The sequence below is a fragment of the Musa acuminata genome, chromosome BXJ3-6 (assembly GCF_036884655.1).
Source record: "Musa acuminata AAA Group cultivar baxijiao chromosome BXJ3-6, Cavendish_Baxijiao_AAA, whole genome shotgun sequence".
Classification (NCBI taxonomy): domain Eukaryota; kingdom Viridiplantae; phylum Streptophyta; class Magnoliopsida; order Zingiberales; family Musaceae; genus Musa; species Musa acuminata.
In genome coordinates this window covers 3958645-4075000 of record NC_088354.1, presented here as the reverse complement: position 1 = coordinate 4075000, position 116356 = coordinate 3958645, and the positions used below count along the sequence as shown (strand labels likewise).

Here is a 116356-nt window from a genome sequence, read left to right as displayed (position 1 = left end):
AAGTTTTTGATCCCCTAACAAGTCTTTGGACGGAGTTGCCAAGCATGCCTTTCGTGAAAACACAGGTGTTACCTACTGCTTTTTTAGCTGACATGCTGAAGCCTATTGCAACCGGATTGGTTTCATATAGGGGAAGGTTGTGTGTTCCACAGAGTTTATATTCTTGGCCCTTCTTTTTTGATATTGGAGGTGAAATTTATGACCCAGAGACAAGTTCGTGGGTGGAAATGCCACATGGTATGGGTGATGGTTGGCCTGCTAGGCAAGCGGGAACAAAGTTGGGTACTGTAGTCAATGGAGATCTATATGCCTTGGATCCTGCTAGTTGTTTGGACAATGGCAAGATAAAGAAGTATGATTATCAGGAGGATGTTTGGAGAGTTGTTATAGAAAATGTACCAGTTCGTTATCTCACTGACTCTGAGTCTCCATTTCTGCTTGCTGGTTTACTTGGGAAGCTCCATGTTATCATGAAAGATGCCAATCATCATATTGTGATATTGGAAGCTGACTTACAGAGACGTACAGGCTCAAATGTTTCGACTTCATCAACTGCTCCAGCTGACTCTATGACTGACAACCCTGTTTCCTTGGTAGAGGAAGAGCCTGAATTTTGGAAGGTCATTGATGCTAAGGATTCTGGGGTAGCAGAGCTTGTAAGCTGTCAGGTCCTTGATATTTGACATACTAGGATTTGGGAATCATCCAACTCTCATAAATACATCATGGCCTAACTACATGATGGAGCTTGCATTTATTGGTATTTAAGTACATATTAGCTATGCTTTATAGTGGATATACCTTTTTAGCCAGTACATAATAAAGGAAAATTGGGGGCCTTGTCGGAATCATGGCTTGATAAATCTATGAGGAGTCACCTGGAAGTTGAGAAGTTATTCTGACATTGCTATATATTACAGTTTTCTTGTCTATTTCAGCAGCCCCAGTGCAGGGATTTGAAAGTGATGCCAGACGGTACTGTGAACCCCTGATTCACTTAATACCAGTTGTGCTAGCTGGCACATTAGGTCTTATCTATTATATGTACAGTTACTCAGTTAATTCTACCTGTTCAGTTACTTTCAACTGTATAGTTTATTCTCCTTCTAGTGAATATTATTATATGAGATACTGGATAAAAAAGTTAGTGACAAGGAGTTTGTAATCTTTCTATAGGCTGTGGTGTCCAATTATAATTCTCTTCGTAAGTTGCATTTGTTCCTTAAATCTCTCCAGTTTTATCTACATCTTAAAGACATTCATCTTCTGTTTACAGTTTATTACTACATATTGGAAAATCCTACTCATTTCTCAAGGCACTTAATATTTGTAGAACAGTTGTTATATGCAAAATTATAAAAAGAATCCAGGTAATAGTTCAAACAAAATCCTTGTATAGGGCAAAAGCCAGAGGAACATTGACAAAGTTACTTGGTGTTCTTAGTTTCGCTCAGAAATTGCAAATTTTGCATCTGATGTTAATGTACATGAGTATATACATGTATAATCTATAGGTCATGTACTGTCCAAGTATGCAACCCAACTACCATGTCCAGATGGTTCTGCTTAATTTAATTTTGACTGGCATGGATTACTTCATGTAATTATGTTATTTTGATCATTTTAATTGGCAGTCCTGTGTGTAGGGACAGAAAAAGTGATTATGTTACTGCTATCATGTTAATTTCATCATTTTTAGTTCCATCACTGTAATTGTTTATGTAGTTTCAGAAAAGGGAAAAGAAGAGATGGATTTGTTAATTTGATTAAACAATAAATTTATACCAGTATGCTTCGAATGCAGTCCATGGCCGAGGTGGTGATGGGCTTGTGCATTCATGAAGAAAGTATTTGAACCATTTTTAAATGGTTTCTCAGGGATACTTAAAGTTTCATGGTCCCAGAAGCTATCCATTGTGGAGGAACAATCTTAAAGTTGCAGAGAAATTAGATAACTTAAGAGAAGCAAGAAGATTTGCAGGCATCAACCCTGAACATCCGACAATCCAGTGGATTTGCAGAATGTCACAGGAACCGTCAGATTTGCAGGCATTTCCACCTACCATTTCTTGGCATATACCCCTCATCTAAATCATCCAGTGTTGGTAATCCCAGAAAGCGAGCTTTTTGTGAACTCATTTTCAGTGTTCTTTGTAAAGATACTATATTCAGAGTGTTTTTTAAGAATTCAGTGGACTGTTATGCTTAAAGGCTATTATTTCTTGAAGCGCAATAAATTGAAATTATAATAACATTTACTTCCACTTGCCAAGGGAGTTTCTGACTGGACTTACAGGTAAATGATCATTTTTCGGAAGTTATTAGAAGTGGCTGGTCATCTCTATACTGGTTAAAAGAGTACTAGGAAGCCCAGTTTGCACCACAGATGGAGTCGTGGTTATGGTCAATTGCATGCATGAGGTTAGTGCAAGGTGATGTGAGGCTTCATAGTGTTCCACTTATGGTTATTTTGTGGTATTCTTAAATCTTTATATGGCATTATCTAAGTTACTGTACATTTTATTTTATTATTGTTTTACAGATTCATATGATTTTTCATGTATTTTTCTCTATCTTCATGAGGTCAGTGCAAGGTGATGTGAGGCTTCATAGCGTTTCACTTATGGTTATTTTGTAGTATTCTAAAATTTTTATATTGCATTATCTAAGTTACTATACATTTTATTTTATTATTGTTTTAAAGATTCATATGATTTTTCATGTATTTTTCTCTATCTTCATGCGAGTAGAACTGTGTTTTCCCATTTTACTGAGTGGTAAGTTGAACAATTATCTGCTAGGTAAAACAATGTGGTCATCATATTCCGAGCTTTGAACAAGTGAAAAAGTCAAGAAATACAACCATAGTTCTACATTTTTCAGGCTTGATTTTGTCATATTGGTGGAAACTTCGCTTTCTACTGATTGGGCAAGATGTATAGTTTGAAATTTATTTATTTATTTACTTCAGATGATCATTTTTAAAAAAATGTTCATGCAACATTATGGTAATTAGTTGGCATATCTATTTCACATCAAACAAATTCAACTTACACCGACAACAATTAACAATGGATCAACACAACCCATTATGAGTAATCCACGGTACATATATTTCTTTTGCTTATTAAAAGTTTCTGCAGACAGTAGAAAAAATGATTGCACAAATGACAGGCTATCAGTCAAATTGGCCTTCAGACTCAATACCATGTTTTAGAATACCTGTCAGACAATTATATATACCTGCCAGTATTTCTTGTCCAATTAAACACCGATATTGGACCATACGTGAGTCCAGCTCGGTATTCCGTTTATCTTATTATTATTTTCTTCAGTGATATCGTGCACATATTGGTTTTGTGTCTGAAATGTTATCAAAATTGTTATCAGAATTGTATTTGAAACATTGTAATTTTTAGCTTTCTTTCAGTAGATATAATTGGATTTGCATCTATCTCTATGAGTCGAATGTATTATCTGTAATTGGAGACTCTTTGTTTGTCATTTCAATCTGGTGATATGCTTCAAACCAGTTAACGATCCTTTCCGATCGAGTGCATCAACTATTCTAAAGTTGGATTTCAGACTGCAAAGCTGGCTCCGTTTTAATGCAACCACTAGAATTTCATGAAGAAATGCTATTTGGAAAGTCAACACAAGTTCCTTCACATTTTCTCTTTTAAGTCTCTCGTTAGTGTGTCATTCTTTGTGATTGAATTATTCCACCATGAATTATTTTCATAGATTGGAAGTTCTGATATAATTATTTGTTGTTATTTGACTAGAAGCATGGCTGCAGTTGGACTCTTTATGGATGACTTTGTCAATTCTCTTCAAGGCCATTTTCTTCAGTATATGAAGTGATTCTGAGAAGGTGATGTCTCCTTTTGGTTGCTTGTGATGAAAAGTGCTTCAGAATCTTATATCTTTTGGAACTGCTGTTATATATACCTTTTCAGAGAGAGTCTTGGAACATCTACAAAGTTCACACATTGATGTTCCTGAACTAACCCATCCTGCCCTGCTCAGAGATGCAATTTCATGCTCAGGTAAACATTGCTCATCCATGGACATTAGCGTGCTCTTATAATATGATATCAGTGATCCAATACTAACATGGTGCTTCTTTACAGAGAAACAACTAGCTAAAGCCCCAAAGTAATTACATGCTTGTGATGTAATGAGCTCTTTTGGTCAGTTCACTTGGAGCAAAGTTTAGCTTAAAATTAAGCTAGCCATCGAATGCAATTTAGAAGTTCTGATCAGCACCGTTGCCTGGAGGACCTACACATTGCTTTGACACTGTTTTTATGTCACCGGTCTCGACAGTTTGTGGAGGAATCTTGGTAACAATCTACTATAACATGCAAAGATTTGTGGTTGTATAAATTGGAGTCTCAAACAAGAACACCTGTTGCTTTTTGACAATGATGTTGGTAAGATTCTGTGATTCTTTTCACAGTTGATCTGTTCATGAAACATAATTTTGCTGAACTTTATAAGGTTTTTTTAATGTAGGTTATCCTGATGCACAGAGTTCTTTTGATGCATGTGAAAAGTTGAATGAAAGATCTTTCAGAAAGAATACAATCAAACAAAAATTTTCAGCAAGAACATCATCATTAAATATTATATTTAACAAATGTACATAAATTTATGTTTCACTTTGCATGATAGAATATGGGCACTATGTATATCTTACTATTCTATAATCAAATTTGTGTTCATGTCTAGGTCTTAGTAACAAATTAGATCAAACCTATCTAAGAAATTATTGGATTTGAGATGGTTCATCAATTTAGATAGAGCATTTTTTTTCTGATTTATTATATCAAACCACCCAACCACATCAACATGGACATGTTTGATGTTGGGCTCATTAGGGCTGGTTTTGAATGAGTAAACTTCATACGAGACATTGAATGTTCACATGGTCATGGGCATGTGGTCTCTCTCTCTCTCTCTCTCTCTCAAGTCAAGGAATGTTCATGGAGAAATAGGGGATTTTGTTGTGAGAGAGGAAGGTGGACTTTCTAGTGTAAGATCTCTCCTCAAGTCAAGGAACATTTATGCAGAATTATTGCTGTCTACATGATCAAGCTTCTTCATAATATATACATTGATCCTCCTCTGAGAGCTTAATGAACCTAATTATCTTTATAGTAGGAAGAGTGTTTGAGCTATTTCATTCAAAGAATCTAATAGCGAGTGTCCATTAGTAGTGGTGTCACATTTATAAAGCAAGGGAGGTATCAATTCTCCAACTTTACTATAATTGATTTTGCTTTAACCACACATAAATCACTATGCATGTTTGTCTTTGATTCAGTATCTTCGTACTTATCTGCTACAGGATCTCATTAAACTATGAACATGAGTCAAGAAAGTGAGTTTAGGCATCAGGAGAATACCTCAAAGAAGGCATTTGAGTGAGGAATTCAAGAGATGAGCATCTCAGGTTTGAGACTCAGAACAAAGCTAAATGAGAAAAGAAAACCTCAGCTGTAGTTTCAGTGTAAATTCTTGCCAAGATCAGAAGAAAATAGGAACAGATCAGTTCAGTCCAGTCCAGATAATTTTACTGATCAAATACTGTATAGTCTCCAGTAATTTATCTGTTGATAGAAGAAACACAAAGTTCTTTACAGGATTCAAAGAATTGCAGAAACATGATTGTCTTGGCCTGTATGATGATTGAATTCTACACCACATACCATGTTTGAGCTCATCTTCAAGCTGTGTTTCACCTGTTGCCACAAGCACCAGATTTCAACCACATAAAAGTTTAGATAAGAGACATGCATGCATATGGACCCAAACAAGGAGGGAAAAGTGAGCTGCATTTGACTACATTGTTAAAATCTGATACCAAATTGAAGCAGCATAGTTTAGAGTTTGTTAGCTTAAATAACTGAGAGAGACAAATCAAAATTTGACAAAGTTCTCTCTGATGCATTAGGAAATAGTACTCCTACATAGGCCAACACCACAACGGTCTGTCGTTATGAATCCTGAAATGAAACCAGGGTTAGGGCACACGGCGAGGTCGAACGGACTGAACTGCGAAAGAGCAAGAGAAGCTACAACTAAAACCGAGCCCGACTTCGACCACGCTCACTTCTTCCTCTTCTTAGGAGGTTGAAGCTCCTCTTCCTCGTCGTCTTCCTCTTCATCCTCGTTCTCCTCGTCGTCTTCCACACCCTCGTCCTCGTCCTCTCCACCATCATCGTCATCCTCATCTTCTTCATCATCGTCGTCGTCATCCCCGTCCTCTGGATCCTCGGCCTCTTCATCATCATCCTCTCCGTTTTCTTCACCACCAGCACCGTCGCCAGGGGCTTTCTTGCCACTGTTATTATTGGGGTTCTCGTATCCCTCCCCGTCATCCTCGGATGGTTCTTCGTCACCCTCCCCGACAGCACCGTCCTCTTCTCCGTCCCCATCTTCATTGCCATCTTCATCATCACCATCGACAGGCTTGCTCGTTTCACTTTTCTCTCCAAACACTTGGATACTAGGCATGTCATGAATCAGATCCTGAGCAATATAAACAAATATGCATCCAGCATAAGAACCACAACAAAAACAATTTACATCACAGTAAATGATGTGAGAGAGATGGCTTCCAACAAATTGGGCAAAATATTCTAAGCTAATCTTGGCACTGAAAGACACGTAAAAGAGAACAATCCCAGCAAATATGCATCAGACAATCACCTCAGCAAGATGAAATGCAGCCTCAAGCATTTTACTAATACCTACAAACTTTACCTAATTGACATCAAAAATATTGTTCAGCATTTGGATTTCCTTCTCTAAGGACTTCATATCAAGGTTTATAAAAATCATATGAAATCCTCAAATGGAAAGGAAACTGCCCAATTAGTACCGAAGAAATTTGAGCTTAGAATCAATACATCCTTTGTAACCCATTCTATTACACACACACATAGATAGATCATAGATATATATTCTTGATGGAAGTATGAATATAGGAGGCGTATGAGAATATTGAGAGCTAATTTCCATCAAAATCCTGTCGAGGGAAATAAATTCCCACTCCACTCCACCTCACCCCACCCTAAGATATTTTGGGCTGTCAGACGTTCTAACGCACGACACATGGCAGCATCACCGATAAGATGTCGCAAGAGGAAATGTAACGTGAGTACAACGGAGGTAAGGAGTGAATATTCCGCGATAGATTCTCGCGGAATTCCGATACTGCACTCCGCAAATAAACAAACTCCGGCTTTAATAGCCAGCCTCCCGTAAGTGGGCCCCGCGGCGGACCCGAAAGCGGACTACAAACTGCGGTTGATAGATGCGGGGTCAGGTCCGGAAGGGAGGGCCCGCCGGCGCAGGATAGCACGGGGCGGCAAAGGTGCGACCTTATGGTGGTGGGAGGAGATGGGGGAAGCGAGGAAGACCGAGGAGGAGGGTTTGCGGAGGGATTAGGGGCTTACCGGGAGGGGGAGGTGGACGGCGCGGGCGAGGGCGAGGGCGGTGGCGAGGAGGCTCGCGGCGAGGGCCTCGGCGGCGCAGGGTAGCGGGACCAGGGGGACCAGGGACGGCGTCGGCAGCACCGCGTCCATCTCTTGGGCGGCCGCGATCTGATCTCGCTGCGTGGGATGGCCTGAGAGGGGCGACAGAAGAGGAAGTGGTGGGAGATGGAAAAGGAGCCGTCAGATCTGATGGAAACCGTTAGATGCCGAACGCATAGTCACCCAAAAAAAAACAATCGAACAGAAAGCCCGACGTTTGTCGGTAGTCAGTAAGAGATAAGAAAATAAAACTTCAAAAAAAGATAAAACATGTAGAACTGAAACACTAAATCTTTTCCATAAGAAACAAGAACACTTGCTTTTTCTAGTAGAGAGAGGCGGGACGAGAACAAGAAAGATTTTGAGATGCCAAGTCTCTTTTCATCGACGGTGGAAGGGTGAAACACTGGATTTTTGCGTCATATTTTGGGATAAAAATCTAATTTTTATCCTATTCTCTCAGCATGCGTTTAGAAGAGGCAAAATCCCTCAAAATCTAGATTTGGACAAGAAAAAAAAAAAAGACGAAGAACGCGAAAAATCCCATCTTTTTGGGCGAGAAACCTGGCCGGCGTCTCCAGAGACTCGAGATTCGGAGATGAGGGGTACCTGGGAGGCAGAGGGAAGCAGGAGAAGGGCGGATCTGCCGATCCGGCGAGCTAAACCGAGCTCGAAGCGGCGGCGGTCATCGCCGACAGCGGGATCCCGTTCGTAGACGGCCGGAGGGGCAGGGCAGGGCAACAGAAGCAACAGATGAGGAGGAGGAGGAGGAGGAGGAAGGGAGCGGGGTAAGAACGGGCAGCTCGGGCAGCGGTGGGTGGTTCTCTGGGGAGCTGCCCGTGTAGAAATAGGAGGGCGGAGGATTAGTTGGTCATTATCTTAACCTTGGATTCGATAAACCCGCGGTTTGGGCCGCTCGCTTCCTCCCCAAACCTCACATTTTAATGCAAGTAGTTGAGCTGCGTTATGTCATGGCAGTACAGTGGAGGAGGTGGGAATTGGATTCCCCATCGTGCCACCACGGTTCCCTTGACCTAACCATGGTTACTGGATGTGGTCGGGTGCTGTGGTGTGTTGTCGAGCATTAGATATCTAACCGAAACGACCACACCGATTCTCCCATTGGCCAATTCGGCGGGCCCCACCCCACCTCAAGTACTTTCCCTCCATGTTTCCCTGAATTTAATTCACATTATAGTTTATTTTCATTAATGATATATTTGGTATTTGTATTTATTTATACGTATGATTAGTTCACATAAAAACCTCGAAAAGTCAAGTCAGAGAAAAAAAACAAAAGATCTTATGTTGACCGATCTGAAAAAATCATTGACCTAAAGCTCATATGTACGCCAACATATGCTCAATCATGTTGATGTGGATGCATAATTGAAAGGTCAACAAAGAATCAAAAACCTTTTAAGGAGAAAAAATAATAAATCCAACTTAAATGATAAGCGTGGATTAAATAATAATAAAAAAGTGAGATATCAGTCATGCACACATGCTTTGCATTAAACTCCCTATTTATAATGGATTCAGTGAGGTGAAGAAGAAATGGATATATGAATCATCAAGCAGGCATTTGTGTATTAAGTAGAAGAGAGTAAGATAAGATAAGATAAGATAATATTGAATAGTAGGCATGTCTGACATGTTCAAAATTACAAGAGAACCATATACCATTGACTTAGAGAGAAGTTAGATGGTCACGGGATGCTTATAACTACCCAAGCAATTACTCACCCATCTGCAAGTCAGTGAGTCTTTTTTTGTTGGACTGAATTATGATATTAATAATTGGCAAATTTTCAAATTAGTCTAAAAAAATTCATTATATTGTATTTATCCCCCTAATCTAAAAATACTATTTACATATTGAGTGAGTCCTTGTAAATATACTTAAAGGATATTCCATCGAGACTAAAATGTTATTTTTTTTTCTTTTAAACAGTATATTTTGTGCAAAATCAATGAAATCATTTGTTGACTCAATTAGGGAGATGTCACAGAAGCTCAACATTTTGGAATTATCAATAGAATAATTGTACCCTTTGTACCTGTCTTTAATATCATGTGAACTACTTACCCATTTGTCATGGTTGGGTGGGCCTTCGCGATCATAATGATATCTTTTTTTGGATTAAAATAAAATCATTATAAGTTAGATTGATACGGATTACTACTGATTGATCCAAAATAAACTAGTTTTCAGAAGAGCAAAATATCCATCAGGATCTAACTTTTTGTGAACCCACCTAAGTGTGTTTGAGAACACATTTGAAATGTGTATTAAGAGCTCAATGTATATTTCAAATATAAATTGGTATTCGATAGATTTTTTTTAAATCATATTTGATCTTAATATTGTATTGAAAATACTTAAATACTGATACTACTTCATGGTAATATTAGGATTTTAGCATGTGTAAGATTCTAATGTAATTTTTTTAATTTTGAACGTGTCATGTAAATTTATCTAAAATTACAAGATAAGTAAAATATTTAGTGAGAAAAAAATAATAATTATATTTTTTATAAAGATAAAATTTTAAGTATTATTGTTATATTTATTTATTTATTATATATTCGAGGAGTACAATTTTTTATAGGATTTCATACATTCATTTTTTATTTTTATTTATTTACTTATTATTTAAATAAAAATTGAAAAATATTAGAAGGATAATTTTGTTATAAATATTTAATAAAATTTTAAAATATAATTTTACCAAACAATATATATATATATAATATAATTTTTATCTATTATTTTCCAAACACTCGAAGCAACCCATAATTACACATTTACACAAATATATTTCTCTAATTGCACATTAAAAAATAAAAATAAATACACATTTTTATCTATTATTTTCCAACCTTTTGTGAGCCTGCCCATAAAACTCAAGTCTATCGCACCACGTAAAGCCCAAGTCAACCAATGTAAATCTCTTTCTCCATCTACATAATAAAAATATAAATATATTATGCGACCAAAATCTAAATCTCTGTAAAACTAAATCAAACACAGAAAAGCCTTATTGTAAGCCCATAAAACCCAAGCCAAGCCTTCAGATCTTAACCCATAAAGCCCAAGTCAGTCAAAAAAAAATTAAATGGCCCATGCAGGTCTCGAACCTGCGACCTTCGCGTTATTAGCACGACGCTCTAACCAACTGAGCTAATAGGCCCGAATGAAAAGTAAAAGAAAATATAAATCAACTTAAGATCGAAAGGACAAGACTGATCCCAATACCTCTTGTTGCCCTCCTGCTATCAACCTATTGTACCTTTTGTCATGGCTGTGCAGGCAACCATCAGTATCGACATGTCGAAGGCTTACTCTCTGGTCCTCCATGTTTTCCCACTGCCCTCAATCTCAAGACTGAACAAGAAAGCCATATATAAATCAACTTAGTAAACATAAGATGGAAAATGACTGACTTCAAGCAGCTTGCAGCTCTCACAGCCAAAAACAGCTTACCTACAGGCAAAGCATACAGAGCAAATCAGTAAGGATCGAAAAAATTTGCAAAGTACACTATTCCATAGAAGCACAACTTTGTGCACCATCTGGGTTGTGAAAAATTACTTGAACAAGCAGCGTATGCAAAGCAGCACTAGAACCCTAAACAAGGCTTTCATGCCTCTTCCTCATCAAGATCTCCTTATACAGCACTCACTTGGCATGCTTAACAATCATGTTTTGATGATCAATGAAACATCTAATGCACTAATTTCTGAAAAATCTCTATGATCCATGTTCACTTCATTTCTATGCCAAGAAACAAAAGTTGCTCTCAGATTTTAAAATCTGTTTGTGCTCAAACAAAAGGCAAAAAATCCCTGGCAAATTGTCAATTGTGAGACTGCATAATATGCAAGTAAAGTCTAACACTGTTAGCTGAATGACAGTCGCAGTTACACAAATATCTTTCTCTAATTGCACATTAAAAATATAAATATAAATCTCTTTCTTCAACTACATATTAAAAATATAAATATATTCTCAAACATGGTTAGAGATCTAAGTTTTTCATAACCTCGTAAAACTAAAAACGACACAGAGAGGCCCCATCACTCATAAAATCAAAATCAAGCCATTAGATCCAAATCTTTTGTGAGCCCACCCATGAAACACAAGTTTATCGCTCCACATAAAGCACAAGTCAACCAAAGTAAATCTAAACCTCTGTAAAATTAAATCCAACACAGACAAACCTAATTGTATGCCCCTAAAACCCAAGTGAAGCCTTTAAGATCTTCACCTGAGACCCATAAAACCCAAGTTTTTCGTAACAAAAAAATTTAAATGGCCCATGCAGGTCTCGAACCTGCGACCTTCGCGTTATTAGCACGACGCTCTAACCAACTGAGCTAATAGGCCTCAATGATTAGTGAAAGAAAATATGAATATAACTTTTGTTATGACTGTGTAGGTAACCACCTGTATCAACCTACTCTCTTGGTCCATCATGTTTTCCCACTGGCCTCAATCTCAAGACTGAACAAGAAAGCCATGTATAAATCAACTTAGTAAACATAAGATGGAAAATGACTGACTTCAAGCACACCAGTATCTTGGTCATCCCCGCCAAAGCAGCTTACCTACAGGCAAAGCATACACAGCAAATCAGTAAGGATCGAAAGAAATTGTAAAAAACACTATTCCATACTTACAAGCACAACTTTGTGCACCATCTAGGTTGTGAAAAATTACTTGAACAAGCAGCATATGCAAAGCAGCACTAGAACCCTAAACAAGGCTTTCATGCCTCTTCCTCATCAAGATCTTATACAGCACTCACTTGGCATGCTTAACAATCATGTTTTGATGATCAATGAAACATCTAATGCACTAATTTCTGAAAAGAAATTAACAGCAGAAAGAGAGAAGAAGAAAGAATAAGAACAAAAACACTGCAAAACAGAGGAACCAGATTGAGGGAAATCAGGAAGCCTAAAAGATATTCATTTTCTTTATTAAATTTCACATGCATCAAATGACATGCTATATGTCAAAGGAGGAACAAATAACCATTTTAATTACGATGACATATCATCATGATCGTAGAGTGGAAATGAATCACTGATTCAGCAGAAGAAAAGGACACACAACCCTGACTTTGAGAAATTGCACAAGGAAATTCACTTGCAAAGATCCAACATTCTTCACAACAATAAGAGTAACTGAAGCAACCCTAAATCCTAGTTACTTCTTTGCTGCAATACAAGTGCAAAAATTAGACCTTTGTAAGAAATATTGTGTCTATCTAACATTGTTTCAAGCATTCCACCATAAAATGAGTATGATCCATGGTTTAAATTGCACTGTGTGGCCCAAAACTGAGTTTTTACCACGGTAAGCTTAGCATACCAAATACCGGGTCCACTTTTCTCTTTTCTACAAGTAGTTAATAGCAGTCTTTATGTTTTTTCCTCTCTCTCTCTCTCTCCTCCCTTTCCTCTGCCTGCTCCTCTCCGTCTCCTTCCACCACCACCACCGCCTCTCCTCCTCCTCTGCAGTTGAGAATCCATCTACAAGTTGGATACGAATTGTGTTTTGCAGTGAAAGTCAGGTGAGTAATACATAAGAACCTACCCTTGCAAGGGAACAACTCAAAATGGATGCTAGTATCCCATAGCTTAAGTTGGGGGTAACAGGCATGTTTTAGCAGGTCAAAAAATCGAGAACCAAACAGAATGGTTCCCTTGTCTGTATTCAAGAGGAGTCCCACCTAACTATGTAGAGAAGTGGCGATAAAAAATGCTGAAATTTTCACTAAAGCATAGATTATCAGCCATACAGGGATAGGTTATGCAACAAAACAGATGTACTAGACTGAAGTACATTTCAAGTGGGTTACATCCACAATATGGATCCCCAGAAAAAATAAATTCCCAAGTAAAATTCCAAAATGCATTCACTTCTTAGTACTCAACTTCAATGGGTAGGATCCAAGATCAACTTCTAACTACTAAATACGTTTGTCATTCTTTCTTTTCTTATTAGGAGTAATGTGAAGTGACACAATTCCTTTCAGTAAGTTATAGTTTGGATCAAAGTTTACCAGTACTGCTCATTCCATTTCTTGAGTTTGATCGCTCATTTCCTAGTAAAAACAATATGAACTGGAATACTTCATAATTCTTGAGTTCAGCAGAGTATAATCCTGCAGCAACAAGGAGAAACTTCAGGATTTCTATTATGATGCAGACTTCAAGAGGCTGTCATTCACAAATAACAAATACAAGATGCTTGAGAACTTTTTGATAAATCAAAGAACTCCAGTACTACTATAAGATATGCCAAAATTAGCAAGCATAACTAAGATGCACATGATTGGACAACTCATGTTCCATGGCTTTCCACTTTTTAACCTAAGTCTTATGTATGTAGGCAATTTTCAGCTAAAGATTACTCAGTTTTTTCATCCTATAGTCCACTACCTCTTGTGGGCAAAAAAGGGCTAAAACATGCTAATAAACAGACGACATAAGGTTCGCATGGGAGATCACCCAACAACTATTGGAATCATCCGCATCGGGAGATCCAGTGACCGACTGCTGCCCGCTCCCTGATCCATATGGCACATCGTGCGAGTGCAACCGGCACTTCGCCTTCTTGTGCATCAATTTGATAACAGACCCTTAAGTAATCTGCCCCAACAAAATGAACAAAGAAATTAGTGAAGCAAAATCAAGAACCCATTATAGATATCGAGACATGGGGTTCGTCAGCAGAGACCTCGACGACATTGGCGGAGGCGGGATGGCAAGAGCCCTCGACGAGGCTGAGGAGGAGGAGGGCCAAGAGGGCGAAGAGCACGGAGAGCGCCATCGCGAGGAGGTAAAACGAAGAACCAACTCCGTTGCCAAAACGGGAGGATGGGGGTTGCTTTTAGGGTAATCGAAAACGAATCAAAAACATTTGAGGAGAAAAAGAAAATCCAACTTAAATGATAAGCGTAGATTAAATTAAGAAAATACGTGAGATATTAGTGATAGTGAAAGATCATGAAAATTCTACACATGCTGTAAAATTCCGGTTTAGTCCGTGTGAGAAGTGAACTAAGACCTAAATTAACTTATAATGGATACATTGAGTGTATTATTATTAATTTTAATTTAATTATTTTTAATTAATGATTCAAACTCAATAAAATTAATAGTTTAATTATCCTATTGGTCTCATAGTCTGACCTAGTAGTGGATGGAGTTAGATGACACATTATAACGTGGAATCATCACCTCACATACATCACCTTAGGAATATGCATTCAAGGCCATCGGTGATAATGTTGCTCGGACTCGGGCAAGGGGAGGAAGAGACACTCTCTGACTTTGTCGTTCGGTTAACCAACGAAATCTGAGGTGTGCAAGAAGCCCATCCATCACTCGTGATTCAAGCCTTCATGATGGAGCTCAAGTCCTCTTGCCTTTTTTTGGCTATTGGTGGAGAGGCCATCGGTGATTATACCCGAGGTCCTCCAGAGGACCAACCAATACATAATCAACTGAGGCGATGGTCTCAAGTAAGCGCAATGAGACGCGCAAGAGGCTGCGATAGGAGTGATCACTGTTGGTTCCGACCGTGAGATCACCTCAATAAAGAAAGTAAGACTGACCCGAGCCACCTGCTCATCCCCACTGAGGTGTTCCTAAACCTCACCTGATAGGTGCATACGCTAATGGGCATGATGCAAGTTGTTATTTCGCTCTTGTCCTAGCTAGTCTAACAGACGACACTACCATCTTAGCTGCAGACAACAACTCAACTGCCATCAGCTCCAGCACCCACTGGCATCGACGACCAACAAGAGACCCCAACAAGATAAAAGGAGATAGTGAAGCGATACCATGCCCTGGTTCATGGATAAGATATCCTTGTTCGATTGATGATCCTTCCCGATGGCAAAGGTCAAGGACATCGATCATGACAACCTGCTTGGCCACAACAGCCCTCGAGCTAATGTCAAGCAAGACTCCGGTAGCAACGACTAAAAGCTCATTAGCCTCGACCAGCTCTTCAAGTGCATCGGCGATGATCATAACTGCGATGTCGACAAGAGCGATGACTACACCTCCTCGAAGCACCACGTCCTCAAGCTCGATGACTCGCTACCAGAGGTGGCATCGACGACCACTTGGCCTTTCACCTCCATCCCTTTCATCCTTGTCATCATCAATCTCTCGTACAATGTGAAGAAGCACCGGAAGCTATCGCTCTTACGCAAGAACGACTTCGCCAATGACCTCACTACCAGCCTTCGATTGCCGAAGGCGATCTCTAGGATCAAGATGATGTTGAATTCCATCTCTTGAGCGAATATTCTTTTAGTAAGCAGCATTTAAACTGCGATCTACCTCATTAACCGCATGCTCATCCCAATCCTACAACACTAGTTACTATTTAAAAAACTATTTCACAAAACCCAAAATTTTCAAAAACTTAAAATATTTGGTTATTTATGTTATATTTGGCTATGCCCATATGTTTCTTACAAGTCCACACAAAGATATAGACCTTGTATTTTCATCAAACACTCCATTGAACATAATATTTTCCACAAATGATGTCTTTGTCTTCTCCTCGGCCAAGTGAAACCAAAGTGCATCATCTTGATTGGGTACGTGTCACTAACTCTTTATCAATTCGTATATCATCAACACAACCCAATAACACCATTGAGCCCAGACATTATATGCCAATACACTTCTAAAATGACATCTTCAAACTACACCAAATCTTTGATCTTTATGCTACCACAATTTCTTCATCTGACCCTATTGAACCCACAAGCATCACCTAAGCCTAAAAATCTCCATACTAGTGCAAGGCCATGTGTGAGAAATACAATATCTTATTCCATAATGTCATATGAACCATTGTACCATCTCACTTCACATAAAATGTCATCAGGTGTAAATGAATCTTTCAAATTAAATGAAACTATACATTACTAGATACAAAACATATCTAATGGCGAAATGGTTTCATCAATGACCAAGTGTTGATTTCATAAAGACCTTCAGTTTAGTTGTAAAATCGATGACAATTCAACTCATCATGAGTTTGTTTATTACTTAAGGCTAGCATGTATGTCAACTAAATATCAACAATGCTTTCTTACATAAGACCTGAAAATGTCTTTATGCAGCAACCTCATAGCTTTATCCACCCTTAATATCTAAACCATGTTTGTAAATTACAAAAAAACTATTTATGAACTTTACCAAGTTCCAAGAGCTAAATATATCAAACTTGGCTCATTTTTTATGTTAACCGACTCCATCAACTCCAAATTTGACACTTCTTTATTTCTACGACAACAAAAATATACTATATATCTACTGGTTTATGTGGGTAACATTATTATCACAAGTAATATTTTCGTAAAAATTAAAAGATTCCTTAAGCAGTTGATAGATTAATTCTTCAAAGGCTTAGGAATCTTAAGATATTTTCTGAGAGTAGAAACAATATTTCCATCTTTTAGATTTTTTTATCTCAAAAGAAATACATTCAACATCTATTATCAAAGACGAACATGTAGACTATCACATAAATCACCATCCCACTCTCTATTATTAAATTACTCAAATTATATGATGATAGCTCTACTACAGAACCTACATAGTACCGACAAGTACTTGGTTCCCTGTAGTATTTATCTCTAACATGTATAGACATTTCATTTACAGTCAATAAATTATCATAATTCATGCATCGATCGTCCACTGTGCATTGGTTTGCATTAAAATGTATCTTGTGATATCATAAAAAAACTCAATTATGGACTTCTTCATAAACACTCATCACTTCATCTTTATGTCTCTTTGTCGATGTTAATTAGGCAAGTAATATTGATAATAGAATATCTACATTAACCTATATTGTTTTTCTTAGAGCAAATTTGATTAGTTGGAGTTTCAAAAAATAGAATACAGTCACAAGATCCACCACTAAAGCTGAATACCGAGCTATCGTCACCACTACTTCAAAACTCAATTAGGTCATCAATCTGCTACACGAACTTGGCATCATCTCTCAATCCACTCATATAATGTACTGCAATAATGTCGATGTCATCTACCTATGCTCTAACCTGGTATTCTACTCTCATATGAAACACATTACCGATTTTCACTTTGTTAGAGATCAAGTTATGAGACATCAACTATGTGTTTCGCATGTTCATACTTCTGACAAGCTAACTGAGTCTCTCACAAAGCATCTTGCTCGTAGGATATTTCAGTTGTATCGATTTAAGATTAGCATCCTTAACGAAAACTAAATCTTATAAGGGCATGATAAAAGATCATAATAGAGACAAATATGAAATGATAACTTTATATTCTTTACCTACTCTAATCCTTAATTGATATATGATTTGAGAATCAATCACTAATATATATGTGCATGATTTGAGCACATGATTAAAAAAAATCTCTCGATCAAACCCGTATAAATATACATTTAGCTCAATGAATAAAATTATCCTTTCACGATAAAGTCTCTACAAATCTGTCCACGATCCTTCTGCTGTGATAAAACCTGAGCAGCGTATACAAAGTTCAACAAGTTTCAAGTTGCAGTGTATACAGGGAATTTATGGCGCAAGTCCACACGTCAGGGTAGGGTAACAGAGAAGAGAACTGGCACAGATAAGGAAGGACAATATCCATGCAACGAGACACGTTGAGTTCAAGTTTACCGATCATATGGTTGCATCCCATATGTGTGTGTGATCGAGAGTTTGAGATAAACTCCATCGACATTAACCATTTTCCTTTGCAGTTAATGTCTAATGACTGATCACTTCTTCTCCTTTGATAAAACAACTAATGTTTTATTTATATACAAACTTCAAAATATTCTTCCCAGCTGTAGAGATGAATCGATAGTAAGTGACATTAAAAAGTTGTAAACCTCACAAATGGCTAAAAAAACGAAAATGATCATAAGATATTAACCTCAAATTCATTTCAGTTAAAAGAACCCAAAGCAAATTCAAGATGTGTAGGATAAAGTGCAACAGCCAAAGTATAAGATGCAAACTAATTAATGAGTTTTTGTTTTGGAGCTCAAATGATCAGCTGAGTAAACAGGCCATTCAACGCATGAAACCATTCGAGATTAAACCAGCAATCAAACTCATAAAATGGTAAGAAAAGATAGCTGATTAACATATAGCTACATCTGAGTATAGTTAGGAGATAAGAGGAGAGAGAGAGCATAAAACTCCAAGGATGAATGAGAGCAGTAGCTATGGATCCAGTCATAAATACCCGAGTAAGATCTGAAGCAAAGAACTTCAATCCATGCCAAGAATATATAGAGAAAGAAGAGATTCATGAACTAACTAGTAAGAGAAGCCAAAGGAATCTAGCCTGAGATGGAATGTAGATCTGGGTATCCAGTTCTTGCTACGCATTCTGGAAGAGAACAAAAAGCTTAGCTAGAAACAAGAGATCGATCTTCCGCCATGAAGCTGCACTTGTGTAGAACAACATACGGAGATCTCACTGACCAGCAAAAATTCAAGATGCGGAACATGGATGTCTGCCAAAGGTTGGAAGAGGGAAAGTGAGAACAATGGAGAGAAGTGATAGAATGATTTCCGTTAAACATATCGGTTCCCTAAGAACGAGTGCATCTCTCAAAAGTCACGCTTCCTCCACCACGCCTTATCATTATTATTATTATGATCTCTTCCCTCAGATTTCCCATCTCGATTCAATGGACATGAATCCCACAGATTAATTGTGCCGAAATCAGAAGCAAACCGGATCTAAAAGCATCCGTAGTCTTGAGAGCAGGAAACAAAGTACCATGACCACACCATAATAGTTCATTCACCGACGGCCTCGTCACTACCCACGGCAACCTACCCCTTCTCTCCATGGGTACCCGGGCCAGACGAGACAGAGAAGATAAGATAGAAGTGACAAATGGATCACAGAGAAAGAGAAGAAACGAACCCTTACACACGCGTGGTCGCCTCCCCAGATGCACCTGCAACCTTTCCCATCAACGCTTGTCTTACTGCAACTCCTGTGCATTTTACAGGCGCGGGACAAAGAGGTGGAGAGAGCCGACAGAAAGAGGAGCGAGCACGCAACAGAAACAGCATCAAATCGGTGCAATTGCCGCCGTGTGCTCGCTCTCTTCTGTCAACCTACATACCTTTCATGCCATAAACAACGATAGATTGAACCAGAACAGAGACTGATGATTTCTAAGATAAGGATGAGGAGAGGAAAGGAGAGGAGGACGGCAACTCAAATCTAATCCTCCCCTTTTTTTGCTTTGCTCCTCTATCTTCGTCTTTATATAAAGGAGCTTCCACCTAGGGTTTCCAGTTCTTGCCTCGCACGTGTCACCAAGCTCCCCACCATGAGATAAGAAAGCGCACGATGAGAGGTAGAAAGACCAACATGGTCTCTCGCTCTAAGCTTATTGGTGAGCCGGGAGAAATTAAGGAGAGGGAAAAGCATGGTAAGATTCTGTTGACTGTTAACCACTGTTCCTGATTGGACCACGAAGAGAGAGAGAGAGAGAGAGAGGCTACAGGATCAAGATGATCATCTTGTTATATCCAGGTGAAAATAAAAATAAAAATCAGCATAAAATATAAATTCCTTTTGTATGAATGGAGAAAAAAATCATCAAACATGCTGGCAAAGACACGAGAAACAAGAAAAATGATTATTTATGTTGACCAATCTTAAATTTGTGATTTTTTACATATATATATATATATATATATGTAATTTGAAAAGTCAAAATACAACAAAAAATAAAATACGAAAAATAATTGGTTATTCATTAGAGAGCAAATAGAAAAGCGATGAAAAAATATTAACGTGCGGAAACCAGAAAAAGGAATATCCTCACCGTTCATCCGTGATGTGATCTATGGACCCGCCTGATGATTGAAGGCGTAGTGGAGCCCATCGAACTCCTTCATCATATTCCAATAACCGCGCAGGTACAAAGTTCGGTATAGCTAGCCTAGGAAGGATGAAAACTTCACTTGGACCGATGTGTCCATCTTTAGTTGGCGGAAAGATGATGTCTCGTACGGGAACCGTTCACTGGATCCCGATGCACATGGCAACCCAAAGGACCCGTCGAGCTAAGACATAGACCAGACTAGCCCGACGCGGAGAGCGGTGAGCACACCGCAACCCCGGCCATTCCGGTCCTCCGCGCCGAAGAGCCATGGAATAGAATCCCGTCACCGCCTGGACCCCTTAGAAACAACGGAGTTGGATCTTCGTTTACTTCCTCGCCATGGCGCTCTCCGTCCTCTTTGCCCTCTCGGCCCTCCTCCTCCTCGGCCTCGACGAGGTCTCTGTTCGCCCTGCCTCCGCCGCCGCCGCCGATGTCGTCGAGGTCTCTGCTGACAAACCCCATTTCTCTAGATCTGAATGGTTTCTTGATTCTTCTTCACTAATTTCTTTGTTCTTTTTGTTGGGGCAGATTACTTATGGGTCCGTTATCAAATTGATGCACGAGAAGACGAAGTACCGGTTGCACTCGCACGATGTGCCATATGGATCAGGGAGCGGGCAGCAGTCGGTCACTGGATCTCCCGACGTGGACGATTCCAATAGTTACTGGGTGCGTCTATGATGATCTCCTCTGTAAACCTTATGCCATCTGTTTGCTTTAGCCCTTTTTCCCTACAAGTGGAACTCCTATTAAATAATCTCTTGGATCACGCAGAGGTAGGATGAAAAAACTGAGTGATTTTTAGCTGAAAATTGCCTGCATAGATAAGGTGTAGGTTAAAAAGTGAAAGCCATGGAAAATGAGATGTCCAATCGTGTGCATCTTAGTTATACTTGCTAATTTTGATATATCTTATAGTAGTTTTGAAGTTCTCTGATCCATCAAAAAATTCTCAAGCATTTTGTATTTGTTATTTGTGGATGACATCCTCTTAAATTCTTCAGAATAATTAAGTAATCCTGAAGATTCTCTTTGTTGTCGTGGTTGGTTGTGCAAATATGTTTGGAAGTGCGGAATTATAAGTCTGCTGAACGCAAGATTCATGAAGTACTCCAATTCATATTGTTTTTACCAGGAAATGAGGGATCAAACTCAAGAAATGGAATGAGTATTACTGTTAAGCTTTGATCCAAACTATTACTTGAAGAAATTATATCACTTCACATTACTCCTAATAAGAAAATAAAAAATGACAAAAACATTTAGTTGTTAGAAGTTGATCTTGGATCCTACCCATTGAAGTTGAGTGCTAAGAAGTGAATACATTTTGGAATTTTACTTGGGAATTTATTTTCTTTGGGGATCCAAATTGTGGATGTAACCCACTTGAAATGTACTTCAGTCTCTGCAGTTACAACAAATTAAATGGCTTCCTAGCACATCTGTTTTGTTGCATAACCTATCTTTGTGTGGCTGATAATATATGCTTTAGATAAAATTTCAGTAATTTTTATCACTTCTATACATAGTATTACCCATATGGTTTCACAAAACTTTTAACCTTTTCACATGCATCCATCTTGATATGGGTTAATGTAAGTTTTGTATTAGTCTGAACTCCGAAGCTATATTTACTTTTATCACACTTTTGTGGAGTCAAGTTTGCCATGGTTGGCACATGCAATTCAACATAGTGACTTGAACAGTGCTTGATGATTTTTCTGTTGTTTTGATAGTCGGTGTGGATCTTCAGTGTCTTTTCTTCTAAGTTTCATGACAAGTGGTTTGTTCTTTTGGGCAAACACGTAGGTGCTTTGCTACTACCTCGTGATAAAAAAACCTTTTGAATGCTCAGGTCTTTCTGGTTTGGACCATCTTCTCTATATAACCAACATCATATATATTTATATATTCATCATTAGTTATATATTTGACTATGTAGCAGAACAGACAGTAGTTATATGTCTATCATAATGTATGCCCAATGATCAGGCTCTCTTGGGAAATTTGACAACTATGATTGGTAGCTCCTTGCTGTCTGTCCCATTTCTTTGCTGGCATAATTTAGTTCTATTTTGTCAGAAAACGAAAAAGAAAAGGAAAAGAACCAAATAGCATAGTATTAGGTGGACTCCTCTTGTATATGGACAAGGGAACTGTTCTGTTTGGTTCTCCATATTTTGACCTGCTAAAACTTCCCTGTTACTCCCAACTTAAGCTATGGGATGCTAGCATCCCTTTCGAGTTGTTCCCTTGCAAGGTTAGGTTCTTATGCATTACTCACCCGACTTTCAGTGCAAAACACACTTTATATCCAACTTGCAGATGGAATTCTCAATTGCAAACGAGGAGGAGGAGGAGGAGTTGGTGCTGGTGGTGGAAGGAGACAAAGAGGAGCAGGCAGAGGAAAGGGAGGAGGAGGAGGAGGAGGAGGGGAGAGAGAGAGAGAGAGAGAGAGAGAGATTAGACAGCTGTTGACTACTTGTAAAAAAGAGAAAAGTGGACCTGGTATTATCTGGTATGGTAAGCTTACCATGGTAAAAGCTCAGTTTTGGACCATACAATACAAATTAAACCATCGATCATACTCATTTTATGGTGGAATTCTTGAAATAATGTTAGGTAGACACAATATTTCTTACAAAGGTCTAATTTTTGCACTTGTATTCCTGCAAGGAAGTAACTAGGATTTAGGGCTGCTTCAGTTACTCTTATTGTTGTAAAGAATGTTGGATCTTTTCAAGTGAATATTCCTTGTGCAATTTCTCAAAATCAGGGTTGTATGTCCTTTCTTCTACTGAATCAGTGATTCAATTCCACTCTCTTATGATATGTCATTGTAATTAAAATGGTTATTTGTTCCTCCTTTGACATACAGCATGCGTCATTTGATGCATGTGATATTTAATAAAGAAAATGAATAACTTTTAGGCTTCCTGATTTCCCTCAATTTGGTTCCTCTGTTTTGCAGTTTTTCTTTCTTATTCTTTCTTCTTGTCTCTTTCTGCTGCTTCTCTCCATTATGCTATCTAAATTACCTAGCAGCAGATATACGTTGCTCACTTATTAAATTGAGTCCATTCTGCCATGTACATTGGGTTTAGTCAATTTTTTTGGTTGTGTGATGATGAATATTCTGTACAAAAGGTAATTTATACATGGCTGGATGGAACTCTGTACAAAATATTTCTCTTAGCTGATTCTCCATTTTGCAAGATAAAATGTGATCTGCCATCCTGCCACATTTAAATTATCTTTTGCATGTGGCTAAGTTGGAATCAGCTATGAGAAATAAAAAAGGTGTGTTTAGCTTAACTTTGTTCTTTTGACAGTGTTTGAGGATTAAAATTAATACCTGGCTAGTTTATTTATATGGCCGCTAGTCTAAAGGAAGATGGGTTATTCTTGATACCTTTAGTTGGCCCTTGAACCTTTAGTTTCATCCATAATCTCTATTGTGTTTTTTGATTAATTTGGATAAAATTATATTTATCTGGTTTTGCATTGGTGTGAATGCACAGCCTTGAAGAAAAAATGTCTCAAATGGTCATGGACTTTAACACTCATTTGACCAACTAGACATTTGCTCTAAGAACAAAGGGGCCCAAGTTCTTAAAAGGAAGTTACGGTGATTTAGCATCATTTCTGTCTTGACTGACATTTTGGTTTTTAGGAAATTGCAGCTCCTTTTGTTTTTGCATTGGACATTTTTTCTCATGTAGATAATTACTTACAGATTGTGAGGCCTCAACCAGATTCATCTGCCAGACAAGGTGACATCATCGAGACTGGAGCTATTATCCGATTACAACACATGAAAACTCGTAGATGGCTTCATAGCCATTTGCATGCTTCTCCATTATCTGGTAACCTTGAGGTCAGTGAGGTTTTAGTTTTTACTTGGATCCTAATGTTTGACAAGGGTTTTGAACTTCTGGGTTTTATGTCTGTTGCATCAAATGACAGCTGATGAAGTTTTAGTTTGTTCAGATTTTTGACAAGATCAGTCATGTTTGTTCCTTTTCTTTTGTTGGCTGAAATACATGAGAATGGCATCTTTCAGTTTTTCAGCATACACTGAAAACTCTGGACCAAATTGTCATATAGTCAATTTTGAAGCATGTTGGACCTCTGAGTAAGAGGCCAGAGCAATCACTTGGTTCCATAGGCTTAGTAAGTATCTAAGTTGTTTTGCCAGCATGATTAGTAATTTAATATTAGAAATCTTCTAAAACCCTCTTCTACTAATGGCCTTTACTTAAAAGTCCCTTTTCCTTGACCTTTTTGTGCAATTTTCTTGTTACATATGTTTTCATTTCTTTAGTTATGTTAACTAAGCATTTTTGTTATTACTTTAAACTATCGATGAAAGGCACTGTCATAAGACTCAAAACTTCCCCCTATATTCAATTGCCTCTTAATTTCATACTTGAATTTCCTTAATCTAACCTTCAAGAGCCACCAAGCAATGTGCAATTTATCCTTCTAGTTTTTCAACTTTATTCTATCAAGTAACATCTTTAGTTGTTAATTTCTTTTCCCTTCTGACTCATTAACTTGCAATCACTAGCTTCATCTCACTCTTCAATCTCTTGTTTTGATATTCATTATTTTATGGATTAGCTTAAAGTTTTCTTGTTGTCAAGATAGTAAATTTGAACTGTTGTATCATTGACAAGTCTCATTTACTTATGTAAATTTGTATCTCAGCTTGTCCATATTGAATCATGTCCATGTCCCAGGTCCATTTATTTAACAACCTTTGCTGATAGCGTTGGCCCCATGGATGACTGCAACTGTCATTCGGCTGACAGTGTTAGACTTTACTTGCATATTATGCAGTCTCACAATTGACAACTTGCCTGGGATTTGCCTTTTGTTTGAGCACAAACAGATTTTAAAATCTGAGAGCAACTGTTGTTTCTTGGCATAGAACTGAAGTGAACATGGATCTTAGAGATTTTTCAGAAATTAGTGCATTAGATGTTTCATTGATCATGAAAACATGCTGTATAAAGAGATCTTGATGAGGAAGAGGCATGAAAGCCTTGTTTAGGGTTCTAGTGCTGTTTTGCATATGCTGCTTGTTCAAGTAAATTTTCCACAACCTAGATGGTGCACAAAGTTTGTGCTTGTAAGTATGGAATAGTGTTTTTTGCAAAATTTTTTTTTCGATCCCTACTGATTTGCTGTGTATGCTTTGCCTGTAGGTAAGCTGCTATGGGGGGGATGACCGATCAGATACTGGTGATTTTTGGCGGTGAGAGCTGCAAGCTGCTTGAAGTCAGTCATATTTTCCATCTTATGTCTAATAAGTTGATTTATGCATGGGTTCCTTGTTCAGTCTTGAGATTGAGGGCAGTGGGAAAACATGGAGGAAGGACCAGAGAGTAAGGCTTCAACATGTTGATACTGGTGGTTACCTACACAGCCATGATAAAAAGTACAATAGGATAGCAGGAGGGCAGCAAGAGGTAATATATTAACCTACTAGAGTCTTCGTTCATCTTTGGTTCTTCATAGAATCTTTTGATCGAGTAGGCTTTCTCTGAACCAACTTCGACAATGTGGAATCTAATTTTTTTCTTTCTTTCTTTCTTGATGCTTTCGATCAATCGTATCCATTGTTTCCGTTGTCCTTTGATTGTCAAGTTCACTTCTGAATTCTCCTACAGGTATGTGGTGTTCGGGACAAACGGGCCGATAACATCTGGCTGGCAGCAGAGGGTGTGTACCTTCCAGTTATTGCAAGCAAGTGATCAACGCATTCTGGTGATAGCTGACGAGCCAATGCTGCATTAATCTCATCGAGGTCTCTTTGATGTCTTGTGTCACAAATTCTGCTCAGTAACTTACATCCTCCTTTGTTTTTGGCTTATGATGATATAGTAGTGGAAACTGGCCATAAGAACAACTTGGCTAATCCTCCCATCTTCATCAGTCTACTGAACTAATCATGATATAGTCTTTTTGATATTTAGCATGGCAAAGTAGAAGTTTCAACTTTTTCATAGTGAGGAGTATGTCTTTCTCGTCCAAGATAATTTAAATTATAACAAGAAGCTAACCTGTGTCGCAGGTGAGAATACTTTCATGGGAAAGCAAAGAAAACTCTGAGGCCTCACCGATCTAACAAACTATATTTTGATCATCCGTGGAGTCAACTGAGACCCTTAGCTCCTCCTGCAGCAATGATGATAACTATGATGTCGAGAGAGGTAGAGTGGTAATAGCAATAAAAATTAATGAATTAGTGAACATGATTGCATAGAATAAAAAGCAAGAGAGAGCTTCCAATGAATATACTTCTTTGAACTATTTGGATTACTCGTAAGTTGGGATCGGTACTTTTGGTCCATCCATACCTCTGCTTGCGTACACCTTTAGGGAATGCAAGATGATGAGTTAGCAGTAGCACATCCTTCCTTCAATCTAACCCTAATACGTTCCTATGAAGGCAGGAAAAATTGGAAGCTCCCACTCCCTTGCTTGACTTGATTTTTGGTCCATTTCCACATCATCCGTAGCAATTCTTCTACTGTCTCTGTTCCTGCAGCATTGACCTTCTTCGTCTCTGTGTTTGCTTGATTTCTGCTCATCCTCACATCATTCGTAATAGTTCTTCTTCTCTCTGTTCCGGCAGCCGCAACCTTCATCTCAGTACTCGCTTTCTGGACTTTGCTTCCCCATCTTCCTGAAACCAAACGAAGGAGTTTGTAGAAGTGTGACGATCGCGTGGATGTGGTCTGGCGGTATTCTAGTGGAGACCAACCACGGGTGGATGGAGGATTCTCAAGTAAGCAAATTTCTACCCCTAACCTTTTTTTCCCTATTTCAGAAAAAAAAAAGGTATAATTATTAGTTATCATAATTAATTTAGTGATGTCTATTAGTTCAGTTGATTAGAGCGTAATTAATTATTAGGTATTAAGAAGTATATATATTTTAAGTTATATCTTTATCATAATTAATTTATTGAGGTTTATTAGGTCAGTTGATTTTTATTTATTTGAAGTTATATGTTTAAACTTTAGATATTTATAACTATAATGTAAAATATATATCGAGGCCTATTAGCTCAGTTGGTTAGAGCGTCGTGCTAATAACGCGAAGGTCGCAGGTTCGAGACCTGCATGGGCCATTTATATATTTAAGTTTTTATATATTTAAAATTTAGGTATTTATACTTTTAATGTACAATTAAAAAAAGTGTATGGCATAATGCTGGACTTGAGATTTATGATTAGGCATTTTATGTATTGAATTTAGTTTTATGACAAGGTTAGAAAAGTAAGTTTTTGATTGTGTTGGGGAACACATTTATATTTTTAATGTGCTTTTAGAAAAAAGATATTTACATTTGTAATTTAAAGTTATATATTTAAAATTTAGGTATTTATATTTTTAATATATAATTAAAAAAAGTGTGAGGCCTATTATGCGATACGATAAACTTGGGTTTTATAGGTTTACGATTGAGTATTTATGTGTTGGATTTAGTTTTACGATAAGATTACAAAAGTAATTTTTTAATTTTACTTGGGAACACATTTGTATTTTTAATGTATTTTTATTAAAATATAATCATATATAAAAAAATAATCCTTAAAAAATAATTAAAATTTTATATTATAGAAAATATAAATCTTATTAGTTTGTTGCTAAATATTTTGGTGATGTTGTAATTTTAGATAAAGTTATAATATATTTTTAAATTTAAAAAATTATATTAGCATCCTACAAATACTGAAATGCTAATGCTATTGTGAAGTAGCATCAGCATTTTAAAATAATTTATTAAATGTGAATTTGTATTTGAAATATCAATTTATTAAATATATCAGTTATCTTATTAAATCTGATCATATCATACGGATTATGAGATCGATCAAGTGAAATAAACCATTCTAGAAAATCAAAATTTAGATTGTTGGGAATTGTATGCAAATAAAAAGATTAGGGTGATAATACAATATAAGGAAGGTTTTTTAGACTATTATGAAGGAAAAGAAAGTGTCAATTATTAACATCATAATTCAGACCCAAGAAAGACTAATTGACTTGCAATTTCTTTGGGTGATTATAAGCATCCCGTGACCACCTAACTTCTCTCATAGTCAATGATGTATGGTTAGTTGTTGTTGTCTCACTTTGGTCTAATTAAACAATTGAGCATATCAGACATGCCTACTAATCATAAAGCAATGTGGCAGACACCAATGCAAAAAACACTACTGGCATTAATATAGATAAATGGATTACATTACAGTTGCTTTATTGATATTCTATAGTCCACATGTTGTATGCATCTCTCTTTAATCTCATTTTATGCTCTCATAGGGGGAAGGAAGACTACACCGTTATTTATACTTTACAATTAAAACTTAAAAATCTTAGATAAATTATGATGTCAAGATCAAGTGAACTCTTTATTAGCATTACCTAACATGACGAATGTGGCCATTACCACCTTCACAGTTGCAAAAGGGCACCAAGGCAGGGAGAGTCGTGGTGATTGATGAGAGAGAGAGAGAGAGAGAGAGAGAGAGAGAGAGAGAGATAGAGAGAGATGTTACGATAGTTAATTTGGTATAAGAACAGCAAGAGAGAGTTGTTCACGCAATATTAGCTCAGATGATTAAGAACAAAATGTTACATTTCCCATCAAATACAGGTGGAAAGAGAGATGGTTAAGCTGGATATTGTGCTGTTCTGTACATAATTAAGCTGGACATCTACACAATACAAAACATTTAACATACATGTAAAAGTGTATAAATATTTTGTGAAGAAAACATCAAAGTTGTTATCTTTTTAGTCGTGTTATGCATACTTCATTGTCATATGTTTCCTAAATATAAATATATATATATATATATATATATCTCATTCTATACATACATACATATATAATTAATATTATTATCAATCAAAGTACTTACCAACTAAGCTCGCTAATATTTTCTATTGTCAAATGTGAACTCCAAGTTCAATCCTTGATATATGACTGCGATACAAATATTTTAGATGCTTTGTCAACTTGTAAGTTCTCCTTTTAGTCTCTTTGGTGTGGAGAACTAGCCCCTCCCCTTCCTCGCTCCCCCCCCCAAAAAAAAAAACCTATCCTCCTTATTGGCTAATTATAAATTATCCCTATAGTTAGACCTCTTTAGCATCTTAATCCATAGATTTAAAAAAATTATATTAAAATATAAATAATTATGAAAGTGAAACATCTAACTTAATTTACACTAACACCGTTAATTTTATCGATGGAAGCACGAAAACAATGGACAAAATGATACTTTCAACATCCTTATTATGTGTTCGGTGGTGGTAGATGACGACATTGTTGAGTCATAGGTGATTATTGTGGGTAATGAGGGAGAGCGATGACGAAAGATAAGGCGACGATGCAGATGTCGACGCTTTGTATCTGTGTTAGCATTGCTCGGCAACTGCATCAATACCGATGTAGAAGCAGAGCAACGCCGGCGTAGATGTAGAGCGACAAAAAGACCACTTGTCATCTTCATTGACGTCGATGCATATGCAAAGGAATGTCACTTTGCATTTGCATCAACTTCAGCATCAATACATATGCAAAGCGATGTTCAGATCTGTTGAGCGACACAGATGCAATGCAATGTTACTCGACATCTACATCGACGCCACTCTATATCTGTGTCGATGCAGTTGCCGAACGTCGACATTTGCATTGCCACCTCACCTCTCGTCACTGCTCTCCCTCCTCATCTACATCCACAGTAGCCACCAACGACCCCCAACGACATCATCGACCATCATTGTCGAAAACATAATTTAGACGTTAAAATTATCTTTTTGCTTATCGTTTTTGTACTTCCATCGATAAAACTAACGACATTAGGATAAATGAAGCTAAATATTTTATTTTTATAATTATAAAAATTTTAATATAAATTTTTTAAGTCTAAAGACTTAACATGCTAAAAATGCTAAAAAGATCTAAGTTGGATAGCATTCTCTTTTTAGACTCTATGGTTCTCTGTTGCTGAGAACCGATCCCCTAAAAAAGCCTATCCTCCTCATCCATCATAGAGCAGTAACTCCAAAAGAATTCAGAACATAAGGAAAGATTGTGAAACAAGCTACTTGATTTTTGGGTTGTACTTCAACCAATGTATCACCAGCTTCTCTACTGCATAACTTCCTACACAATAAGCATAAGAGAAAATGATAAGCATGAAATGTAATTTTGATTTGGAGAGCAAGTTCCACAACATTATTATGGTAGCCCAAAATACAGTATAAATCACCACAAAGGAACATATATTTTCATATACCAAGACATTAAAAGGTAATAAATAACAGGAAAAAGATTTAGAAAAACAATAGAATGGCTAACTGTAACTCCTGCATGAGATACAACCGAACAAAACGGGATAAAAAATTCAAGCATTAATCATAAAACAATAATTTAAACAACGTGCAATGTTTCCAATACAAAACAAAAAAATGCCTAAGGCATTTTTGTTGATGATGTTGACAGTGAAGAGAGCCGAAGGCATTCGCTCTGGCATCTTTTAAGGCAGATGTCATTCCAATTGGGAACTTGGTGTTGGTTAACACAAACAGTCCTTGCGCAAGCATCAGTACAAGCATCGAGCTCAGAAACACCGCACACAGTGACGCATGTATCAAGAATTGGATCCTTTGAAAATGCACCAACCTTGTTCAGCATTCTCTTCGAAGTACACACTCTCTCACAAACAAATATCTCATCCGAGTTCTTTTCACGCCCTTGGGCACTTCTGAGCCTTTGTTCCTCGGCATGTCTTCCTTTTACCCTAATCCTATGACCTGCTATGATGACTGGAACTGCAGCTCCTAATAAGGACCACCACATATCCACCATTGCGATACAACTATTGAGCTGTAGACTCTGTTCCTTCCCATTTGATGGATAACAAATAAACAACAAACACAAGTACTACCCATTTCAAATTAGTTTAATGAAACAAAATGGAGCTAAATATCCAAGCAAGTTGATGCGAATCAATGCTAAGTAGATATTCATCAAATAAAAGACACCAAATTAGCAGGACAGCATGAAATCATTTCTTATTTTGGAATAACTTGGAAAGGAAAGACTAATTCAAATGCATTATGCTAAGAGATTTCAACCTATTTATGCCGAAATGATTACGGTAGCATGACATAACAAAAATAAGTGACAAACCATCAGAGATATTCATCAAATAAAAGACAAAATTAGCAGGACAGCATGAAATCATTGCTTATTTTGGAATAACTTGGAAAAGAAAGACTAATTCAAATGCATTATGCTAAGAGATTTCAACCTATTTGTGGCGAAACATCATTAGGAACAAAGGGGGAAATGAATATGATCAAACAATTCAAGCCAAAAAGGAACGCACGCGCACAACAAAAGGATAACTGTGTGAATGGGTGCAGCGAATAGCAGTAACTTCTCTTATTTCGAGGAGTAAGAGTGACATACAATAACTACCAATTTCTTGATGAATATCGAATCGAGAACAACAAACAAGAATAATGTTTTACAAATCGTTGCCAAAGGAAGGACAAAATAGGATGCTTACTACGACCCTCTAAAGTTCAATATGTGTTATCACATCACAAAAATTCTGGTTTAATCGAAAGATCCAATAACAAAAATCCCACCATTAAACAAACTTTAAAGATCCTCATATCAACCCCTTGACAAAGGCGGGGAATCCCTATTACCCCATCCAAAATCCTGGAGACCAGCAAAACGCAGGAAGCATCGAACAGAACGAGAAGAAGAAATTAATGGCAGAGCGTCGGGAATTTCTAACAACATTTCCACTAAAGTAGGCGAGATCGATAGCAGAAAGATATAAAAGAATCAAATCTTCGACGGAAACTCACCTCACAATTGAGGAATTTCTCGATCCGAAGCAAGCACAACTGGATTTGTCGATGACGGAAACGGATTAGGGTTTTAGCACTCGCCCCTATTTGGGCCGGTCAGGAAAGGGCCGCAGCCGTCGCAACTCACTTTGTAACGGTCCTCGTCGTTTCGCTTGGTATTTATGTATGTAGCCTGAACGCTTTATAACGCTATGACGGCCATATACCAAGTTACAATGTATGAGTTGCATTGATTATTTTCACCCACCCGACTCTGCTACCCGCCGCGCGTACATGTTCGTGATTGGTGGTCGCAATGCGATCAGCTGGGGCCCATGTGTAATGGCTATTGCTTATATTTCTTTCATAAAACATAGGACTGCCATTGCATGTGTGAGGATACGTATAATGAAAAAAGTTACCAGTGAATGAAATTTTTTTGCACCAGTGAACATATTATAATATTAAAAAAATAATTCCACATCTAATGTGTGGTAAGGTTTGTGATTGTATTTATTTTAAGGTCTTGAGAATCAAGACTTCCTCACTAAGATTGCATTTGAAAGAAAAGAAGATATCTGACTTTTGTCTCCACAAAAACCAGCCCACTTATCTCTAGAAAGTCAACACATGGTCAGGCAATTTAAGAAAATACACATCATGCGATTCTATCCATAGGTCATGTCATATGAGAAGAGTAAAGTCAACCATTTAGTTCTAAGGCACTCCATAAACCAAATGAATAGTGCTTTATACATTCGATACTAACTATCGGGTTAAGGATGGGAACTTTGGGATCGCCCACAACTAATTCAGTGCCATATGATGATTTGTCCAAATGTATACGCTATAACCTTCAAGAGGATATATTGCTATGTACAACACACTTAAAATCTACAGCAGGATAGTTGGATCACTTGGAGCTTCAGTCTCACCCCAGCATCATCATTTTTATGGATGAGGAGCATCAGGTCTGATAGGCTTATTAAATTGCACCAGTATCATCGTCATGTTGTCCAATCCATCTCCACTAATGGTGGATGGGGCCAGACACCGGTCCAACACTCTTTCACAGACTGCAGACAGGCAGCTCTCCTGCAGTTAGCAACATAGGCACCAGAAAAAGTATTATGATAAATAAAACAAAATATACTTCCGGCAGATAAAACTGCTTTATTCCATTATATATAAAGCCTAAGATACAATCTTTGGCAAAAAAAAAAAAAAAAATCCATTTCATGAGCTCAGTTACTGAGACCATCAAGTGTTGAAGTTAGCCTCTTAAAGTGACATAAGGTTCCGAGAAAGATACTCTTAAAGTGATCAAAAAATAACATAGAATAAGGTCCTCACCGTTTTTATATGCTCATTGATGAAATCCACTAGTTGCTGGCTTGTCATGCAATCCCTGGTAAAAAGTATCAGAATAGACACCTATAAGTACACAAGTATTTCAAATGGACACAAACTATGGCAAGCATGAGTTCTCAATCTGATTCTATTAGAAGCTCTAAGCAAGGAGCACTCAATTATGTAGAAACACACCTTATGGTTATAAATGTTATAAGCCACAATGAAGGATAATTCTTGAACTAGTAGATCATGATGATAACGGCACAACAGGTAATGACCAAACATGAGAAATTTATTACCGTCCACTGAAGTACATAGACAAAATAATGCTAAATGTTCAAACACAAACACTTGACAGATTCTATCCAATGAATCTTTTGCCGCTATTGAGCTCTAATTTAACATACATCGACTGTTCTATTTGTAAGAGAAGAGAATTCATAGGCACACAAATAGCTGAGAAATTTATTATGAATTATAAACATATAATTTAGTGTGAGTAGTTTGATACTTTGATGTGCTAGAAACATGAAAGACACTAGTATTTCTATCTTCTTAAAATTGTTGATGGACACTAGAGTATTGATAACATTATGACCGTGGCTTATGGTCTATCAACTATTTAAATGAAGGAATGTCAATGTTGCAATTGAAACACGATATATATGATTGTTGGAAATCTCATTATAAGAATAGTTATAGTAGATTTAGTTGTCTTGGATTTACAATTGCTAAAGAGGTGCTGAAAAGGCATACCAGACTCCATCACAGGCTAAAATGAGAAATTCATCATCATCGCATAGCTCCACCTACAGCGAAGGCCAACAAATGACATACCGAGATTTATAATAGAACTCATGATAATATGGTGGATCATAGTTCAAATGGCTCTAAATTTAATCACTACTGTAAGCGGAACTGTGGTATACTCACAATGTTTATGTCTGGATTGCATGTCACAACTTGCTTCTCAGCAGGTAAAAACTTGTTTTGCTTGAATTCCATGTCGCCTGCCATAAGTTTGCTTCTCAAGAGTAAAACATATGATAAGGCAGCTTACAAATTTTATTAAAAAACACTGAGGAAGTACCAATTGCTCTAGTGAGGTTTAAGCTTCCATTTATTCGTCCTGCTTGAATAAAACCACCTGCTTTTACGATCCTTTCCTTCTCCTCAACAAGATATGGTTTGTGGTCTGTTGACAAACTAATTGCCTATAGAGAACAAACAGAAGACTACACAATTGAGGCATATTTTTTGTCTATGATGTAATCATGAAGCATCTGAAAACACAAATCAGTAGAAAGAGATTCTCTTAGTGACAAACCTGACCCTTCCTCGAGAGTACACAACGAGAATCACCAGCATTTGCAACAATGAGTTGGTTGTTTCTAATGACTGCCACACAAGCTGTGCTTCCAGATGTCGGTCCAGAGAAATCAGAATGTGGTCCCTGACAAAGATTTCTATTGAGTGACAAGATTCCCAATGGATCCACTTAACTTGCAAATAGTACTTTACGCCTTTTCAAGATTCAGTCTAACAACTAGCACTGACAAGAACAAGATCTTGAGTATGAAACATGCACAAGGACAATGGACACAGAAAAAAAGGAACCAATATGACAAAACTTTAGAAACTAGGACAAGGTAATTAATACTAATACATTTTCTACCACTCTAATTTATATTCAGCATGTATGTAATATTTAGAAAATTTACGGTGGGAACATATGAAAATTAGAAAAACAACAAACAATCACTTGCCAAATTCTTCTACCATTTTTGCCAAATATTGAGTGTACATGCCATAGTAAATTAGTAGTGCCAGATAACATACAAATTGCCTCAGTCTGTATAGAAGCCTTGTGTACATAAGTATAAGCCTTCTAACAAAATTTAGGAATATAATGCAAAGATGATACACGATTTAAGTTCTGCACCTGCCAATAAGAATCAGTCTCCTTTGTCCTCTATTATGCATCATATACTCCTAACTTTGAATAATAATTTTGGTTCCATGAAACCCGAATTGAAGTGACATACCTGGCACACACCAAAAACTAGTACGTCTTAAGTTAACATAAGTATACGCATGTAGCATATTATAAAGCATCACACTGTTCTGGTAATTACCCGACAAATCTGGGTTTGCAATACAGACATAGACCTTTTTTCTAACATGTATGTTCTATGAAGCATCTCATTTCTACATCTTTACCGTCACAATATTTTAGCTTTATAAAATCTCTGTCCAAACGAAATTCAGAAATTTCATGTGAAATAAGTAAATGCATAATCTTGTGCTTCTCACTTATACTAGACATATAAAAGCAACCAACTTCCAAACAGGGAAATCTGATGAACAAGGACTCATCAGACACTTAGACCAAGTGAATCATAGGCCAAAGGCACAACTTTAATGGACATGTTCAATTTTAGGAGAGGCCAAACCCAGACAAGTGACCTACAGCAATATCACAAACCACAGAAGTCAGTTTGAGGTGTGACATATCGTGGGAAAATTAGAGCTCAATTATCTCTCAATCTCTTTCTCTGTTCTTTCACTCCTTTATCTCTCTTCCCAATGTACTGCCCCTCCTTTCTCAAAGTTTGTATTTCTATCTTCAACAACAGCACAACATTTTAAATTTTCATCCGAAAAACATGTTATACAATTCCTTGACAACTAAGACCCTAAACATTGTAAAACACTTAGTCAACTGCTGAGACAGCTCAAACAAATCAAACTACTGTTGAAAAGTTGGCTTCAGCCAAAATCTCCTAAAATACCTTCCCATCCTTTTATAGCTTCAACAGCTCATTTCGGGATTAAAAAAAAAATTCTTGAAACTTTGGCTTCCCTGAGAACAATTCAACCATTATATAAAATACAACTAAGATGGATGACAAAGAAAAATGCCTTCACAAACTCCACAGCTGTACTTTTTTTGGATTCTTCATTCGACACATATATTACAGCACAAAAGGAACTTCAGACCCACATAATTAAAAGACATTCCTTCAAAAAACAAAACAAGCAAAGTATTCAAGATATGGCATCCCCAGCATATTAAATGAAACAATATAACATCTTGAACAAACTTAAAGAAGATCATCAGAGTAATATATCACCTCCTCATATGCCCATTCATCTAAATGTTCACTGGAATAACCACCCCTTGGGGACCATATCAATCCTTCAATTAAACCTGTGAACTTGTCCATTTTGTCCCCCAGTACAGCTAATTCCCTCCATCCTCTCTGTCCTTTCATCATCTCATCCATCCTGAATCAAAACAAGAATCATATGGATGACAAATTAATACATTAATTAATCTATTCAGTTCTCTTGTCACATTACATGCTTTATGACATACCATGTGGCCTAAAACTGAATTTTTGATCTCAACTCAAAACTACAGATATTGGAAGACGTAGCATTATATGTTACCTTAAAAATGCTTTTTGTGCTGAAGCAGATAAATCACCACCCAACTGAGGCTCACACTTGAGAATTTCAGCGTGCAGGTATTTTGCACAGAATTTGGCTACTACTTTTCCTGAAACAACATATAACCTCAGTAAGAATTGGTTAATAGTTGCAATATTACTACATCTGAGATAAAAAAAGACAAGGAAAACAAGTGGTGAAGCAGAGTCACTGTACAAATCAACTCTAGTATAGAAAATCATTTCTTGTAGTGAGGAAAATACAACAACACGCACCAAGTTACAGGACAATATGAGTCTGACAATCACAACCTTAACATAAAAGGAACTGTTTGTGTAGACAAATTCTATTAGTTTTCAGGTCATCTAGGCTCTTGCATAGAGGATTCAATTATGTCAGAAAATGTCACCAGTGTCTCAAATGTAAAGAAAAGTGAAGCAATAATAGTGAATTGGATTACAGATGTGCATTTTCAGTCAAGTTTGAGCTCTCTAAAGTAAATATAAGCAATTATTCTGATAAAGTTGTAAGTAATAACAATTTAGTTTAGCCAATTTTCAATACAAGCAGTACCATGATTACTAATCCTTGTAACTACAATTTATTGATTTATAGACCATATTTGTCAAGCATTTCTACTATAGCTATGTTAAATGCCCAAAATTAATTTTGTATGACATTGCGTTCCTTTCACCAGACGTAGTGGACAATACAGAAAATACAATCTATGATATGGACAACAGCATCACATACCGATGTTCACAAAATTGTAGAGACGGCAAATCATTGGTGTTCATATGCACGGAGAACAAATACTATACTTATCTATCAGTGAAAGCTTTCTTGCCTATAATAGGGAACTAAAAAAAGCATGAATATTCAGACTTCGTTAATTGTAAAGGTGGCAATTCATCCCTATTTAGAAATTAATAGACACGAAGGACCAGTCGGGTAGAGCACGACAAAATTATATATTGTTTTATATATATTTCATTTTATTTCTGAGAACGAGCTAGGAAGTCTTTGTTTCATTGAAGTATGAAACACAGAGGCAGGGGTGGCAATTTTTGACACAACCTGAAAATCAACAAGAGATTAGAAACTCAAGTTTGGCTTATATGGTTTTGGGTCATCGAAAGGTGGAGATAAACAACCCCATTCATAAATCAGTTTACATGGGATTCAGGAACATGAAACCATTAAACCAATTTAACCCAATTAATAATCAGGTTCAAGATGACTAAACCCAATTCTCAAAGAAAACTATGGCAAAGACAACAATGACAATGCCAACATAACAACAACAAGAAACCATAAGGTCCCGACCAAAGATAAAACTCTCACCCTTAAAAAGATGGAGCATATGAACCCATGTATCTTTCCAAAAAGAATTGGAAATAATATATTCACCAAGCTTTGCCTGGGGGCAGGGCATATGATAAGCCAAGTTCTCCTTGACGTGTCAGGGCAATAAAAGAAATCCTTTTATAACTGGATGGGAGAAACCAGCCACGTTTTCCATCTTTCATGTCATTAATAGTACCAGCTGGACTATTTGAGTTGTACAAAACTTTCACCAGAAAAACAAAAATTCATCCTCTCATTTAGCAGCCAAGGAAACACATTATATTATCAGATATTCATGATTTCACCATATACAAGGCATTTTCATTTTTGTGGCCATCTACATCATGGTTTTTTCTTCCTTTCATTTATGTATGTGTTCAAGCACATTATGTATGTGTTCAAGCACATTTCTCACCCGAATCAGGCTTGGAGACCAAAGACATATACTGGATGCAGTAATGGTAAAACAAACAAACATTAAGAAAATTGATAAGAGCATAATTGAAATCAGTACCTCCATGACCATCATAAACGCCAAAGAATGACGTGCAATTGTCAAGATCCGGCACAGCAGCATGCTGGGACATGCAGTGTTAGAGAAATAAGTGTGCAACATAGCATATCAAAATATGAACTGATGTCTCACCGATGGTGTGAAGATAGGGGGAGACACTCATTCTTACCAATCAAGTGAGCAAAATACTATAATTGCATCAACAAAAACTCATGAACTTATTATCCTTCTCATGCACACAACCAGGTGAGCTAGTTTCAAACAATTTCTTACCAAGTTTGTTAAGTTTCTCGTACTTTTTATATGAAGTATAGTTATAAAATACATGTTGGTTTAGACTCTAGCACCAAAATTCCATACTTTTTGAAGGGCACATTTAACTGTAAGTTTCCACTGGCACACAGCAACTATTTGTGACATTTGATAATTCCTACGATATAAATGTAAGCAAGAGTTAATATAAACTTACCTGTGGAAACTGCCAAAACTAATGTGAATGACACTTTGGTTAATATTTGCAAAGGTTGATTTCCAAAATATGAAAAGCTGAAAACAATGAACATTTTGCATAGGACAAGAAACAGATAGAACGAAACTGAACGTTTGATAAAAAAACATTCTGAAGTGGAACATCATACAATTAATTGACCGATATCTGCACATGCAAAGAAGTAATGCAGAAAATATAACTCAATATTTAAATTGGCATGTTAGAATGCATAGCTCATAATGGTGGCTATTGCAAATAAACTCCTAACATAACCCTAAATAACTTACCGCATCTTCCATAGTTGCACGCCATCCTTGCATAGATGACAAACCAAACCTAAGCCTGGCATTGGCACCATCTTCAGAAAATTTCTCAGTTTTTGGACTGCTTAGGTAGATACCCATGCTGCATGACAGGTAAGTCCAATAAAAGTTAATGTCAATAGAGCATCACAGAAAAAACAATATAAAAGAATCACACCATGCCAATATTTTTACCTGATTCCAGGGTGACTTCTCTCAAGAAAACTTCTAGCTACTGCAAAAAAAGATAAAAAAGAAATCATCAATGGCAGTGAAGATCAAGTCAGCATAGATAAGACAATAATTCAACAAACAGTGAACTTTCAGGTATATTTTGACACTTAGGAGATGTGTAGTACAATCCCATATAGAGGTCAAGAACACATATCAGGCCTACAACCTCAATAAACAGGGTAGCCACACGCCAAACACAGAGGACTAAACAAAGCATTGCTTAAGGTATTGACTTACTATACATTCTACAGTCTTTGCTTAAAACAGAATTGCATATTTCATGTGTGCTTAATCGTCATACAGGATAGCAATGATCTCTCATGGATAAATATAGACTTCGATCGGTTGATGTTTACGAGTGTTTTTCCTTCTGCTATCTGTTTCGCCTTACCTTTCTATTTATGTGATACAAAAGAACAAGTTCGAATATACAATCAAAGACATTAATATCAACCTTACAGAAACAAAGGACACTAAGATTCGCGACCATTCATGTTAGTCAGCTCAAAAATGTCGCAGTAGAAGGCTAGTTCTATATAGATAACTAATTACAGGTAAATGACACAAAAGCCGACATTTTTCTTTACTTTTATCTAAATAAACCATCAGAAACACAAACTCCAATATGCACCATTGCAAAAGACCATTCAATCAACCACATTTGACAGCCACAGAAACATTACTTGTGCAAAAATTTTTTAACCACAGCGCCACCACATACAACAACATGAAGAAAAACTTCATCATGAAGTCCCCTTCGAACAGCTCAGCGGCAGTAGCTACCTACACCAAGAATATCCAGAAGAGACGTACAACCGACAATAAATAGGTAGGAGCAGAATATACCTAACCAGTTGCATACACTTAACGGAAGGAGGAGATTTGGCGGAGGAGTGCGACCGCGGCGACCAGCGAAGAACCGATTCCCAGAACAACCGAGGGAAGTAAAGTTGAGGAGATGCGATCGAGATGTAGTCACGAAAAGTGGTAGCGGTGGGGATGAGAACGGCGAAGAGGGTTTTGGGGACCCAAACGATTCGGCGCGGAAAGGGGAGGAAAAGGGTAGAGGAAATAGAGCAGCGGAGAAATTGAGGAATGTGAAGTCCACCGACGAATTATATATTATATTAATTATATTAGGAGAATTGCGCATAAGGACTTTTTTTATGGTCTGAACTGATTTAATTATAATGTTTTTAGTAATATATAAAAAAATATATTATAATTTAATGTTAAAAAATAATATAAGGTACTATTGAAAATATTATAATTAGATCGATTCATGAATCGATCCATAAAAAAAAAGAAAAAAGAAAGGAAAGAAAAAATAATAGGTTGTTTTAGCTATCAAATTAAAGATATTTAGGTACCATATAAGTTATTAGAGAATTATGAAAATAATTGATTTTTTTGTTTTTTTTTTTTTTGGAAATTCGCCACATTATTTTTTCTCTCTTCCGGTTGACTTGTGCGGACGGCCGTCGGAATTCTTTATGTTCTCCTACTTTCAACTTGTCGAGCACTCAAGGCTTATCCGCCACGTGGCGACAAGAGAAAGAAGAGACTTAGTCACCCGTGATAACTCTACGGATGATGTGGCAGCTGCGCATTTGGCGAGGTGTGAGTAACCCCTGAGACAGGATGTGTATCGGTCAGATTGGGCTTCATTGCTGACGTGGGTTGTGATGAACTTCTAGTTCACTAAAGGTGTATTTATTTATTTATTTATTTTGGTGCAGTCTAAGTGTAGCAAATCACTTGGAAATAATTTGTTCATGTATAATATATAATATCTGATTTAGTATCATTAATTTATATAATTTAATAAACTTATAAGGATCAGAGGAATCTACTAAACTTATTTCATCAAATCAAATCAAGATAGACAATCGATCAAATGGATATAATAAAAGACTCAGAAAAGAAGACGTGTACACGCCATACGCAAGTTCTTGTTTGAATGATAATTGGCAGAATTAATGAATGAGCTCTGAACACGTATCGATATTTTACGTGGATAGAGATGATAAGGTTCCTGATTTAGGAACATGGATCGAGACGTGTGTTTGAGTCGATTGGGATGATGCACGGATATCAACATAGTTTTCCTGCAAGAAGGTGTAATAAATGTCACCCTTTGGTGAGGACAAATCTCGTAAGAGAAGTGCTTCACGTCACGAGTCTTTGAAGTGTCTTGTATTTGTGAAGGAAAAGCATGTAGAGTATCAAAGCAAAGAGTTCAATGTAAAAACAAAGCCTTTACAAAAGAATAGGAAGAATGAGTGTGAAATCCAATTTCATTATCATCATCAATTTCTCACTACAAAGAATGTTTCAGTAGCAACATCAGCCTGAAAAGGAGTATAGACTTCTCTTTAACATAGTGAGGATTTGCTGTAGTAATTACAAGGGTCATAAAACAATACCTGCACTATGAGTCTGGCCTGAGTCATGCTAAGATGAGAAATCTGTAACTGCAAATTCTTGATCTGTGCCAGAGCTCATCAAATATGAGTATTGTCGAGACGAGATGATAATATGCACAAGTTTCGAAGATGGGCTAAAGGTATCCACCCTCTGCATCTTCTTGGATACTGAACAAGAACTGGGGCAGCGACGCTATGCGATGAAGAATTAGAAGCTCGCCAAATGAGTCATTCCTTGGCATTTACCATTCCTTCCTTCTACCCCCTTGAAAGCATTTTCTTCCATTGTCCAAGACTCAAATACTGAAACAGCAAAGTTCAGTAAAAAACATAAACTCAAGAATTAACTTTAAATATCGCATCTGTCTCATGCAGTAGACCAAATTATATCCTGCATTACCTGGTCCTGTAAGCTGAAGTAATGCCTAGTGTACTTTATTGCAAATGGAAGCCTCGTTGTAGCAAGTATTTACAGAAACTCATAGGACCTACAGGGCGGTTCACATCTTGGTTGCCCGTCGAACTGGTATGTACCGCCCATACTATACCGACTTGGGCGGTACAGAAAAGCCTGCCTCAGATATAAAGTATTGAGGTTTAACATGAGGAGGTTCCAGAATTATGTTTGATTGTTCACTCAAGGAATTTAGACGTGGATCACATTGGATAATCTTCTCAAAAATTTTGCTTCATGAGCCATGAGAACATTGAACAAAATGCGTCGTGCAGGAAAATTTTCAAAACTTTAGAAAACAAGCTCTGTTAATAATTGCATTCTGATCCACATAATATATCATGAAACTTCAACATTACAAAAAATAGAAAAGCTTGTCAGTCAGCAAAAGAAAATTTAAGTTACACCTATGTATGCTTGCTTGCCCACTGGTGAAATCTTGAGTTGGCTGCCACAATGTATGCTTCCTAGGTTGGGGATCAATCTCCCTGAAGAATAGAGGTGGTCTTGCCAACTGAATGATAACTCCATATGCTTGTTAATAGACAACATGTCAGAAATTAAACACTTCTCGGAGCAATAAATTTTATCACTATATCCAAACTTCCAAGCCCATTTTCAAGGCATGTTGCCTTAAGATCAGTAATGTCTGACCACTGGAATTCCATCTTGCTCTTGAGACCGCCTTCAGAACTTCCCAAACATGATTTTGTCTGACGAAGTAGCATTTTGCCACTAAATCACCTTTCATATTTTTGATATATGCTGTTCACAACAGCCATCAAATTAGTCATGCCACAAATCTACCCAATGCAATGAAGAGTAACTTTGATATTGTGCAGTTGATGCACAGAATCTGCTGAAAATCTAGAAGAAAGTTAGCTCCTCCTTCTTTCCTTAACAGCTAAATCCAAGTTACCATCGAAGATTGAGAATCTAAAGTATTCAGTTTACACCAAAACTCATAAACAATAATACAAAGATTAGCAAACATACACTGATTCTTAGCCCTCAGATCAATTATCACATGGAAATAAATTAGAGCAAGCATTCACCATGTGGTGTAGTCAGAATACATGGGACAACCAAGAACAATCAATCACATCAATCAGATGACGAGAAGCAGTGACAGAAATTTGTCTTTGCATTATTGAATATGATACCTTTCCAAACGGCATCAAACATGAAAAGGAAATTGAAAGACAAATCGAACAATAATTACATGAGCAACATAATTTCTCACCTCCCCATGTAGCAATCCTCAAAAGTGATAAAGGAAAATTTGAGGCTTTCATCTTTTCAGTTGTGCTAGAAACAGGTGCTGACATCAGTTCTTTCTTCCTTCCACCTCCCAAGCTCTCAAAGTTGAGCCACAAGATGCAGCAGAAGAATTTGTTTGAGAAAGCCTCATCTGAATCAAATCAACCAAAGATGGGCTCTTCCTAAGATGTAGGCCCAAAGGACTAAGTTCATCAAGCAAGTTACACATCGCGTCCTGCAAGAAACAAACATCAGAAACCTACGCTACCAACTTTACAAACTCTGCACAGTACAACGCAAAAATAACAATTGCAACAAAGAGAGTCTCTTCTACAATATGTGCTCATCAATAAATAAAATAAATAGAAAAAAATTAATAAAGCCTAACTCTCATAATTAGAACAACAACAACAACTAGTAGTAATATCCCAACTATTAGCTACATGATTCTCTTTCTGCCATTGAGCTCTATCCAAATAGTTCCTAGTTTGTAATTAGAACAGCAAACCAAATATAACCAACGATTGTGACAAAAAAAAAAAGTCCTTTTGCCCTTCTAGTTGGTTAGAGAACGGACAGAGAACGTGAGGTCGAACCATAAAACGATGAAGTCAAACAAAGATTGATCGGTGCTACCTGTTGATGACGGGCCACGGTCTTAAACTTCTTGCTAAGACGGCCGAGCTCGTCATCCAAAGGATCCTCGGTCTCCAACTTCACCGCCGCCGACGCCGCACCTGAGCAGCCGGAACAAGTCCGGAGCTCGTCTTGATTCGGCAACCGAGCCATCACGATCCCCCACTCTCTCTATCTCTCTCCTAACCCTAATCCTCCCACCAGGTATCGACGACACGAGAGGGAGAACCCGCGCAGTGGAGGAAGACCGAACCGTAGAGCCGGTGTGCTTATTGCACGTGAGTCCGCGATAAGTCTCCTTTGCGCGCACTTGACGGATGATTGCACCGCTACTTAGCTCGACCGAACCACCCCGACACATTTCCAGGGTGACGTAGCCCCCGCAAAGTGGATCCCACAAGACCTAAAACTTGCAACTTGTAGTGCTCATTATTCCTTTGATTTTTGAGTTTGTTGATTACACTTTATAATACAAAAAAAAGGGTTTTGTGTAGAATATTTCATTAATGCAAAGTGTAGAAAGGACCAATGTATATGATTTAGTCATAAAGGAGAGAAATTATATGATCCCACAAGAAATTATTATGTATTTGAACACATTTTATGCTAAGGAAGTAGATCAAGGAGAAGGAATCAGAAGAATTTACAAGACCTTGCCTAAACAAATGTAAAAAGGAGAAGCAAATCATGCATGACCTTGCTTGCACCTGGAGAGAGAAACACAAGCTACTGATCTCAACTTACCTTCAAAGAAGAACTGACAAAATCTTCTTGCGTTCTTTTCAACCATGAAAACCAGCAGGCTCACACAGTAAACAATAACCAAGAAGTCTACAGAACTGCTTTTTATAAGGGAAAGCCTCCTGAAGTCAGGCACAGGCTTGCAATGAAGAGTGTAGTCAGGCACAGGCTTTGCCAAGTATCTCTTGCAAGTCTACACTGGAGTATCAGATGAGCAGCTGTTTCCTCTTCCTCATCACAAGTAAACACTGCAGCAAACAATTTTTGACAAACACCACCAAATTTACAATCTTTAGAGAGAAGGAATTTGGAAGATCCCTTTCTGGTTGAGGCACCATACAGACCTGTGTCTTCTATTTGGACATAGAAAATTTTGCTCGAAGTTGTAAATCTGATAAATCTGGCTTTTGCTGATGGTTCTCATTAATAGAGGCTATTTAAATCTTTTAGGTTTCAAGTATCAGGAACTGAACAGTTTTAACATAATGGATTCAGTGACTTATGAAAAAGATGCAAAGAGACTAAAAGACCAATCAAATAAAAGGTTCATCTGCATGAAAATAGAAAAAAGAGCCATGATCTATCAGATAAAGAGACAACGAGAGAATGGATTATATCCATCGAAACAAGGCATCACATTCATTTTAACAATCCATGTGGCGAAGACCATACTTAAAAATGACAAGTATCATCCAAAACAGAGAATTAAAGCTTTAAAGATGGAAAGCATCTAAAACAGAGTCCATTGACAAAAAACTAAAAGGAATATGTCATGTTTAAGTACTCTGATTAAAATTTTCTACAATACTTTTGAGCTTTTAGAAGCTACCATAGGACATGTAGCTGAGTAGAGTATGCTTTTGTTGGCAAGCAGTAACAAGACAATTCTGAAACAACCATGAAAAATATAACAGTCAATGCCGAATCCATGATCTCGGAAGGACTTCCGAACAACCTACTTTTGACAGACATAAATCCAGAAAAATCAAATGAAAATTGATCGGAAAGCTGAAAGATAAAATTCAGACTTAATTACCTCCTTATGATTCCATTTGCAACCAACAAAGCAAGAGGAAAGAAAACAATTAAGGTAGAAGAGCTTAATCATCAACAAGAATGATGACAAGTACATATTCTGAACCAGAATTAATGGTATCTAATAATAACTCCTTAAATATAAGAACCTTCATTTCAGTTATAAACTTTGCTTATATAGTCATCTGTTAGTTTTGCCAAAAAAACAATTAGGCAAAACATGTAGTTAGACGAAGAATGTCAATTAGTATTGTTGATGCAAGAACATGTAGAAGAGGTAAAACAGCCAAGAGAATTTTACAAAAACTTCAAATAATGATTTACATACTTCCTGATTTAACCAAGATTGTCACTAAATACAAAACTCAATGGCCGAAAAAGATCAATGTGGCAACCCCAAATACTTACGGCATCTTGTAGTTGTTATCGTTGAATCATGGACTAGTAGAATTGGCAAGCATATAACAACAAAACCACAGAACACATTTATTTGTTTCATAACAAATCCAGTGAAAATTGTGCACGAGGGCTCAAGTCAAAACTTGGTTCTGATGTTTTACTCAGGAACAAAGAAGCATGGTAAGGTCTAGCTAAGTTCAATGACTCTTCACCCTAACTTGATTACACTGAACCTGACAGCCACATATAGCCGCACAAATCAAGCTCAATTATCATTAGGTGTTTTCATTTTCTAGTGCATACAGTGATATACCTGAGGGATTGAAGAGGCAAATCTTAGTAAATCCTCACAAATTCTTCACTTAACTTGGTTGAATTTATGGATTAGAGTGGTTTGTTTTTAAAGTGGCATGACACCATCTAGATAATTAAGCAATTTACCTACTTCACGCACAAACAAACACAGTTCAATAAGCATAAAGTTCCCATTTTTAGTGCACGCGTAGATAAACTTGAGGGATTCAAGAAGCAATCATAGCATCTAACCACACCCTCAGACAATCAACACTTATTTAGTTGGATTCACAGAGGACCCAACAGATCTAACCTGTAAACGGCATAAAGTTCAGATTTTTTACGACAAGCGACAGAGAGGGAAGGGGAGGGTTGGGTTGGGTTGGTTATCTAAGAGGCGAGGCGGCCGACGACCGGGTACTTGGCTTGGAACTTGTTCTCCCAGTCGGCGAGGACACCGAGCTCCTTGTCAGAGAGGCCGTCGAGGTCGCCGCAGACGTCGTCCTCGCTCTTGCTCATCTTGGCGAGGGCACGGCTGGCCTCGCGGCCGGCAAAGACCGCGTAGGGGCCGCCGGGACCGTAGAAGCCCTTGCCGGAGGAGACATCGTAGATGGCGCCGCGGATGGCGACGTAGATGGGCTTGCTCTCGTCCGAGCCATCAAAACCCCTCAGCTGCTGCGCCGTTAGCTCCATTTCTGAGCGAAGAAATGAGCTCGTGGACCTGCGCGAGAGTGGAAGAGAAGAAAGAGGCTGCTTGTTTTCTTTTCCTTTTCCTCCTCTGTTTTGTTTATTGTGAGACGGGGATTGGATGCGAAGGCAGGTGGCGACGCGAACGCACGTGGTTCGGAAGGTTGGTGGGAATCCATCTGTTCTAGGGTTTCCTTTGGTACCAAACAATCACGTGATGTGCACGTGGTATAACACCCCATATATATATATATTCAGCAATGAATTCATTGTATGGCTACCAAATTTATCTTTACAACTTGCAATACATTAGCAACTGGCTGTGGAGAGCAACAATAAACGCCTATGATCACAAGATATTGGTCGGTCATAATTGGGTTGGAAAACACATCAAAATCCTTACAACCACAGCAATCCTACCAGTCATCAGGATCAGAATTAGGTGTATGGAAGACGGCAAAGATTGGATTCAAGAAGAAGAATCCATCCATCTTCAACATCCATTTCATTTCAATATCAGCAACGCAGCCATTTATTTCAGGACCGTAGAACACCACGCAGAGAGAGAAGATTCCATCCTTGTGGATTTCATCTCATTTATGTCAAAGTCATCGCCACTTTCGGTGAGAATTCAGCCATGCGCATGTCTGTCGTATCTATGTATGTAATAAAAAGCAAACGTATACATACAGACAGAGTCTAAACACATTCAGGAAGGAGAGTCAACCCAACGATCTCTTTGGTCACTTTTATTGGGTGGGGGAATGCCTGATGGCAACTTCTCCAGGGAGCAGTGTTCGATAAAACATACTGTAGCAGCGGATGAGGTTGCCGAAGGAAGCATGGAGCGAGTGGCACATCAGTCCAACGTCAAATGGCGACATCCAGAATCTATGGCTCGGCCTAATCGCCTGTTCCACGGACGCCACCCTTGTCGTTGAACGTGGATTCACAAGCAGCTCCCCATCTCAAATGCCACAGAAAAAAAAGTTATTCCACAGCACACAAACAAGTAAACATCACACATCATCAGAATTCCAAGTTCGAAAGCTTTTTATCAGAATTTCCAACACCAAGATAGCATAGCACTGCTCATTGTGGCAGACACAGCAAACCACGTAGAACATTTATTCTGAGCTAAAACAAAAGCATATAACACGAGCAAATATTACTACTAGCCTGGCAGGCTGCTTTGCTTTAAAAGCCATTGTCAACTGACCAAAGATCAGCGAGATTTCTCGTAATCATCCCCACGTTCTCATCTTTCTCCTCAGTCGTCCATCACCACCTCACCCTCCGAGGAGAACCCATTGTCGTCTTTTCCTTGCCAGTTATTCAGGATGGACCTAGGTGACATTGGAGTCACAGAGGACGCAGCAAAGGTCTGGTACACCAACAGCCCACCACCTGGCAGCTCCTGCTCCACCATGTTGTCACAGCTGTAGCCATAGATATCGACCTTGTTCGCCCAAGTGGAGCCTCCTCCTAGAACAGTGGTTGCGACAGAGAACTCAGATGGGCCGAAGCAACTGAGGACCCTTTCGATCAGGTCATGATACGACAAGGAGTCGGGGTTGAACCCCATGGCTTCGTAGCTGGCGTAGCTGAAGCCGTCCTCCGGTGTCACATGGACAGTAGAGAATGCTGGGCCATGCATCCCGTTCATCGAGTACCCACAGGGCTCGAAATCAAAGTCGCATATCTCCATCTCCGGGATAATATCAGAGATTCCGGAGAGCTTTGTCATCTCCTTGGCAGAAGAAACGTGGCCGTCGACCGAGTTCTTGAAGAAGATTGATGCTCGTTCAGGGTCCAGTCCGGTCATGCACATCTCCAGAGTAATCATAGGCGCCTCGGGCTTCTCCGTAGCATGGTATACGTGCCATTTCCGGCTCGGCATCGCTGCATCACCAATCACAAAAGCATTACCCCCAGACTTGAGGCTGCCAAAGAAGCCATTCAGGACAGAGACTTCCTCCGAGAAGCTGCGGTGTGGAGATGGCTGAGCGCCCGGGAAAATGAACGTCCCGCGCGAGTACTTTGCAGAGTGAACAGAAAGAGATAGCTCTGCTGCAAGCTCAAGGATCCTAGGAATAGAAAGAAGGAGCTTTGTTGTCCCACACGTCTTTAGAATGATCTTGTAGGGGTACACAAAAAGACTCGACTCAGAGAGGACATAGGAATCGAAATCCTTGTTCGAGAGCTGAGATACGATGGTGCACAGTGCCAGATCCAGAATGGAATCTAACTGCGCCCGAGAGAGGGCACGCAGTCCCCGGCCACGGGGATCCAAAAAGACAGAAGCATCAGAGAAGGTAATCTCTAGTCGTTTCTCGTACCCCTCGAACCCAATTGGCGAAACCAGGGGAGGGGCCGCGGAATCATCCATCAAGAATGTCATTGAGTGAGTGCAAGAACAACGGTGAGGGTTGATTGCAGTGGGAGACAAGAAGAGAGAACGAGAGAGCTTCGGTTATCAGAAAGCAGCTAGCCAAAGACTGGTAAACGCAAGAGAAACAACACAGAATGCACGGAAATCCTACTCTACGGAAGAGGGCATGAAGGGCTATCAGGATGGCTTCCTCACGCACTGCAAAAGATCAAAGTGATGCAACAAATCAGAAAAATGTAACAAAGACAACACGAAAAAACATCTGAATTGACATGAAAACAGCCGAAACAACGCAAAGATTCATTTTTTTTTTCATTCTGGTTGTTGTTCTTACGTTGGAGTACGCAGCGGACTGAAACTTCTTGATTCCACCGTGCGGTCGAACGTCTTCGATGCTGTAGCCGAGGGGAGCTTCGTAGTGTAATGAACTACTACTACTGCTAGACTTCTTCTTCCCGCCTTTAGACTCCATTAATTCATCCACACCTTCTGCAGCAAGAGAAACAAAACCACAATTTCTTATGAGCGACAGGAAATAAAGCTCCAAAAGGAGATAGATGAAAGAAATCAGAGCATAAACTAACAAAACATTATACAAACAAAATAAAATAAAATAAAATAAAATGGCGAACGAACGGAAGATAAACCAGAGGAAAAATAGAATCCCGAAATAAGAAAAATAACATTAAAGATATATAGAAACGAACGAGAACTCGTTCCGAGATTAGAATCTGGTAAACAACAGCGGACGGCAATCCAGAGAACGAAGAATCTCTCCAATGAACCTATTTCAAACACAAATAAAGCAAAATAGAATCCAAAAGAGGGGAACCATCCCACAAAATTCTCGATATCCATATACAAATAACAAAAGAATCAAGCCGTGCCAAACCACGTTCAAAGAAACACAAGCAAGAAAGCGTTGCAGCATAGAAAACAACGCCGGTCATATTTGTTTCCATGAATAAAGAACAAGATCTAAAGGAAAAAAAAAAAAAAAAAGGTTGCCTCTTCGATTGCAAGAAAACGTACGATTTGAAGGCAAGAAGAGGCTGCGGCAGCGGCGAGCGATCTGTTCTGTATTCTCCGTTACAAGGCAAGACTAGTATTCTTGTTGCAGGAAACCAGGGAACGTATGCGTAGATGGAGAGAACAGGGGATCCCAAAGGAAGCGGCGCCGAGCAGATGCGTGGAGGAAGAAGCGCACGGGCTTTAAATAGGAGAGCGGAGGAAGACGGACGGGTGGAAGCGCTCTCTTCCTTGCGTGGGTGATTTCGGAATGCAGCCGCGTGTTACGGGACTTAGGGCCAGCTGTGATCTCCCGTCCCCTAATTCTAATCGGTTACCTACACTACTCTTTCATACTAGTTTCGGATTACCCGATTTCCTTTTCCGCCGCGATTCCAAAATGTTTTGGGTCCCGCTGTGGCAACATACATCGGTCTACTGAACGTGGAAGGTACAACATCGGGTGAAATGGAATTGGATGCCGAGTACGATCCTTTTCCGCGTCAGCTCCGGCTCACGTGATAAAGAGCAAAACAGAACGACGCTATCATCACTCTTTATTCTACCGCTAAGCATTACTCGTTCGACCAATGGAAAGAAAAAAGGGTCCCACAATAAGGGCCCCGGTATTTCTGAGGGGGTAACGTATGTGGAAGTTGCCGTGTACAACTTCCGGGAAAGGCAACGGCAATTGGTTCACATGCGGTTTTGCGATGTTGATAGAGTCCACTAATGATAATTTCTGTTAATTTATGATTATTAAAGGATGAATTATGTTAATTTGCGATTTAAATATTTGTTAGCGAATCTTTTAATAGGAGAGGAGAGTCTATTGGGGAATTGCTTGGAACCATCGAATGGGTATTAATTATTGGTCTTAAATTTGACCCAAAGGATTTCACTCGCATTGGGTTGTGCAGATTCAATTCATCAAATATAATCAATTATTATGGTAGTATAAGACTGGTGGAAGGCAATCGAATTAGAAGTAGTATTTTAGGTAAATCTCAATGATAAAAAACGTTGGATGTGGCATGTTGGTGAACAAATATATCGTCGTTGATTAGTCAGCATGGCTCGGGATTTTTGAAACGAGATGTGTCGAGCAACGTCTTGGTACGGATTCTGACCTGACATGTCTTGGACCCAAAATATATTTTATCATGACTAACCAAACATTATTAAGAAATTATAAGTTTACTTGTGTAAAACTTGATAGCAAATATATCTGCGACTGAGCCTTTCAGTGGATGGGAGCTTAAATGACAACAAAATCATAAGAATAAAATTACAAGCTCAAATAAGAGTTCAAAATTTTATTTTAAATATATTATGTTAGTGTTAAAATCGATGTTGAGTTGATCCAGCAAACTTGTTGAAGATCCTCGCAGAATCAAATCTTGATTCATGTCACGTGTTCAAGTTGATTGAGCAAACCTTTTGAATGTCTTCTCGTTTTGAGAATCGAATCTTTGGGTGGATGCTCCTTTGGGATGATTTCTCTTATGAGTCTCTTGCATCATAGTAATCACGTATAAATATAAAATTAATGGTGGGAGCATACTTGGCACAATCACTTTGGTATTAAGTTTATTTAAGATTTTATGCAAGGATTGAAATTATAAAAAAAAAAATTATCCTGAATCATACATGAGAAGCTCTTGTGACGAGAGAATACTCGTAGAAAGATGAATATTTTTATCTCTCAATCATGATGATACGGTGACTTTGGTTGATTGGGCACCGTATTTACCTAAAAAAACTTTGAAAAAAAAAGGACTAAAAGAAATATGTTCTAAAGAGTTATTGTTTCATTGATGTGAGGAACCATATATATGTTTTATAGTGATTGATCCTCAAATTATGGAATGCTTAAGAATCGTGACATATTAGGAATACAAGATTGCCAGTCAATTTTTTTTATTATTAATTCACTATCATGTTCCTGTATCACACCTCATAAAATTGAGCTTTTCTCATTGATGCTCATTATAAAATGATGTAAATGGAACACCTAACGAGCAACTAGTATTGTGAAGGAGTATAATTGTGGTATTGGTCAAATATATGACCAGTGAGGTACATATATAGCTGACATCTTATAGCTTGATCTTTGAGAAAGTATAAATTAATGACAATACGTTTTACATGAGAGTGAAACATTAGGTTGGGGAATAGAGTCGATCAGGAGGTGATGCTAAGTTAGTATACCAAGTTGATGACCCAATTGAGTTTTACAATAATATCGATGATAACTTCTGTAATGGATCTTATGATTTGTGTTTTGCTTCTTGAAATTCCAACGGATCAAGTTTGTTTCAAGAAAGACAATATATGTTGATATGGATGTTCTATCGTTAGTATTGCTAGTCGAATAAATATCAACAAAAGAATAAAAATGATGTGATGTGTATTTACAAAGAAGAAGTTTATGATTTAGAGTCATTTTAAGAGAAGACATAAAAAGGTTTTAGTTTATATATCTTGCTATATTTAGATCCATCGTCGGGATTTCAAACTGTGCCATCGAGATCAATTAGAGAGGACACACAAATCTAAGGATTAGTGTACATGCTTTACTGAGAGTCAGTAAGGAGATGCAAAGTCACTGATCGTAAAGAGATTACCAATCATACAGAGACAAAAGGAGGGGAGTGAGGAAGTCTTGCTTCCGGCAAGAGATATATTATGAAAAGTTAATTATTTCATTCAAATGAGGAACTATATATTTCATTCAAATAAATTATTCAAATGAGCATAAAATGCTTGTGAGAATCTTAGCATTCATTTTATAAGTTCAGAACCAAAATATATTTGGAGAGACTGCTTTATGTAATATTAGTTTTGTAGTTATCAATTTGATGCAAAAACTCCCTCTTGCATTGTGTCCTCTTATAAAAGAATCTTTTTTCCACTTTTAGTTAATAAATTAGTTTTATCATATGTCTGAAGAGCGAGTATACTCAATTGAGGTGCAGGTCTTGGGCTCTTCCTCTAGCATCAATCTGATAAGGGATCATTTAGTCGGTCGATCATTGATGCAGCCCGTAGACTCATGAGGAATTATCCGCTTTGGACGATGAGCGTACTTGTACGATTTTATCCCTTCGGAGCATGTGAGCTCTAAAATGTGCCTTTGAGGGTAAGGGAGATATGGTCGGACTTATGACCTCATACTCCTCAACTAATGTAGGACTAAATGATTTTATTCAAGACTTCTGAGTTTATTTTAGTGGTGTTCAAAGTTTACAATGATAGTAGCTGATCTTATCATATGGATTGAAAACGATTAGAGCTCAAATCCTGAGCATGATGCTGATGAAAAGGACGTTAGCGTCCCGAAATCGGGTGATGTCCACTGCTGCTCGTTAAAGACAACGTAGCCATCATCTTCATAAACTATGTGACGTTCTCTTATAAGAAATATAAAAAATAAATTATATATATATAATATGTATATAGTAAAGATATTTATAAAGATATTGATATGACTATTATTTTCGATCAATCAAAATTTGAAATCTAATCAGTATCTATTTATTCGTCATTACAACTATCAAAATGAGAAAGAATTTGTTAGACATTAATAAAGTATATTTTATCGTTAAATTGATGATTATATAAATAATCTTATTGATATATTTTTATCTCAAACTTACCAGACAAATTATTGACAGACTTTTGATGTCTAACATGAACTTCAGATTTTGTTGATAAACCTTAATGCAATCTTTTTGTAATAAACAAGATATGAAATAAGAAAAAAATTTACCAATATGAGATACGTATATTTTTCATTTTTCGAAATTTTTTTTTGTCTAATCTTTGAATCCATAACGATCTTTTCATTTCGAACATTATCCTAAGGTCAACGCGAACCAATTTTATGACGTTGAGTTAATGATGTAATTTGTCTATATTATATATATAATAATATTAAATTTTAAAGAGACAAACGTGTGTATATATATATATATATATATATAATGAGGATAAATATGAAAAGCCTCTTATGTTATTCTACGGAGCCTAATTTTCAATTGATTTAAATCAGAATGTAAAGCAGCTCGTTTTCTTATTCTTCGTTTTTTGGTTAGCTGCCACGTTGGCAGTAAGTAAGTGAGCCCGACCATGAGGTACGGGCGTTGGCATCTGTGGGGGAGGCAATATAGCGAGCACCTTGTCTGCACGTCACGGAGATGCGCGAAACCTCCTCAGCACGGAGAAAGAAGGCATCACGCACTGAGTCGCGTTGGTGGGATCGATGGAGAGCAGAAACGAGACGATGGAAGACAGCTAAGCCAGCAGGAGGAGTACACGGGCGGCTTCAAAGAAGCAAACAAGAGAGAGAGAAAGAGAGAGAGGGGCTTCGCTCTTCTTCTTCGTCCTTGATTGGGACGGAGAGGGAGAGAGGGGTGAGGGTTCCGAGGTCTTACCTTCTCGCGCGGGTCGCATCACAGCTCACCCCGAAAAGGATCGGATTCTGCGCCCTCGTGAACCCGAATCTTTGCAGCCTTTTGCAGCAGGTAAAAGGATGTGTCTCATACGTGCGCGTCCTCCGGCGACTTCCCCGCCCCACCCCCCAATTATTTGGGTTCTAAGGAGACGCTCCGCACGTGCTGACAATTGCCATGTTTTGCGCCTAATATTTCATGCCAATAATAACTAAACAATTCCTCAATTATTTCTCATTAAATTTGGTTTAATTACAAACTATCCTTTTCTAAATAAAAATATACTTTCAAAAAATCCTTTCATATTGATTGCCATCTAATCTATCCCATATAAAATTCTATTAGCTCACATGAATAATATTTAAATAATAAAAATTTTATTTATCATTTTATAAGTACTGAACGATCGCGTTATAAGTTGTTCTTTTCTCATTTTTTGTATTGATATATTAATGTAAATTTTTATATTTGAAGGTTACAGTGCCATTTTGCTTTTGATATATATCTTCCGATATCTATGTTGGTAAGACAACATTAGGGTTATAAAAATAAGGTACGATATTAAATTCTTGTATCGACGAGGTGACGAAAGGAGAGCTTGACATTGTCTCTTAAGGAGGATGGCTATATTAATTGCATCAATATATATGTCTCCCTCCTACTTCATAGATTGAGATCATCATATACAGCAACTACCTTTGACCTAATGGATTTATCATTGTCTTATTAGGTGTATGCTTTGTCGCATTGCAGACATAATCTTGTTTTGAGATATGATTAGATTAGTTTAAGTATTTTATGCAATAAAAGAAAACTAGCAATAGAACTTTCTATTAGTTGTCAAACAATTTTTGATTGGGTGATTACTAATGAGTGGATTAAGTTTTTATGTTCTTCTCCTTGTCTTCGTTTTTATTTTTTCGATAGAAGAGAGTGTTAAAGATCACATCGAATACAATAATCTTGCAATTAATTGGTCAAAACACACTCCAAAAATATCACTTTCCCTATACTATCTATGCGTAGATCCTTTGACACTAGACACAAGGAAGGAAACATGGGCATGTGGTCCTCTGGTTGACTCAATGTACACAAGCCAAATTTGCATCTTCTGATCATGATGATTATAATATTGATCTGAAAACATGTGAAGTGAGAGAGTTGGATCCATTTGGATGGATCTACATGGATGTCCACCACCCAAGAAAACAAAGAAAAGAGTGAAGCCTTCTCTCTGGTTCTCATTCAACCATGGCAGCAAGCACCGAAGAGAAGCCTCCATTTGTTTATAGCATGAACCATTGTTCTTATCTGAATGCTGCTTGCACTAAAAGCTACCTCTATTTGTTGACCCTGATGTTTGGGCTTTGTCCCCATTGTGTGCATCTGTTTGCTTGCACCTTTGTCAGCTATTCATAATTAGATTTTGTCAGCGTGCATTGCCTTCCATGATCAATAATATATGATGCTCTTTCCATCTATTCACAAGTTGCAGGTGGAATATGCTGAGGGAAGGTTGGAGAAACCATGGGCTGATTAGTCCAGAAACCTAAACTAAATCATAGATGATAAATCCATGTTTAACCTTTGGTCTGTCATAAAACACACTGATTCATGTTCTTAAATTATCATGACAGCAAGGGAAGAAGATAAGATGTGTTCTTTCCCTTCAAAGCATATGGAGGAGATTCTGATATATTTATGATGTCATTGCGACTGTGATCGAGAGAATTCAGACAAGCATGATTCGATCTGTTCTTCCTGCAACTTGCACTCTTAATCAGATTGTTTTTTCAGGTGGTGGTGGTGGTGGTGTGTAAAATACAGCAGTGTGTGATGGATATACAAGCTTTCCTACCTTCCTTATCTTCACTAGTTCACAGATACATCTTCTCCAAGGTAGCTTTCTTTCCCAAACCAGAGTTAAGATCGAACGATGGATGAGAAGCAAGCAACTCAGCCTCTCACAGTCGTAGGCTCCACAAAACCTGGTATAAGAAAGAAGAGATGGAATGGGGTCTTCATATGGAAGCATTCAAGAGCAATTTGGAAGCTTGCACCAACTTTCAAAGGCTTTGGCACCACCCAAATGAGTCTACTTCTCCTATTCTATTACATGATATGAACCAGAAATATTCATGATAGATTGAGGCTAAACACAGTGGTGGATGGTGTTCATAGCAACCCTGTGATGCCGTGGGCTGATGGGCATCACTGATATGAGCAATTCGAGCCCAACATCTTATGATAAAGTATTAAGATCTTTATTGATATTTGTAATTTTCGAGATAATATTTATTACAAAATCATTTGTGTTCGGTTTCTCATTTTTATATCAGAATTAGGTTTCTCCATGTAGTTCTCCATAGATGAGATTATTGCACATTCTGAAGCAAGACGAAGGAAAATATCTAAATCAACACGAGAAGTAGTACTATATCCGTTATTGAGGAAGATATCAGTAGCTACAGCTCGATCAACTTCTTAGAGGACCAAAGGCAAACTAAGAGACAACACCTAAGACTAACCAGCACAAGTTTCATGGAAGTGGGGAAGCAAGCGAAAGAGCCTCCAACACCTACTACGATCACAGCGTCTAAGATTTGTACCTCTCCAACAGCAAGACGATGAAGCGCATGACATGGACGACAAGAAATAGCATGGACATGACGATGAGAAACGCACCAACTTTCCTCCACCTGGAGGTGATCACCTTCAAGAACGCAACCTTGCATGATTGGCAGTCGTAGCAAAGCACGTTGGGTTGATTGTTCCAAGCACGGCAGTCATTGAAGGAGGCAAATGATGCGGTTGGATTTGTCAGTGGTGTGCTCTCCCTCGTGCGGTTCCTTCCCACTCTCCAGTTGGTGGCGTTCACGTACTCCATTCCGCACACAGCCGATGGCTTGCAGCATCCCGACTTTTCAGCCAGCAAGAACCGATGAACATGAGTTGGAATTGTGGGCGGTCCAAGATATACGAGATTGAAAGATTACCTCGATGGTGGATAATTTCATCATGTTGAAATCGTTCGAAGTCATTTGGATGGTTCGATATGTCAGGTCTTGGCAGATCATGTCGTCGTAGAGGCAGGTCTTGACGTCGTTCCAGGTGTCAACGTCGAGAAGTCGGTTGCGGAGCCACAGCGGCGTCTCGGGCAGGCCTCGGGCCTCCATCTTGTACAAGCCGACGAGGGACAGCCCCGCGGTGAGCATCATGACGAGCACCACCGAGAGCACCATGTGGCCGGGCATCAGCACCTTGGCGCCATAGTACACCACGAAGTTGCTGATGAGCAGGATGAGCAGAAGGCCGACGCCGACGGCGACGCGCACGTTGGGCGCACGCAGGAGGTCCTCGCAGTCGTAGTCGTGGGTGCTGACGAGCCAGATGCCGAAGGCGAGCAGCGGGAGGGTGAGGAGGTAGGCGACGATGGCGAGGGGCCCGAGAGCTCTCTTCATGCTGCTCGAGGGAGGAGGAGGAGGAGGAGGAGGAGGCGGCAGGGGAGGAGGCGGAGCAGGGGGTGGTGGATCAGGGAGCGACTTGGGAGCTGCAGGCGGAGGAGGGGCGTCGCTGGGAGCCTCGGAGGCCATGAAGTAGTAGGAGAAGGAGAGAGGAGTGCAAGTCGAGAGGAGGAAGACAAAGCGGGATATAAGTAGGTGGAGATGGATTCAGTGCTGGAGTTGGTTACCTAATATTCTTCCTGAGATCTCTAAGGATTTCTAACAAACAGGGAGGAGTCGAGTGTTTCTTGTGCGTTCTCTTGTAGATTTCACGTACGTCGCAGCATGCATGCGCAGTCCGCTAACTCTCTCTCCCTCGATCGAGCAGAAACGGTCTCCGTGAAGCCGTCGCTCATTCAAATTGGACGGCCCAGATCTTGACCTCCCTCAGTTTCCAGACGTCTCTCTCTCTCTCTCCCCATATGAAGACAACGAGTGCGAAAGAACCTGTGAGGACGAAGACAACGTGTGCGAAACAAATATTTCGCTTACAACACAAAATGATAATATCATTTTATTAAGCATAAGATATTTTTTTAATTAAGCATATATATATATATATGCATATAAGATAAATTAAGCATATAATTTTGATATTTATAGTCAAAAAATACGAGCAGTCGAATAATTATTCAAAAAGAAACATAGAAACAAATTGGTTTAAGGGACTAAAATGGGTTCTTTGTGAGATCAATGAAATAAAGAACCATCTATATTTTCTTACTTATCTGAGAACAAGGAAAGATCGATCGTCACCACCCGAATTGGATTGCTTCCAATAAGCTGTTGAAGAACATGCACACCATTCGACTTGGGAACCATCGTTGAACATGGTCAAAATTAGACAACCTCCAAGAATTTGCTCAGACCATTAAAATCATGGTTTCATCTATAATGAGATGCAGACAGCCATACAAGGATTGAAATGACATTTTGAATGCAACAAGAGCTAAGATGCCCAACTCAGTTAAAAGGTGGTAGAAAGTACACCATGGCAGCATACCCTTCTTCAGTAACTTCACAAATTTCACAAAATAAGAAACCAAAAGCTGGATTAGAGCAAGGATCAACAAGGAGAAACTTGAGCACCTCAGGAACCATATCTATCACCTTATCAGTAACACATACTGCCTTCTCAAATTTAAGACAACAGCAAGCAAGGAAATATGAAACCCATATGCTGCATTGCCAGGTTAATATTTTGTTACAGTATTCTAATAATGATTTCCTTTTTTCAATACAGCTGCAGATTGAAGATTCATGGAAAATAAAGGATCCATAGCAGTGAAGGAGAAAATCATATCACAGAATGGCTACACTGTTTTTTGAGACAAATGATAATGCTTACATTTAACTGTTATTTTCAGCACTGGTGCAGTTCATGTTGTCTGCCTGGGGAACAACTGAAAATACTGTTGGAAATAAAAACTTCTTTCTGTGATGTTAAAGAAAGCAATACTTGAAATAATTAGAAAGACCATTCTGGTCCCTCCTATTAAAATCAAATAATAATTTGGATGGTCCTCCGTCAGCCTATTTCATCGGAGTGTGCAATCATCATTTTCTTTTGGATGTGTTTCTTGCTGCAAAGTTTCTTTACAGCAGGTACCGAGTGGCACAGAAGATTGATAAACATTCAATGGATCTATTTCAATTTGTGTTTTTTAATTGTTCCTCTTCAGATAGAACTTTCCGTGGTATTTTCTTCTTTTGCTGATACTTGGCATATGAATACCACACACCACCAGCTGTATTGATGACCAACCCAGTCACGTTCAAAGCATGTACTTGCACACCACCCAACAGGACGAAACCAAGGGTCTGGAAGGAGATATACAGAGAGTAAACCTCAAACAAGTGTAGTATTTACTCATCCAGAAATAAAAGATAAGAAATTGAGAAAGTATACTTACTGTGGACCCAACACCCTTAAGAACTCCAACGATTGTAGTTGTTAGAGCAGAGTTAACGATAGTGCACAAGAACATTGTGTAGTTCAAGACAATGCCCATTATCAATGATATGACAAGAATCACTAAGAATGCGAAAGAATATGCCTGTCATGTTAAAATTGCATCAGTTTCCCAACACGTAAAGAATGAAAGCAAACATGAATAATGATTATTTGATAAAATACTGGATTATAAAAGAGCCACATATATCACCGATATTTAATTCAGGACATTTGATTTTGAAGAACCATCTGAAAAGTCATTTGGCTAAGTAAAAAACTCATAAATGATCCATGGTTCTATAATTACATCACAAACTGATACTTGTTTGAAGTGTTCACTGCAAGGTTTTTATATTACTTTAGAAGCCAGATATTTTAGATGCCAATGAGGGACCTGGAAGGATCAATGTACGCATCCTAATATGCAAAGGTTGTTTACGTGAATCTAACTGTGGATACCAAAGTTGTAAAAGAGTACTCTGACATTCGTGCCAAACTTCAGTTATAAAAGGAGCAATTATGTCACTAAAGGATTGAAAAATCTTATTGTAAAGTCTACCCATGTCCTGATAAGTCTCTCTTAAATTTATCTACTATATCCCAAGATTATCAATCAATTTATGAAATAGTCTGTAAAAGTATCTTGTTATGAATACTCCTCTGCTTTATTTCTTTATGAAGATTTTGTGCTTATTGTGCTTTAAATTCTATTGACTACACTCATCATATAGTCTAGTTTATGATTCCACATTCCCAACATTAATGTTTCTTTTTCTTATGATACCTCATAGTGGCATTTTATAAGTTGTAGTGCACTTTTAGACACCTGTTGCATTTAAAACTATATATTCAATCGAATTCTACACAGCACTACCTATGTGAATATTTCCTATGAGGTCTACACAGATCACAAAATTGGATCATGCATTTTATTTTTGTTCTAATTTTATGCACCAGATATCAATTTTTTCAATATTTTACCATTATGAGTTATTATTATATCCATTATGCTCTAGGAGCATCTACATCATTTCAGCATATAAATTAGATCATCTTGTGTGCATTATTAATTTAACTTTGGTTGCATCTTAGATTAAGTTCATTTATTTTGTATCATACAAACTTTACCACGTCATGCACTTTAATTTGTTCTAGTTTTACTCACCAATTATTAATTTTTCAGTTTTTATCAGATTGGTTATTAACTTATTATTATATACATCATGCTCATTAAACGTCAATCTATAAATTCATGACTTCGTATGTATTATTCATAAGTTAAGGCTTACCTTCTATTTTAGTGTTATGAACACAATATGCATATTCTGGCCAGAATGCAGTGAAGCATAGTCTACGCATAAAGTCACCATATGCAGATAAAAGTTGATTAGTAAAAGCAACACATGCATAAGTATAACTTACAAAATCCCAACAGATAAATATCGTTACATGTCAAAAACAATAGGGGAAAGCAACATAAGCAAAAGTATAATTTACAAAAACCCTAATAAGTAGGGTGCTGATCCTGACCTTTCCGGACAAAACTGCAACAGAGTGTGGAAATTCCCCTGTTGCTATGATGAGAAACAACAGAAAAGGTAGGGACAGCAAGGAATTATAGAACATTATCTCAACTGAAGAAAGTCCCTCCTCAGCACCAGATTTCTCCACAAGCACTAGATACATAGTCTACAATTATAACTAGATGTTAATTTCACAAAACTGGGGCAAAAAGCTAGGACAGCTAAAAACAAGTATGTGACATCAGCAATAGTTTCAAGTGAACTCCAATGATTAAACTTTCCCAAATATGGTAAGGAGAACATGGAATATGTTTGTTTACCTGGAAGAAAACGGAGGTAAGTGCCATGGTGTATCCATGGAGATCAAACGAGAAATCTCCAAGTGCCGCAATGACGACTCCTATGGCTGTAAATATGACAGAAAGTGATACCTGAAAATTGCTTAAAAACATCAATAGTAAGAAACTTATGTAATACTGAATTGCTAATTTGCAGAAGAATTCCATATTCTGCAAACAGACAATTATATTGAACTCAATGAAATTAATTTGAAACAGTCTGAATACATTATTTTTCTTCAGAAACAATGGTATTTATCACTATCTTTCTGTAAATATAACTTTAGCATTCCTTCAACTGAAACAGAAACATGAAAGCATGCTTGTTTCCACTAATTTTAGTATCATCGGCAAATTAACCAGTACAAAGGCTAGACTATCTTTGCCCGCGAACCATAACTATTTGCTCTCTCCTCTTCAGCATAATTCTCATACAGATAAAAGTTTAACACCACAAGTTACGCAATGAATTACAAAAGAAATTAGTGGTAAAAAGTAGAATGGGATTTTTGGATTAAAGAACGTAAAAAAGCGCTTCTCAGGAAGAAGCAGAAAGAAAGAGATTGATATTAAGAAGAAAGGTAACTATTTTGTGTCAAAAGATGCTCCCTCTTCATCATTTATTTACAATTAAATCGATGCCTTCACTCTCTGACCAGTCACCAATTTGAAATATAGGATCGCTATCACACAGTTCCATTTTCAAATTTGTCTCCTTTTGCAAGAGAGGGAGAGAGACACATGGAGGGGAGAGAGAGAGAGAGAGAGTAGTGTGTATTTAAGCAAATGACTTATAGCACAACAAAATGTGAAAACAGAGAGACACAAAGAAAGACACATTTTATCATCTTTCAATGAAAAAGATAATATATAAAAAAAACTCGGAAGAAAACATTTGAAAGAAGGCGATCTAAAAAGAATGAAAAAACGAACAAAGAAGCTCTAGAACCAAGACAAACTACCAGGTAATGTATTAAAGTAAAATAATATATGCACAGATATTTTGAGATATTCATCATAATGAATGTGCGGCTGATCCCCGGTAACTTATTAATTTAACTATTATTTGACTATTATATAGTTAACATCCTGTACCTTGGGTATTAAATTTCTCAATCAATAAATTAATTTCAACCAAATCAATTCCAGAGAAGTTGGATTACCTGATCACAATGATAAGCTTTAGATTCAAGTCAAAACACTCTTAAACTTAGACTAGTCAGTTATTAAAGTTTGATTCAATAATAAGCAAGCATAAACTAGAGCCAACTAAATAAGCAAGGCATACACCAAGTTACGAAAGAGATTCTACCACTAAGCCTGAACGAGACAAACCCACAGTAGGGAATACCAGCATAATTCATCATGACTAAAATTTGCTAGATATGCACTGTGATTGTTGCCAAAATTAAGAGAAACATACATCATAGAATAATAGTAACAAAAAGACATCCAACTTAACCTCCAAGGGCAATCAATCATAGACTTGTTACCTGAGTTGAGGGCCTACTCTTTCCTCTGAAAAATCCAAACACCAATACTGCAAGTGGTGTGAGCCTCTTCAATGCAATGTACATTGGAATATTGACTCCCTTCAAGCTTGCCAATGCAAATGCCACATTTGCATTGTAGAACACTGACACTGGAAGAAGTTTCTTAGCTGTTGGCATGTTCACTGCTTTGGCTTTTGTATACCCCATAACTTTGCCAAAGTGTATGAGAAGGGTTGTAGCCAATTGCTAATACAGTGTATAAATAAATATAAGCAAGAGAAAACATCAGAGCCTTACCGCAATAAAAATATAACATATGCTCAAGATCTATAACATACCTGTAAAGTAAGAAGAGTCATAGAGTATGCATACTGCATTAAAACTGCCTTATTGATGAAAACCATAGCCATGGATGCTATTCCATAGGAAAAGGCAGCAAACAAGCTGCAGCGTAAATAGCAAAATAAGAAAGAAAGCTATAAGGAATTACATCACATTCATCTATTATTAGCAGTTATGCTAAAATATTAAAGAAAGATGTAAATCCAAGAGGAGCGGGACAGTGTGTGCTCAGGTTAAGTGCATCGACTTTACATAGAAATACTCTCTCAACCAAACTTATCCCTTAGTGTGATGCTAGATTCTGGGTTGCTGATTAAGAAACTTCACTCATTAAAGCTTCTTCAGGCCATAATAACAATCAACAGGTAGTTTTCGCGTCTCACATATTTGCAGCAGTTAGTCCATATCTCATAACCAGGTGCACAAAAATAACACCTTTAGGAACGTAATAAAGCTCGATTTACATCTTTCTCGCGTTTGCAATAAGTTCGGTACGATGGACACATTTATTAGCATTACCATGCTAAACGTTGCACTAAATTTAATTCGTTGCCCAACCGACACAAAGCCACCAGCTTGGCGTAATTCATGACACAGAGGTGCAATTTTCTGTTCCTAATCGTCACCGAGCCTTTAATCAATGCTAATTAACTCATAAAAACAGAAAATCCATTTCCTTTGTGTTTCCCGGACCGTAGTGTCCCAGATCTCGCTTAAATTCTTCAACTATGCGGTATAAGAATCAAAATAAGAGGTGAGTCAGATTACCTCAAGAAGGGAGTGGGTTCCAGGTCAACCCTGCCTTCCATGGCGATCCCAATTGAGGAGACCTTGAAGAGTGAAACACGAGATCGTTGATTGCGCCCTTGGTTGTGCACGGTTAGGGTTAGGGCTGGAAAAGGGGAACAAGAGGAGGGGAGAAGTCAGTCGGTGAAGAAGAGGAGGAGCGGAGGCGAACAGGGACGGAACAAATGGCGTGGTCTCTGGATCCACCCGTCGCTTCCACGATGCGAACCCATAAATAGGCCCTTTTACATATCCATCCTTCGAGTTAAATGAAATAACCTATTTACCCCTAATAATATCAATATTCCACATACATCCCTCATGTGCTTCTCTGGATAATACTTGATTATATATATATATATATATATATATATATATATATATATATATATATATATATATATATATATATATATATATATATATATATATATATATATATATATATCGACTGTAATATGCATCGATGTGCTTCGATTTTACAGGATATATGTTAAATTCAATTTTATTTCCCCAACTCAGGAGGGACATATGCGTAATTTTATCAGAATAAAGGTATAATAATTCAGGGACTTGTTTGACGGCGGCGGCGCAGTAAGATCTTATTCCTGGGTCCCTATTTCGTTGCCGGAAATCTCCGGTGTTACCCGCCTCGTCTACCCTCAGCAAAGTGATTTGTGTGGGCCGAGTTTATCAGCGCCGGTGAGGCAAAGGGGAGTGGGCCGGTGGCCGAGAAAGAATCGGCCGTTCCATAGCAGTCGTCCATACTTCAAGCAAGTCAGCGCAGTCGCCGCGGATGAATTGCTACGTCCTCTTTTGACTTTTTGACCTCGTGGTCAAATATATCTACATGCGAGTCGATGAGCTCACCATAGTACTCCTATAAAAATATAAAAATACAGGGATATATTATTAATAATTTAAGATCAATAAAATTAATTGGCCAATCGGATCATGATAAATTATATTAAAGTATGTAATTATAGTATTTCCTAATATGATGCATGTGATAACCCTTTTAGAATCTCTAAAAATATATGTCGTTTTATTTTCTATAGACTTCAAAATAGCTGAGCATCTTGAACTACAACAAACCATTGTCTCTTCAAATGTTTCGGGATATATATATATATATATATATATATATATATATATATATATATAAGAAAGCCATTGGCATTAGGTAGAATAGCGAAACCGGAGAAATGAGATGGTGTATGAGATGAGGATTACTATCGAATCTATAGTTAGGTAGGCCATCTAGGAGGATAGCAAAGCTGGAGAGGAGGATAACAATATATGAGAAATAAAATGGTATAAGAGATAAGAGTCACCATTGATATTATCATTAGGTAAGTCACAACGATAGCAAAACCGAAGGAGAGGACAAAGTTGAATGGAGGATAGCCAAACTTTTTACCCTTTTATGAAATTAATATTTTTAGATTATGAGAATTAAAAATACATTTTTATCTACTTTTTAGCACTATTTTTATACTTGACTATATATATTTTGGAGTCGATAGTGCGAGAAAAAATAAGATTAAATATATTTTATAGTCGATAGTGTGAGAAAAAATAAGATTAAATATTTCACTTCGACTGATCATGACCCGTTCTCTAATAGACCGATTTTATCTTATTTGGTGCAGCTTATGAGGGGTAAGTTTTTAAGTTGATCATGTCTTGACTTCTAAAAAGTAAAATTCACTGATATTAGTTTTAATATACAGTCCAAATTGTACATTCATTTAAATTCAATATGTATTTAAATCAAACTCAAATATTTTTAAATAAAAATAGTGAAAAAATATGATTTATCACTTATATTAGTCTTAGTGATAACAATAATAATGATCGTCAATTAAAATATCATTTGTCACAATAATAAGTTGTCATCACAAAATCTAAAATATTTATGATAATATTATTATCAAATTCATACACTTAAATAATTAAGTGACTATGTTTTAGTGATAAATATTTGTTATTATTAAAAAAATATAATGATAATATCCTCGATAAATCATATTTTGATGACAAGTTTTAATATTTACGACTAAAATTTTATGATTAATGAGGAGCTCTTTTTAGTGTGTCTTTACACTAACGTGATTTACACGATATTAGAGTTCCATATCTCATTTTGAAATATACTCGTCCTTCCTTAAGTTTAAAAGTATGATGAACTTTATTCTTTAATTTAAAGTTTAAAACTCAATTGTGATGGCCATTAAAGAAAGTAAGTAATAAACAAAAGTAAAATTCCACATATGCAATCTCCACTTTATTACTTTCTATCGATTATTGCCTCAAGACAGCACGTAAAGAATCACAAGCCTTGCCACAATAATTTCTCACATAGGCTGATATGGATGACAACTTAATAATAATAATTAAAATTTTGATTATTGCATATTATAACTATTGAAAGTGAGCATTCCTTCTATTGATTCTTAAAGTACGCTTAAGATTTATGTAATTCAAATCAACAATCAAAGATCGGATTAAGATTTCAAAACATAGTATTTTTGATTATTTTGATGTTCCACAATAAAAGAAATTCAAAAATGGTTAAATATAGGACCATAAAAATCAACCCAATCGATGATCAAAGGAATTTAGTTTGAAATACTAAAGTAGATTGATTTTTTTATTTTTATTTTCCAAAAGAAAAATACATAATTCTTTGATAATATGGATGAATATGTTAAACAATTATATCTTTGTATTATAAAATAATTTTTTAAATACAAACAGTTATGTTAAAATAAATATTTATATAAAAAAATAAAATAGAGCTGAATGACGTGGATAATATATATAGTTTGGTCCCCCAATAATTTCCACCTATATCATATTACTAATTCATGAAAGGAAAAGAGATTAACTATAAGCTTTTAGGGTTTATAATTGATTTAGAGGGATAATTTTGTTTTTCCTAATTTTATAATAATTCAGCGATTAATAGCTGTATATATTTCTGACTCCACATCGAGGAGTCAAATGTGGGGTCCATCCACTGCGGTGGTAAACGTTCGGGTAGGTTGAACAGGGTAAAGTAAATAGTACTTTGTTTGTCAACGGCTGCGGTCTGCGTAATATATTTAATTCAAATAAAGCAATTAATATATTTAATTCCTCCCCTTCCCGCGCTCGTCGCAGTTGTCGTGTCATATATTTAATTCAAATAAAGCAAATGGGAAGACAAAATAAAAAGGGTAAGAATAAATAAACTATTATGAATTCGAAAAATAAGGATGCCGAAGGCTCGGTCCGTCGACCCTTTTGCCAGAGTTATTCCTTCCTCTTCCTCTCGGCTTCGTGTGCTTCGCTTTCTTGGGGAAGACGGGACGCGAGTGCGTAAATAGTGGCATGGAGCGAGCGAAAGGTAGCGATGTCGAAATCGAAGGTGGGGATGGCGCCGGAGGACGAAGCGGAGGCGACGGTGAAGTCGTCACGGTGGGACTCGATCCAGAGGTGCGGGATCCCCAGAAAAATCAAGATCGACGAGGAGAAGCTGAGGCGGGACATCTTGATCCCTGAGTACCTCTGCAAGGCGATGGAAGACGCCATCGATAAAAGGGACGCCACCGTCGTGGGCCCCTCCTCAGGCGCAGAGCCCAGTGGCGGTTCGGAGGTGCCGAAGGCGCCGCTGGTGGTGTTCGTGGACTTCTGCAGTTGCGAACACCGCGGCCAGCAGATGATGCGCCAGCTTCAACAATTCATAAGCAAGGGACAGGTCAAGATAGAAACCGCCTCCCTCTCTCTCTCCTCCTGTACTTTCTACTGCATTTCTTCAAATATTTAGATTCTTGAAGTCTTATATCGAAGCCAGCTTAGTGTTTTTTCGGTTCACGTAGTGAGTTTCTGAAGTGACCTTTCGTTTTTTTAAATTCCTTCTGATGCACAATAAAATTCCTGATGTTAGTCTGTGGGTTGCGTTTCTTGATCGAGCTTTAAGCATTACTTTGAAGGTTTAAAAATCTTTCTTTTTTGGTGACAATTTTGGCTCGTCATGCTTTTGTTGAACATTATATTTCGCAATGTTTGTATAGCAGCAAACTATCTGTGGTAGACGCACTTTGCATTTCTGGAGGTCGAAAAAAACATAAATTATAATGGCTAAAAATGGGAAATTTAAATTCAGGTAAAGGCTGTTATACTCAAAGTTTGTTTGGTGCTTTCGTCACAGAAAAGATCTCGAAAGTTACGTGGTTGTTTTGATTTTTTGCTGCTTACATTCTTCAGGAGAATTTTGTCTCCTATCTAAGAGAAGGCATCTACTACCACCTAGATGATCAGCCTGTCTTATAAGATAGCTCCCTTTTCCTTTATTCTTCCTGCTTTGTATAAGATAGCTTTTTTCCTTGACTCATCCATATCTCTATGTTCTGTTGAATATTCAGTATGATGTCCTTTCTTGACCTGTCAATTTCGAGAAAAAAAGAAGGAAAAAACGAACTATGAAATTAGATTTGTGAACTTGTGATGCTAATTGTGATGACTTTAAGTGTATTATGTTATTCTTTTGTTTAATCTGGTATTTAGAGATCTAAGATAGTTTGTGATTTGTGATTTGACTAGCAATAAGGTTCTTTGCTTGTAATTTGTGGTTCTTTGTTTAATATCATCCAAGTCAAGGAAAACGGACCTTCCAATAGGTTCCTACTAGGATGTTGCTTTACTGCTGTGCTTTGCTGGAAGGAGGTTTGTGCCAGTTTATAATAGACCATGAAAAATCTGTAGTTGACATGAGTGCATCAAATATATTCTGATTCTCATTTGTTCTAGTGGTGGAAGTTGGATGACACTATTGTTGCAGTATGCAGCACAGGGTGGTTTATTCCAGAGTAGGTTTTGGAAAATTGTTCCAGTCAATTCAGGATTAATTCGGAGTATCTAATCAGGATCTTTCTTGATAGTTACATATTTTTCGTGAACTTCCTGTAGTTATAGGAAAATTTTTATCTGGAAATGGACCTTAGCTAATTGAATTACGTTGGCTCTAATTCTTTCTCTCATTTATTTCAGGTCTTTGATCTTTTAGCTACAAAGCCTTCTCACTTTGTTCAGCATGGTTTGACTTGCTTAGAAAACTTGGCTAGCCAAGGTGACAAGTGTGCAGAGGCCATTCGTCAAAACTTAAAAATCATGGTATGTTTAGTGGAACTGATAACATTATAGTATTTTTATGCTTTCTAATGTGGGCCATCTTGTCCATTCATGCTTGCTTTGAGTTCTTACCATCATAAATCTTTGTGAAGAATATCCTTTGCTACTGACGCTAATTTAGTTTAGACTTATGTGGTAGTCAACCATTCTTTTCCCTTGTCTGGTTTCATAATATTTTCTCCATTTGGTGGGTTATTGTTAATAGTTACATGTTCTTATGAATTAATTATTTTGTTGCACAGGTTGCAGGAGGTGATGGTACCGTAAGTTTGGTATTGAAAAGCTTGGTAGAACTTTCTGTACATAATAAAAAGCCAATTCCTCCAACTGGCATTTTTCCACTTGGAACAGGAAATGATCTTTCAAGGAGTTTTGGTTGGGTAAAGAGCTTAATTTGATTGTTGCAGTTTCATAGAGATAACAGTAATTTATATGGATATATTTGTAGGGTGGTTCAATTCCTTTTGCATGGAGGTCAGCATTCAAACAGTTTCTTCATAAGGCGGTTTCAAATGGTGTTAAACACCTTGATAGGTGAGCATGAGCTCTATCTTAATCATAATATTGTTAATATGAGCTATCTCATTGACACCTAAGCTTGTCATTTAGTAACATAGCCACATTTGCCTGATCTCTTGATTTCTTTACTTAAAAGTATCATTATATGGTTGACCCATCATAAAAAGGAGCTAGAAATTATGCATAGAATTTGGCTGATGATTGATATTGAAATCATTTTTATTCTTCACTATAAGTTGACATTACGGATAATAGGGACCATAACTGGATAAAACATTTCCCCTTGGTCACTAGAGTAGGGTTCAAGTCACTAGAACAATATCTCTACTTGCGAGAGAAAGTTTGTGTACGTTGACTTTTCGCAGCATTGGTGGGATCATCATTTACCAAGCCATCTTCTATTATGCTTGTCAAAAAGAGTATTTCTTGAGAGCCATTTGTTGTGATACGTGTTGGTTGTTCTTTTTCCCTTGCTGTTAAAAGATGAACCAACTTGTGTTTGGTGCTTCAGGACTTTAGTGAATTTGGTTCCTAAACAACCAACATTTGTAGTACGAGTTCCTGAGTCGAATAAAAAAGTTGGAGGGTTGTGTTAGCTCACTACCAACTAGGATAAAATTAAGATTTCATAAACATGAATCTTAACCACCTTTAATATAGGTACAATTGAAGTGACGTGAGACACCTTTACCACTTAGGTGCATTGAAGTGTGAAAAATGGGCTAGGAAGTCCTTCGGAAGAGCCCCATCACATTGACAATTGGTTGTGGTGCAAGATAGATAAGGGTTCTTGTATTGTTTTAGGCTAATGCAAGTAAAGAAATTAGCTCAAGAATAAAGGATTAGGTTAGCACTAGGAATAGAGGCACTTTAAGGATAAAGACTAGAATCGGTAGATACAACGATTAGAAGATGAACTAACACTATTTACCTTAGGGTGACTAAGTGACTAGGGAAATAATTTAAAGAAATTGATAGCACTGGATTTAAAATTTAGTATACTAGAAAATTTAAATGTAAAAATGTTATAGGTATCCTCAGGTGGGGCGACATCACTAAAAAAAACGAGATGACGTCGCCGATATATATATATATAATCTTTTATTTATAATATTTTAATCTTTTATTTATATATCTATTTATTTGTATATTTATATATATTATATATAAAAATTTTAGAAAAATGTGCGATGTCGTAGTAAAACGAGGCGACGTCGCCTATATATATATATATAATTTATAAATAAAAAATACTGTCCGGTAGCAAACGATTCGTATACCGATTTACTGTCTGACTGGTACATACCACTCGTACTGTACAGTATCATTTAAAACTATATACCTTGGTTCTGGTTGTATTGCCAGTACGTGAAGTGGTCATTAAGACCATGTTATACAAAATTTTCTTGCGTGAAGAAAAAAATATTTTCAAAGTTAACCCTGCACTAATTGCTACTTGCTCCTTATCAAGCCATATAAGCTAATAGGGGCATCCCTTGCCACAACCTTCAAATTAAACTTATATACTTGGTAGAAATTAAACTGTTGAATGCTATCACTTTTGATTATCTCCACAGATTTTTCGGATGGTGCTTCGTCTTGAAGATGGTCTTCCACTTCTATGGGGTTGTTTTCTCCTACATGGATAGAAAAAAAATTGACACACAATTCAAGAAACTTCATTCAACCGAAATAGAACCATAGATATCTCCTCTGGCATACATTTTCCTCACCTCTCTAACTCTGATTTGATGAGCATTTCTTATCAACTCATTTCTGCCAGTAGTCTGTAGAAGTTTTAAGTCTAAAGCTACCATGGAGAAGTGTGATAGAGATGGCGTGAGAAATGACATTGCTTGTCATCTTGTCTTTAGGTGCTCGCCCGAAGCGCCTAGCGCCTGGGCTCGGGTGAGCGCCCAAGCGACGCCTCTTTGAAGCGCACCGCCTGGAAGTGAAGCGAGGCGCTCGGGCCTCGCCTCGCCTCGCCCGAGCGCCTTTTTAAATCACTGATCTTGCCTATATGGCAAGTACAAGAGAGGCATCATAAAAGCATGGATAAAAGAAAACAAAATAGAAATGAAAAATGGTTCAGGTTCAGAATATATTAAGCTGGAGTTTCAAAAGTCAGGTTGGGAGCTGAGAAAAACTAAACAAATGTTTTAATGCCTTGAAAACATTTAAAAAATGCACTTCTCGACACATATGTGATATAGTTCAGAATCACTGATGACCGAGTGTTGTCATGGAAGTAGCACTTGATATGTTCAAAACAATTCATCATTTGATATCCTTGTTGCTTGCAGTTGGCTATAGTCTAGTCTCTTTTGCTTGCTAATTATTGTCGGTGAATAAATGACGCATTTCGGGTAACACTTTGTGCATGCAATCATAGACATGGACCACTTGCTAAGAGTATTTAGGTATTTAGTCATGTTATTGGGATTATATTATAAATCAGAGATCCTGATCTATGTTAGGTTCATCTGCATTTATTTGTAATAGTACCTTTAGTTCTTTAGGTTTTTTAACAACTTTTGTGCAATTCCTTTTTCAGTTCACTATCTATAATAACATCCATGCTATTCAAGCAGACAGCCTCCCCAAGATGACTTCCCTGCAACATATAGAATCAAGGTAGGCAATACCGAATAATACCGCCCGGTACGAGCGGTATGTACCGGTCCGACGGCATACTAGTACGCGGACCGCCCGCTATCGAACGGAACGAAAAAAATAATAAAAAATATATATATATATATATATATATATTTATATATAAATATTTTAGAAAAAGGTGACGTTCGGCGATGTTGCCGAGGTGATGCGACGCGACGTTGCCTTTTTCAGATTATATATATATATATGATTATATATATATATATTTATATATTTAAATAAACGAGGCGATGTCGCCCTGCGTGGGGAAGGAAAAGGCGACGTCGTCGAGGCGATGCGACGTCGCCTTTTAAATAAAAAATATAAATATATATAATCTTATATATATATTAATTTATATATATATATAAACGAGGCGACGTCGCTCCCGCCTGGGAGAAGAGAGAGGCGACGTTGCCGAGTTATATATATATATGTATATATATATGTATATATATATGTACATATACCGAGCAATATTCCGAACGGTATACCGCTTGGTATACAGTTTCGTACCGTACCGAGCGAACGTCGAAACTCCGGTATTGTACGAAATTGCAGACCTTGTATAGATAATAGAATATCAAAATATTAAACAAGCCTAGTAATCTAGTTCTTTGCTTCCAATCTTTCTTGAGAAACTTTTGTTATGCAAGTTTTCAATTATCTTTTTGCAGTTGGCGTGTTATACTCATGATGCATGAAACAAAAGAAAGAAATCGGTCATCTTTGCTTAACACTTTGCAAAATTATGATCTAACTCAGGTATGATGTTGAATAAGAGCTTATTGCAGCTAATTTGCATTTATGGTATCTTCTCTTGTGAATTTATATTGTACAATTCTCTTGATAAATGAAAACTCATGCCAGCAGCCTACAAATGACATAAAACATAACTATATACAAGTATCTTGGATGATGTTACGAAGGACATTAATATTACAAGACAATGTAATGCAACATAAAAGATTCCAATGTATGGGCATGATAATTCTTGGTTGCCATGATGCTTTCTTGTCACTGATACAATAATTGAAGTTAGGTTCAACATAATATTCTGGAATAAAATTTAAGACAGTAATAGGCAAGTGGCCACCAATCTGATGCCAGAGGTTCACATCAGACAACAAACTTTCTCTATGGACAATCTCCATTGATGGGTTATTACTTCTTTATCACTATGAAAATTCGTTAATGTTAAATCAGAAACTCATGTCACAGATTGGAACGCTTTTGTAGTTAGTTTTTCTGGTGTTGTAAGTTTTAACTCAGTCCTAGTGAAGATGCTTATATAGCTGAATATGTTAAAAGTGAAAAAAATTATTCAGGACATGCTTATAAGAAGAGCTCCAATGCTTCTTTATAAACATGGTGTTTCTTCAAATTTATGATAAAAAAATATAGATATTGTGTAGGATGAAACCATTGATGGACTATGAAAATAGTTTTTATAAGATTTAATAGATGTACAAAGAAATATAAGATTTTAAAAAAGGTAAATGAAAACAAAAATAACCATGACACTTGTTTTGATTCAAATATTAATGCTTATAATGAAGAATCCAAACCCCATATTGTCACGGCCTTAGTTAGAATTGCCAAAGGCATGAGGCACCCTTGTGGCAAAGACTCGAACTTAGCTTGCATTTCTTAAGTCGCGAGGCACCCTTGTGGCAAAGACGCGAATTTAGCTTGCGTTACCTAAGTTGGGCTTCGCTCTTGCGATTTGCGTCTATAAAGATCAGCCCACTTGCAACCTCTCGCAGGTCCTGAAGGACCTGTAAAAGAGAAAGTTGATTAGTTCGAAGAACAAGCGACGGACAAGTCTCAACGTCTCGCGAAAAGGGGAAGCTTTACAAGCAATTCAGCGAGCACCTTGCGTGCACAAGAGAAAAGAGGGAGAGGGGGAAAACAAGGACTTTAGAAGGTTGAACGAATAGCTACAAGTCCACAAACAGCTGCTCACCGAGTGCCGGGCGCGACAACAAGTTCCCGTCAAGGTAACGTGCGAACTTGCGAAAGAGTGTTCAACGCCCGACACTATACTGAAGCCCCATCCAGCCCTGTGCCACTCGGGTGGCTTTAGGGTGCTGAGATGGTTGAAGTTTCGCGTGCAGCAACGGGCTGCAAAAATCAGCCCATGGCATGCGAAAACGGAGCTGCTTTGAGGCTGTTTTGCTCGGTTCGGTGAATAGTCATACTGTAGCGCTGCAACTTGTCCGAACTTACATTTTTACAAGCAAAAGGACTTAAAACCAAGCCAAAACATACTGCCAAGCAGCTGTACATGTAGATTAGAGTGACGAATAGTTTGGTGAACGGAGTTGTTGTGGGTGCACGATGATCGTTCGTGACAATACATGGAAAATGGAAACACACTTCTTATAATAGAGTTATGGTCTTGCACCACTCAAACATAATTATAAGAAAATATTTTTAAATTCATTGTCATTATCTTAACCATGACTTATAGTTTCCGGTACCAAACCTGTGTAGGTTCAGGATCAAACTGATATGTGTTTAGTACCCCAGAATCCTAACATATGGTTCGTTGGCATACATCACGACATGACTTATTTAAGGTTTTAGCCATTCAAAACTTAAAAAAAACCCTTATTGTATCGTTGTTTCCTACCTTTTAATGATAAATAAAAACAAGATTCATATAATTCAAGTGGTTTAAATCTATAGAACAATATATATAGCATTGACATGCATGTCGAAATAGGAGCAAAGATGGTATATAAAGAATTCTTTGTCATGTACAAACAAATTAAGATTCATTTAAGCAATTAATTACAATAAATGGTTCTATAATAAGATTATATCCCTGTTCCTACCACTAAAATGATTGGCATGATTCCATAGTGGGTGGGTTGAGGTCCTCAATATGATGAAAATATAAATCGATATTGCATGTTTGTCGCAACCATGTGTGAAATTCTCCCATGATATTTGATACTATTAAATAGTATGTCACTAATTTATTAATATGGTAGCAATGGCCTCCTCATCATTGTGAATTGCTTGCTAGTTTAATCAGTTGACTTGTTTAATCAATTGGGCAAACTTGTTGCGGGCTTGTTTTATCGATTGGGCCAAAGCCAATACTTCTCAACACTCGACCTGTGATCTGGATATTGGTAGGTGCAGATTGCTGAAGGTCGTAAAGCCAAAATGACATGCATAACTAGGTATGGAGAATTCGTGTTCCTGATGATTCCTTTTGGTTTAATGAATGTTCCAACCACGTTAAGCACTTTGAAGACTTAAATATTCAAGGAATACTTGGATAAGTTCATGGTTGTCAATCTGGAGGACATTGTCATCTATGGAGGAGCACATCCAACACCTTCGAACAATTTTCAATATTCTTAGAGAATGCTTTGTTTGTAAAGAGGGAGAAGTGCCACTTTGATCAAATAAAAATCCTATTTTTCGGGCAATTGAGTTGGACATGCATAGAAATTTTAACTCTAATGGAGAAAGTTATTGGTGAAAAATGGGGGTTGATGTTGAATAATGAGTACAGACTAGCTTTATGTGCCAACATGATAATGTGGAGCAACAAAATCCTGTGAGTGTACTAGAGAGGTCGTGAGAGAGTATATGACGGGACTTTATATCGAGCTTGCCAATGATAGGGGACGGGATGATACATCAGACAAGTGGTAGATGACCAATTCTTCAGGTATGCAATATTTATTTTTGCACTCCAACACTCCTTAGAGGAGGCGTCGAAGCGTTTAATGACGAATGTGGTGAAGCATTATGGAGTTCCACACAACATGATCAATGATTGAGTTGTGTGGTTCATATGGCTCCCTGAAGGAGGTAGCGAGCTATACTTCTTCACGAGCCTATTGCTAGACGGATAACCAAATTGAAAACATAAACCCCTCTTGAAGCAATATCTTAGGCATTATGTGAGTGCCAATCAGCGCAATTGTGTAGAACTCTTAGACATATCTCAATTCTCCTATAGTTAGCAACCGAGCTTTGTATCAAACAAGAGCCCTTTTAACATCATCATTGGACATTAGCCATCAACTCCTCATACCTCGATTATCATGTACATTAGAAGTAGTCTGTTTGTATATCACTTTGCAATGGAATAACATCGAAATGCATATATTATGTGAGCATACTTGGAGATGACAACTAATAAGATGAAAAATTGAGTGGATTTAGGAAGAGGTGGCCTCAAGAATTCAAAGTTGGCCACAAGATGTTGGTAAAGCGCCAACCAGCATCTATTCACTTCTTTTGGCATAAAGTGCACTGAGGACTAGTACAAAGATACGAAGGACCTTTTGGTATCATTGACAGCGTAAACATTTTCTTACAAGCTGCAGTTCCCAACCTACCACTTGGATCTACAAGATGCCTCCAAGAACATTTCAGCTCGACAAGCCCAACACGAGTGTCATATGAAAGGTGAGTCAAAGTCATCCTAGCGGCCTACAAGACAAAGCTACCAAACAAAGTAAAATAGATTGAGTACTTAGTAAAGTGGCACAAACTTCCTACAATTGAAGTTAATTGAGAGCCAAAAGATATCGTATGACATAAAAAGGGCATCAATGAGGGTGACGACAATTTAAGTGTGAGAGAATGTCATGGACAATACACCTATAACACTTTAATCAATGGACTATTCATTGTTTTTTGCTTTTGTTTCCTTATATAGCTTCCTTACTTTGTGTTTTGCTTAGTTTTTATGTGTTTTTCCTTAGTTTTAGCAGTCCAAGGCTATTCATAGGGTTGCACAGTGATTTACTATAATCGAGCCGAATGGGCCTAAACAACCTCGATTCCATATGTAGCAGCCTGTTTTCAAATAGGCTACCCTACAATGTGGAGTGTCTGCCATCTAAGACCCTTAGAACCCTTGGGTGGCACAGTGACCTCTGGGGTAGTGTCAATGATCAGTTTGGATGAAAACAAGCTTGTATGCAAATGGAGCATAGACTTGTCAAGAGATGTGGAATCCGATTGAGTGATCGTTGTTGGACTTGTGGATGGCTTTTTATTTGTTTAAGGTTCTATTTTTTCTTGCCTTTCAAGTGTTTGTTAAATTGCTTTATTATTGGATTTTATTCGAAACTTTAGGATTTGTTTGTTGCTCATTTTCGAAATTAATCAACTTCTCTCTTTTATTGTTCTTTGGGGATCGCATCAGTGAAATTACCGGGTGCCCGGCTGCTCGCCTAGGCAAGGCGAAGCGAGGCCTGAGTGCCCGCCTATTGGGCTGGGTGGGCAACTTGACTCAGGCATGGCCTAGGTGTTGGGCGGGCTGGGCACCTGCCTGGTTCAACTCAAGCTAGGTTGAGCCTGAGTCGAACCAAAACACTTATCTGGTTCGATTGAACGAGGTATCTATCATAGAAACCACCACTCACGAGTGCCCTAACGTAGAAGTCCTTTCCCCACTGCGTTTCTCATGACGATGGAGTTCCTCCCATCAGCGAACGACGACAGTAGTGATAGCGATAGCGTTGCATGTCAATTGACCCTTTATACGAATGGATGTCGCAAGGGTTCTAGGGTGCCTCATGATATAGGTAAATTGAGTTTAGGACAGTAGGTAATAAAAATACAAATTAAGGTGGAATAAATTCAATAAATTTATATCCCATAAATTGAGATGTACCAATGATTTCTTCTCTCCTTCAAGAAAGGTATTTCCATATTTGTTTTAGTAAATAATTTCCTTTGTCATTAAAAATGAATTGATAGACATCCCTGTATATTCTTTATTCAAGAAGAAACTTCTATGTAGGAGTGAAATCTTCAATCAAAACTAGGATTTTTTGCTTTCCCTTTTCCTTTCCTGTTCCATAAATCTTCAACCAGACCTAAGACTTGTCTCCTTCCATCTTTTATTTGGTTTTCTTTTCTTCTTGTTCTCCTTGGGCAATCTTGGTAACCGATGTAGGACCATAGTAGATGTTGCCATATGACAACTTATAAATTTGCAAATAACAATCTAAACTTCAAAAGAAGAATAATTCAAACAGGTCTTGCATCATGAAAAAGAAGATAATGACTTGCATTATGTTTAAGATACATCTGGTTTCAATTTGCAGTTTCTGTCCTTAGTTAAAGCTAATTGAGTAACTTTAATTTTTCTACTTGATTATGCTATATATGGTGCTATGCGGAAGTCAACCTTGTTGCAGGATGAGGAAATACAAGTTGAATTGCCTGAAACTAAATCTTTCTCTGAAGGAGTCTTCTACAACTACTTTAGTATTGGTATGCTCTGTAGGCTATTACAATATTTCCCCTAAACTATCTGATTGCTTTATTAACATTTTTATGCTATTCTTTGGTTTTTTTATCTTTTTGGATTCAATCCTAGCAATTCAATTTAATATTCTTTATCCATGAAATACATCAGTCTACACATTGGATTATTTTGGCATTTGGGCCAACCTTAACTTTTCTTTTGGTCATTTTAAGGTTTAACGACCGAGTCATTTGTTGCAAAATGATTTATTTGAACTTGAATCTCCACTTTGCTTGTTTGGAAGACCCCTAGCTATCTACAATTTTTTTATTCTTCATAATTCATCCTTTCTAGGGTTTATCTTTCTCTAGTATTATCCAAGGTATGTAGTATCGTACCGTACCGGTGTTTCGAGATTGACTCGATACGGTACGGTACCGATGTATCAAGCGGTACACCAGGGCGAACCGAATGGTACACCCTAGTGTACCGAATAATTATATATATTTTCTTTATTATTATAGCACTGTAGCACTGCTACAGTATAATACTATAGTACTGTAGCGGTACTAGGCGGTCCGTGTACCGGTATGCCGTTTGACCAATACATACCACCTGTACCGGGCAGTACCATTCGGTACTGCATACCATGGTATTATTATCTTCTTTAATTCTCGACTTTTGACAATGTCTTGTTTGGTCTTTCCTTCCTTTTTCTTGACCTTGGTTCCAAATTTAAAGCATGGACGATGGCATTACCTGAAGTAATTATGCAGAAAGCTATCATGAACCAGAAACAAGGGATATACTAAAGACTGATGAATTTTATTTAATCTTGTCATAAACTTTCATGGTCAATATTTTTCTTGCAATTGTGTTTTCTTCCACTATTTTATGCTTAAATATCCTTATTCTTAATTCTTTTGGAATATAGGAATGGATGCTCAAATTGCATATGGCTTCCACCATCTACGGCAGGATAAACCATACATTGCCCAGGGTCCTACTTTAAATAAAGTATGATCGTAGTTTCTCTTTATTATCCATAATCAGTAGCTTAGCCAGAAAGAATAACTGTTGTTATGGTGGTTTTTTATAATAGTTCATCCAAAAACTAACAAAAAAATAGAAAATTAGGTGTTTGGTCAAGAAAATAGGATACAATTTCTACATTCTAGTTTGCAACTTTTATTTGTTACTTTGTTGCATTTTATTTGTTGGTTCACATTATAAAATTTGGAAGCTGTAAGTAGTCAGGAAAAAAAATCTGATCATTTTAAGCACGATATATTGTTTATTTTACATTCTGATTCATTCTAGTTAATGTATTTGTTATTAATGTGGAATAATGAACTATGATTGAAAGAAATGACTTTCCTTTGAGTTTTTCTCCAGGATTTCAAAACTTCTAGTTTTCTAGGACTATGTAAATGGAATGTCTCAACCAAAATAGCTTATGTTAGATATCTCATAACTCAAGATTAAGTTTTTCTTTTGCTATCAATCAATTGAACACAGAATAGATTTTTCTAATTGTTGTATGAAACCTTCTAGCCGAGCCCAAATAGTTGAGACTCTATGGCTTTGTTGTCTGTATGAATAAAACCTTTTAAAGTTTCTATTGAGACTTTAAACCTTGAAAGCTTGATTCTTTTTGGAGTTCAGTGCCTCAAGCAGTGTGAAGTGTTACAAGGACAAGGAACAATAGATAAGGAGATCAGTATTCTTGCTGAGGTCAAATATTGTGACCGCTAACCCATTTATTCTATAGACTTCCTGAGATTGTTTCTCCCAAAGTCTCACAGATAAGTATACATCACAGTTGCATTTTCAGAATAATCTTCTGCTAAATTAATAGTAGGCAGCTTGACTCTGTGTGCTGTGTTCTCATTTTTCTGCTGTCACATGTTGCCCTGTGAGCCTCATTGTAATTTGATGCTTTCGCTCCACCTATCCTCAACAGATAGTCAAAGTTTTGTGATTTGACAATTAGGGCGAATGTAACCTCTAGATGGACTTAATAATGATTTTTTTTTTCACATCACCCAAATAATTTCTTTTTGGTTAAAAGTTATCACCTAGAAGATGCCTTATTTAATCAAGATGTCATGGTTTTTGAGATGCAAGTTTGGTGCATGATTTAAGGTTCTTTTACAACTGTAGAATATTTAAAGTCGAAGACCTACCAGTCAAATTTTCATTGCAACTGATGATATTCTTGTATTAGATTAGCTTAGTTCTCACCTTTGGGAAAAAAAGCATAATTTTGGCGTGAATATATCTAGGTTTCATGGTTCCTACAGCCCACGATTTGCAAGTTGCACCCAATACCAGGTGCAATCACTTGCTGAGGGACATAGTTCTTCTGCTTTAATAATATACGTTTAGTTTCCTTATTAACTGATTTTCTATTTTAATAATTGATTAATGTCTCCTTCATTTGCCATTTTATGTTATATATCCAGATATTACTCATTTGATGTTTTTGGCAGTACTCTTCAAATTTTCTCAGACATTGGTTTTATTAATTGTGTATATTATCATTTAACTCTTTTCTTTTATAGTTAATTTACACTGGGTATAGCTGCAAACAGGGATGGTTCTGTACACCATGTCTGAAAACCCCAGGATTAAGGTTAGCCTGTCATGCTTGTCGGTCATAATTGTTTACTTTCCTGAATTTCTGGTTTTCTTTGGTACAGGGGAAAAATAATTAAATTTGTGCTACTTTAGTTATCATATAATCATGGAATGTCCAACTTGGGAACTAGACAAGCACCTAGATTTACATTTATATTGTTAGAAGAAAGAAGTCAAATTGATTAAAGTTTCACCTGGATGCTTAAATTTGAAGTTATATAATTGGGAACGTTGTTCTTGAGTTATATAAAGGTCATCGATGGACCAACCTACAGCTTTTCTGCAATGTAATATGTTAGTTTGATCTAAGCATGACTTTCCTGACTAAAGAACTGACCATTTTTCTTTGCAGCATTGATGCTGTTATTAACTAGTAAAAATATAGACTTATGTGAAGCCCTATTGCTTTTACATCATGGCTTATGGCTTTTGAACCACTCCAACCAATTCCTCTAATCCTCATCACCAGTGTATATCTTAGTTTGACTTGCCAAGTTTCCAGTTTGGTTAAGATTGACCTACATTGTCGTTCATTTTTTATTGCTGATTTTCAGGTAAATAAGACAATAAGTAAAATATCATTCAATGTCTCAATGTGGAAGCTCTGATAATTTTGTTGTTTAAATTTAATTATATTGTTGTTTTTTGCTAATATTAATGGCATCATCTGATCATCATGGATGTTACGCTTATATGCATAATATAGTTATTAGATAGGTGCAGTTACTTGAAATTGTTTTTGACACATCAGGACAACCTATATTACAGTGAGTAATATATTAATTGCTTGTTTAGAGGCCAGGACATGAACAAACATAATTTCTAATGGAGCTGGAGGTGCTTAGCTTAAAGATAATGGACGAGTTCAGGCAGTTCATGTTTATAATTTTTTCAATTACTTTTTTTCAACTGTTGCGCCACACTTCTTGCTCTCTTAATAATTTAGCTTGGTGAGTATTGGCCTTTGATCTCATGATTATTGGATAAAGGTCTCCTTATGTATAGTTTGTTCTTTTATGTATGCCAATCACTATCTAAATAGAGAAGTTCACAAAAAGTTCAGTCTGTTGATTTGGAGTTCAAATGCAGGGGACTTGACAGCATTCTATCTCTTTATATTAAAAGGGCCAACAAGAAAACGTGGAAGGAAATCATAGTTCCTCCAAGGCAAGTTTACTTTAACAACTGCTACTTTATTATGAGAGTCATCTCAATCATATTTAGCTAGAAAATTTCAGCAGATGCATTTTTTTTTATAATTTGCTTTAGACTTGTTTTCCTTTTTTTCATGAAAAAATTGTTTCAAATTAGTTGTTTTCCTTTTTTAAAAAAAAGTTTCAAATTAACATAAATATGCTGGGAAATTGCTTCAAATTAACACAAATATGTTGGAGAACCACACATTACAATCATAATTGGCAGCTATTTTGTATCATCTGTTGTTCTACTTCTGTTGTCATGATCCACCCACAAGGTGACTGTACCTGTGGGTTGATTATACTGTATATAAATATCCAACATGATATTGGAAAGAATAATAACAAGAGAAGTTGCTTAGTGAAACACTTAGTGCTATAATTTGTTGACTTAAATTATAATAATTACTTAATATATACTAGAATATAATCATGCAATGACGGAATGCCCACAACAAAAGGAGGCACTCAATGCCTTTACAACTTTGTTCGAGCCTAAGGAGAAGGGCAGAGCAAAGGTGAGGTCTAAGAGCGATGCCGGCCAAGGCATGTGAATTTTTGGCCAAAATCTAAAGACTTTGACCCATAAGGATATGTCCTGGGATGCCGCTCAACTGGGGGCAACAAATGCCACTCAATGCGACCAAGCCAAAAGTTTGATTGGAAAATTCAATCCAAGCAAGCTTGCTAAGAAGGATACATAGATCTTTAGAGAAGTAAAACAAACTGCATTCCTTCATTCCCATAGGAAGTATATGTTTTTCAAAGGAGGCCCTTGAGTTTCTACAATAATGACAAACACATCCCAATGAAAACACAAGTTCCCAAGTAGTCAATACACTACTTACTACAAGACTCTTAATGAAAGCAATAAAGTGACTACAGGATAAAAGAACACATAACAATAAGACTCGAAAACATAGTTAATTGGCAGTAATATAAAATTAGATTATGCTCCTGCATCATTCTCCTCGGCTTGAGAAAAATTCGACTTAGAATCCATAGTCAGCTCCTTCTAAAGTGCCTCATCAATCTTCTTGAGTTCTTGAGCTGAAATCCATGCATCTTCAGAACTGATTTTCCATTGAAATATACTAGGTACTGAGCATAAGAGCCATGCCTTGTTGTAATACTTCAAACATCCAATACATCAAGGGCTTCTCTTGTAGAGCTCATAGACTTGGTGGCAAGTTCACTCGGTTCTATGATAAAATTGTCCTCATTCCCATAGAATGGACTCAAGTTACATTAAAAATTGGACTGATTACCAACCTATTCGGTAGCTCCAAGCAGTAAGTATTTGGCCTGAGTTTTTTTGAAACTCGACATGGTCCAAACTTCCTTTTCTTAAGTTTACTATGTCCCAAAAGGAAGTCTTTCTTCTTGAAGATAAACCATGACAATATCACCTTCTTAAAATTCTTTATGCTTTCTATGCACATCTGCCTTGGACTTGTAGAGTTGGGAAGTTTGCCTCAATTGTTCACGAACTTGATCATGAATGATCTTAATGTGGGCAGCAAACTCTTTTGCATCCATGCTAACATGTGACTGATTTGTAAATAAGACTTTAAGTCTAGAACTTGATTGAGGTTTCTGCCATAAACCACTTCAAATGGAGCTTTCTTTGTTGATCTGTTAAAAGAGCCTTTTGTAGGCAAATTCAGCTTAAGAAAGAATGAACTCCCATCTTTTAGGATTGTCACCAACCAAGCTTCCCAACAAATTCCCAAGAGAGTGATTCACCACTTCGGTTTGGCCATTTGTTTATGGATGGTAGGTACTAGAAAACTGCAGTTTAGTACCCAAAAGTTTTCATAGCATCTTTTGAAAGTGACTCACAAATCGCACAACACAATCCGAAGTGATGGACCTTGGAACTCCATGCAAACGAATCACTTTTTTGAAGAATAAATTGGCCACATGTGAGGCATCAGGAGAATTTCTGCAAGGTAGGAAGTGACCCATCTTTGAGAATCTATCAACAACCACCAAGATGCAATCATACCCATGCTGTGTTTTAGGCAAACCAAGAACAAAATCCATTGAAACATCTTCCCAGGGAGCATTAGGAATAGGAAGGGGCTGGTATAAACTAGTATTTTGCACTCTTTTGGCCCTTTGACAAATATAACATCTTTGCACAAAGTGAACCATCCTGTTTCATCCTAGGCTAAAGTACCTTTCTTTAACAATCACTTTTGTTTTGTCTCGCCCAAAATGTCCTCCAAGCTTACCATCATGCAGTTCTTTCATGACAAATACTCGTAAAGAGCCTCCTGGTAAGCAGAGCTGACTTCCTTTTAAAAGATAGCTATTCATGAGTATGTAGTTACTATTTTTTTCCTCATCCAACTCTTGTAAGACTTTAGAGAAGAAAGGGTCAGCTGTATAATTTTCTGGTATAAGATCAAATCCGACAATCTCATAAGAAAGAGTGATCAACAAACTGTACTTCCTGCACAGGGCATCGACTAACTTGTTAGATGAACCAGCCTTATGATTCAGAACAAAGCTGAATTTTTCCAAGTAAGCAACCAATCCTGCATCCTGAGTATTAAGCTTCTTTTGTGCCATGAGGAACCTTAAAGCTTGATGGTCTGAATAAAGAACAAACTCTACTCCAATAAGACAACCTTCCCAATGCCGCAAGACTTGAATTTCCGCATACAACTCTTTGTCATATGTTGAATATTTCAACTTGGCATCATTTAGTTTCTCTCTGAAATAAACAATTGCTCTCTCTTGCAGTAGGATAGCCCTTATTCCAACGCTAGAAGCATCACACTCCACTTGAAAAGTCTTAGAGAAGTTGGGCAATGCTAATACTAGTGCTTCTACAAGCCTTTTCTTCAACAATTTGAAACTTTCTTCAGCTTTGTTGATCCATATAAACTTTTTTGTTCTTCAAGACATTCACCATGAGAACGACAATGGTGCTGAAATTTTTTGGTGTAGGCCAATCAAGAATAGCCTTCACCTTTTCCTCATCTATTTGTAAGCCACATGACCACATAGCTTGAAAATACAACTTTATCAGTCATGAAACATTATTTTTGAGACTGATGCACAACTGGTTTTCATGGAGCATCTTGAACATATTTCTTAAGTCCTCTAGATGATGTACGTACTGCCTGTACCGGGCGGTACACATCGAAATTAAAAACCTTGCTATCAATGCACATCCTCCATCCATCCTTTTTAGGTATTAAAAGAGCAGGCATAATATAAGGACTAAGTGATTCTTTAAACAGTTTTTTAGATAGTAAACTCTCTACTTGTCTTTGTAATTCCACATGTTCTTCTAGTGATATACGATAATAAGGAAGGTTAGGAAATGTAGCACCTGAAATGAAATCAATCTGATGTTGGATATCACGAAGAGGGGGTAAACCAGTTGGAAGGTCATCAATAGCCAACCCTTCTAGCTAGGCCAACATACTTTTCACTTCTTTTATAATCTCCTTGGCTCCCTCTTGGTCATCTCCCTTAGCCACGAATGCATAAGCAACATTCCCTTCCATGTAGGATTGCCTACCGTCTTTGTAAGTTATCAAACCAATTGAATTTTTATACTGTACAGTGGTAGGAGCTCCCCTTAATGGCTGCAAAAATTATCACATCCCGAAATTTTTTTTTTAATATCTTTCCATATATTTAGGCCAAGTAGATAAACATCACTTTATTCATCATTTATAAACCTTTATTACAATTCATTTATTGATCAAATCACAAATATAAAAGTAAACATAGTGATGTTAACTTCAAGAATCATCCTAGCGGCTCTACGTAGCGGTAGAGGAAGGTCCGCTCTCCATTGGAACCCGATTTAGTGCTAGAGGGAGGTTGCTCTGAAAATAAAAAACAAAAAAAATTCAGCAATGCTGAGTAGGAACCCCAAAAGTCAACTCAAAATGAATACATGATCAAAATTCAATCATCCCATTAGCGTATATCAAATACCCGAAGGAGCACTCCCCCAACAACGGATGGAGAGGTTGTATCCTACGGGATGAGTTTGTGTTCTCCCAACAGCGGATGGAGGCAAACTCATATCGCACTCCCAACAGCGGATGGAGTGGTATCCCTCACCCGCCAAAGTGAGGACACGTTCCTCCCAACAGTGGATAGAGGAACCGTCCAGTCGCCACGTCTGACGGCCCGTTAATCCCCGAAGGGAATCGCCCTACCTGCTCTCGGTAGGGAAATAACATCATCTCACACTGGTCATGTTCATATCGGGATGAAATAACATATTTAAAATATCTTTTTCAAATATCATCAATATCAAATAATACAAATTAGCCTTCAATTGACTTGAACCCTAGTTCAATCAATCCAATTGAACTCAATTTACTATAACCTAACTGAACCGATCTTTTATCCTCATTTAACTGGTCTGAAATCACCCTAGACTAGTATAATTTGGACTAAATTATGTTTAATTTCGGTTAAACTGACTTTAATAAGTCAATCAATTCGGAATCACCCTAAATCGATCTAGACTAATCAAGCCTAGTTTAGTTCAATCAATATTTGAGCTCAAATCCAATAACAATATTGGGTTAGATTGGGCCAGTCCATCTACTGGTCATGTGCATTATACATGACTAGGCATGCATTATACAAGGCTGGCCCGGCCTTGGCCCATGGACTGGTCATGTGTATCACATGTGACCGCCCATGATGGTTGAGCTGGGTTAGCCTACGGGCCAAGGCCTGATCCGTGGGTTGGGCCTAGCCTACGGGCTGGGCCTGGCCAGTGGGCTGTGGCCTGACCTATGGGTTGGGCCTGACCTGTGAGCAATTTCAATTAAATTTATATCTAATTTCATACCACAACACATATTTACTAACAATTATATAAACAAAAGCATAATAACACATTAAAAGATAAATTGAGAGATAAGCTTTAATATAAGAAAATAACCTTCTAAATTCAAATAGAAATCATACTTTCTAACACATGTATAATTTCAACATATTCTAGTCAAATAAATTTTGAATCATTCAGAATAGCATATTTTAAATTTCAGATAAAAGAATATCAAAATTTTAGATAACATGTTTTAATCTAACAGAAATTCTAATCCAGATAAGATTAAAGATAAATTATAATATCAAGAAATATCATATATTTAATACATAAAATATTTAAATTTTTAATATGTTTAACTCTAAAAATAAAAACCTTAAACATGGGTCAAAGAACATTATAAAAACTTCAATTGATAGACTTTAATGCAATAATAAAAATTTTGACATTTAAAGAATTAATAAATAATTTTTAAACTATAAAATTTTTAATATTTAAAGAATTAAAATAAAAAATAAAACTTTTATTTTCAAGAAAGGTAGGGAAACCTACCTCTCGTCAGCAGGGTATAACTCCTTGTTTTTCCTGCTACTAGGCTCGACTAGATGAGGAACGAAGGAGAGAAATCCCTCCCCTTAAATAGGAGGAAGTGAGCCTCCATTAAAAGAAATTTATTTTAATTTTCGTATTTATTTAATATAAATTATTTTTATTTAATATACTAACAAATATGATATCACCCTATTTGGAATGATTAATAGTTATTTCCTAATTCGTATTAACAAACAAGGAAATAGATTAAGATTTCCTTAAATTACAATGGCATGTAAGGAAAAAATTAATTCCTAACTTAAATATTTGATGTGATTACAAAAATAACTTCACTCCATCTCTGATTAGAGAATAAGTGTTCTTTCTCCTATTATAGTGTGCATTTTGATCAAATTGGCATGGCTTACCAAGAAGTAAATGACATACGTCCATAAGTACATCAAAATAAAGTTCATCTTTGTACCTCCCAATAGAGAATTTGATCTTGCACCTTTGAGACATCGAGATCTCTCCACCCTTCTTGAACATGAAACCTTATATGGCTTTGAATGATGTATGGATGCAAGCTTTAGTTTGTCCACCATAAGCTTTGAAACCGTATTCTCTACACTACCTGAATCAATCATTAGAAGATATTTCTTTCCATATGACAAGCATATGTCCTGAAAATATTATTTCTAAGCCCTTGATCATCTTCTTGGACAATCATGATACATTGAATAACAAGATTTTCACCCTCAAAATCTGGCTCACAGCTTTTTTCTTCAATGATATCTTCATATTCCTCGTCATAGTTGGGCTCATTATCCTCTTCATTAGGCTCCTCTTCCACAATAACTTTAGTTTTCTTTCTAGGACACTCATAAGAATGTTGGCCAGCTTCACCACATCTGAAACACTTAGTACTTGAAGAAGAATCGCCCTTTTGCTAATTTTTATTTCCTCCCCCAACATGTGGGTTTGGATGTTCAGATGTTGTACCCTTCTTCCCTTAAAAGATCATTTTCTCCTTTGTAGTTCTAGAGTTTTCGACCTTTTTGCATAGACCCCATTTACTTTTCTCTTTAACCTTAAGTTTCATTTGATAAGACTCCTCAAGAGAGCAAATGGAGTGCATCAAAAGTTCACCATGCAAGTTGAATTTCAGCCTACTTTTGTTTCTAGCCACAAGTTTATCATCATTTTCATTCAAGCTAATTTGGCTCATTAGCATTAGCTTACAGAATTGCTCAATATAATCAAATACAGATTGATTATTCTTCTGGTGTAATTGGTGGAATTGTCAATAAAGAGTTTGAGGATAATCCAAAGGGAGAAATTTCTCATATAATTTTAGTTTCATTTTAGCCCATATGTTAACCCGTAGAACACTTATTTGCTCATGTCTTTGTTGATATTAATGCCATGAAATCAGAGCATATCCTTTTAGTTTTGTTGCAACAAACTGCACCTTTTGAACCTCATTAAGATTTTTCCATTCAAAGAGTACTTCCAAAGAGGCAATCCAATCATAATATTCCTTGGGATTAAATGACCCTGCAAATTCCACTACATTAACTTGAATATTTCTATTTGTTCCTTCAAGAGCTCTCATCAATTGATTCATGGCCCAATTATTAAGAGCCGTAATATGAAGAATCAGTTGCATCATTACCATGCTCACTTTTTGCACCTATATCATTACCATGCTCAAGTCTACAAGAAGCCTAAGCAGAGGCCAGAGAAGAAGACTGTATCTTTAAGCTTGAGTTTGTTGAAATTTAGCAGCAACAAAAGATCATCACAACGGGTTCAAGTGCACCTTGCATTGATGGTGCAATTGCTGAATGCATTGCATGTGCAAGTGAGGGAGCAATCAAATATAACACCAAAAGAGCCGAAGGCACATGCAACCAGCTGATGTTCACAGGCGTCAGATTTAGTGAGAATGCGACTCACGCATTGGTGAACATAGCAGCCACATGACTTCATAGCAGACCTAGAGGCAAAGTGACTCGGGTTTAAGCTGGAAAGAGTCTGAGCCATACGAAGGCATCCAATTTGCAAACATAGCCTATTTACGATTGGTGAAGTGAGTTGGCATCCAAATTACAAATCGGAATAGGAGCACCAACTTCTTAGCGCTTCCCTTGATGCTTTCCAAGGAGCACCAATTTCTACGGGGAGCGAAAATACTGTCCATGTCATTTGTAAATTCTCTCTTTTTGACAGGTGGTGATTTGCCATGGATGTTGGCATTGCCCTTGATGACTTTCCAAGGAGCACCACTTTTTAGGAGTGAAAGCACTATCCATGTCATTTCTAAATTCTCTCTTTTTGACGGGCAGTGATTTTCCATGCATGTTGGTTTTAAGAAGTTTTAAACAGCCATCATCAGCAGTGGCATCATCAACTTTGGTGTTGGATTTAAAATTTTAAGCAGCCATCGAATATGCAATTTAGTCGACTAAGTCCACTATTGATCATTTCTAACCATGTTTACGGAATTTAGTCTATCTATGTGGTATTAGGTACTTGCACATCAATACAATTGGCTTTATAGCAGCCTTCCATAATAACGATCTTGGGATTTGCCTCATGAATTGTCACCTTCATATCAACTAGAATTTCCAGTTAGTCTAAAATCTTCCAATACCTGATTAAGCAGATTAATTTTTGAAATTCTTGAGTGCAACATTTCATTATCCATAATTTGAAAATCTTGGGAATGGTTTAAAGACCCACAGTTTTTCTGTCTGATTTACCCTATATTTTATAGTCAGAAATAAGTTGAACATAAAAGAATAATCTGATAGAATGTTGTATATCTCTTGTCTAACATAACTTACTTTTTATTCTTCTTTGCAAGAATAATTCCATAATGTGTTCTTTGGATGCAGTGTTAGGGCCATTGTTCTTCTGAATCTTGACAATTATGCAGGAGGAGGACATCCATGGGGATACCCTACACCTGAGTACCTTGAGAAGGTTTGCACTACTTTTATTAATGAGATTTTTCTAATTGCTGGATTGGTTTCTTAGATTATTTAATTATTTCAAAATCCCAAAAGATCAAGCTAGCTTTACCTTTAACTTCTATCTGATGTTCTCTTTTTTATTTTAATTAATAATGTGGGCTTGAGTGTGGTCCCAAGTTTCCAATATGGCATTGCAATAGATATGTGAATTACAGTGGCAAATGCAAGGTGCAACGTAATAAGAATAGATGAAAGATATATTGAACCTAGCAATGTTTCATTGCTTAAATATGATGAAGTTGCTCCACGAGGTTTTAAACATGCTTTAAGACTAAAATGGATTGATGATTTTGGTAAGGACGGCTCCAAAAAAAATTTAGACGTTGAGTATATTGCTTTCCGTGCATGTAGAAATTAAGCTATTCCGGGAAGAACAATTGGAATTTGTTTTATAAATATATCGGTAATTGTAATTCATGCTTGAATTACTCCAATTCTTTCCTTGTAATATCTTAAAATGAAAAGGTGTTCGAAATAATGTTTTAGAATATCCTGTCAAGAATTTCTCTCCTTTTTATTTATAGATCTTCAAGCCAATAATTAAGATATTGGACCTTGTCAGGTATTAGTTGGAGCAGCGATTTAAAAAGGCGCTCGGGCGCTCGCCTAGGCGCTCGGACCAATAATTAAGATACTGTTAAATGTTAATATTATTAAGTTTATTTAAAATGATTAATTTTTAATATTATTAATAGATTAATAATATATTATTTTAATTTTAATATTATTAATTTTTATTAATTATATTATATATTTTTTATATTTTTATATTATTTTATTAATTATATTATATATTTTTATATTTTAGCGCCTCGCTTCGCTCGGGCGAGCGCCTAGCGCCTCGGGCGTTTTTGGACCTTGGCGCATTTTGGCGCTTAGCGCTTTTTAAATCACTGAGTTGGAGTAATTTGGTGCACTGATAGATATCACAGGTGGCTGTTGGGGGAAATAAAATAAAAATAAGAAAAGTAGTGGTAAAGAAAAATATTTATAGCAAGAACTTCAGTCATTTTAATTCATAGATCTTCAAGCCAGTGATTATAATATTGGACTATCCCAGTATCAGTTGGAGTAATTTGGTGCACTGGAACAGATCACAGATGGCTGTTGGTGGAATAAAAAAAAAGTAAGAAAACTAGTGGGAAGTCTTATACTAGATAATTGGACCAGAAAAACAAGCACATGTGCGATGGCTGAAATTATTTTTCTTGAGCTGTGTGCTGTAAAATTGGCTGAAATGCTGGAGATTTAGCCTGGGAATTGTGGTATGCATACCAAGATGTTATTCATAATTTCACACCAATACATACTGATGGGTTTATGGTCCATAGCAGTTTAGGCATAAGTCATGAAGGATGATTAGGGGGGAAACAAAGAACAAACTTCCCAGGACTATCAGAGATGAGAAAAGAGGTGAGACCAGGTAGGATGAGTGAAAAGGAGAGGAAGATAAAATATTTTACTCGATGAAGGGTTTAGGAATTTTGGTCAATCTAGGCTGTTCAAAGATTTAATTCAGTTAAGATAAAGATTAGTTGGGAAATTTGTGAATGGGGTCATGCTAATTAGATTGTTAGATCATTCCTGCAGTAGTGGCTTTTGGCATTTATTCCAAATTGTATGGGTTACTATACGATTTTCATTTGTGGTAGTGTTTACCATAACATTGTAAGCCAAAAGAAAATTTGGATCTGTTAAAAATGCAGAAACATTTTGTGTGTGGGTGGGTGCCGGTGATGTTGCTTACATCTGAATATCTGATTCCCTTGAAATATGTAACTTTTAGGAGGGTTGTGTTGAACTAAATACAGTTTTAGGTACTGGTCTTTGGTCAAGTCTACTGAACATTGGATGAGACTAGCATTTATGTTTTTGGTAGTAAAAGATGAACATGCACTTGAGGGATCCCCAAGATGGCTATGCCAACACAATATGTTATTTTTCTTCATAGAGTCAAATAAATCTAATGTTAATAATGCCTTGTATTGATATTATACATTGGACCATAAGTTCTATGCTGATTCATCAATGGAAATAGCCCATTTGGAAGCTCTAAGTTTCTTTGCATTAGTCCTCCTTTTGGATACAAAATGATGTTTTTGGATATGAATATTTAATAATTGTTGGAAAAATTTAACCCTTCAAACTGAAAATGAGCTTGACTAACTAGTGGCTAGGGCCTTAGAGAGCAACTATCTGGCCTCCAAATCTGGGCCAATAACTATTTTCTTTTTATTTTTTTTAGTATGCTTTGAGGACCGGCCTTCAAACTGCAAATGAGCTTGATTAACTAATGACTAGGGCCATAGAGAGCAATTGGCTGGCCTCTAAGTCTGTGCCATCTTCTTGTTAATTTTCTTTAGTAGCCTTTGACTGCCTTATCTGATTCTGACTTGCATCACATGGGACAAGAATACTGAGCCTGTTGCCATATTTGTATTGGATATTTGCTGGTTATGATATATGCATGATGCGTAGAGTACTTCCGTTTAAGTATTTGAAGTATTATACACTAAAAATAACATATTCTTTTAGGATACACTGTTTTCTGTTGTTTGTAATTAGTATCAAATTGTGATAGGTACTGGGCCTGTACTTCTTTAGTGTTTCTAATTAGTTTTTACCGCTCCGGCAGGAACTGGTACACAGAGCACGATATACCAGCTGGGTTGATATACATGGTACAAACTGGTACCAGGCTGGTTCCCGCCCAGCGTAGGCCCTGTACCAAGCTTACCGATGGTACAGGCAAACTTACCTGGAGATGAGGCTACCCAACTAGCCACTAGGGGGGCCTCTGAGAGCCTGTAATAAGGGTCCCAAAACCCCTCAAATCTGCCCTCACTCTCATTCTCTCAACCCCTCTCTTTTTCCCTCTCATTTTGTTCACTCTCATTCTATCAAATCAATGCTTCATAGGCTGCTTTGGTAGACTTGAATACCCCCTTTGTACTGGCTGTAAATTGATCAATTATTCTGTTCCAACTCCCAATAGAGCTTGCCAATTCCTTTCAAGTTTAATCATCCATGCCTCCAATGTATTTTGATGCTGGGAAGTTGGATAGGTTGGCCCCTGTGTAGGGACTATATTACCCCCAAGTTTTAGCACTACCTGTCTATTGTCAGTCATTTCTGACCTCACCACTGTGGAGATAACAAGAATTGTTTGAGCCTTGAGACCATGATTTTGGACTTTAAAACTAATGCATGAGCATGAAAGACATCATTTTACTTGTCTACGCTTGATAACGGTATAGGAAGTATTCTTTATAAAAAAGTATTCCATATGTCAGTAAAGAAATTTGTGCTGCTTCAATCATTGACTGCAAATATTCATATTTTAGATTTATTTTTAAACTGGCATAAATATATTAATAAAAAATTGAATGAAAGAGGGGAGAGCGGAGGGGAAAGGGAGTCTTATCTGAACCTTTGACCAACATGTTCTAAAAATTTACAGAAGCCTTGTACTTGTTGTATCTGAATATTTGCACTGATGTATATTTCTTATGGGAATTCTTACTAATATTTTTATGGTCTACTTTCTCAGAAAAGTTTTTATGAAGCTCATCCGGATGATGGGTTGCTTGAGATATTTGGGTTAAAGCACGCATGGCATGCTTCCTGTGTCATGGCTGAACTTAGTCCAGCCGTGCATATTGCTCAGGTACCATTGTTATATTTGAACTTGACCTCATTGATAAGTTCTATTTGAACCCAAATCTGTTGGTATGGAATATTTTCTTTTCCGAGTGAAATTCTCTAGTATACATATGAAAGGATGAAACTCATGATGCACACGTTGCCACTTGCTAGTCCATCATCTAATTCGATAGGGAGCTTCTCTTTGAAGAAATTAACATGGAAAATTTTGATCTCAGAAAACAGCATGATCCAGATGACACAAGTCATTAGTATATAAAACAAGATAGTGAAACCTCTTAGCTATAACAGGTGCATAAAATATTTTTGTATTTAGTTATCTATCCTTTAACCAATGTGCTAAAAATATATGATGTGATGAAAGCAAATTGCTATCTTGTTTAGTTTAGTCGCACCATGTAGCTTAGAGGGCACAGAGATGAGCATGTTAAAAGGAAACACATAGCAAACTGGAGTAGCCTATCAGTTTCCTCCCAGGTCAATTTCTTTTTTTGGGCCTATCAAACTTTCTTGGGATCGAGGTGCAGATTATGTTCTTGTACTTCCAGTCTCTTCCTTGAACAGCTGGGTTCATACACTCTTTCATACTCTTGGACTTATATTGATCGTGAAAATGAAGCAGAGAATTTTGTCAGCTGGCTTATTTCAACAACATCATGTGCTGCTCTCTCTCTCTCTCTCTCTCTCTTCTCTTTTAATTAGACAATGAAGATGAACTTGCACTGTTAGGGTTCTAGCCATCAAATTAGCGAAAATTAAACTCAAGTCAATTGCTGCTTGCAGGCTGCTGCAGTAAAGTTGAGACTCAAAGGTGGTGACTCGAAGGAAGCTTATATGCAAATGGATGGAGAGCCATGGAAACAACCAATAAAGAAAGAGTACCCAAACCTTGTGATAATAGAGAGCACTCCTTTTCAGTCACGCATAATAAGTGGAAAATGATGCCGATGAGCATATCCTGTGAAACCCAGAAGTTCCGATGGTGTGCCTTCCATAATTTTCTTTCCAATGCTCGTTATCAATATTTTCTCAAAAAAAAAAGAAAAGAAAAAAAAGGATCTGATTGCTTAAATTAATTCATGTTAATAATGCAAATGATGATGATGTGTACGAACTCTCGATTTCAGCCTTCAAATGATTTCTTTTCACTTCAAGCAAACACAAACAATGGCTTCAATATGTCCATATCTCCCCATTATTTATTTATATTAACTGCCAAAAACCAACCATTTTCATTTCATGCACCCTTGTTAGTTACCAGAGGTTAGTCACATACATCACATGGTGGAATGAGCATACTTAAAATGAGTGTAATAATTATTCTACTTGTCGCTCGTAGAATGAGGCAGGAATACAAGATAAAGAAACCAAAGATCACCCTACGAGATCAATCTCATTTAGTGTTTTTATGCATCACATAGATAGACAAAAAATCAATTCAAAAAGCAAAGCAAGAACAAGATTGTGGTTTCTTCATCGGCATGTTAAGCATTGGCCGATATACACGAATGACATTCCTTATGTTAAGCATCCACTGATACACAGAATGACATTCCTTATTTATCGACATCTCGTCAACAAAATTGCTTATCGAGGCTTAAGACATCATCCACGCGTGGATTAAACAGTAGCATGACTACAAAAATTTATTTACATAAATTTCATATCATCTCCACCCCAAAGGGCCACACGAAATGACACACCCTCGACTAGGGAGGTGGGTAAAGGTCGTCCGCTGCTCGATACAATGGGAACCTGCAAAGAAAACTATACATCCTAAGAAGCACCCTTTGCAAAAAAGTTGATACATGGTGATAATTATGAGTGTGCAGGCAAAATTTTGCTTACATTTTTGACAAGCTTCATGTCCTTGGTTTGAGAGAGATCGCTGTACACTATGATATGAAGGTATAGTTTGAGGGATTATAGCCCGAGGATCCATCCTCCAAGAACCTGTATGTTTCATGGTACAAGCGCTTCAGAATGTAGTGCGTATGTTTTCATTTTTTTTATCGACAAGAAAGGGATGAAGTTGTAGAGAAAGAAGAATTAAACTTTACTCCAGTTGAAATGTCGCATCATTTCAAATTTATCGCTGCAGCCATTTTTCTCAACTTCTGCGATATCTCAGAGAACGATGGCCTCAATGCCGGATCAGAAGACCAACAACTCTCCATCAAGGACTTCCATTCGGGATCACACCAGGAAGGAATTTTAGGTCGTATGGAGTTGTTCACAATGCCCCCTGGAAAGAACAAAACAATCAAAACATATCTTAGGTGTGACCCTTAGCTCCTAAGTGAATAGAAAATGTCACAAACAGATAAACACAAAAATGAGCAATTTATATGCTGCAACTCATAATATGTGCACCTGAAATTAATCTTCACTCAGAGTTGACCTTTGAAAGCTTCCCAAAATGTTTACATTTGCGTCACTCATGCTCTGGACCCACTTAAAATAATTTCATGCCTTGGATGATTACTTGACACATGAAGTCTCTCTCATTTAGGTCATTTGCCACTTGAACACTTTAATTTTCACTTGTTTTTCTCACATTAAGTCTCTCTCTTTCTTACTCTCTTCCAACTCTTGACTCCTCTCCACCATGTAGTTGTTTCTTCTTCTTGCACCCTGCCACACTGTCCATCAATTCCTCATCCAGGTCATTGCCTCCACCTACCAATATGCCTCATTGCTGCTTCGTCATCTTCCTCCTTTTTTTTGGTCTACCCCTCCCCTCTTATCTTCCTCTTTCTCTCCGGTATGAACACTGTTGACCCTGAGTGTCAATACATTGATCCATATCTGGTTACTGATTGGTTGTGACACGAGATCTTAAATGTTTATCCTAACATTACTTCTCTAATCCTCAGGTAACTCTAGATTGAAGACAGTATTCAGTTCACAACCACATGGGACACTAAACATTACATTAATTGGCTGTGTTTGAAGGATCTTAAGTCAAAACAAGCAACGACAGATATCAAGTTAAATGACAAAGAAATATAACCATAGTCAATTATAGTCATCATCAAGGTTCGCCGTACCGTACCATACCAGCATTTCGACCCGAGCTCGATACGGTATGGTACCGGTGTACCGAACAATTGTATATTTTTATACTATAGCAGTGCTACAGTATAATACTGTAGCACTGTAGCGGTACCGAGCGGTCCACGTACCGGTAACCTATCGGACCGGTACGAGCGGTATGCTTCAGTATGACAGACCTTGGTCATCATTGTATAAACAATTAGGACTGAACTTTGTAAACCATATATATAGAAAGAGAATACAAAGATGTGCAAGGAGACATAGAAAGAACACTTTCAAAGAATTATGCATGACAAATCAATTCATCTCTATAAATATTGTAAACTGTAAATTGACAATGAATGTACTTCATGAATTTGCAAACTTACAGGCATACCAGAGAACATGGAAGACAACAAGCGAAAGAATTTTAATATTTCGAATTCAGAGTAAAACTAATCACTTGCTTATGACAAACACCGTAAAATTAGTACAGAAATTTGGTAAGATGTAAAAATGATGTGCTATCATACCCCAAACAAGCAACACAACATTTAACTTGAACAAGCAACAGAAAAGCTCAAGGTTTAATTTCATCTGTGGGGATCACTAGATCAAATGTTTTCCTACTTTAAGTTTGTTGAGGACAAGGTTTCAGATACTGTTTGGACCAATATGTACCAATCAGCATTTATTGATATAATCAAGGACCATCACCAAACCATATAACTATCTGCCGATGTTCATTTAATACTTTTCTTAGTGATACCAAGCGGTATAGGTTCATCTATCACGTGGTATAACAATACCATACTGGTCCAACAATGTGTTTAAATTGGTACCAGACCGAGGCTTCAAACCTTGGTTAAGGGCCCTATCACTCGTCGACCATCAAATATATCTCTAATTATTTAGTAAGATTTTCCCTGTCACTAGATGCACCTATGATCTATGCAGTGATCTCTGATGCTTTCTATACATCCCCCTCGCAATGCAAAGCATGCTAAATATTTAACAAAACCACACGTAATTTCTGCAGTGAACAAAGGTTCTACTTATATAGAGAGAAACAACACCACACCAACTAAAACTCAGACAAACTCAATTTGAGCATGTTTTACAACTTCGATTATTTTATCATGGACTTCAAATTTGGCTGCATGACTGGCTGATTTGAATTGGGATTATTCCCACCTGGTCAGAGAAATAATCCCCGTTTCTTGGATAAAATCATAAATTGAGCATAATTAAAATTGATCATTATCGGTCCTAATCCATCGAGATCAGTGAATTACAGGGGAAAAAAAAAGATAGTTGATTCCAGTGATGCAAGTTCAAATCTGACAATCTTATCATCCAACATGGTGGGGTGCCAACATTATCAAACGCAGAAATGAGAAATAAAAAAAATTAAGCAAAAGAGAAAAAAAGTAGAAAAGAATAGAAAGTTGATGATCAAATGAGAACAGAAAAATAGAGACCCGGTGGAGAGGAGCAAAGAAGAGATTAGTTAATTTGGTCTTTATATCAATTGATTGATTATCCTATCATGCCTGTCACATGTGTGCTCACTGAGAACTTGACACTCACTCGCTGTCCATTCATCATCTGTTCTCTCCTGTCATTGCCTGTTGCCTCCTGTCTAGCATGACCCTTGGCTCCTGTTCTTAAATGATTCTAATCCAATGGACGGAATCCAATGGATCCCAATTGTATCATCACTGACAATCTCAATCTCAATACCGATCCTGATTCGGCTTCTGTGACCTATGGATTTAATATACTAAATATTAAACATGTTCTCTATAACTTTTAGCACATTTGGTAGCTCACCAAACTTTAGATGCACCAGAGCATCATCCAAGGAGGAATTTTAAATGAGATCATATTTTATCTGCCGACAAAGTTATTAACCATATCTGACACTATAAAAACCAAGTTTCGTGGTGAAGCATAAACATGATTCAGACTCTAAATTCATATATTCAATATAGTCATACAATCAGGGGATGTTGTTCAGTATTATTAATCTCATGAAATGAGTCTTTGGTCATACTCCTTTCTGAAGTTGGCCTCCAACTAACATAGCAAGAGATTTATGATGCTCATGTGATTAATAAACAAAACTACCCTTACCAAGGTTTTAAATCTCAATCCAGGACCAGTTTCGGATATCTATTGGACTGGTAAGTACCAGTTCATCAAGCAGTATTCTGACCCTACCTCCAGATATGAACCGAAGAAAATATTAAAAAATTAAATGCCAACCAATACTGGTCCTTCAATGAACCGGTAAATAATAGTCTATATGCACCATACAAGTTGGTATTTGAAACCATGACCCGTCAATCAAATATTTAAACATGTCTCGTAATCTTGTTTACCTAAAATGCAAAAACATGTAAATAAGAATGACAACCTTACCCAACCAATATGAACTCATTACAATTCTTAATAACCACTATTGTGACCAAATAACAACTATGATAAAAAAAATTATGATGTTGCTGTAAAATATAATAAATTAAATGCTAAAAGTAGTACCTATGATCGAAGCACAACGCATGTCAGCATAAGGCTCTTCCCCGGTAAGCAGCTCCCACATCACAATTCCAAATGAGTAAACGTCAATCTACCACATATGAACCAAAAAAATTTTAGTAACAGGAGGGATGAGAAAACAATTGCTTTACTAGACTTGTATAAGAAATCTTACCTTTTCAGACACCATATTACTTTTTCCACTCAAAAGTTCCGGTGCCATCCATGGTAAAGTTCCCCGAAGACCACCTGACACCAATGTATGCTGCTTTACTTTTGATAAACCAAGATCTCCAATCTGACAGTACAGAAATGATTAGTACTAGTCACATGATTATAAATCAGAACGTGATCTTATTAGAAAAATTGTAGCGACTAGTAATTAAATTAGCTAAAACTCAAGCAGCAACCAATGTGATGGCACCAGTTATATACAAGACCTTACTTGAAGACAACCTAGGTGATCAAGACAGACTAAGGGGTGCATCATACAAACAATTTGCCCCTTTTAATTGAGTTACATCACACATTTATAACTTAGCCTGCCAAAAAGATTCCTTAAGTAGAAGATAGAAGAACCCAGATTCCAAATGAACAAATTTAAACTTGAAAAAAAGGATCTTTTTGATTCTCGCAAAATAAGGGGCAAGGGGACTTATTGAGAAAGGTTTCTTACCTTACAAATAGGACGATGTGGATCTCGCATGTTAACTAATAAATTCTCACACTTGAGATCAAAATGAACTATGTTCTTTCCATGCAAATACTCCATCCCAAATGCAACGTCCATGGCTATTATTAGTCTTTTACGGCGGTCAATGGTTCTGTTCAACAGAAAATGCTTGAGATCAGAAGCTTCTCATGATTTCTGTCTAAAGTTTGCAGTTCACATGACAATTTGGAACTTATTGGAACAATTGATACAAAATTATACCTGTCCTTCTTTTGCAGAAATTGTTTAAGAGATCCATTGACCATAAATTCTGTTACCGTTGCTAAACTGCCACCAGGGCCATCACGAACTACACCATAAAAAGAAACAACGTTGGGATGATGTAAGCAACTCATTATTAGAGCCTCTTTCCAGAAATCTGCTATCTGCAAAAGCAATAATAGGATTCAATCAGATTCACCAACTGCATATACATTTGCAGAAAATTCCATAAGAAATTAGGCCTGTAGATTCTTCACCTTCAAAGCAAAAGCAAAAAAGGAGGCTTCTACAGATTTTGGTAAAAGCTTAAAACATTGACTAAAACATGGATAAACATGAATGTCCAAGAGACCGGCACAAAGTTTACAGTGAATGCAGCATAGAACACATATCATTCCTTTTCTAAATTGGATACCATATGGCAAAGACAATGTGCAAAGAGATTCATTTCTTATTCAAGTTGCACAGAAAATGGTCAGTCATGGCAAGAATTTAGAGACCAAATGAAAATGAGGTAGTCCTTGAATCAATTGAATGATATAGTCTTAAATAAATTAGTAGAAATGACTTGGAGAAATAAGGCATCAAAATCTCTCTTCATGCTTATGTGGCTTTAGCAAAAGCGCATATAATAAGTAAAAAAACATGATGAGACAAATGGGTCCTATCTGAATGAAGACTTCATGATGTCGTCTAGATCTTTTACTACATAGAGTCAATTTTCAAATACGTGCTTACATAGCATAGACTTAACACAAAATGACAGCTTTTATTTGGCAATAGAAATCGGTTCATCTGAGACAAGGGTTAGGAAGATCATCCATCTGGTAGTGGGATTGTGGCAGGACATGACTTGGATAATAAATGCCATGTATATGCACCAATGATCCTGCTTTAATTCACCAGAAATCCAATTATGCTCAGTTTCTGCAATCTCTTCAACAGTAAAACATCCTAGAAGTTGTTCTTGCCATTGTAGGTGTTCCCTCTAGGATTGCATAAAATTTTGTAGCCATGTTGCATGCAGAAATTTTCACCACGGAATTGTGGTATTTAAATCGACTAAAAAGACGTAGCAAAAGCCCAGCATGGATGATTTGATACCAATTGATGCAGCATGCAATGAATAACTTACCTAATTCACATAAAGAGACATATAGAGCTCTCCAGACTCAAAATGCTACTGACTAAAATCTTTCCTAAACCATGCTATCAAGAATTAAAATACTTAACACCAATATAATTAAAAATGACTATCAACATTGTAAAAAATGACTGAATGATTACCAGGTATAACAAAAAAAGGGAAAGAAAAAAAAGAAAACTAAATCAAGACTCTATGAGGGTGACCATTGGTGCCAAGCTAAGCTTACTCCTTTGAACTAGATAACTAAGGTTTGATTCATGAAAATAGCCTATTTGAATGGTAAGATTGTTTACATTGACCCTCCCTAGATTTTAAATTGGATGGAACCTTGTCTGCTTGGATACCTAGATCATGATTCAAAAGAATGAGACTATACACAATTTATTTAAATTCTAGACCCAAACTACAATCTGGTTACCTAACATCTATACAATTGAAATAGTCTAAAAATCAGGCTTGTTATTTAATAATTGTTGTTGTCGATCCTAATGATGCATATCAAGTCAAAACTCAAGCTGTGAGTTCAAGATATTTGATTCAGTTGACAATCTATTTGTTGATTCAAAGGGTCCTTTTTATTGCTAAAATAAAACATTTGTGTCGCATTTGATATGAAACTATGTTTCTACTGGTTTCATGCATTTATCTCTCATCAAAATATATTCACTAAGCCAATATAACCATATACTACTCACTGGAACGAGATCATACCATTCCGGTTTAACTTCTTTAAACAGCAGAGCTATGCCAAGCATTCATGATACAGTGATTTGTGAGTGATTTACCCATAATTTTTTAATTCACACCTTAGTTAAATCAACAGCAACAATAGGCAAACCCACAAAGTTTCTATCAATAGAACATTTCCAAGAGCAATTAAGCACTGGATCCACCATCAATAGAAGTGGGGTGATATTTGCTAAAAAGGCATAGTTACATTTACAATCAGTTGATTGGATGGAGGGAAAACCTAAAAATACTGTTAAAATACAACATAAAAAGGGATGAAAATCTTTTCTGTAATGGCAGATCTCTTATATTCGGTATGGATATTGCTCACGCAAGACCTATATAACCAACAAATATAATGAAATTTTGATGTAAAAGAGTAGAAACTACCAGGCGTTCTCTCTCGGATGGCCTCCCTGCAAAACAACTAGCTTTTATTCTTTTTATAGCCACATCAGAACCTCTCCATTTGCCATAGTAGACAGAACCAAATGTGCCGGAACCGAGCTCCCTAATTTCTTCCAGATCATCATTTTTTATTGTCTGAAGAAAGATTTTAGGCTCAAGTAAAGATGTGAAGAAATTCGGCAGGATAAGGCAAGAAGAAAATTTCTAACTAAAAGACACCTGCAACCCTTTTGCCAAAGCTTCAGCTTCAGCTGTTGTGGGCTCAATTTTACAAAGTTTATCATGTTCGCTATTTCCTTCCGGGTCAAGTTGAACATCTGAATTCTGCAAATAGAAGAATATATCAATAAGAACAAGATATGAAGAAATTTAACAGATTAAGGCAAAAATAAGCATGTTAACTAAAGGGCACCTGTAACCCTTTCGTTAGAGCTTCTGTTTCATCTGTCCTGGGGTCAGTTTTACAAATTTGTTCATGTTCATCAATTGCTTTGGAGTCAGGTTGAACATCGGCATAGGCATTCTGCAAGTACAAGCAAAGAGCAACAAGTCTAACCAACCAACTTTGAGAATGAAGCAGTCACAAAATGTTCAAAACCAAAGTCACCTCATGTTCACATAATGATTCTTTCTCAACGAGAGGAGAATAAATATCTAAACAAGAATTTGATTGGACCTTGGCTACAGCCTCCTCAGCACCTTCTAATACTGCTTTCTTTACAGAAGCAATCAACTCAGGTAAGAAATTCAAGTTCTCCTCAGACATATTGCGATCTCTATGAGAAACATTAATGTCGGCATCAACAGATTTCCTTGGGTGCCCTTCCACTTCAGAAAGCTGCAGTCCATTTTTAGCAAATTCTAGATTTTGTCTACGTGTAGGAGAAAGGATTCTGTGTTCATCAGGTTTCTTTGAAACCTCATGCCTTATTTTCTGCCCATCAATGGTCAAATTTATCTCTGCTGCAACTTGCAACTGGACACTTCGGTTAGAAGCCATTACGGGGGGATGGTTGATCGCGAAAGCAGAAGAAACAATCAGTTCTTTCTCAACGGGGTATGGAGGTGTGTGCACAAGAGGTACCGCTTCAGTAGGAACTTTACCATTAATTTCACCAGGATAATCATGTGCAATTGAGAACATACCATCCTGACCAGTGACATTAGGATTTTGTCTAGGACCATAGCGATTAAGATAATCTGAGGCAGCAGATTCATCGAGGCCAAGCATCCTCTGTGGAATACTATTGTTCTGGCTTGACAGGGCATTTGGAATTTGGTCCTCAACCCGAACATATGGCAACGTTGGACTTCCCTCCTGCATATATCTTATAAAACCTGAATCAGGCGCACCATTTGGCATCATCATGTTGGAGGGTTCATATGATGTTCCAGGATGACAAGGAGCCTGTCTGTTTCTCCATAAAGATTGAATCGGATGCAAATTGTTTGAGGCTTGGCAAGGACTCTCTACTCCATATGCCAAAGGCTGATTATGATATTGAACTTCAGTGTCTTCAAATCCAGGTGCATTTGTGCCGGTACCACCTCCAACTGTCTGTTGAGAAAGCAATACTTCATTTCCAATATTAGTACCATGTCGAAGATAATCCCCATTGTCATGACCAATGCAATTAGAAGGGAATGAATGGACATCATTAACATTTCCATGAGAAAATGGAACATTCATCATAGTGCCATCAATGATGTAGTGCTCATTCACCCTCCCAGTTCCGCTGTGATGGATCCGCAAATCTTCAAGTCTCTGAGGAAACTGATGGTTGTGTATCGCCCGTCCCTGGTCATACTCATTATAGAAAGGATGGTGAGGCTCATTCTGTTCTTTGACACAGATACCATGGTCTATCTTCATGTCTTGGTTTACCATGCATGGATCCCTGCCACCAAAACACTCAGCTGATGAATTTGGAAATTGCCCCACATATTCATTCATCATGTTTGGTTGCTCCATGTATGGCTGTCCATGCTTCCAGCGTGTGTCAACGAAACGTGCATCTGATACAGTCGTGTGGCTTCTCTGGAAAGTCATATGGCAATGCTCACAGATCCTATTGCTCTCAATCATATTTTGCGCATGGGCCAAATTAGTTGGAAATCCAGAGTTTTCCTGAATAATGGCCCCTGCAGGAAGCCACATCACATTTTCCATAGTTGGTGGAGACTGATGGTCAAACTGACATAGTTGGTGTCCCCCTGCCTGCCTAAGATACTCATCCGCAATCCTATCACTTAACTCCCCAGCCCCAAGGTGAAATATTGCCGACGACGGTGAAGATGGGAATTCCTGTGGATCATTGACAGCATGCGGTCCTGGGGAGAAAAAAGCAGGGCTATAAGGAGCATCCATTTCACCATACCTTTGCACGTGAGATGGGTGAGGGATTGCAATGTGATGCAAATTAAGTTGACCGTGGAGGATTCCCCCGTCGATGCCTGGATGCCCCAAGTAATGGTCGGAGGTATCAGGGGGAGACGGGGACTTGTTGTCGGAGAGGCTGTTGAGGGCGTCGATGTACCTCCGCTCAGTCTCCCGCTCATCATTATCGAAGTGAGTAGTGGCACCAGCCACATCAAGATCCGGATAGTGCGAGAAGAGGAAGATCCTCAGTCGCATGACGCCATCACCCGTGGCGCTGAGCTTGTCATACTCCTCCATCATGTTCATCACGTCATCGTCGTTCACGACCGAAACCAAGGCGTCGAGGTCCTCTTCAGGCTGCTGGTACTTGATGATGGATACCGCATCGAAGAGCTCCCGGATCCGAGCCAAGAGGTCCTCGTACGAGACGTCGCGAGGAACGGTCAAAATTCGGTTCTCTCCGCCGACGTAGCGGAGCCGCCCGTCGAGCGGGCGGGGAAGGATGCTCCCGCCGAAGCTGCATAGTAACTTGACACGAGGGGAAGAATCATCCGCCGCCGCGACGGCGGTAGCGCCGAGTTCCATCTCCGGCGACCACTGAATGCGCCGGATTAAGATTGCGATAATCGTCAGGCGTCTGCCCTAGTGCCCGGTCTTCCGAAATAATGGATTCACACCTATTAATAAACCTTATTTCATCATAATAAGAATTTTTATTGGAATTTAATAAGAAATCCACTAAAATCTCAGAATTTCACCCCACAAAAGATCGGAAATCGGTATTAAAATTCTCCTCTCGAAAACAGGAAATAAAAATCAAGAAGAGAAGAAGGTAAAACCATCGTGAGATCATATCTTTACCTTTTCGTGAAAATTCCCGATCAAAAATCGAACGCGGTTTCCTCTCTCGATCTAATCTTCCTCCTCGAATCTATTTTCTTTCTTTCAGGCAGAGAGATGAGGTGCGAGAGAAATCGTAGAAATTTTCGAGGAAAAGAAGGGGAGGACGACGAACGGGGGTTACGCGAACGAACCGCGTCGCTCCCGTCTCTGTCGCCTGCGGATGCTGCTGCGGCGGCCACCCTTGATGCCGAGGAACGCCGCGTGGCGCTTTGCGATGAGTCCGACAGGAGGGCGATCTCCCGCTCCTCCGCTCTCGATATCTCCTCTCGCCCCGCCCGAGGACGATCGAGAGGCGCTCGCCTCGCCAATAAATGCCGTCATATGAAGCGGAGGGGGCTCCTCGCAGAGATCACGCGGGGCGGGGCCCGCCCGGTGGGGACGACGTCGCGCGCGACGTGGGCCATATCTATGCGGCGCTCATGCACCGTCCGTACCGACGTCACGTAGAGTCGTCCATCAGGTGCCACGCCATCAACGTAATTAATGATCACTGACGTACGATCGAAGCGTATATGTAGCGTGTGCGCTTGCATTTGTATCTGAGATACCACCGTCTGCATTCCGTTATGTGTAGATCATTCCGTTTGTTTTTTTCAGGTTGTTGATCTGATTTTATTTTATTTTATTTATTTAAAAAAATATCGTACTATCCTTCTTTAACGTTAGATCGTATAATAATTATATGATATCGTTTGAGCGCATATTTACCTCTCTAAAATTTAATATACTATATAAGGAGCATATTTAACTCCAGTCCGCATAGATTAGGTCCAAGATAAATGATTATATTATTATCTCTATCACTTATATGGATAAGAGGACAAAAAAATTATTGAAGGAGATTATAGGTTATCTCCTTATAGAATATTCTATAAAATATGGTATTTTGGGAGTTCGATATTTTCATCTTAAAGATATATCATATAATCTTATGTTTATGAGTTCAGATCATACCGAATTGATTAGCTCGATATTTCTAAATATCTTTCTTTAAATATTTATATATGATATATATGTACATGTAAAACATCACTTCTATCATCATTAGTCAGTTAAAATTGAATTATGCACTATCGGTATGATTCCAAGTGAGTTTAAAATATTTTTTATTATGTTCATCGATTATTTTTATATATTTACATTCAGGAGGATCTGTAGAACTTTTGACTCTCCATTGACCATTTTGACAGGCCAAATACCAGCATTAAAGTTTGATTCATCGACAATTAAGCCATTAGAGACAATACACATTATTGGAGGTCAACGTTGAAGATTGACATGTGGAGGTCAACCCCAAACATTATACAATAGAGAGGTCCACCACCCATCCTAAATCGAAATCGAAGACCATGACACTTGCATCAAACAATTCAAAGAATGTTTGGTGGTCATCATCATCATCATCATCAATTATTATTAAACTATTAAATAAACAGTTAAATATGTCTAATTTTAAATGTTTGGTCAATGAGAAGACCTCAAATTTGGACAAAGTTCAAAATTGTTGGAAATTAGTGGTTAAAAGAGAAAGGCTCCAAAATTAAAGATGACTTCCAAACTCCTTTTAAATAATCGAAAAGAAATAAAAAAAAAAGGAATATTATTAAAAGGTGAAACTTAATGAAAATAAATTCACGCCTAGTGGGACTCGAACCCACAATCGTCTGATTAGAAGTCAGACGCCTTATCCATTAGGCCACAGGCGCTTACATATTTTGTTCTCTTTATATATATATATAAATATAATTAATATAATAAATGTTAACTAGCAACTTAATAAACAAGAAAGATGATATGGTGAAATTAGTACAAACCCACAAAGGTAGGAAGCTAATTGAAATTAGACTTGATATCAAGGAAGGCTTACATCCCAATCAGCATAAGTCCAATATATACCATCTGACTTATTCGTAATGATCAAACAAATTATTACGAATAAACCACTAAAAATAGGCTTGATCAAATATCACATATTTTTAGATTTATCCAGATGAGATATAGGAAGTCTCATAGGAGGGTAGTGAGACTTCCACCATGCTTCTCATCTTCTCTGATATATATGAATAGTTCTTTCTAGTAGCAGAGCAAAGGGTCTTCCCAGGAATGTTGTTTGAGAATAATAATTCAAGACAAATGATTCTGTTTAGCTGAATTCAGTACTGCCTTGACATAGCAGCTTAGGTTGCTTTTGGTTAATCCTTTTTATCCACAGAGTTTACTGTGCTTCTGTAGTCAATCTCTTCTTCAACTTGTAGTTGGTAAGATTGGATATGGCAATCCAAATCTGTGGGCATGTCTTGGATGTACAGAGACATGATGCAGGAAAGTTCAGAGATGCTTGTCATCCACATTTCACACACAGCATCAAAACCAGAGGATTCACCAGTAGGAACAATGTTTCACTTGCTCTTTTGTTGATTGGCAGGCTTTTTATGCAGTCGATGGTGTTTCTCTTTCAGCACAAGTACTGAACACTTGGAAAAAAAAAAAAGACAAGCACAAAAGGAGATGGGAAAATACAAAGTATTTTGTTGTGACAAGCTTTCTCAAAAATGTGGATTTTAATTTTACTTTTAATTTTATCATGTTGATAATTTTCCTTTTTCACTGTCTAATTCAAATTGTCAGTTGGTAAACTGTTTGAATCTTTAATATTTTATGGCTCACTGGCCAATTCATTCAAGTCCATAATTCTTTGTTCTTATTACTAATGTTAACAGCCTTCATTGCATAACAAGGAATTTTTCATGTTTGTAATGATGTTTTTACTGATTACACAACACCAGTTGCAGTCATATAAGGACACATTTAACCTATTTGATAGAATCAATTCACCAAGCCAATAGAAGCTACAATGAGTATTTATATTGTAATCAACAATTATTTTCCTCCTTTAATATATATTAAATTATCATAAAATATATGTTCCTTTATTTAAATTATTAATTTCTTTGTTTGTTTAGTATAGTTAAAGAAATAATTAAAATCGATTTTCTTAATATGTGGATAATTTAAAAATTTTATCCATTAATTAAATTATTAATTAATTTATTTCCTAATGAGTGATGTGATTTTAAGAAAGTAAAAAAATGTAAATTTCTTTTTTTGTATGATCCATAAGAAATAAATCTTATAATTTGACCTTTATATGTGAAAATAAAATAAAAATAAATTAAAATAAAAAATAAATTATTATTATTATTATTATTATTATTATTTTTTGGAGATCTAATCTTCTCCTACTCCCTCCGCCCGCCCACCCCAAAACAAAAACTCATTCTTTATCAAGCTAGAGAGGCAAGATTACGGAGAGTATTCCCTCAAAAGAGGCAAGATTCTTCATTATCAATTTTTATTTCTATTTTAAAATTTTTGATATTAGAATTGTTATAATTTGTATGATACAAAATAATATTTTAATTTTAAAATTTTATGATTAATAAGTAGTTATCATTATATTATGATATTAAAATGATTAGTTAATTTAATAATAATAATAATTTATTTAATTAGGTATATTTATATCTTAAGAAATTATATATAATTTTTTATGATTTAATTAGTTTTAAATTTAAAATCATGAATCTAAATTATTTAATTTATAAAAAATAGATTATATTTTATAATCATTAAAATCTAATTTAATTATGATTTTATAATATATTATATTTCTAAAAATATTAAAATCTAATTTAATAAGAAGGGTCAAATTGAGCTATGACCTTAGTTAAGTTGATTGGCCAAACCAGCCTATGTGGTCAAGTACAACTCATGTGGTTAAGTATAACACATCCCATGTGACTAGGTATGATCCAGCTTATGTAGTTAAATATAATTCAACCCATGTGATCAGGTATGGTCTAGCCCATATCGTCACAGATAAATATATACAAAGGGTATTCGATATAATGTTTGTATATATCCGTATCTTTTAATTTTGTTTATGCATTACATAGCATGTGGGAGCTTATAGTTGTTGAGGCAAAATTTTTTAAAATAAGTCATACAAGTAGAGGGTTTTCTAGATCCATAGAGTGGTACAGAGTGTTAGCTAATACAACATTTTGGAGCTACTCGAGTAACATATGATTAGATATACCTCTGGGATAGTATCTAGGGTGGTTTCATTGTCATGTTTCACAGTAGTATCAGGCAGGCATTTGTGAGGACTTTAATCATGATAAATCACCTTGGACTCTTTGTCATATAATCGTTAACTTGCGAAGTCTATACTCATTTCCTAAGTCATGTAGCACCCTTACGTGTTTGTCCGTAAAGGGTAGGCCTTCCTGAAATCTTTTATAATCATTTAAGTGTTGAATCTCGGATTTTGATGATGAAGTCAATTGTCATTTGTTGTCTAATCTATGTGTTGAGATAAGTGTGCAGGATTAACTACGATGAAAGATAGACAAGCAACAGGAGTTGCGCCGGAGTCAAGTTCATGATCACGTTGGGAGTTCGAGAGTTCGACGGAAGTTCGGACGGTCGTCGGAGGTTCTGCGAGAACAGATCCGAGAAGTCTAGAAGCTTGCCAAGCGAAGCTCGTCGGAACTTGCCAAGTGGATCGTCGCAAAGTCCAGGAGTTTGCCGGAAGTCCGCAGGAGCATCACCGAGGGTTCATCGGATGATCGACGGAAGTTCGCCGGAAACTCGCCGGAAGGAGCGATTGATGCACCGAAGCAAAGCTGCAGAAGTTGTCTTAGATTTAATCGTAGTTAGCACGTTGATTAAGTTGGAAAATGGGAGGAGATCCCATTGGCTTAATCTTGGGGCAATTGGGCCCCTGAAAGATTGAAATTGGGCCGAATGGAATGAACCATTCGGACCCTGATTGCACCAGGAGGTGCAACCGCCCAGGCCAGGAGGTGGCACCGCCTGGGCTAAGCCTCCCAGCGAGACTGGGCGGTGCAACCTCCCCAGCCGGGAGGTGGCACCGCCTGAGCTCAGTCTTCGAGCTAGACTGGGCGGTGCAACCTCCCTGGCAGAGAGGTGGCACCGCCTGAGCTCAGTCTTCGAGCAAGACTGGGCGGTGCAACCTCCCTGGCAGAGAGGTGGCACCGCCTGAGCTCAGTCTTCGAGCAAGACTGGGCGGTGCAACCTCCCTGGCAGAGAGGTGGCACCGCCTGAGCTCGGTCTTCGAGCTCTGCCAGGCGGTGCAACCTCTCCAGTCAAGAGGTGCAACCGCCTGATCCCGGAATTCCGGGATTTGATCGTTTTGAGCTCCAAATTTGAATTGGGTTGGGGCCTATAAATTCCCCACCCATTCAGCACTGAAAAGATACAGACCTACACCGAAATCTTGATCTTTTCTGTGATTCTAAAGAGCTCAAAAGTGTTGTAAAGCCTTTAAGTCTCCTCCTTCTGTTCTTCAAGTTTTCAGTTGTAAAGTGAGGAGAGAAAGGTCTGTAAAGGTTGTCTCCTGAGCCTGTCAAAAGGAGAGAAACTGTAAAAGGGAAGTTTGGCCTTCGCCTATTGAAGGAAGGCCCCTAGTTGACGTCGGCAACCTCGTCGGTGGAGGAAGCCAAAAGTGGAGTAGGTCAAGGCTGACCGAACCACTCTAAATCTCTGGTTTGCGTTTATTTTTGAGCACTTTATCATTACTGAAACCTCCTTCATTACTACTGCTCTCTGCGCTTTCACGAACAAGTTCTAAGTGCTGTTCTTCCGAATCTGCATTCAGACGTAAATTCATGTTTTCGTACATTACAGTTTACGTTTACGTTTGATTCTGCAGAACCGTCTTTCGTGCTTTCACGAACGAGTTTCTTTGCAGTTTACACTTACATTTTGATTCTATTGATAACTGCAAACTGTCCTCTGCAATTTTACGAACGAGTTTCAACATTTAGACGTAAAACTGCATTTAGACGTAAAACTACATTTAGACGTAAATCGGCTTTCCCCGCACAATCATCAGATCTCAGTTCACGTTTACGTCTTGATTTCAACTGCATACTGCCTTCTGCGAGCATACAAACGAGTTTCAAAGTTTAGACGTAAATCTGCGTTTAAGACGTAAATCTGCGTTTAGACGTAAATCTGCGTCTAGACGTAAATCTACGTTTAGACGTAAATCTATTTTTTGCAGATTACGTTTTGAGCTGAACAACAGCAGCACATTGTCTATATACTTCTGCTTAAACTGCTTCTAGACGCAAACTGTGTTTAGACGCAATCTGCGCTTAGACGCAATCTGCATTTAGACGCAATCTGCGCTTAGACGCAATCTGCGCTAAGACGCAAACTGCGCTTAGACGCAATCTGAGTTTAGACGCAATCTGCATTTAGACGCAAACTGCGTTTAGACGCTAACTGTGTCTAAACGTAAACTGCACTTAGTCATAAGTTATCTTTGAGTCGGCTTTTGCTTCAAAACTGATTTTTATCGAACGAACGCAGCTTTTGTTTTTAATCGCTAAAAGATATCCGCTGCACTAATTCACCCCCCCCCCCCCCCCCCTCTTAGTGCTCTCGATCCTAACAATTGGTATCAGAGCCCGGTTAACTCTCAAAAGGATTAAAACCCAAGAGAGATGGCTTACGCCGGAAACCAAGAGGGCCATTCCATTACACGTCCACCCATGTTTAATGGGACGGACTACACCTACTAGAAGACCCGAATGAGGATCTTTCTTATTTCTATGGATTTTGAATTATGGAATCTTGTCGAGAATGGTTTTTCAAAGTCTTCTCTTCCAATGATCGATTGGAATGATTTGGAAAAGAAGGCTTTCGCTCTAAATGCAAAGGCTATGAATGCCTTATTTTGTGCACTTGATAAAAACGAGTTTAACCGTGTTTCAACTTGTGAAACTGCATTTGATATTTGGCACACACTCGAAGTGACCCATGAGGGCACAAGTAGAGTAAAAGAGTCAAAAATTAATTTGCTGTTACACTCTTTCGAACTTTTCCGTATGAAACCGAGTGAAACCATTGGAGACATGTTTACCCGTTTCACGGATGTCGTCAACAGTCTAAAAGGACTCGGAAAGAGTTTTTCGGATTTTGAGCTTGTTAATAAGATACTAAGATCCCTTCCTAAGAGTTGGGATCCTAAAGTCACCGCTATTCAAGAGGCAAAAGATCTGCGAAATTTCCCTCTTGAAGAACTAATCGGGTCATTAATGACCTACGAAATGACTTGTAAAGCTCATGAAGAGCAAGAAGACATCCTTCCAAAGAACAGGAAGGATATGACACTCAAAACTTCAGAATGCCACTTGAGAGAAAACTCAAGTGATGAGGACTGTGATGATGACTTGGCACTTCTAACAAGAAAGTTTAAAAAATTCTTTAAAAGAAATAAGTTTAAGAATGATGCAAAAAATAAACTTGAACCCAAAAAGGACCAAGTAATCTGCTATGAATGCAAAAAACCGGGACACTACAAAAGTGATTGTCCCCAAGTCAAGAAAAGAACAACAAAGAAGAAGGCGCTCCAAGCAACATGGGATGATTCGAGCGCATCTGAGGAAGAGGAGTCCAACACCGAGCAAGTTGCTCATTACGCCTTAATGGCCATCGAAGATGAGAAAACTAAACCATCGCAAGCTAGGAGCAAGAGATGGTACCTTGATAGTGGATGCTCAAGGCATATGACCGGAGATCCATCTCAATTCTCTAAGCTCACTAGCATAGACGAAGGATATGTCACCTTCGGAGACAACAACAAGGGTAAAATCATTGGCAAAGGAACCATAGGTAACAAATCCAACTTCTCTATTGAAGATGTCTTACTAGTTGATGGTTTAAAACATAACCTCTTGAGCATTAGTCAATTATGTGATAAAGGATATATTATAAGATTTGAATCTAATGCTTGCATCATTGAAAAACCACACAAAAATATATCTATGATTGCATTAAAACAAAATAACGTATACACTATTGACATCAATGACTTATGCGATGAAATGTGTTTTGCCGTTATGAATGAGGATGCTTGGCTATGGCATAGAAGATTAGGTCATGCTAGCATGAAACTAA

The 116356-nt window shown here is 37.4% G+C and overlaps 10 protein-coding genes, 1 long non-coding RNA gene, 4 other non-coding genes and 1 pseudogene across 31 annotated transcripts in view; 4 read left to right on the top strand and 12 right to left on the bottom strand.

Moving 5' to 3' along the window:
• Positions 1–4513, top strand: part of LOC135639430 (F-box/kelch-repeat protein At1g22040-like) — a 5802-nt gene extending 1289 nt beyond the window's left edge. The window contains exons 2-4 of one of the 3 annotated variants that reach the window (XR_010496941.1): positions 1–975; positions 1879–4049; positions 4134–4513. The exon at positions 1–975 is cut by the window's left edge and continues 810 nt beyond it. Coding sequence is in view for 1 of the 3 variants with exons in the window: in XM_065153178.1 (XP_065009250.1) it covers positions 1–683 (683 nt within the window). In the remaining 2 variants the exon portion in view is untranslated. Of the gene's footprint in view, positions 1174–1804; positions 4050–4133 lie in introns of those variants that run through there. The other 2 variants (XR_010496940.1, XM_065153178.1) reach the window with 2 other exon arrangements.
• Positions 4514–10664: 6151 nt separating this feature from the next.
• On the bottom strand, positions 10665–10738 carry TRNAI-AAU (transfer RNA isoleucine (anticodon AAU)). Its single transcript has one exon. It is a non-coding gene; the product is annotated as a tRNA-Ile (tRNA).
• A 1122-nt stretch (positions 10739–11860) lies between these two features.
• TRNAI-AAU (transfer RNA isoleucine (anticodon AAU)) lies at positions 11861–11934 on the bottom strand. Its single transcript has one exon. It is a non-coding gene; the product is annotated as a tRNA-Ile (tRNA).
• An 8856-nt stretch (positions 11935–20790) lies between these two features.
• LOC135639823 (stromal cell-derived factor 2-like protein) lies at positions 20791–26809 on the top strand. Of its 2 annotated transcripts, XR_010497047.1 has the most exons (7): positions 20791–20949; positions 21037–21177; positions 24245–24385; positions 25719–25768; positions 25853–25982; positions 26184–26320; positions 26588–26809. XR_010497047.1 is itself a non-coding variant. In XM_065153764.1 (6 exons), the coding sequence occupies exons 1-6, from the start codon at positions 20848–20850 to the stop codon at positions 26265–26267; spliced, it is 648 nt and encodes a 215-aa protein (XP_065009836.1). In that variant the 5' UTR covers positions 20791–20847; the 3' UTR covers positions 26268–26519. The 2 variants fall into 2 exon arrangements, 1 of the variants encoding a protein (XP_065009836.1); XM_065153764.1 differs by lacking the exon at positions 26588–26809 and having other exon boundaries at positions 26184–26519.
• Positions 26810–27575: 766 nt separating this feature from the next.
• On the top strand, positions 27576–27649 carry TRNAI-AAU (transfer RNA isoleucine (anticodon AAU)). The gene has a single exon. It is a non-coding gene; the product is annotated as a tRNA-Ile (tRNA).
• A 3284-nt stretch (positions 27650–30933) lies between these two features.
• LOC135641690 (uncharacterized protein At5g64816-like) lies at positions 30934–32559 on the bottom strand. Of its 3 annotated transcripts, none has more exons than XM_065157314.1 (2): positions 32422–32559; positions 30934–31438 (listed from the first exon to the last, which is right to left on the bottom strand). In XM_065157314.1, exon 2 carries the CDS (start codon positions 31403–31405, stop codon positions 31010–31012), a length of 396 nt encoding a protein of 131 aa, XP_065013386.1. In that variant the 5' UTR covers positions 31406–31438; positions 32422–32559; the 3' UTR covers positions 30934–31009. The 3 variants fall into 3 exon arrangements, with proteins under 3 accessions (XP_065013386.1, XP_065013384.1, XP_065013385.1); XM_065157312.1 differs by having other exon boundaries at positions 30934–31432; XM_065157313.1 differs by having other exon boundaries at positions 30934–31480; positions 32422–32550.
• A 542-nt stretch (positions 32560–33101) lies between these two features.
• Positions 33102–41169, bottom strand: LOC135641874 (probable protein phosphatase 2C 11). 3 transcript variants are annotated; one of them, XM_065157658.1, is made up of 12 exons: positions 40943–41169; positions 40058–40097; positions 39848–39965; positions 39071–39134; positions 37210–37318; positions 36891–37044; positions 35084–35209; positions 34847–34970; positions 34690–34766; positions 34513–34565; positions 33757–33811; positions 33102–33498 (listed from the first exon to the last, which is right to left on the bottom strand). In XM_065157658.1, the coding sequence occupies exons 3-12, from the start codon at positions 39962–39964 to the stop codon at positions 33355–33357; spliced, it is 1023 nt and encodes a 340-aa protein (XP_065013730.1). In that variant the 5' UTR covers position 39965; positions 40058–40097; positions 40943–41169; the 3' UTR covers positions 33102–33354. The 3 variants fall into 3 exon arrangements, with proteins under 3 accessions (XP_065013730.1, XP_065013729.1, XP_065013731.1); XM_065157657.1 differs by lacking the exon at positions 40943–41169 and adding an exon at positions 40780–40855 and having other exon boundaries at positions 33222–33498; XM_065157659.1 differs by lacking the exons at positions 39071–39134; positions 40943–41169 and having other exon boundaries at positions 33222–33498; positions 40058–40100.
• A 1206-nt stretch (positions 41170–42375) lies between these two features.
• Positions 42376–43092, bottom strand: LOC135641816 (uncharacterized). Its single transcript, XR_010497794.1, has 2 exons — positions 42923–43092; positions 42376–42825 (listed from the first exon to the last, which is right to left on the bottom strand). It is a non-coding gene; the product is annotated as an uncharacterized LOC135641816 (long non-coding RNA).
• A 5-nt stretch (positions 43093–43097) lies between these two features.
• On the bottom strand, positions 43098–45025 carry LOC135586243 (uncharacterized; annotated as a pseudogene).
• A 2493-nt stretch (positions 45026–47518) lies between these two features.
• On the bottom strand, positions 47519–48178 carry LOC135641815 (probable steroid-binding protein 3). The gene has a single exon (XM_065157561.1). It carries the CDS (start codon positions 48032–48034, stop codon positions 47732–47734), a length of 303 nt encoding a protein of 100 aa, XP_065013633.1. The 5' UTR covers positions 48035–48178; the 3' UTR covers positions 47519–47731.
• Positions 48179–49054: 876 nt separating this feature from the next.
• On the bottom strand, positions 49055–50592 carry LOC135641724 (S-adenosylmethionine decarboxylase proenzyme-like). The gene has a single exon (XM_065157381.1). The coding sequence runs from the start codon at positions 50427–50429 to the stop codon at positions 49299–49301; it is 1131 nt and encodes a 376-aa protein (XP_065013453.1). The 5' UTR covers positions 50430–50592; the 3' UTR covers positions 49055–49298.
• A 7788-nt stretch (positions 50593–58380) lies between these two features.
• LOC135640629 (tetraspanin-15-like) lies at positions 58381–59398 on the bottom strand. Its single transcript, XM_065155290.1, has 2 exons — positions 58879–59398; positions 58381–58802 (listed from the first exon to the last, which is right to left on the bottom strand). Exons 1-2 carry the CDS (start codon positions 59341–59343, stop codon positions 58479–58481), a joined length of 789 nt encoding a protein of 262 aa, XP_065011362.1. The 5' UTR covers positions 59344–59398; the 3' UTR covers positions 58381–58478.
• Positions 59399–60664: 1266 nt separating this feature from the next.
• LOC135640192 (UDP-galactose/UDP-glucose transporter 7-like) lies at positions 60665–66014 on the bottom strand. The gene is made up of 7 exons (XM_065154419.1): positions 65804–66014; positions 65032–65137; positions 64694–64939; positions 63183–63293; positions 62870–63028; positions 61299–61442; positions 60665–61206 (listed from the first exon to the last, which is right to left on the bottom strand). Exons 1-7 carry the CDS (start codon positions 65842–65844, stop codon positions 61036–61038), a joined length of 978 nt encoding a protein of 325 aa, XP_065010491.1. The 5' UTR covers positions 65845–66014; the 3' UTR covers positions 60665–61035.
• Positions 66015–69111: 3097 nt separating this feature from the next.
• Positions 69112–97437, top strand: LOC135640911 (diacylglycerol kinase 7-like). 2 transcript variants are annotated; one of them, XM_065155768.1, is made up of 12 exons: positions 69112–69563; positions 70856–70978; positions 71239–71376; positions 71445–71530; positions 74848–74935; positions 80338–80428; positions 81337–81419; positions 82967–83037; positions 84132–84209; positions 92486–92573; positions 96174–96290; positions 97070–97437. In XM_065155768.1, exons 1-12 carry the CDS (start codon positions 69219–69221, stop codon positions 97226–97228), a joined length of 1467 nt encoding a protein of 488 aa, XP_065011840.1. In that variant the 5' UTR covers positions 69112–69218; the 3' UTR covers positions 97229–97437. The 2 variants fall into 2 exon arrangements, with proteins under 2 accessions (XP_065011840.1, XP_065011841.1); XM_065155769.1 differs by having other exon boundaries at positions 69113–69563; positions 80353–80428.
• Positions 97438–97706: 269 nt separating this feature from the next.
• Positions 97707–108673, bottom strand: LOC135581693 (uncharacterized). 9 transcript variants are annotated; one of them, XR_010497209.1, is made up of 12 exons: positions 108323–108673; positions 105689–108138; positions 105494–105604; positions 105301–105405; positions 105064–105216; positions 102798–102961; positions 102540–102687; positions 102039–102161; positions 101867–101954; positions 98342–98531; positions 98135–98239; positions 97707–98053 (listed from the first exon to the last, which is right to left on the bottom strand). XR_010497209.1 is itself a non-coding variant. In XM_065154466.1 (11 exons), exons 2-10 carry the CDS (start codon positions 108044–108046, stop codon positions 98365–98367), a joined length of 3417 nt encoding a protein of 1138 aa, XP_065010538.1. In that variant the 5' UTR covers positions 108047–108150; positions 108323–108673; the 3' UTR covers positions 97707–98239; positions 98347–98364. The 9 variants fall into 9 exon arrangements, 5 of the variants coding, with proteins under 5 accessions (XP_065010538.1, XP_065010540.1, XP_065010537.1 ...); XR_010497208.1 differs by having other exon boundaries at positions 97707–98041; XR_010497207.1 differs by having other exon boundaries at positions 98347–98531.
• A 1324-nt stretch (positions 108674–109997) lies between these two features.
• On the bottom strand, positions 109998–110070 carry TRNAR-UCU (transfer RNA arginine (anticodon UCU)). Its single transcript has one exon. It is a non-coding gene; the product is annotated as a tRNA-Arg (tRNA).
• Positions 110071–116356: the final 6286 nt, after the last annotated feature.

What these genes read in the sequence shown, in the direction of transcription:
- LOC135641815 (XM_065157561.1), bottom strand. Translation starts at nt 48,034, where the DNA reads ATGGAGCTAACGGCGCAGCAGCTGAGGGGTTTTGATGGCTCGGACGAG.
- LOC135641874 (XM_065157657.1), bottom strand. Translation starts at nt 40,843, where the DNA reads ATGATGAAGTTTTTCTTCATGTTGTTGTATGTGGTGGCGCTGTGGTTA. An exon ending in GTTAAAAAATTTTTGCACAA is followed by an intron (nt 40,098 to 40,779) that starts GTAATGTTTCTG and finishes CTTTTTTTGCAG; the next exon opens with TAGCTAGAAGTTTTCTTGAG. An exon ending in ATGAATGGGCATATGAGGAG is followed by an intron (nt 35,210 to 36,890) that starts GTGATATATTAC and finishes AATCTTTGTCAG; the next exon opens with GGACCACATTCTGATTTCTC.
- LOC135640192 (XM_065154419.1), bottom strand. Translation starts at nt 65,844, where the DNA reads ATGGAAGGCAGGGTTGACCTGGAACCCACTCCCTTCTTGAG. An exon ending in GAACCCACTCCCTTCTTGAG is followed by an intron (nt 65,138 to 65,803) that starts GTAATCTGACTC and finishes TTTACGCTGCAG; the next exon opens with CTTGTTTGCTGCCTTTTCCT. An exon ending in TTACCTCCGTTTTCTTCCAG is followed by an intron (nt 63,029 to 63,182) that starts GTAAACAAACAT and finishes TTATAATTGTAG; the next exon opens with ACTATGTATCTAGTGCTTGT.
- LOC135641690 (XM_065157314.1), bottom strand. Translation starts at nt 31,405, where the DNA reads ATGGTGGATATGTGGTGGTCCTTATTAGGAGCTGCAGTTCCAGTCATC.
- LOC135641724 (XM_065157381.1), bottom strand. Translation starts at nt 50,429, where the DNA reads ATGACATTCTTGATGGATGATTCCGCGGCCCCTCCCCTGGTTTCGCCA.
- LOC135581693 (XM_065154466.1), bottom strand. Translation starts at nt 108,046, where the DNA reads ATGGAACTCGGCGCTACCGCCGTCGCGGCGGCGGATGATTCTTCCCCT. An exon ending in TTTCTGCAAAAGAAGGACAG is followed by an intron (nt 102,688 to 102,797) that starts GTATAATTTTGT and finishes TCTGTTGAACAG; the next exon opens with AACCATTGACCGCCGTAAAA. An exon ending in CACATCGTCCTATTTGTAAG is followed by an intron (nt 102,162 to 102,539) that starts GTAAGAAACCTT and finishes CTGTACTGTCAG; the next exon opens with ATTGGAGATCTTGGTTTATC.
- LOC135639823 (XM_065153764.1), top strand. Translation starts at nt 20,848, where the DNA reads ATGGCGCTCTCCGTCCTCTTTGCCCTCTCGGCCCTCCTCCTCCTCGGC. An exon ending in CATTATCTGGTAACCTTGAG is followed by an intron (nt 24,386 to 25,718) that starts GTCAGTGAGGTT and finishes CTTTGCCTGTAG; the next exon opens with GTAAGCTGCTATGGGGGGGA. An exon ending in GATACTGGTGATTTTTGGCG is followed by an intron (nt 25,769 to 25,852) that starts GTGAGAGCTGCA and finishes TTCCTTGTTCAG; the next exon opens with TCTTGAGATTGAGGGCAGTG.
- LOC135640629 (XM_065155290.1), bottom strand. Translation starts at nt 59,343, where the DNA reads ATGAAGAGAGCTCTCGGGCCCCTCGCCATCGTCGCCTACCTCCTCACC. An exon ending in TGAAATTATCCACCATCGAG is followed by an intron (nt 58,803 to 58,878) that starts GTAATCTTTCAA and finishes CTGGCTGAAAAG; the next exon opens with TCGGGATGCTGCAAGCCATC.
- LOC135640911 (XM_065155768.1), top strand. Translation starts at nt 69,219, where the DNA reads ATGTCGAAATCGAAGGTGGGGATGGCGCCGGAGGACGAAGCGGAGGCG. An exon ending in GTCAAAACTTAAAAATCATG is followed by an intron (nt 70,979 to 71,238) that starts GTATGTTTAGTG and finishes TTTGTTGCACAG; the next exon opens with GTTGCAGGAGGTGATGGTAC. An exon ending in TTTCAAGGAGTTTTGGTTGG is followed by an intron (nt 71,377 to 71,444) that starts GTAAAGAGCTTA and finishes ATATATTTGTAG; the next exon opens with GGTGGTTCAATTCCTTTTGC.